Genomic DNA, 136,845 nt, shown 5'->3' with positions numbered 1-136,845 from the left:
TGATGACGAATGTCTATGTGGTTACTTCGTGAAGAGTAACCGACTTCGTTTTCCGCTAGGTGGATTTGCGCTCTTGTTATCGCAAAAATGGTTATTTTCTCAGTACCGCCGGATAGCTCCTGTCGTAGTCCTCGCCACCAGATAGCTTCTAGGACTGCTGCCGATACCGCCATACCCAAGTAACCATCAAGCATTAATTAATGCATGTATTAAATCATAGAACATCATATTAAATGCTAATTGCATTAGATCAATTTTAACGATGTAAAGATGCATTTATTAATCAATTGTCAAGCAACGATACACTAGTTTAGCGTTACGAATGCAGCGATGCATTACTTATATTTCATTTCAACATATCTAAGTAATGAAGCATTATTTCGGTCGTAAAAGGGCCTTTTTCCACTTTAAGTCAACTTTAATGACTGTATTATTTGCAACCATATATAGTTCCATGGTTACTTGGGTATACTCCGCTTCAGTTGTCGAGAAGGCCACTGTCGATTGCCTCCGACAATTTCACGATATCGGTCCGCCTGACTTCATGAACACATATCCCGTGGTGGACCGTCGCGTCTCGATGTCGTTTCCCCAGTCCGCATCACTGAACCCAGTCAAACTTTCGTCTTCTTGTTTCTTGTAAATAATTTTCATCTCCTTCGTTCCTTTCAGGTACCGCAAAATGCGCTTCGCTGATGTCCAGTGCGATTTGCCTGGATCGCTGCTAAACTGGCTGACTGCATTCACGGCAAAACTGATGTCCGCGCGCGTGCAACACACCAGGAACTGGAGACCTCCCACCAGCTCACGGAACGAAACTTTCTTCATCTGCTTTCGTTCATCCTCACTGATAGGACTCATCTGCTTCGTCAGTTTTTGATTGTGGTCCGCCGGGGTCGCAACTGGATCACAGTCCCCCATGCCGAACCGTTCGAGTATCTGCTACACAGTATACTTCTTTCGCGTCACTCGGATGCCAAGGACTTTGTTGGCAAATCCAAGATCCTTCATGACGAACTTCGACGTAAGCTGCATCTTGAGGTGGTTTATCCAACGCTGGTTGTTGAAAAAGATGAGGAGGTCATCGACATACACCGCTACTATCAGGATCTGGCTGTTTTCAATTTTATAGTACATGCACGTGTCGTATTTCGATCGCTTTAGTTCCAATTCGCCATCCAGCTTCTGTTTTCAAATCCTGCTGGATTGTTTCAGTCCGTATAGCGCTTTCTTGAGCTTGCAGACACTCCTCGGACCGTCAGGGTTGACGAATCCTTCTGGCTGCTCCATATAAATTTCCTCCTCTTCCAACTCACCTTGCAGAAACGCTGTTACTGCATCCATCTGGTGAATCTTCAGGTCCAACCTGGCAGCCAACGACATCAAATAGCGGATGGTGGCATACCGGGCCACGGGCGAATAGGTCTCTTCGTAGTCGACACCCTTGACTTGAGAGTAGCCCTTTCGTAGCACTTGCAACGGAGTGCTTTCCTTACAGCGGGCTAATCGGCAAGCTTCCAGGTCTGATTCTTCATCTGCGCTCGGTACTCCTCGACCATTGCGTCCTTCCAACGGTCGCTGTCCTCGCACGAAATCGCTTCCTGGAACGTCTGTGGCTCGACGCTCGCATCACCTGGGGTTGCGCGAAGATGTGGAATTTGGGAACTTTCGTCAGGAAGAATACTGAGTCCCAAATGAAAATCCCGATACTTGCCTGGGGTTACGCGCTCCCTCGCACTGCGCCTTACCAACTGTTGTGTCAGGGTCGATCAACGTCTTGTCGGCGTCTTCTGATTCCTCGGATTCGGTTTCACTGAGCTCGTCATCTTGCGCCTCCAGTTCGTTTTCTTCACCGTCTACGAACTGTTTCTCTGCAACATCCATCTCGTTCTGCACAACCATTTCGAAAGGTGCTTCTTGGGTGGAATCTTCTTCTCTCGGAGTAACTTGACCTTCCTTCAGAAATATCACGTCACGACTCACTGCTACGTCCTGCGTCTTGAAGTTGTACACTCTGTACGCTTTTGAGTTCTCGCTGTAGCCCATGAAGATGCAACGTTCTGATTTCTCATCCCATTTGCGTCTCTTCTCCTTCGGAATGTGCACCATGACTTCGCTTCCAAACACACGTAGGTGCGACAAATCGGGACGCTTTCCCGTAAACTTCTCTTCAGGAGTGACTTGAAGACCTTTTGTCGGTGAACGGTTGACGACGTATGAAGCAGTGGCTACCGCTTCCGCCCAGAATCGTTTTCCAAGCCCAGCATCAAACAGCATACTCTTGGCACGCTCCACCAACGTTTGGTTCATCCGTTCTGCAAGCCCATTCTGCTGTTGTCCGTTCTGATCCGCTTGATTTGCTCTTCCGTTTGGTTCTCGACAAATGACTTGAAATCTTCAAATGTTTCCCAAACGTCCGCCTTCGATTTCAAAAAATATACAAACGCCTTCCTGCTCGCATCATCGATGAATGTCAGAAAGTACCTGCTTCCTCCCAACGATACCGTCTCCATTGGCCCAGAGAGATTGGAGTGGACCAGCTCGCGCACCCGATCAGCACGATCGACCAGCTCCTTCGTGTGGCTAACGACCTTGCACGAGCTCTTGTCGAACGTCACCTGGTATCCACTCTGGCACATCTTGCCCACGGACAGCAGATTGAAGGCCAAATCTGGAATGCACAGCACATTCTTCATGATGATACCACACGACGAACCTCCGATGTCTACTTCCAGATTGATGACGCCCTTCGAGATGACGTCAGCTTTCGCATTATTCGCTACGTTGATACTTGACGACACATTTTCAGCTTCTTCCAATAACTTCCTGTTCTGGCACAGATGCGTCGTTGCACCGGAATCGAAGATCCAGTCGGCATTAACCTCTGACGACTGTATTGCGTTGAACGCCGCGTAGAATGCAGCGTGACCACTTTGGTTCCCTCGGGTTTCCTTCTTCTCACTAAATTTCCTCTGGCACTGCGATGCATAGTGTCCCGACTTCTTGCACCGGAAACACTTCACCGGAGACTTTTGTCCAGATTTCTGCTCCAGTCTCGGATTACTGTAAAACGCACCATCACTTGACTTGCAATTGTTGCCGATCTTCACATCCTGCAAGATTTTCGCCTTGACGATGTCCGCCGTAAGCTGCATTCCCGACGACTCCAATCCCAGGATCATCGGTTCGTACTGCTTCGGCAGGCCTTTCATCAGCAAACTCGCTAACCAGGTGTCGTCCACTTTGAAACCTACCTCCGAAAGCAGGTGACACGTCGTAAACAGTTCGTTCACGTACTCCTGTGTCGTCTGGAAAATGATTTCTTCATCCCGTTCAGCGCCAACCAGTCGGATTCCCGTCAGTCTTCTCAACAGGCCAATCTTCAGTGTCGAGCCGCTATGCTCGTAGAAATCCCGCAAATTGTCCCACGCTTCTTTTGCGGTTTTGGCAGTCCGCACTAGTCCGTAGATCTTGGGATCGACGTTTAGACATATCGTGGCCAAAACTTGCTCGGAAATCTCGTCGCTCACCGCCGGTTCACCATTCTGCCGGTCCTTTACTGTGCACCACGTCCGTTCCTTGATCAGGATCATTTTGGTCGCGAAAGACCATCAGCTGTAATTTTCCGAACCGATTAACACTAGCCGCACCGGCAATGATACAGAGCTGCTCGGCAAACGACCTCCGATGGCGGCTTGATTCCTGGTACCATTTCGAACTTGGTCTTCTTGATCCCCGGAACCATCTCGAGATCCGTTTCCTCCTTCTCCGGCCATTTTCTTTAAACTTTTCTTCGGGTTGAACAAATGTCCACCTCGCCAAACAGAACTGTTTCCTTAGCAACTGCATGGAGCCCATACAATTGGACAAATAAATCATAACACGTCTGTTTGGTTCGATATGTAGAGGCTAACTGATACATTTAATGTCATATATGTTAGTGGCATACTATGATACAAACAATTCGATGGTTACTGCGCCAACAGAAATGCTTCCAGCGGATGAGGGGGGTAATGGAATTGGTTTCATTCACCACCAAAGTAGTAGTGCTGGTATCCATGAGTTCTAGAAATGTGCAAATAGGAGTTCCAGTTGCATGTGACGTAGATGGGGTCGGATGATCGATTTGTTTCACTTTTGGCGAATAAAAAGATGTTATGGAAACTCATATGTGGATATGTACGTTATGTGGAAGATATTGATTTGAAAAATGTATTGGAGGTAACCGCTTTCCCTTCGATGGGACTCGAACCCATGACCCTACAGTACGCTAGACTGGTGCTTTAACCAACTAAGCTACGAAGGACCTCCGTCGGCCTTCGCAACCTAGCGGCTACTGAACGAGCTCGAGATTCCCAAATTGGACGCATAGTCAAATCACTCGCAATCCATTTATCAAGCCAATACTTCCACATGTGTATTGTACACGTCCACATTAGAGGAGCGCGAGTATTTAGAATGTCTGGCGGCTATACACATTCTTCATCAGCAACGGTACTGATCAAGTGAGGTTGTGTAAGCTATTTGCCAGTCGGTCGTCAAGCTCAGACCCGACCGCATTGCGTAGGCAAGAGCACGCAACTCAAGTTCAGTTCAATCAAAGGTAATTGCCTATTTCCGGGGATTAAACCACCCGACTTGGACGTTAATTTACAATGTTATGGAAACTCATATGTGGATATGTACGTTATGTGGAAGATATTGATTTGAAAAATGTATTGGAGGTTCGATTTCCGGTGCCGGTCTAGACAATTCTCGTATTGGAAATTGTCTCGACTTCCCTGGGCATAAAAGTATCATCGTGTTGGCCTCATGATATACGAATGCAAAAATGGTAACTTGGCTTAAGCCCCAAATAACGGAACCCAATATAACGGAACGGCGACGGAAACGGCAAATTTGGCAGAAAATATATGGGCTAACTGTCAAATTTTCCGTTTCCGTCGCCGTTCCGTTGTATTGCGTTTGGGGCTTTAGAAACCTCGCAGTTAATAACTGTGGAAGTGCTTAATGAATACTAATCTGCGAGGCGACTCTGTCCCAGTGTGGGGATGTAATGCCAATCCACTTTTCCGCAAGCGCTAATGGCCACCAGCTTGCCTGCGAGTAATCGCCATTACCGTGCGTGAAAAGCTGGATAGTAGCGTTGTTGTTGTTTGTATACTTCCTTCTGTTCAGAGGTGAGGCCTGGCAGGAGTGTCGAGGGCAGATACCTCTGCGGCACCTCAGAAGTAGGAGACATGAAAGGGTCTGCATCGTAGCTGAGGTAGGAGCGGCATAGGAGCCACCAACCTAGGGTCGCCTCCGGCTTGGTAGACAAGTGGTGCCACCCTGTTGCAGGACGGTGTGAACACCATACTGAATGAGGACTGTCTATGTTGTGAGATGGTGGCATGGGGTACCTCCTGCAGCGTACCTGTAAGATTCTTGCAATCACTCGAGCGGCATAGGCAGGTGAGTGTTGGGGCACATGCGGTGCCAGTGTGTCTTGTGCACATGTGGTGCATGGGGTGTGTTAGGAGAGTTGAGGCGCATACGTGCACTTGGGCACGTCATATGCACAATAGTCATTCCCCGATGTATTGCTTAATTGCGGGCCGGGGGAATGACCGGAGAGGAAGGAGTTGGTTTTAGTGGGTCGGGAGTGGTGATCCCATCCCCACACTACCTGGGTTCGCCTCCCCAGGTGTCTGGTTTGAAAGACCTATGAGTTTCCCCTCATACAATTCACCCCGGGAGGGTGGCCAGCAGGCAAACTGGCCTCCGCTTTTTTCCTCTTCTTTCACCTTCTTCCTCTATTCTTTTTTGTCTTCTTCTTCACACTTTCGACTTCTTCTTTCTCTTCTTCCTGCTTTTGGACTATAGGGACTGCCTCCGGCAGCCGTCCTTGACTTTTAGCTAGGAGGAAGAGCAAGCTCCTTTATCGGATCCCCCTAGCGACGCTGGTGTACAACACCGAACCGACTACTCGCCGTAGTAGGCCCCGACAGATTCCACAGAATTCTGCCCCAGACAGTACGCCCTTTGTACTGCCTGGCTTCGTCCTTCTTGACTATTAACTGCGGGGGCGAGGAACTCTACTGGCTGAGCCCCCACAGTAAGGACGGCGGGTGTTCTTGGAATCTTTTGCTAGACCGCCGGGATGCGAAATTTCCTTTGCGTTTGGCTTCCCATTATGGCAGCAATCCTACACCCTTTTGCACTGCACCTTCACAGCACTTAACGTTCCCGAACCACGGCACTTTCGGGGGAACTCCAAATTTTCAATCGAACAATCGAATTAAAATATTTACAAATCCACAGTGGTGGTGGATGTTGCCATTAAAACAAAAACAAAAGCATAGTGGGTATAGCCAGTTAAAGCGACACACAAACTACCCAAAATACACTCGGCGACAAGACTAAACAAAACGGGTTAATTGTAACTCGCAGGTTACAGGTTGCAGATTTCCATTACGAACGCGGTGAAAAAACCCGGCGAAAATTACTCTTGCGAAAACACTGGGAAAACTTAGTTGAGTGAGCAGAAATGTAGCGATCCGACTGGCTCGAGCGTTGGACTGGGAATGGGATCTATCATTTAATAGCCGCTAAATTGCGAAGGCCAACGGAGGTCCTTCAGCTTAGTTGATTAAAAAGCACCAGTCTTAGGTACTGAAGGTCATGGATTCGAGTCCCATCGAAAGAATACATTTTTAAAATCAAAATCTTCCACATAATGAACATATCGACATCGGAGTTTTAAAGAACATTGTAAATTAATATCGGGTGGCTATAGCCATATTATATTATATTATATTATATTATATTATATTATATTATATTATATTATATTATAATAACCGAAAAATAGGCAATTAACTTTGATTGAATTGATTTTGTTTTTAATCATACGAATAAAACTAAACCACTCATATCAAGAAAAAGTCAAGGGTCCATCGAATTAGGCATAATAACATAAATATATAAATTAATTTTTTCATTCCTTCAGCAAATATGTTCGGTTTAATCTTCGACGGGTTTGCAGAATATTTTCTTATGTGAAATTCACATATTTTTTCTAGGATTGTGTAACGGTATTGGGGGCTCGTTGGCGGTGAAAAGGGTGCTTGTGGAGGAGTCATAACAAGACACACATTGGGACCAACGGTTAAAACTGCTTGTTTCGTAAATATGCACTGCCCCTTTATTTCCTATATAACCTTTCCGACCAGTCAAATAACATCTTTTTTCGACTGAGAATATGTTTTCCAAATTTGGTTGAAATCGGTCAAAGGGTTCAGAAGTTACACTGAGTTGATCTCTCATCCACACCCGTTTTTTTCCAATGACTCTCCCATCCCTTTAATCATATCCTTAGAACAGATACATAATAAGTGTTCCAAATTTGGTGGAAATCGGTCCAGGGGTTCAGAAGTTATGCTGGAACATACATACAAACATTCTAACATTGAGTTTTATATATTGATATGTGATATAGAATGGAAGAAACACGTGCCTAGATGCATTGATACTAATAGATATATTGTACCATTTATATCATTTATAACATCCACACTTTATAAGTATACGCGGGTGGGCGGGTATGATGAATGATACTAAAATATAATCTAGAAATTTCATGGGTTCAATCACTCAATAAAATTTGTTTAAAGCTGGAGATCAATCAGTCCTCTTGTCTTTAATTACACTTTTAATGCTTTTATTATATAATCGATTGTATATATTCAACTGATACATCCAATCTTGTTCTACCTTGAGCGCACACGAGATTTAGGTACAATATTGATTTTTCCAAGATTTTGAGATATGCTTTTCAGACAAGAATATTATTATGAAAATTAGAAAGCGTAAAATGCTGGAATGCCGATGTGTAGTTTATACCATTTTACAAAATAAATAAGTTTTTTGTTTAAAGTTGAGTTAATGATCGTTTCTACATGCATTTTGAGATAATGGGTGAAAAGGCGAAAAACTAGCCTATAATATAGGTATAAAAGGTGTATACAATATGATTAAAACACTCATTCGATTAGCTTCACCATGGAAGTTTCACCATGAAACCATTTATAGATTTTTGATTGTATCTTGTAGACATTCACGTAGGACACTGGTATAAGCATTTTTTTGTGGAAGGAAACTTTGCTACATTGTTGGAATATGTGTATATTTTTTGCCAAAAACGGCGTCCATAAGCTTAAAAATAGTAAAATATCAGATGTATAAAGAGGAATAGTGTTCGTCCAAAGGTTCCGTTAATAGGGAAAAAAGCGGTGTAGATTCTTCTCAAATGATAATACACAGGACTACCTAGCAATGTACGAATATATACTGAAATAAGAATAGCACACACGTTAATTATTCAGCAATCTGTGTGCTAAGAGTTCGACGATTTCTTCGCCGTTATTCCATCGAATGTTCACAGCATAGAATACTCTCCTTATGCGTATTGGTTATGTGGGTATTACACTGAACGTTTATAGTTAAGCCTTATAGATATAAAGTGACTACTTTTCCGCAGGCGAGGCCACATTAGTAGCAGCTCCGGTTGGTCTTTGGCCCGGGAGAGGCCCTGAATTAGTACAGTTGCATATCGCTTCGAAAATTCTTAAAACTAGTCCTCGAGTGCGGGTAACAACTCGATGTTGTTTTAGACCACTTAGAAGTTTATTTCCTGAAAGCAAAAAATAATGTATATTAGTCATTTTTCTATTATTATACTAACTAGTTTTCATATTAATATGAGACAGACAAAATATTGATAAAACATAATATTTATTTTATACAATTCTCTACAACATACATAACATACATAAAATACAATCGATTAACACTTATGACACAGAGGCTAATAGAGATAATAGCACTTGAAAACTTTTTTTTGTAGAGGATGAGGATGTGGAGCGATTGTTTATTTGTGCAGATTACATATTCCGATCTCATGTTTCCGTAGTCATCGCTAGGTCAAAAGTTCGTCTTAAGGGAATACGAAAGCATCTGGATTGAATTCAGCAGCACACTTTGCCGAATAAAATACTTTCTCACACGGATCCTTGTATCCAGCTTCTGAAATATTCACAATTATATTAGTTTTTTTGCTAATTTACACTGAATCATTTTCATTTCATTTTCTAATAATATAATAAGTTCCGATACTCACGTGTATCCTTACAAGCATTCAAAGCTTCCTTGGCGGGAGCTTTAAGTTCTTGTGGTAACATAGCTTCGATTTGTGCAGTTGTCTTGGACAGACTAAGATCCCCCTTTTTCGTAAGCTAGTGAGAATAATAATGAAATAATAATTAAATAGCCCAACATGTGTTCTATATGCTCAATGAAAGTGTAATAATTGCACAATAGGAATACACGACCATCGACTTTGTAAAATAGTACAATAGCAGATAGAAGTTATACAGCCCTGAAGAAAGTGCACATCTTGTGCTCCATAGAATATCCATCGCCTTCAAGGTGTTCCATTGTGCAATTTCTGTATGTGGCGACTAAATCTAATATCTTATGTTCAAATAGTTTACCGTTCCAGCCATTTGAGCAATACACATGGTATAGCATTTCAGTTCTTTATCCGCATCTTCTGAAAAACGTCCGGCCTTTAACTCATCTAGTGCTGCTTCGACGACATTAAACTTCGGTGCACATGCCTTCCTCATCATGTCCAGTGAATTTTTAAGTTGTTTAATCGTCATCTGTTAAAAATAGTATTTTCAATCAAATTTTCGTTAAATTAAATATAATACGGGGATACTCACAGCACTCTCACTTGGATTGAACATTATCAGAGATAGCATCATGACTACTACCGTTACGACATTCATGTCTAGTACTCATGCTGAACTGTTAGAACAGAGATATTCACACCAATTTCTCACATCACCAAATAGTCACTCAATAGGGCGGACTCCTTGAATTTAAGCAAACATAGTGCAGAATCATGCCTAGGAAACTGCGAAATTGGTCATTTCCACCTGTCTAGCTAATGACATGTTCCGAAATCGATGAAATCACACCGCCATGGGGCAATCGATGGCGTACGCTCAACGCAAGCATGAGGCGTCAGTCAACCGATGAGAAAGCGGTGTCATAATTACCGAGATAATTACTGCTTGGAAAGTTCTATGGGGAAGGTCACCGAAGCACATCATTCCAGTTGAGAAATCATTGTTATAGTCTGTCCAGACTATAAGAACAGACAAACATACGTAACACTGATGAGATTTCTAACAACCATCAGCTCAACGATCATTTTAAATTCGACTGCTTACAAGTTTTACAACTAGAGGCGCGCGCATCGCATACCTTTATATTTGACACTAGCAGACCCAACCACATTTCGTTTCGCCTAAAACTGATTTATTCTCTGATTAGTTATGAAAAAACCCAGAAAAAATGCTTACGTAATATGTGTATGATCGCTTAGGTACCACACATGTTTCGGACAGCAGAACAAAGGAAACCGAAGCGACAATCTTTATCTGATAACTAAAATATCTTTTGGTCAGACAGACAGAAATTCATTTTTATGCATATAATAAGAAGATTAGTATACAATATATTGTCTCAAACGACCGATGTTATTTTACAATCATTATTTCAAATACATATGTTGAACATATGGATTTGTAATGGATTTCTTTCCATAACAATGCCTGTAAATAGTACATACCATTTCTAGGTCTCTCTTCCGCCTGGAAATAACAAAAGATATGTTAGAATTTTAGTAAGATTTGGATTGTCAAACACATATCATACCGATTTATCGTTCAGCTTTACCTCGGCACTCTTCTGTGCCTCGCTCAGCACATCGTCCACGAAAATCATCATATCGCTCATCTTGTCCGGGTCCTGTTTGAACTGCGCTAAGCGAGTGTCGAAGTCCTCCTGGAGATCCCGCGACTCCTGGATGTCGAGATTCATTTCCACGCGCATGTTGTTCGATCGAATAATTTTCTGGTGGGTGTGTAATGAGTCTGTAATGAGCGAAAGTCTTATAAAAACTTGATATTTTCAGGGATAAGAACTTTCGTTTATTGGATCAAAATATTCTATGGAATCAAATGATTTCGTGGACAAAGTTTTTATCTCGCTTACTGAAGACACACAAGAGAATCAATAGTCGTAATTTTAAAGCATGTTGCAGAAGTTAATGCAAAAGTTCCCATCCACGTGACCAACTTGTAGTTTATGACTACCTAGCAGCCACAGTAGGTACCGGACACCGGTACAAGGAAGCATCAAATCGATATTTATGATTAAAAAAAACTTTCCTAACGAAAGGGTTTGCTCGGTTTGCTCAATTCGCTATTGATGATGACAAAAAAGAAAAAGCATAGCATATTCCATGGTCCTTGATTTCAATCTAGGATAAAAATCACAAAAGCATGAGGATTACTACCCCTGGCCACGCCCATCTTCACCGTAACTTGGGAGGAGAAGGAAGTGTTGATGTAGCACTTACTTAATGAGAGGCCTCGACTCAACGTCACCCTCATAAGTACCACCCACGGAGTTGGATATTGGGGAGGGTATTCTTTGGGTCAGGATTTGCCTGTAGCTGACAATGTGATCATGGTAGATCTCATGATAAGACAAAAGAGAAAAAAAACATAAACAAGCCAAACAACAATTAATTGCATATTATTCGGCAGCTCGGCCGTGCTTTTTGTTAAATATCTTGACTGTGCATATGCACAGCACATGTTTCGAAATGGGCAAATTGATATGAAATTTGCGAAAAAGAATCCACGTGTCTTGGAGGGACTCGAACCCTCAACCTCCTACTCTCTAGATAGGCGTGATAACTCCTACACAACAAGACCACTTGAAGGTCACGTTTGCGGAGAAGCCATCAGAATCCGAGTACCAACCTCCACCGCGGTTAGCTCTTTTTTGCAAATTGAATATCTTTCGGATGCTTGATTTGTCCAATCTTCACATGTGCTTTACTGTTGTATATCCGCAGTCAAGCGAGTGCACCTTGTTTATTTATTCGTGAGAGCATCACACGCTATGCTAACGGGCTGGGCGGATTTGTATAGAGTGCGGATCGATCACACTCTGCTGTGCCAAAGGCTTGCTTGGATAAAGCATTTGATGATTGTGACTGCTTGCATTTAGTCGAGTTCATTAGCATACCATTGATGTTACACTAGTTTGAAACATATGCAATACCAGTTTGCAACATAGCAGTTTACAAGCGATTTTAGAGCACGGTAAATTTTCAGATCGTCCGCCTAAAGCAGTTATCCGGAGTTCAGGTTATTGCACAGGTCATTAACAAAAATAATAAAGATGAGCGGACCTAGATGACTGCCTTGCGGTACTCCAGGGGGAATGCCATGGCGCCATGTACTTTGACAAAAGCCTTGAGTACGATTTTAACCACCGAATGATCCTATGTAGTCGATCAAGTTTTTCTATCTCTAGTGCATGAGGTACTGTAGCAATGAAAGACGTGTACTCGTTTCAAAGCTTTATTGAAGAATGTCTAAGTTCTTTCGTTTGTCGAAGTTTTATTCACTTGCTAGTTTTATTCATCATAGCTTACTACAACTCGGCCATCCTGACATTTTCGATGTCCTCATCGAAACAATCATGAGTCGGGCAATCATGATCTATCCATTTACGCATATTCTGTGGTAAACAAACCAAATTAAAAGGAACATTTGAAATTTGAAACCCTTCAATATCATTAACGACATATCGATCATTTGGCAATATTTTTAAAATTTTATACGGACCTTTGAATTTACTAGAAAGTTTATGCGAACTGATATTCTTCAACACAACAAAATCTCCCTCTTTATAATTGCTTGTAGCATTTCGTTTTTCATCAAAATTTATTATTAAATTATTTTGTTGAGCTTTTGCTCTCAGTTCAGGCAAATTAGGAGGTTCACTCCCGCGGGATGGTAGTCCCTCGGGTAGTCCGAAGCACCTTCTTTCCCCGCAAAAATATCCACAAGGCCACATGGAGATCACCTAACCAAGAAACGGAAAACCAAATCGACCACGTTCTAATCGACGGTAAATTCTTCTCCGACATCACGAACGTCCGCACTTACCGCAGTGCGAATATTGAATCCGACCACTACCTCGTTGGAGTATGCCTGCGCTCAAAACTCTCGACGGTGTACAACACGCGTCAAAGTCGGACGCCGCGGCCTAATATTGGGCGGCTACAAGACGTTAGACTAGCCCAAGAATAAGCGCAGCAGCTGGAAGTGGCACTCCCAACGGAAAAGCAGCTAGACGCAGCGTCTCTTAAAGATGGCTGGAGAGATATTCGATCCGCCATTGGTAGCACCGCAACCGCTGCACTTGGCACGGTGCCCCCGGATCAGAGAAACGACTGGTATGACGGCGAATGTGAGCAGTTAGTAGAAGAGAAAAATGCAGCATGGGCGAGATTGCTGCAACACCACACGAGGGCGAACGAGGCACGATATAAACAGGCGCGGAACAGACAAAACTCGATTTTCCGGAGGAAAAAGCGTCAGCAGGAAGATCGAGACCGTGAAGAGACGGAGCAACTGTACCGTGCTAATAACACACGAAAGTTCTATGAGAAGTTGAACCGTTCACGTAAGGGCCACGTGCCACAGCCTGATATGTGTAAGTACATAAACGGGAACCTTCATACGAACGAGCGTGAGGTGATCCAAAGGTGGCGGCAGCACTACGAAGAGCACCTGAATGGCGATGTGGCAGACGAAGATGGCGGTATGGTGATGGACCTGGGGGACGCGCGCAGGACATAATTCTACCGGCTCCGGATCTCCAAGAAATCCAGGAGGAGATTGGCCGGCTGAAGAACAACAAAGCCCCTGGGGTTGACCAACTACCAGGAGAGCTATTCAAACACGGTGGTGTGGCACTGGCTAGAGCGCTGCACTGGGTCATTACCAAGATTTGGGAGGAGGAAGTTTTGCCGCAGGAGTGGATGGAAGGTGTCGTGTGTCCCATCTACAAAAAGGGCGATAAGCTGGATTGTAGCAACTACCGCGCAATCACATTGCTGAACACCGACTACAAGGTACTCTTCCAAATTGTATACCGTCGACTAGCACCAATTGCAAGGGAGTTCGTGGGGCAGTACCAGGCGGGTTTTATGGGCGAACGCTCCACCACGGACCAGGTGTTCGCCATTCGCCAAGTACTGCAGAAGTGCCGCGAATACAACGTGCCCACACATCATCTATTCATCGACTTCAAAGCCGCATATGATACAATCGATCGGGACCAGCTATGGCAGCTAATGCACGAAAACGGATTTCCGGATAAACTGACACGGTTGATCAAAGCGACGATGGATCGGGTGATGGGCGTAGTTCGAGTTTCAGGGGCATTCTCGAGTCCCTTCGAAACCCGCAGAGGGTTACGGCAAGGTGATGGTCTTTCGTGTCTGCTATTCAACATCGCTTTGGAAGGGGTAATACGAAGAGCAAGGATTAACACGAGTGGTACAATTTTCAATAAGTCCGTCCAGCTATTTGGCTTCGCCGACGACATAGATATTATGGCACGTAACTTTGAGAAGGTGGAGGAAGCCTACATCAGACTGAAGAGGGAAGCCAAGCGGATCGGACTAGACATCAACACGTCGAAGACGAAGTACATGATAGGAAGAGGTTCAAGAGAAGACAATGTGAGCCACCCACCGCGAGTTGGCATCGGTGATGACGAAATCGAGGTGGTAGAAGAATTTGTGTACTTGGGCTCACTGGTGACTGCCGAAAATGATACCAGCAGAGAAATTCGGAGACGTATAGTGGCTGGAAATCGTACATACTTTGGACTCCGCAAGACGCTCCGATCGAATAGAGTTCGCCGCCGTACCAAACTGACAATCTACAAAACGCTCATTAGACCGGTAGTCCTCTACGGACACGAGACCTGGACGATACTCGTGGAGGACCAACGCGCACTGGGAGTTTTTGAAAGGAAAGTGCTGCGTACCATCTATGGTGGGGTGCAGATGGCGGACGGTACGTGGAGGAGGCGAATGAACCACGAGTTGCATCAGCTGCTGGGAGAACCATCCATCGTTCACACCGCGAAAATCGGACGACTGCGGTGGGCCGGGCACGTAGCCAGAATGTCGGACAATAACCCGGTGAAAATGGTTCTCGACAACGATCCGACGGGTACAAGAAGGCGAGGTGCGCAGCGGGCAAGGTGGATCGATCAGGTGGAAGATGACTTGCGGACCCTCCGTAGACTGCGTGGTTGGCGACGTGTAGCCATGGACCGAGCCGAATGGAGAAGACTCTTATATACCGCACAGGCCACTTCGGCCTTAGTCTGAATAAATGAAATGAGGAGGTTCACTCGATGGTTGTCTATTTCGAACAAATGATTCCAAATTTGAATGTTCGTTGTGTAAACTATTTTGTAATTGACCAAACAATAATACACTAGGATAATTACAAATTGCTTTATTAAATGTATTGTTAAAAATATATTCTATTTTAAATAACAGTTGGTCCCACGCATAATTAGTTTCATTACAAAGCTTTGCTAACATAGGTGTTAATGTTTTATTCATCCTTTCTACTTGTCCATTAGCTTGTGGAGTACGTATTGCTGTTTTAACATGCTCAATGTGATGCGTTTTTAAAAATTCTTCAAACTTCTTTGAAGAGAATCCACTACTACAGTCAGTGACTATTCTCAAAGATTTGCTATAATAATTCATATATTTTTTTTAAAATCTGTATCACTTCATCAGAAATTGTTGTTTTTGTTGCAAATAATTTAGCTTAGCTTAGCTTAGCTTAGACTGACTGTACATATCAATGGTTGCTACTCCGTGATTGATCAGAACTGGTGCAAATTGCACTACGATCCAAGTGAATAGTGGTTGGGATTTACCAACTACTCTCGAAGTGCACGTTTCAGCAGCTCGCAAATGTTGATCAATAACGGCGCCGGCCAAGTCCTTACAGTCAGTTGGGAAAGGGAGGGAATGTAAGTGTGTGGTAATTGTTGCTACTAGAGACCGAGAATACCTCTGCATCTCCACAATTACCACGGGAAGGAAGTAGTGTTAGTTGGGTGGGGTAATCTGTAACATAGATCGGGATTCACCATGGAAAGTGATGTGACCTATGCAACTTCTACACAGCAGTATTAGCATTTCCTTAATTTGTTCAATTGTTCATTCTTCGCGAGAATAAACAATCAATCGCTCAAAGTGAGCGATTGTTCATTTGAATTACGGATTAGGCGCCCGCGTCATCATTTCTTTAACGTAAGAAAAGTAAAAAAAGAAACAGGATTAAAATTGAAAATAATTGATATTAATCGGAAATCTAATGTCATTCAGCAACCCTTATTTTATCTCTATTTGAGGTTAAATAAAAATGTAAATTTACGTTCATTTTACATGTCGTTTATTTTGCATTACTTTCGCGCGCGGGTGTGTGTCGCTTGCCGTGACCAGTATACCGTAATCAGGATCTCACTGGTATTAATCCTGATGTGCCGGTTGGCACTCGTGTTGGGCTTGTGCGCTTTGAGCGGCACACGGTCGCTTCCCAGTCTACATAAAAATCGCACATGGTGCAATACAAGATGTTAAATTGGAGACGATGTACATACATGTTGTGTGGAAAAGTACCTCTATCGCCTGCACTCCATCATCCTACACGACACCATATACGTTCATATGCTGACTGGGTTTGATAGGGCCTGCTTATAGACACATGCAGCTTTTTGTAGAGGTTTAACAGAGCCCACTGTCAAACCCCACCACATCCTAGGCAGGCCCCCTAACTCGCAGTGGCCATGGGGAGGGGTCGTCAAGCCCTTGGACATAGTCCCTGCTGCCCCATGTTGTTTTTGTTGCAAATAATTTAGTAAATTTAGTAAACGCATCAGTAACTATAAGAATATATTTGAATCTACCACTTGACTTTAAAGCAATTGGCCCATAATGATCTAAATGTAAAGTATTGAATGGATTATTTCCTTTGTCAATAATTTTCATAAATCCTTCTTTTTTTTCAATTGGGTTATAATAAATGCATGATAAGCAATTTTTTATATAATTCCTAACATATTTTCTCATACTAGAAAACCAGTATAGTTTTTTAACTTCCGATATTGTTTTATCTATGCCTATATGTCCACAGTTGTCATGACACGATCTTAAAACATTGTTGATCATATTTTTCGGTACAACAAGTAAGTTTTTCTCATTGTCTTTTCTGAATAGAATTCCATCCAATAGGGTAACCGTACGCTTAGTGGAGGTAGCACCAATAGTGGAGGTAGTGGGGTTTTAATGAGATTTATACACGTTACGATGGTTTCAGTTGATGCGTCGTGCTTTAAATATCCTGTTAAATGCAACTTATCTTAAGATTTCGCTTGAAAAACTATTGAAAACAATGATTTTCCTTAACAAAATTGACTCCCTTGCCCCTATATTGGTGCAACTGTGCCAATAGTGGCGAGTCTCATAAGAAACTAATGGATAGCACCATTATGGGAAACAAAATTACTTTTTACCGCCACTAAAGGAATAGTGTACCCATAGTGGTGCAAGCAATATTTGGTAATTGTTGATGTTAAATGACATCTATTTAATTTTTGTTAGCAAATTTATTAGTTTTTCTATTGAATAAGATATTAAAGCTTTAAATTTCCCATAATTATCAATTTTTAAAAAATATTTTCTTTTGTGGATCTACTAATACCTCCACTATTGGTACCGTTACCCTAATATAAATCCTGGAAAAGCAGAATTTTCTAAAATATGTTTTATATTTTTTATTTTTTGATCTTGCTCCTGAGCTATAATAATATTTTGTTGTATATCAAATTCATTAGGCAGTGCTATTGTATCTTCGGATTCATTCTTTAAGTCATTGGTGACAATTTTCTTATTTGTATACAATCTACTGAGAGCATCTACATGCTTCATTTTATCTTCGCTCCTGTATTCCAAATCAAAATTATAATTTTCCAAAAACAATGCCCAACGATTTATTTTAGGATTCATATCTTTCTTTCTTAATGTTTGCACCAATGCGTTGCAGTCAGTGAATATTTTAAATTTTTTACCAGCAAGATAAACATGAAATCTTTTGATTGCATGAACTACAGCTAACGTTTCTAATTCAAAACTATGTAGTTTCGATTCGTTCTCATCCGTTTTTTTTACTGAAAAAACTTATGGGATGAAGTTTATTATCAGGTTGTTTTTGTAGAAGAATCGCACCGAATCCAAAAGAACTGGCATCACAATGCAGTTCAGTATCAGCATTGGGATCGAAAATAGCAAGGATAGGAGCCGAAATTAATTTACGTTGTAGAAGCTTGAATGCATTAATTTGTTCTTCCCCAAAATTGAACACGACATTCTTCTGAAGCAAACTGTATAAAGTTCAAGCAATAACAGCAAAATTTTGAATGAACTTTCTGAAATAACTCATCAAACCAAGAAACCTATGAACGTCTTTGCAATTTGGAGGTAACGGAAAATTTGAAACTGTTTCTATGTGACAACTATTTGGTTTTCGACCTTTGTTATTAACTGTATATCCAAGATAATCTATTTCACTGAACAAAAATTTACATTTGTCTAAATTAACCTCCAATAGATTTTGACTTAATATTTCAAATACTTCCTTCAAAATCTCAAAATGTTCCTCTATTGTTTCTGTAGCTAAAAGTATATCATCTAAATAAACGCATAATTTATCTTCCTTAATAAGCTTATCAAAAATTTTATTTATAAAACGTTGAAATACAGCAGGTGCATTGCATAATCCAAAAGGCACACGAAGATATTCGTATTGACCACTAGGTGTTACAAAAGAAGTGTATTGAGTACTCTCAGGATTTATTTTAATTTGATGGAAACCAGATTTTAAATTAAGAATTGAGAAATAAGATTTATTTTTCAGATTATCAAATAAATCTTCAATAACTGGCAGTGGAAAATTGTCACGCACAGTATCTTTATTTAATTTCCTGTAATCAACACAAAGTCTAAAATCATCATTCTTTACTTTCTTTGATTATGCCTTCATCTAAAAGCTCTTTGATTTTTGCATCAACTTTGCGTTTTTGATCGAAAGACAACGAGGCTTCGAGGTTTGTAATGAAACGGAACCCCTTTTTTCAACTTAATTTCCATTTCATAATCAGTTTTTGCTTTAGTGGGTTTTGAATAATCAAGATACATAGATTTAAAAATTTCAGAAAAAGTTGCCAAATGATTATTTGATATATTACCTATTTTTACATTATCAAGTAAATTAGAATTGACATTGGGACAAGGGGCCCTCCTTAGCCGTGCGGTGCAATGCGCGGCTACAAAGCAAGACCATGCTGAGGGTGGTTGGGTTCGAATCCCGGTCCGGTCTAGGAAATTTTCGGGTTGGGATTTTTTCGACTTTCCTGGGCATAAACCTTTTATCGTGTTAGCCTCATGATATACAAATGCAACATTTATATAACTTGGCTTAGAAACCTCGCGATTGATAATTGTGGAAGGGCTTAATGAACACTAAGCTGCGAGGCGGCTCTGTCCCAGTGTGGGGATGTAATGCCAATAAGAAGAAGATTGAACAAATAAGTATTAAATAAATTTGATTTTGGATCTTCAGATTTCAAATTGTGTGAATCGACCGAAAACATTTTAATATTATTTTGTATTATCGTCCGTATACCAGGTTGCATGATGATCAACGAGGTGTAGTACATGATCAGGAACAACATAAAAATCAATACTGAAAGTGATATTTTTTATCAAAATTTTGTTAGAGAATTAGCATTAGCATTAGCATTGAGCATTTCGCACAAATTCGTAGGCGGTATAAGCCAAGACTATTGTATGAGAGTAGCAACACTTTCATTCTTTACCACAGATATTGATTTGGGACTAAATCGCTATCTCTTAGATGGAAGCAATGCACTCTCCAATAGTCGAGATCTATCCTGGCCACGTCCTTGCGAATGCTGAGGAAAGGGAAGCATGGTTAGTTGGACACCTACTTAAGATAGATGCAGAGAACTCTACGACCTCTCATAGGTGCCACGGGAGGTTTTTGGATTGTTAGTGTTAAAGGTTTAACAGTAGGAATCGTTCTGAGAGAACGTGAAACACAGGAAGAAATTAGATAGAAATGCAAAGTAGGAAAATGACAAACATAGGATTGAACCCACGATCTCCTGCTTATAGGGCAAAAGTGGTAGCCACTAGACCACCGAGCTCGTCTAGATCAAAATTTTGTTAGAGAATAATCCTAAAAGTTTAAGCCGTTTCCCACCGATACCACGAAAGTTTTTTTTGTTCATCAATCCTTTTAATATCTTTTCCATTGATCAAACCGCGGCGTATCAGTGAGACTGGGCTACCTGTGTCAAAAAGAGCCTTCAAATTGGTAATACTATCAATGAATTAAAACTGTACCAAGCCGCATTTTACCTGTCCGTCATTTAGGATTGCACGATGGTCGTCTAAATTGTTTATAGTCCTGTCGGTTCGTAATTGTCTTGATGTTTCAGAATTGTTTCTTGTATTTCCGTATTTCTTCTGGTGGAATTTAGTTCCTCAGGTAACTCCACAATATGCAGCAAAGTGTCCTGGTTGATTGCAGGAAAAAAACAGAGCTTCACCCTTCTGCTAGATGGTGCTGAATCGAAACGTATCATCCGGAACGCTTGAGCCACATCGTTGACAGTAGCAAAATTCTGAATTCTGGCTTGATTCCGCAGTACTTGATCCTCTATTCCTTCCACGAGATATTCGATGAGCTCTTTTTCTGGTAAATTCATTTTCTGCGCTAAAAGTCGTTTTGATTCATAATAATCTTCGAACGATTCTCGTCCAGACCAAGTTCGCTTTGCCAGTTATGTTCTTACCAGATCTCTGCTTTTCCCTTCAACTGCTTGATTAAAACCATCTTCATGATTTGTTCGTCGACATTGAGCGCTTGTTTCGTATTTGATAGAGTTTTCAAAAAATGGTTAACGTCTTCTTGATAATGACCGGTAAACGTTGGCAATATAGAGCAAAGTTCATCTTGACGCACACTGTTATTCGGAAAAGTATTCAATTGTAACGGCTGCCAAGAAGAATTGATTGCATTTCCGGCTTGATTGATATGAGGTCGTTGATTTGATAAAACAGGAGCCTCTGTTGATGGATACATAGATCTACTTGAACCTTCTGAAGTTGGAAAATATGTTACAGTTTGTGGTTCTTTTCTCCTTTCCTGCCTTCCAGTTTGGACGAAATTTTCATCCTCTATAATGGATTCCACATATCTGGATCCTGAAGCATCTTCCAGTTGGACGAGATTTCCATCCCCATCGCTTCGCTGCAATTCTCGCTTAACTTCTCAAAAGGACCTAAGTAAATTTTTTTTCATGAATTAATTTGAATACTGCAATCAATAGCTTTCATGTTGTTCTGTTGATTGCGCTATTCAAAATAATTCATGAAAAAAATGTTACTTAGATCCTTTTAGAAAAGTTAAGCGAGAATTGCAGCGAAGCGAGAATTCTTCAAAAGTTTTTTGACTACGTAGTAGCATTTTGATGGTAATCCCACTTCTGATGTTGTAGCAATGAAAGACGTGTACTCGTTTCAAAGCTTTATTGAAGAATGTCTAAGTTCTGTCGTTTGTCGAAGTCATGGCTTGCTAGTTTTATTCACGGGTACGGAAAAAGTTCTGAATTACATATTCGGAAGCTTATCTCAATTTTTTGAATATTTTCCAAAAATGTATCTATCATACAGTTCGGAACTTTTTCCGTATCATACTTCAATCAGATTTTAATTACATTTTGTCTGGAATTTATTATAAGCATTTTAAAATGATCTTCCTATGCTGTGCTGTAGGATCTGTCAAAGTTAACACCGTCGTGTGTCTTCTTCTTATTTTTACTTGGATTCGTCTATAGCTTACTACAGGTACAAACGCTTTTGAAAATTTGAAATAAATAGCATCGACCTGGGTATGGTTCTCCCATTCGCCTAGTGCTGTATAAGTAAACGCCATTAGGTTAGATGTCGTCTAGAGCTTTTTCATGAAGCCTTGTTGATGTTCGGAAATGATGGACTGTACTGCTAGGTATAACACGCCATGCAGAACACTTTCAAAAACTTCAGCAAAACAGTTCAAGGTGGATATTGACGGTTCTCTACACTTTGTATGTTGCCGATTGTTGACCGCAAATATCTGCATTGCTGAATGTGACCTGAGGAAGTCGGATGGAAAACGACGGGATACTTTCAATGTAGCTTTCATCCAATGGATGAGGATTGTCGTTAAGTACTGAGCGAAAGAAGTTGACAAACAAATTTTCTGTTGCGACAAGTGATCAGGAGAGATTCATTATTCATTCCTCAGTTGTTGACTAGTTTTGAATTTTTGACTATCTAAAGCGAATAAAATATTTAAATATAATTAATATTCGATCACACGCGGTATTGTGTTTTGTAAAACTTATGTGTTAAAACATTGTTTACTGTATACATCGCGAACAGATCACATGAGCGATTCAGGCTTGTCGAAAGGCTTGTAAGATTAATTTTAATTCCATTTCTTCTACGTTCCTGTGCTCAATTCCACAGCAAGCAATTGAAGGCTTCCATGCTAGTTATATTGCTTAAATTTTTGTAAGGTGAGGTGAGATCTCACCCAAAAACATTCTAGATCAGAATGATTATTATCGTACTCATCATATCCGGATTGATAACCTTAAGCCTTCTATGCATGTCTTACTTAATAGTTCGAATATGTTAAGGTAATAATAACTTCTAATCTTTTATCCAAATACACATTTCTAACAAAAGTGTATGAACAGATACATTATTGAACACTTGATAACAAAATACTGAAGACATTTCCAAGTAGAAAATGAAAAACGTATCTGTAGATAAAACATTACATTAATTGAATTGAAATAAAGATGACTTCATATTTAGACTGAGCTCGAAGTTGTTGGAAATGTTACCATTGGATTTATAGTCAATCACTTTCAGGCTTAGGTAATTACAACTTATTATCTATGTATGGTGTTCTAAATTATATGCCTTTTGTGTCTTGCCTTCGTACGTCAGTGAGTTGCATTATCTGGATGCAAATCATTTAATTGTTTTGCTGTATCGTTATCTGCTGAATGTATACATATTCCTTTTCCTTCGCGAACTCAATTCATATATTACGTTTTAAACACATGAAAAACATACTATTTCAGGACAGTAAAAGTCAATATTTTGAAAATATTTTCCCATTTGTTAACCATCGCCCAAATGCTCGTACCAGGGGAGGAAAAATCAATTTCGTTATCTCTGCAATCAATCAGTGTCCAGCTTTTCTCACCTGTTTCCTTTGTGTACAGCGAAGCGTTTCGCGTGAAGCTTTCCGCACGCAACGAGATTCTGTTCTGCTTTCGAAATTCCTCCGTATCCTCCCTTGCTGCACTACTTTATAAATTCGTAGAACGTTTCACTAGGATTCGAAAAAGTGTCCACTAGAAGAATTACCTACTCTACACTAGGAACAATAGAATAGGCGCTTTTCTGGAAACACTTCGTGTATATGGATTGCAACCCCGCGACCTCAGACGCGAGAAAATCTCTGCAAATTATGTATCAGTCGTCTCGACATGCAAAAATCGCACACTGATCTCCGTCCGTGCTGTGGTGTGCTGATGCTATCACGATTGTGAGTTTCGCGTGCCGCAGAGAGGCGACGAGACGACGGAAGTGATTCTCTCGCTTTCAGTACAGCCATGTGTAGTATCACCTATTACAGAGCGACCGCCAAACAAAACCAGCTATACAGGCTGGGATAGAAAAAAAGCCATAAGTAGTCGATTGATATAATATTGCGTAGATTATTTATTTTATTGAGCTGATGAGCCGTCTAAGACAGTTGAAGACATTCCACTATTCTACTAATAATCAGGACATTTAACAAACGTTGTGGCACCCAATTGATACGATTTTGATAGGAAGAGTGGGTACGCCAACTCCCCATTTTTAACATTTCGTGGATGAATAAGGATGCGCTCTTGTCCCCATGTATTGGGTCTGTTAAGTTCGTTACAACAAATTACACACTCGGTTTGTTATAAAACGTGTAATACTATTTCACAGCATGCTTGTACACAACGAATTCAATCTAGGAAACGAGGGCTCAAAAACAGGAGTTAGATGAAGTACAAACGGCAATATAAGCAGGATAAAATTTATTGTCAGATATGACCAGTGCAATACTGCTGCAAACCGCAAGTCGACCACATACGTATATGGGTGCGGTGCCAGATGCCTTACTACAATAGATGGTAGTATCATCATCATCATCATTATTAGATCTTTGAATTGCACCTTCGAGAACTATGTTGTATACCTGTTTAGAGAATATATCACCCTGCTTCAATCCATCTAAGGTCATGAAAGAATTGGATGACTCACGCTCAATTCGGACCACTCAAGCATCGCACGAATCAGCCTAATCAGCTTCATTCGGTTCGTTTGGTTCACTAAATCGTACGCTAGCCTAGCGCTGCCCTGAAGTTCACAAACAGATGATTCTGAGAAGAATCGAATCGATTCATCCGCAAGTGTCATTCCAGAATTAAGCAAGAATGTTTCGCAGAGTAAACATCTAATCCATTGTTGATCGGCCTTTTCGAAAACCGCAATGGTAATCGCCGACAATAGTCTCCGTTAACGGAAGTAAGCTACTAAACAGAATTCGTGTACCTTGTAGGCGAAATTGCGAAGTGTTTATCTCGATAGTTAGCAATACCGAGTATGTGGCCTTTTCTGTAGATTGGGGCATTTCAGGCTAGGTTAAAGGTGGTTAAAGGCTGATTTCCCCCAGAGATCATACTAATAACTTGGTTGAATTTTTCGTTGAGCACACGACCACAAAATCAACGTAGAATTACGTATTAGAGTGCAGCAACTCAGAACAGTCATTATAGGTTTCCTGCCTCACGTGCCAAATGACTAATAGCCGAAATGTAGGCAATTAACAATGTTAAGAAAACTATTTTGAGCTTTTTAGTGGAATGTCTTTACTTGTCATAAGACGAGTTTGTACCATCCCTTTTAGTTCCACCACTTGATTGTACTCGACTCGTCGAGTCAAGTACGAGACACTGAAGACGACCTTACTGTTGAGGTCGAAATACGTATCTGTCAAGGTACAATCAAGTGGTGGAATTAAAAGGGATGGTACAAACTCGTCTTATGACAAGTATGTATGTCAACAGTGCCTGATGAAATTCAATTTTTCAATAGTTTGCACCTTTATTCAATTGTTATTAATTTTGTGCAAAATCTTAAAGAGTTTGTCGATCGATTAATACAAAAATCATCAAAATCGGTTGGAAGATGGCTGAGTTATTAACCCATACTTCCAGACCACTTTTCGTGACGGTCTCAAATTTGATTCTGCAGAATGACCCCTCTATGTTTTCCCGAGGGACGTATTCTACGTCAAAATGTATTGAAGGTAATCACTTCCCCTTCGATGGGACTCAAACCCACGCCCCTCAGTACGCAACCTAGGGGCTACTGAATGTTACTCCCAACTTTTTGCAGTTCGGCAGGGATGCCGTCCTCCTGGCGGCCTTGTACCGCTCATTTGCTCTCGGATAACTTTTCTTACTTCATCTGTGCGTGGGTGGATATTGACGCAATTTACCCAGTTCGGCCGGCACAATGCGCGGCTCCAAAGCAAGATCATCATGTATTTTCATGATAATTGGATGCAAAAATGACAACTTGGCTAAGAAACCTCGAAGTTTGTAACTGTGGAAGTGAACACTATGATGCGAGGTGGCAATGCTCTAGGATGTGGATTGGAAATAACTGGACTTACGAAACTATTTTTTACTTCCGACAAATTTTATAACACTCGAAAAGGGCAACTAACTGAAACATTGACAAATCAGACTGCGTATATTTGTATTGGGCCTTTAAAGGTTTTTAGTAGGATCCTCTTGTTTTAACACGATTATGAATTTAATATTTGCCTATGCCTGCCATTGCATGGATAATGGATATGTATCTTCTGTGGCATGGTAATCACACTATGCCCAGGGAGTCGAGAATGTTTCCCATCGGACACATCTTGGACTGGGCAGGAACGTTACTTCCTCTAAACAGTCGATTACATAAACAACGGAAGAACAATCCAGTTAACATCTTAAAAATGAAAACCATAGTTAAGTGAATTATTCTTTGCTTCACTGGTAACCTTTGTAAAGCGTCAAATAAAAATATGAGGAAATGAATCTATTCTAAGTAGAGTATATGGCTCAAACCTTAGCCTATTATGCTGTGGTTGAGCAAACTTATCGTTTTAAATATTCATATATTGAGGATCTAAACGAAATTATGCCACCAAATGGCTTTCTTACTATTGAGGCATTCCACGGAGGCATGCCAGTCGATCCTGAGCGACCATTTCGAAAATATCTGAAACTTTGCACAGTTTTTCAATTTCATCTAAATCGTCATTTTTCGATATCAAATCTTCATATTGAGTCACGGCTCTTTTCAAAAGGGTGTATGTGAAAATGGTTCAAAAATATTTAAAAAGCTGCACAACAAAAACGGAATGTTCGATTGTTATGATTTTTTCAGCAAAGTTAGACAACTAAATGATAGTTCTTAAGAAAATGCGCAAATTAAAAAAAAAAAAATTTTGCCTTTAAAAATATCATTTTTGTCACAAAAACTCAATTATCTCAAAACCCTATCTTTTTACGAACGTAATTTTTTTAGGGAAAACGGTCCATTATATTAGCTATCTACCATAAAAATTTGGTGATGGTAAACTAATAAACAAAAAAGTTATGACATTTCAAACATTTCACAATTTTCACATCCAGCAAAAAAAAATTTTTTTTCCGTGTAAGTTATTTCGAGAATTGCAGTTTGATGCAGATTTTATTGTTAAGGGCTTTGCGTGATTTAAACAAGTTGTTTTCATGATATTTTGATTTAATTATTCATAGCATCTATAAGAAACTTAGACACGATCCAGTGTTGTGATCAAAAGTATTGATAATGTTATAATTTTCATTGTACGTGACTGGCGAAAAACTCTTTTAATAGTTTTGAAACCTGTTGATAATAAGAAACATATCAGAAATGTTATTTTTAAGACAAAAGCTGCAAAATCAAAGATTTATATACACGTATACGTCTATAGTTTACCTGCAAAAAATATACCTCTTAGAGAATAGACTTTATGATCGGGAGGAAACGGGTATCTTCAACAACATGATAGGTACATACCATGACAATGCTCACGAATAAAAAGCAAAAAAATTACTACCACTAAGGTTGTTAAAGATCTTATGGTAATTTTTTTGTTCAGTCAAGCAAATGACACCAAACTAGTCAGTAAAAACTTAAAAGTGATTTTGTTTATTGGAATATAACGAACAACATGAGTAGCCGCTTTCTCAACTGTTATAGGCCGTTTGATGGAAAAAAGTGTTCAAAAGAGTTACGAAATCTCACCGAAAGCACCATAGATAAACTGAAAGCGACTGGTTATGCTCCAATGTCCACATTGAATACAAATTTACGCATTTGCACGTCCTGTCGTCTAAACGTTGACAAAAGAGCAATCTGTATATCATCGGTTGAGCAGAGCGCAGGAAGTTCGAAAACGACAACAACTGAGGAATTGCCAGATGTACCGACAACAACTGAGGAATTACCAGAAGTATCAAGTGCTGAGAGCCTTGCCACCGTACCATCATAGCGCATGGCCACAAGAGCAAGTTTAGCCAAAGAACGTGAGCATCCAATTAAAACTGCGAAAGAACTTTTTGATTGGGCGAATCGTAGAAAAGAAAAAGATTTTACCAAATTATCATTTTGTTTTATTAGTTTACCATCACCAAATTTTTATGGTAGATAGCTAATATAATGGACCTAAAAAAATTACGTTCGTAAAAAGATAGGGTTTTGAGATACTTGAGTTTTTGTGACAAAAATGATATTTTCTAAAGCAAAAAAAAAATTTTTTTTACGGTTTATATTTTTTTAAGAATCACCATTTAGTTGTCTAACTTTGCTGAAAAAATCATAACAATCGAACATTCCGTTTTTGCTGTGCAGCTCTTTGAATATTGTTGAACCAGCTGTCAATTCCAGTTCGAGACAGCAACACGTACGGACGTGTTTTTTGCTCGCGCATTTTTTCGAAGTGTTTTTTTCTCGTTCTTTCGCTGTTTACGTTTTCGCCTGTCGCGTTGGCGTTATTTTCTCCCGGACCCGTCATGGGAGACTCGGTGGCCGATTCGGTCGCTGGAAAAGTGCCTAAGCGCACTGCTCTTGGAGGCGCGGGTAACCCCTCCAAGCAGCTTTTGCAGAGCAACGTGTTTTCGCCGTTGCCGCTTGATGACGCCGGCAATCCGCCGAAAAAGAGGAAGAAGCAGCAATCGCAGCTGCCGCAGTTGCAACCGGAGCGGAAGGGGAAGTGCCCGCCCGTGTTTGTGAAGGGCGATCCGCCGGATTTACGCCCAAAAATTCGCCAGCTGATCGCTAAGGGGCTGAAATGTACTTTTCGGCTCTGCAGCGAGGGCGTGAAAGTGATGCCGGCCAACAGGGACCATCATCAATCCGTTGTGGAGTTCCTCGAGGTCCACAAGTATGAGTACTGCACTCATGACCACCCCGGCACGAAGCCGCTCAAGGCTTTGCTGCGAGGACTTCACGACATGAAGGAGGAAGAGCTCCAAGCAGAGCTTGAAAGTTGCGGACTGAAGCCAGTAGCCGTCCACAAGATCGCTCGTCACGACAAGGCGAGGAAATATCGCGACCAGCTTTACCTGATCCATCTGGAGCACGGCTCCACTACCTGGAAGGACCTGAAGCTGGATGGCGTTATAAATTACACCGTCGTTGACTGGGAGCGATATCGGCCAGTGCACCGCGATGTCACGCAATGCACCAACTGCTTCAATTTCGGGCACGGCACCAGGAACTGCCGCATGAAGCCGCGCTGCAACAAGTGTGGCGAACCCCATCCGACGGACGAGTGCGACAAAATGGAGGTGGCTGATCCCAAGAGCGCCAACTGTGGCGATAAACATCAGGCCACCACAAAGGGCTGCCCAAAGCGAGCCGAGTTCCTGGAAATCCGGAAGAAGGCTTCCACCAGGACCATTCCGAAGAAGAACCGTGTTCCTGTAATCAACGAGGTGAACTTTCCAGCCATCCCGGCTCCCCGTCGTGTGATTCCAATACTCCCACCGCTACAGCCGCACAAGCGACTGGCAGCGGCAGCTGCATCGGTCCAAGCTCCAGCATCGTCGGCACCATCCACCAGCGAATGGCCCCGCTTCCTCCTCCTGGGTTCCGTCGGCAGTCGGAGAACGAAGCCGTCCCACCGGAAGAATCTGCCCCGCTGTACACTCCGGAGCAACTGATGCCGATCTTCGCGCAGCTCGCCACTCGACTGCGCGGCTGCAAAACCCGATTCGACCAGGTCTTCACACTTGGCATGTTCATCATTGAAAATGGCTGCTAGGGTGGGCCTGGTCAACTGGAACGCTTGCTCGCTAAAGAGCAAATCAATCGAGCTGAAGGATTTCCTTGAGGAGAAGGAAATAGACGTGGCGTTCATCACCGAAACGCACCTAAAACCGGAGGTGAACGTCAACATCCCGGACTTCCGCATCGTGCGACTCGACCGGCCGACCAGGGGAGGAGGTGTGGCCATCGCTCTTCGCTACAACATCAACTGTCGTCTGCTTCCAAGCTTCCAGCTCAGTGTCATCGAGGCCATCGGTGTCGAAATCACCACTTCGGTCGGCACAATCGCGCTCATCGTGGCGTACTGTCCAACGCAGGCCAAAGCCGGCGATGGATCATCGGCTGCCCTTCGGAGGGACATCGTCAAGCTGACGCGGAGGCAAGGCCAGTATATCATTGCCGGCGACTTGAATGCCAAACATCAAGCCTGGGGCAACAGTCGTGGCAATCGAAACGGCACCATCTGGAGCAACGACATGGAGGAAGGCCACTACACGATCCTGAGCCCGGAGTCCCCCACTCGGCTGAGTCGGTCCGGTGCCCACGCAACGCTCGACCTCTACGTAACAAACCTGAGTGACCACGTCTCGCAGCCGGTTGTATACCAGGAGCTCAGTTCGGATCACTATCCGGTGGTGGCGGAACTGGGCTCCTCGGTCAATCGGCACCAGCAGTTACGGCGGAACTACCACCGAGTGAACTGGCAGCGTTTCCAGCAGTGCGTCGATAACACCGTCGACTACGAGGTGCGTCCGGAGACGCCGGAAAGTATCGACCGCCAGCTGTGCGCTATCGAGGAGGCGATCACGGCGGCCCGAGAGCAACACGTACCGACGGCTCGGCAGGTAAGCAACTCCTTAAACATCGATACACTCACCAAAGATTTGATTCGATTGCGGAATGTCACTCGCCGGCAGGTTCAGCGTACTGGACTGCCTGAGCTTAAGACAAGCTGCAATCGAATCACAAAAATTATCAAGGCCAGAATGGTGAACCTCAGAAATAACGACTTCTCGAATAAGATCCGCACTCTCCCAGATTATGCTAAGCCGTTCTGGAAAATGACCAAAATTCTAAAATCCAAGCCTCGGCCCATTCCACCTTTGATCCCACTAGACAATAATGGCTCTAAGGATCGCTTGATAACTCCTGCAGAGAAGGTCGCTGAAATAGGTCGTCACTTCGTCAGCTCACACAATATTGGGCAGAACATCGTCAGTCCACACGAAGCAGCCGTCAATGAGCATGCTAACAACATCCATTTGATTCCCAACGACTTCTCGGAGGAGTTGGAGATCTCAGCTGACGAATTGACGGCCTATATCAAATCGTCGAAGAACATGAAGGCCCCAGACTTCGACAGCATCCTGAATCTCGAGCTCAAACACATGAGTGCTCCGTTCTTTGAGCACCTCTCGCTGATCTTTAATCAGTGTCTCCGGCTCAGCTACTTCCCATCGTCCTGGAAGTCAGCGAAAGTCATCCCCATCCGGAAGCCTGGGAAGGATCCTTCCTCCCACAAAAGTTATCGTCCCATCAGCCTACTCTCAGGGTTATCCAAGCTATTCTAAAAAGCTATTCATCACCGGTTACTTGAGACTGCAGAAAATCTCAACATCTTGCTCCAGGAACAATTTGGTTTCCGACGCGGGGGATCAACCGTTCACCAACTGACCCGCGTTACCAACTTCCTCCGACGGAACAAATTTGTCTCGAAACATCCGCAATGGCCTTACTCGATGTCGAGAAGGCATTTGACAATGTATGGCATGATGGCCTGGTGTACAAACTACAACGCTACAATCTTCCCAGCTACCTGGTGAAAATCATCAACAATTACCTGTCGGCAAGGACATTCCGGGTCTCAATCAGCGGAGCGAGTTCCAATGCGCACAACATCGTCGCAGGCGTCCCTCAGGGCAGTATCCTCGGGCCCCTGCTTTTCAATCTGTTCACCTCCGACATGCCAGAACCTCCAGAAGGCGGCATTCTGTCTCTGTTCGCAGATGACACATCCATCGTCTACAACGGTAGAGTGATCAGAGCGCTAGTGGCAAAACTCCAACGAGGCCTGGATGCCCTGACAGAGTACCTCACCAGCTGGAAGATCTGTATCAACGCGGCGAAGACCCAGGTCATCATTTTCCCCCACTCCAAATCCCCTAAACTTGTGCCGCCTGGGGACTGTAAAATCATCCTCAATGGCACGACTGTGGAATGGGCCAATGAGGCCGGCTACCTTGGCTTGACCCTCGACAGCAAGCTTATTTTCAGGCAACAGGTTGACAAAACGGTGACAAAGTGTAACGTCTTGTTGAAACTACTATACCCTTTGATCAACCGCCGGTCGTCATTGTCCCTGAAAAATAAGCTTGCTGTCTACAAGCAAATCATCCTCCCTGTGATCGAATACGGCATGCCGGTCTGGGAGAGCTGCGCTAAAACCCACCACCTCAAACTTCAACGGGTCCAAAACAAATTCCTGAGAATGATCCTCAACACCCCTCCCAGGACAAGAACATCCGAGGTCCACCGTCTGGCCGGGATAAAAACCTTACATGAACGCTTTGGTGAGTGTAAAGAAAAGTTTAGGGTCCGTTGCTTGCATTCGGATCAGGCTCCAATTAGGGCGCTAGTTTCAATCTAGGATATCAAATTTTTATCATATATATAATAGCCCTGTTTGTCTGTCCGGTGACTAGCCAACCAGACGCATCACGCGGGGAAATTCAGACAAAAAATAAAATATTTGACACTTCAATTCTTTTTCACTATCAGATGGAGAAAACAAAACCAGTGCTAATCTTAGACAACCAGACACAGCATTTGGTGAAAAAAATCACAGACAACAGACGTTGAAAATTTCGATTTTTTTAATGCAGAAAAGAATCTATCACTCTTAAAAATTGAAAAAAAACACTTGCCACGGGCGCTATTGCGTCCACAAATAAACTAGTTGTAAATATTAGTGTACATAGTAGTTAGGTTATCAAATTTTAAAAACACACTAGCGCCTCCTGAAGGCCGTCATGATACATTAGATTTTAAAAATTAAGTAGAAACATAAAAATAATAATAATAATAATAATAATAATAATTAAAATTGGAGTTGGAGGGCCAAGCCGGCCGATCACTGTACATGGTAAAAATAATTGTAGAACAGAAAATGAAACAATAAAGAAGAATTTTACTACTACTATTGTTGAACCATTTTCACATACACCCTTTTGAAAAGTTAGTCGTGACTCAATAAAAATATTTGATATCGAAAAATGACGATTTAGATGAAATTGAAAAACTGTGCAAAGTTTCAACTCAATAGAAAATCATGAATTAAAAATTTTGTTAAATTTTGATGCAGTTGCTTGGAATTGCTCTATTGGTTATTACGCTAAGTAGTCAAAAACAACAATAATTGTTCACAATCTATTATATTATTTAATCCATCAAAAATTTCGCTCGAAATGGACTTTATGTTCAGCCAATTTTCCTAATCTCGGCTCTTGTGTTGGATGCTTTTTCAGCCCATGGAATGTTGGTGCATTATTCACTGTAAATCGTTTGTATAAGCCGTAAGGTATGCAATTTTAATGTGCTGCTTCAAGTAAAAATCATCAGCCGTATTATGGCAACGAATGTTCTAATGTTGTTCAAAAAATTTTTGGTTAATTGTGTCACTATACTAATGAAAATAATGAATTTCATATGAATGCTAAAACAGTGTGATTGTTATCTGTTCATCTAATGTGCACTACTTTATTGGGCAAATGAAAAATCTCTTGCACTACCTGCCTATTTAAGTGGTTGCTAACAAACCGAGTCTAAGCTACTTTTCACGCAGGTTTATTGCGTTTATCAGTTGAAGAAGTGCATGAATCTTGCGTAATATAAATAAAGTCGGCTTGATACACTTTTTCAAAGAAGCATTTATAAATAACTCTCTACAAAACGATGTATTATTGGTGAATTATTGATTAATTTGCGTGATGGGCCATGGGCCAACGTTGCATCCAGGCCTAGCATTACCTCCCGTTACCCTATCCATATAAAAATCAAACGCGCTACTTTTAATCTGCAAACAACACTTCGGAAAAATGCTAATAACTGCTAATAATATATTATCAGCATAACATTGGATAATAAATTTTGCATGAGCTGTGTGGGTCTCACTGAACATGAGTTACTCAAAATTGACACTAATCTACAACTGAATATTGTCGGCTTTGCACCAACTTAGAATTCGTAGGTCGGGACTTCCGAACCGAACTTTCTTTCGAAGTTTTATCTGTCAAACTAATTGATGCGTTGTATAGCGCATCTTTAGGCGAATTCAGCGCACTACTTCCGAAGTTGGAAAAATTGCCTGTATCTGGAGAAAAATCCAAGTTCGGTATAAAAAGCGCTCTAACTTTATTCCGGATAGACAATATACCTAGATTGATTTGTTTGGAGCATACCGTATCATTACTCGCCAATCCACATGCTCTTCTCGTTATCTTGTGCTTGTTTAATTTAGCTCAAAGACTCTCTGCCAGCTATAATTTGCTATCTCTCGATATATGGGAGCGTGCGGTTGATTGATTTGTCTGTACTACTAAGCAATGACTAGCGAGTGCGAGATTACGCTCAGACAAGTGGTGTAAGCAATCCAAACGATTCATTATGATTATAGGAGCTACTGCATATATGTACAGATATAGCTAATTAAGCATAATCTATGCAAGCAACATAGAGTATTGCATCGTAATGCATAACTAATGCTGAACTTGTATTATAACTACTGGTGCGTTCCTTAAAATCAATTATTTATATTTCATATTTCTTGATTGCCAAAATTTTGATAAAGTTTTTTTTTATATCTTGTACAATCGCAATAAAATTAATTTTAAACATATTTTAACTTTTGAATAACGCAACGACATATCTAGGTTATCTTTAATCCATTTAAAAAAAATGCTATATTCTCCTTAAAGTGCCTGAATTTATAATATTATTTTGGATTTATGGTTCCAGCCTCGGTAATTCTCCCGAAGCTTGTGAAATGTACTCCTATGTGGATTCGTCAAACAAAATGTTTTATTCAAAAGTGTTCACATTTGTTTTGGTTGCGCAGTATGCCATAGCGCACAATGCACATTAGCAAAAACGTGCACCTGGGTAAGAGAGAAGTATCACATCATCAGGTTTGTGTCCATGAGTTGAAAATAAGCTCTACTGACTGGAGAAGATAAGAGAGATCGAATATTTTCTCTGTTACAGCTGGGGGCCTTCCGTAGCTCAACTATTAAGTAGGCCATAATAAGGGTGGTTGATTTTATGAACAGAAGAGTATTTAACCACAAAACAGATAGGCATAGCATAGCATAGCATAGCATAGTTACGGTGTACTTCGTAGATTGGACACTAGTGATACTCATGTTTTTCTTTTGAAATCCTTATTCAGATTGCTATCAGAAATCAAGGTGGGTGTTGTCCTTGATTTCAATCTAGGATAAAAATCACAAAAGCATGAGGATTACTACTCCTGGCCACGCCCATCTTCACCGTAACTTGGGAGGGGAAGGAAGTGTTGGTGTAGTACTTACTTAACGAGAGGCCCCCGACTCAGCGACACCCTCATAAGTACCACGGAGTAGGATATTGGGGAAGGTATTCGTTGGGTCAGGATTTGCCTGAAGCTGACAATATGACCGTTGTAGATCTTACACCGTAACACACCACGCAAAGGTGTCTACCCAGCGTTACGGGGGTTTAACCACAAAACAGATAGGCATATAGGCATAGTACAAACAGCACGTTTCAAAGTGGACCCTTTGTGTATCAACAATCGATAAACGGCGATCCAAGGCGAAAGAAAGAGACATCCAAGCATGCACTGCTGCTCTGTCTTATTCTCGTTGTTCAGTAAAGCTTGACTTTCACCGCTAGGTTCGCTAGCGGTTCAAAATCATGGAAGGACCACATTTCACGGCAAAGATGCCTATATGTTAGGGGCCTTGCACAAATTACGTAACGCTAAAGGGGGAGGGAAGGAGTCAAGCCGAGCGTTACGATCCATACAAAAAAATAAACCTTCCATACAAAAAGTGTTACGAGGGGGAGTTTGGGAGTCCAAAATCACCAGATTTAGCGTTACGTAGTTTTAGAAAGAACCCTTATGTGATTCAACGCAAGCCGTAGCTTTTCACATGCCTTTTTTATGGTAGGGTAGGACGGGGCAAGATGGGCGCTTTGAGGATGATGCTTAATGCCTTCTCAGCAAGCATGCTTTTCTATATTATTTACAATACTACAGTTCTTTTTGTTGCATTTTATCTATAACATCTAGACTAGAACGCGAATTGCTAAACGAACGATAATACCGATAAATGTGCGTAGTTTGACTGGTGCAAATATACTACGGGCTGAACTGAAATGTATTAGAGCACCAATAATAACAAAAAATAAAAAGTTTTCATATGCATTGGTTATATTGAAACAGTGAAACTGTTTTCGGGATAAGTTATTATTGTTTAATGATTTTATGAAATTCATATTGAATAATGGAAATCAGTTTGAAATTTTGGTAAATTTGATAATGTACGTTACTAAACAGATTCAGCGCATAGTTAATCATAATTGTAGGTTGTGTAATTGTGTTGTGTATTTGGTGTATCGTTTGATTGTTTCATAATCATCTTGCCCCATTTGAGATAAATTATTGAAACCTACACACCAAGTTTTTTTTACTGTATACGGTAAAAATTTTACTGACTTTCAAACAGCTGAACACTCAGTAATCAGTTCAGTAAAAGTTTGGTTTACTGAGCGATCAGCAAATTTGGCAAGAAATACTCAGCTGTCAAAAATTACTGACTACTTCCAATCAATACCGTAAATCGTACCGTAAAATTTACAAATCATCGTCAGTTGTCATTTATTACAAACTTTTCAGTAGATTTTACTGAGAAATTCGGGAAATGAATAGAAAATTTGTTAATAAATAAAATAAAGCACAACATATTTTCAATGAATTTTTATTATTTTTATTCGATACGTTAAGTTGGCTTCAATAATGTCAAGCCCGTTTTTAAATTTACTGCAAATTTATATGGAAAAAGAAACATAATTATGTAGAGTACGCATAAACTTTCCGCCTGTCGTGGTCAGTGTTCCTGCACCCACCAAGGCAAGGAGGAGAAGAACAAAAAAACTGCTTGTCTCAAGGGCAGGTAGTGAGCACTTATTCCTTCATCGATCACGGGGAATACGTCCAGCACATCCTCCATAACTTTGAAACTTTGTTTACACTGTCCACTAGCGAAAAAATCTCACTTTTTCTCCAGGATCGTGAATTCGCTTCGACTTCTGCGCGCGTTTGATAGAGAATAGCTGACATTTGACAGATGTGTTATTACTGACTTGTTCAGTAAAGTTCATTAGTTTTTACCAATTTTTTCAGCATTCTTTCAAATATTTACTGAACGTTAACAATTTTTTTTACTGAAAAGTTGGGGTGCAATGACAGACCTTGATTTCCTGAGTTTTTCGGTAAAAAAATACAATTGTTCAGCATAATTCTCATTTGAATTGCTGATACCTTGTAGTTCTGTGACATACATTTGTAAATTGTACTAATTTTACTGATCATTCAGCGAAAATTTCATTTTACGGATCAAAAATGTAAAAAAAAATTACCGAACATTCAAACTAAAATTTGGTGTGATAATTTAGGCAAGGCCAACAAATTTACCGTAGATATTTTAAAAATTGGCCCAAACATATTCTTTGAAGACATCATATGTGTACTTGGTCACTATTTTAAAAAATGTTTATGCTTTCAAAAACATTATTTTTTAATACTGATTTCTTATATTTGTTGAGAAAAAGAGAGCTGCAGCTGCTGGCAGAGTTATCAGTCAGTAACCTGCCGTGGAGTGAGAAGGAACTCTAGTATTGTTATTCTTTGTGAGGGGGTTTCCCTTGCTTCGGCCAACAACTAGTCGATAAATTAATCATTGAAAGTGGTACTTACTTGATACTTGATGGGCTACAGCTCTTCGATGAACCTACGCCGAATGGAGTATCCTTCTCCACTGGACTCGATCCTGGGCCAAGCGCTTCCAGTCGCCCAGAACATAGAGCGCCCTCAGGTCCTCTTCAAATGCAAAAAGCCATCGTGTAGGCAGCCTTCCACGAAGCCTGCGGCCTCTTCCGGGTTCTCTGCTAAATATTATCTTCGCTTGACGTTCTTCCTGCATACGAACAACGTGTCCAGCCCACCGTAGTCTGCCGTGTTGTATAAGCTTAACAATATCCGGCCCTTTATACACTTGGTACAACTCGTGATTCATGCGACGCCGCCAGATACCGTTCTCATGTTTACCGCCGAGTTTTGTCCGCAGGACATTACGTTCAAAAACTCCGAAAGCTCTCCGATCAGTCTCCTTTAACGTCCATATTTCATGGCCGTATAAAGACACCGGAATAATTAGAGTAGTATAAGGCGCGAATTTTGTCTTCGTTTGCAGACTACGGGAGTTAAGCTGGTTACGAAGTCCGTAATAAGCCCTATTTGCAGCTGCAATACGCCTTTTCACCTCGCGGGTAACATCATTATCGCACGTCACTAAAGTTCCAAGATACACAAATTCTTCTAACACTTCAAATTTTTCACCATCCAGCGCTGGATTGCGCACCATTTCGCTACCACCACCACTAATGAACCCACGTTGATTGCCAGCGACCATTTACTTCGTTTTGCTGGTATTGATCGTGAGTCCAATCCTCGCTGTCTCCCTCTTGAAAGGCGCAAAAGCCTCTTCCACGGCACAACAATCAATTCCGATAATATCGATATTGTCCGCAAACCCCAGGAGCATATGCGATATTGTGATTATGGTACCGCTTCTTTGCACACCAGCTCTCCTAATCGCTCCCTCGAGCGCCTTATTGAACATCAGATTCGAGAGTGCATCACCCTGCTTAAATCCATCTAAGGTAACAAATGACGTCGATATTTCATCCGCAACCCTTACACTTGATTTCGATCCGTCCAACGTTATACGAATCAGCCGTATCAGTTTCGTCGGAAAACCATGTTCAAGCATATTTTGCCATAATTAATTCCGTTTCACTGAATCGTACGCCGCCTTGAAATCAATGAAACTTTTGATATCGACGGAGCGGTAACACAAGTTTTAGTTTTGTTGACGACTTAGAATATTAATTTTATTGATGCTTACGGGTGATACACGTTAAATGGTCTTGTAAAAACATGAAACGCGATTCTTGGTGGAACTTTTGAAATCTATGCGAGAGGTATCACAAGTTTTGCATTTTAGTATAAACTCGAAGTATCACTACCGATGCTTATGAGAATCTGTAGATGAAAACGACAATTTTTTTAAATTTACCTTTTTGCTGGATAGTAATGGAAAGTTATGAAATTCATATCTGTGATGGTAATCAGATCGTTTTTGTTTATTTGCAAATCTGATTAAATTGTTACTATATCAACTTCAATTAATTACAGGGCTGGTAGTGGTCAATGCCGCTCAAAATAGTGACTTTAGTGACCAATACTGGCGAAAAAAGGGACCAAATAGTGACTTTCATCTGCAGAAAAAGTGACCAAATAGTGACTTTGAATTTCGTTTGCAGTGACAAAAATTGACTTTTATGAAGTTTATGTGAAGGCCGATACTAATAATTTTCAATTAAGACTCCCTCTACTATCTTTTGGCCGAAAATATCAATTTTTAGGCGCAATAAATTCCGCAAAAATAATAAATTGCCAAAACATTATTCAAGAAAATTATGTGCTTATTTAGTGGAATGTCTTCACTTGTAATGGATTATTTTATTCCATTACTTTGCATTCTTTACAAGTATACGTATTTCGACCTTAACAGTAATGACGGTAATGACGTTTCTTGTCTCTCAAGTCGAGTCAAGTATGAGACACTTATCAATGTTTACAAAGTGATGGAATTAAATGGAATAGTTCGTCTTATGACAAATTAAATCTGATGAGTTTGTTTTATTCTTTTTTTTATATTTATTCTTTTTTATATTTATTTTTGTATTTTCAAATTTTTCCATCCCGTCATAAAAAACATCTTCTTATGTTTCAAAATATATAAAAATATATGTTTTTGTGAGTAAAACATATATGTTTTAAATTAGGTCAAGCCATCGCTCACAAATGATTTCCCCGACACAACAGGGAATGCATCTAAAATTGTGTAGGATTAAGATGAAAATATCAGATTTTTTTTAAAAAGATGAATCTGAATACTCAACAGTTCAATTGAGAAGGTGTAGAGTTTATGAGTTTTTAAAAGAGGTTTTAAAATAAGCAGGGTATGCTATTAGCGTTGTGAATATATTTAGAATCTTAATTCCCTGTGTCAAGCCTGCTTGGATCACTGTGACACAAAACCCCTCAAATCAATCGTTATTAAGAATCTGATAAGCACACCAAGATTCAGAGTGGATTTGAAGTTGCTAAGAAGTTGCAAACAGCTTTTGGGTCAAAAAATACTAAGTGGTCTTCTTCTTTCTTCTTCTTCTCTTCTCATTGGCATTACATCCCCACACTGGGACAGAGCCGCCTCGCAGCTTAGTGTTCATTAAGCACTTCCACAGTTGTTAACTGCAAGGTTTCTAAGTCAGGTTACCATTTTTGCATTCGTATATCATGAGGCTAACACGATGACACATTTATGCCCGGGGAAGTCGAGAAAATTTCCAATCCGAAAATTGTCTAGACCGGCACGGGAATCGAACCCAGCCACCCTCTTGCTTTGTAGCCGCGCGTCTTACCTCACGACTAAGTGGTCATTTTTTCTAAATCCGTCATTTCATGTCCGTTATGAATAAAGCAGCTTCCGACGGATAAAGTTACAAATTTTCCAACATTTTTTTTTAGATTCCGCAACGGTGTTCTTGGTGAAACCGAGTCGATAGTTTCAAAATAGTTGAAAATAGACTTTTTAGTGACTGACCCGAAAAAAGTGACCAAGTCACTAAAAAGTGACTCGCTACCAGGCCTGTAATTATCGTAAAGATAAATCGTCTAGCTCGAACCTTTGTAGGGGTATGTGGCGGGACCATCATCATCATCATCAACCTTTTTTTTCCTTTATAAACAGATGATGTGTCTGCAAGTTGTTCTTCCGGAATTTATCAAGGATTTGTCTCAGGTTACCTGCTTGGTATTCGCCGACGAAAGACTCTTCAAGCGGTCTCAATCTGTTGAACAGAGTATGGGACATTTTGTACGCCGAATTAAGGAGCGTTATTCCTCGGTAATTGGCGCACTCCAGTCTGTGACCTTTCTTAAAGAGAGGGCAAAGGAGGCCGTCCAACCATCTGGCAGGCAATTCCTCTTCTTCCCATATTTTCGACATAATATGGTGCAGAACTTCACTGCCATGTTTGAGAAGTTCAGCCGGGAGCTGGTCCTTCCCCACAGCTTTATTGTTTTCAGCTCTTTAACAGCTTTTTCAACCCCATCTAGTGTACGCAACTCCACAGCTTGTTCATCGTTGCTAATATTTATTCTGTTCATCGAAGCACCGCCACTTTCACTATTCAACAAAGTTTCGAAGTGTTGCTTCGGTTTTATCTGTCATCAAATTCCCTTGTTGGTCGTTCCACATGACGGGAGATGGCACTGTTTTTCTCCGCACGCCATTGACAAACTCATAAAACCTCCGCATATCATTCTGCTCCATTTTTTCAAAAACCAATTTAGGGGAACAGACGGCTTTGGCAGGTTTTGTTCATTGGCAGGGGGGTTTTTGTCGACCGAATTTATGAAATTTGGCCACAATATTCTTTGATATGCAAAGAATGTTTGGGCCAAATTTGAGCATAATCGGTCATAAAAAACCCCCCTGCCAATAATAGAACAAAACCTGCCAAAGCCGTCATTACCCCTAGTTAAAAATGGTTAACATTTCTTGGTTGGACTTTTGTTACGATCGCACGATGATGGTAAAAATCGATTATACTGACGGTAGAACAATTTCTTAAACTAGTATAAGAACTTCGAAGTAACATAATCAATCTTTGAAATCCATTTCCAAAACTTATATTACCTTTATTCGAATTCCTAACAAGTACGTTAACAAATGCCTAACGGTTAATAACTAACTTCACTGAAGCTGTACTCTTATTCTGCAACTGTTTCCTTATTTGTCGGTTTCGGCGAACACAATTTTATATACATCGGAATAATGGTCAACGAAATGCACTTCCAGTCCATCGGTAATGAAACTGGGTAGGTCAGTGTAGTCTTTCTTGTTCTCTTCGGGTAGGATGATACAATTCACACCACTCCGTTTGGCAGCGATAGTCTTCTCTTTGATACCACCGACTGGTAATACCTTACCCATGAGAGACACTTCACCGGTCATTGCTACGTTCTGCCTAATGGGCATATCCTTAGCAAGTGACAATAGCGCTGTGACTATCGTAACTCCCGCACTTGGTCCATCTTTGGGTGTTGCTCCTTCCGGAACGTGCAAGTGAATATGACTAGACTCTAGAAAGTCGTTACTCTGATCATGCTGTTTGATAAAGTTTCGCGCCACGGTTAGCGCTATCCGAGCTGATTCCTTCATTACATCGCCTAAATGTCCGGTCAACTCAAGTGAACCATCTCCGATCTTGTCTTTTGCTGCAATCAGTTTTCGCTTGGCGGTTTCGATGTACAATGCCGAGCCGCCCATGGCGGTCCAGGCCAGCCCCATGACCACACCCGGTGGTGTCGATTCGTACATTCTATCGTGGGTGAATATTGGCTTTCCTAACAGTTCGTTGAGATTATCTCCAGTTACTTCAGCAGATTCTACTTCTTTGCGAACAATTTTGAAAGTTACTTTACGCACAACCTTCTCAATTTGCTTCTGTAAGTTGCGCACCCCGGACTCCCGACAATAGGATCGAATGAGTACGTTTAGCGCTTCGTCAGTAATGTTGATGTGCTTATCTTCGAGACCACAATTCGTTTTTGCTTGTGGGATAAGGTATTGCTTAGCAATAGCTAGCTTCTCCTCAGCTACGTAACCTGTAAAAGATATAAAAAATGTTAGTTGAATTATACAGCTTTGAAACAACATAATAATTATTCCCCATTCTGAACTTCTGAACATTTTGGAAATATGATTGCGGATCGTATTTATCAAATTCACAAAAGCATGTTTTTGTGAGCATGGAACATAAACCATTTTCCGGCAGGATTCGATTCCCGAAAAAGCTTCACATTTTTTTTTCAAGAAAAATGTTTAGATTTCAAAATCCGTGTACAAAAAAGAGTCACAATAAGTGAAGAAATGTATTATGTAAGTATTATGAAAAAACAAAAACCATTCGATTTTGGCAACATAAACGTACTGTACGTGTTATCAAGATCGAATGGGGTCTATATCGTGCTTGTCATACTAGGGTCATACGTGGTTTGTTTTACGTTATTTCTGAATACTGGATGTATTAATACATTTAGTTGACCCTGTAGTCGGTCACTAGTCGTATTCGACCAATCGATCCAACTCGCTTATCTGTTACTCGTTTCTCGAGTCGTTCGCAAGCAAACGCGTTGACGGCAATGAAGCCCCAGAATACCGTGGTAGTCTATTTCAATTTCAATGTGCTTTCTGTGCGACCTGGTCCAGGTAAAGTGCATAAGTTTCTCGAGAATGACCTGAAATTAAACTTGTCGGATGTGAAATTAAACATATTCAGTTTCATAACATTCGAGGCAACATTTGAAAATATGTTTTCTGTTAATATGAAAGTAAGAGGATGTTTTGCCTCCATTTGAGAAAGTGCTTGTATTAATAGCTCTACTCAAATAGACTCAATTTGAAGCATCATTTCTGGTGTGGCTATAATAAATTACTATGTCTGGAACTCGCTTTATACATATGCACAACATGTTTAGATCGAAAAATGTGTTGAAGGATAACCATTTCTGTTTCGGTAGGGTTTGATCCCACGACAGACAGGTGCTTTCCCTATGGCGACACATTGGTGACGCTTAACTGACTTATCATGCTTGTTATGGGTTGCTACGGCAAAACTCATCAATTTGCCCTGATGAGATCAGCTCAAAGTTACAATTGGTCTCGTACTTGGTAATTTTAATTCACAATAACTTTTATGTTTGACAGTTCTACTTTAATTTGAATATTAATAATCGTGCATGTAATCTGCATCACCATCAAAACAATGACTTGCAATGCCTATCGCTTATCACGGTCTTTCTGACAGTTTTCCTTATTTCGTTCATTCTCCTCACACATATTCCTACTTGGCCTTCTAAGCTTTGGGGGGGCGCCCCGATGAACGCACTCGTCACAACATCCTCCCCCTCAAGCCGTACGAACACTGGATCGACGGCACCGCATCCACTACTCCGCATCACGATGACCGCTAACCTCCGCTTCATTACTATCGGTATTCTCTCCTGTTTGTTCGTCGACGTCTAGTACTGCTAGCTTGCAAACTGCTCTCCTCTTCAACGTCCCGGTGGACATCTCCACATCCGCCTGACGTACAACTCCGTCTTTCCCAGGATAGGTGCGGCTCACGCGACCGCGTAACCACGAATTGCGCACCTCATCGTCGGCTATCAAGACTAAAGCGCCTTCCTTGATTGGTGCGACATTGTCGAACCACTTCGACCGCCGAGATATTATCGGCAAGTATTCGACGATCCAACGATGCCAAAAAGAATCCAGCTTGTTTTGGATCAACTCCCAACTGCTCTTCAACGCTGCCCTGTCATCTACCGGTGCCTTAACCTGTTGATGCACTCCGCTAGAGCTGAGCATTAGAAAGTGATTCGGGGTTAACGAATGCTGCTCCTCACTCTCTAACGGCAAAAACGGCCTCGAGTTCACCATATGCTCCGCTTCGGCTAACCATGTCATGAACGACTCGTCGTCCATTTTCCTCGACATCGGTAATGTTCCGAGGGCGGTCTTTACGGAGCGTACCATCCGCTCCCAACATCCGCCCATATGCGGGGCTAACGGTGGATTGAACCGCCACTTAGTGTTCGCGTCCGTAAAGGTACTACTTCGCTAGGTACTAGGTTTCGCTACGGTTCGTATCAGCGTCTTCAACCTCGGGATGTAAAACCTCTGCCTTATTTCGTTCACAACCGTCTCGTTGTTGGCGTGACGAAACGTTCGATGGTAGAACTCTAGCAGAAGATCGGTCACCGGATGTCCTCGAGGTAGAATAACCGGAAACTTAGCATCATATTCCAGACAATCCGCAGCTCCAATACGACCATCCACACGCATCAACTCATGCTCATCCATGACGGGCGGAAGATTAACTAGTGGACTACTCCGACACAACGGTTGTTGATCTTCCGGATCGCGTTCCATGTTCCGCTTCAACGTAGCCACCTCGTCCGAATAACAGTCTGACTGCGCAAGTCGCCACAGATACTCTTCCGCACTCCGCAGGTTTTCACGGCTAATTGTTCCAGAATCGTCGAACGTTGACCTTCCGATTCGTTGCGAAAGTTTCTCGCTGAACCGGAACATGTGGGCCACGCTCCGAAGTAGTCGCTCGTATTTTGAGAATCTCGACAGGTCGATCATCGGCACAGACAGCAAGTGACTGCACACGTACGCAGGTCTCAGCTCTTCCGCTTCGTCCGCTTTCTTGGGTTTGTGCTTCGGCCAATCGTTTTCAGCTTCATAAAGGAAGGCAGGTCCACACATCCATCGGCTCTCAGGATTGCAATTCGGACCCTTCCCCCACTTCGTAGCTTCATCTGCAACATTGTTCTTCGTCCCAAGCCAACTCCATTCTTCAACTTTGGACAGGTTCAATACTTCGTTGACTCTGAACGCTACAGTTCTATTCGTGGAATCGAAACTATCTGAAGCGGAGTTACCTTTGTTTTGGAAGCAACCAAGGCACATCGTATCTGCCCTCCATATTTGACGCGAAAGTATGCCGTGGCGGAATAGGCTTGTGCACTTCCATCCACGAATATGTGAAGCTCTAGGTCATCATAACAGGCCGGATCATATCCAGGAAAGTAGCTTCGAGGGATTCGAACGGAATTCAGCTCCTTCAAAACTTGCAACCACGACTTCCAACGTTTAAATAGTTCGCTGGGTATCTGTAGATCCCAATCCACTTTCACCTTCCACACGTCTTGCAGTAATATTTTTCCTTGGATAATTAGGGAACCGACCAACCCCAACGGATCGTAGATCTTCATGATGAAGCTCAGTATCTTCCTCTTTGTCGGCGCAACGTTGGCTTCCACGAGTGTTCCAAGATCTCGTAGGTTTGTCGTGAAACAGAACAGGTCCTCCCTCGGTATCCAAGATATCCCGAGGACACATTCGAAACCGCTCAGGCTGTTCATCGAAAGGTCCTTAACCGCAGCTGGACTCACTTCACCGATCGTGTCCAAAACCGAGGATCGGTTCGACACCCAGTTGCGTATCCGAAAGCCCGTTCTTTGATGTACCTTCGCCACTTCCAACGCCAATTCAACAGCCTCGTCTTCCGTGTCGACGCTGTTGAGGTAGTCGTCAACATAGTGTTTATTCTTGACGGCCGCTGCTGCTCTGGGATATTCTCGTTCATTCTCCGTGGCATTTAGGTTCTTCACGTACTGTGATTGCGCTGGAGAACACGTTGCCCCGAAGATAGCGACATCAGACGCCATCGTCACCATGGATTCGCTTGGGGAATTGCGGTAGACGAACAGCAGAGCGCTACGATCCTCTTTTCTGATCCCGATTTGAAGAAACATCTCTTGTATATCGCCGGAAAATGCCACTTCTCGCTCACGAAATTTGAAGGTTACCGACAGCTGCGGAGTTAATAGGTCCGGTTCTTTGAGGAGCGTCGTATTCAACGACACGCCACTCACTTTTGCTGCCAAGGATGTTAACGATCATTCAGTAATTTGCATTCGATCATTTAGTAGTTTGTCAATAACACATTCCAGAAGCTGATTTTCAAATTATGTTGTATGGTGGACTTCTAGTGCGAAGGTTTTTCTACAACTCTGCCTAATGGTTCGTTGTTTGAATTCCACTAGTAACGGAGTTATAGCTATAGCTTCAGTAACTTAGACTAAATGATAACAAAATTCCAATCATTTAGTTTAAGTTACTGCAACTAGCGCTCTAACTCCGTTATTAGTTGAACTCTAATGACGAACCATTAGGCAAAGTTGTAGAAAAACCTTCGCACTAGAAGTCCACCATACAACATATTTTGAAATTCAGCTTCTGGAATGTGTTATTGACAAACTACTAAATGATTGAACGCAAATTACTGAATGATCATTAACATCCTTGTTTGCTGCTGCATCCCAAATGACTCGTACCTTTCCTGGTTTATTTGGGTTCAAGACAACGCCCAGTGGTAGATACCAAGTGCGCCGCGGGTCGAACTTTGCCATCTCTTCCTTCGTTACTACGTGGATGTAGCCTTTGGACTCGTAGTTTCCCACCTGCTGATGAACGCTGTTGCAAAGTTGCGGATCCTTTTCCAAACGTCTTTCGAGGCACTTCAATCGTCGCTCAGCCATTGGTCTGCTGTCTGGGAATTCGAAGGAATCTTCTTTCCAAAGCAGCCCGGTTTCATATTTCCCATCTGCCGCCCGGATTGTTTTCTCCTCGAGGATTCGGCGAGCTCGTTGATCTTCATCCCCTTCCAGGTTTGGAGCAAAAGAAACTCCGAGGCTCTCCACGGAGAAAAACTCACGTACGTAATCATGGAGATCTTGATCCAGCGAATCTGTGCATATATACATCTGCAAGTGCTGGAACGAATGTTCTCCCCCTCGTACCTCACCACAAACGACCCATCCAATGCGAGTCTTTGCGGCGACTGGTACGCTCTCGTTACCTTCTCGAAGCTTCGTTGTGGTCAGCAGGTGCGAATTACTCAGTCCTCTCAGCAATCCAGGAACGGCTCCTTGGAAACTCTTGACCGGTAAGTTTCGCAAGTGTTTAAACTCCTTTGCTAGCTGCTCGAAGTCCAGCGATTGTTCAGGCAGTCCTAGATTCTCGACAGTGTATACCTCGGAGAGATGTAAGCGGTTTTCGCATCCGGGTTCCGAGATACTCAACGACTCCAGCTGCTTCGTCGCTATTCGTTTATTTATTCCACTCGTCCAATGGATGCACAAGGAATGCGCGCTTCCGCTCACTCCTAGCTCGTTTGCAAGCGTTTGCTCCACGAGAGTTGCAGATGATCCATCATCCAGAAAAGCGAAGGTATTCACTGAACCATTCTTCCCGTATAGAGTCACAGGCAGAATTTTAATCAGTGTCGACGAAACGGGTTGACGATGTATGGTGACCGTTGTATCGGAAGAATTCACCGACTGTTTCTTGGCAGGCTCAGAGTGAAGTAGACGATGGTGACGTTTCTCGCAGCTGTTGATTCCACAAACCTCGCCCTCGCATGGCCAGCGATTGTGAGAAATCAGACATCGGCGGCAAAGTTTATTGTCCTTGACAAAGTTCCATCGACCATCCACGGAAAGCTTCTTGAACGTTGGACAGGTCGCAGCCGTGTGGTCGTGACCGTTGCACATGGGACAGAACTTATTTGCTTCACCTCCCTTGCCTCTAGTGTTCTTGCTCGGCTCTCGGCGATCACTAGTGGCCGCATTGTTAGATTGCTCCTACTCCTTACGCTCGTACGTAGCGTGCGCGTTCACAAACGCTTTATCCTTCGACTTCACTTTCTCGCCCTTCGTTGGCTTCGCACCAATGCAGAAGTTTGTAACGCCACTAGTAGCCGCGGTGACCTTCCCATATAGCCGCTGAAGGCGTTCAAATCAACCACCGCTAGTGTCTTGGTGCAGCGCCCAGTTGAATTTGATGTTCGCCGGCAGCTTGTCGACGAGCTCTTGGAGAAGGATAGGGTTCGAAAGGTGGTTCTCCATTCTCACCGCTTTCAGGTGACCGCACAGGTTTTGTACGGCCAAACCAAACTGGATCAGCGTCTCCAGCCTTTCTGCCTTGGGAGCGGCCATACCACGAACTTTGGCCACTAGATTGTGGACGATGTGCTCCGGTCTTCCGTACAACGTCTGAAGGGTGGACAAAATCTGCGGAACGGTTGAAGGATGCAAGAGAAAACTGCTGACTGCTTCCTTAGCGGCTTCTTTCAGGGATCGTTGTAAACGCAGCAAGTTTCCTGAAGAAGTGTAGCCACACGCCTTGGTGGAATGATTGTAGCTACTGATGAAAAGCGGCCACTCGACGGGGTCGCCGCTGAATACAGGAAGCTCTCTCGAGATGACTTGCCTTGCTGCCAGTTGCTGCGGTGTAGGACCCAGTAGCACCGGTTGTTGATAGACGGACTCAAAGCCTCTCAGGCCGGAGAAAGGTTCGGTGCGAACTGTTGCTGTCTTAACAAATTTACTACAGAAGGCCCCAGCTTTGGAGTTACAGATTGCGCTTGGGGTGACCATAATCTGCTATTCTGGATAATCGGTCTATTTGGATCTACATTGTTCCCCCCATCTACATGTATGTCACTTACCGGAGCCGTGAGCGGGTCTATACTCACGGGCAAACCATGTTGGCAGGGTGCTATCAGAGATTCTTCGACTTGTTCCGCTGCCGGTAGTTGCACGCTCTGTAGACGCAGTAACTCCAGTTGCTCAACCAGCTGTTCCCTCGCCAAGAACTTTTGTTTCTCATCATCTCGTCTCGATTGTTTCAGAGCATACTGTTGTTCGTAAAGCTTGAGTCGGTTGACTAGGTCCTCTTCGCGTTTCCTCCGTACGTCGTTCTCTTTCTGATGCTGCCTCTCGACGTCTTGCTGCCGTTGCAGAATAGCTTCGATGTCTTGCAACCGTTGTCTATCCTGTCCTCGCTGATCCTCGGCACGCTTCAGAAGCAGAACGAGCTCCCGTTCACGTTGCTCTCGGCGCTGCAGCTCACTCGTCTGTTGGTGCCATACAGCGTACGGTAGAGGATTTCCCATCAGCCTAGGAGAGATCTTCGGAATCGTGCCTGATTTCGTAGGGTTTGAAACCGGGGCAACATCAGACTTCGGTAAGAAGATGAATGAACGGTTGGATGTTCACCATAGGTAGAAGAGGGTCATTCGACTGTCGGTCTGCATTTCGTTGCGGCAGATCTGGTAGTTGATTTACATCTTCCACTCCTGGGCTATCTCCGACGGAAATGCTGTCGGTAGTGCGGGGTATCGATTCTGTGACTCCAGCTGCAGCTCACTGGAAAACAACCTCAGTGACGTCACTAATTTCTAGGTGAGTTGATGTCCCAGCTGGTACTGCGAGTTGACTTGATGAGGCTTCGTGGATGTCCAGACGATTAAATCCACAGGATATCTGCTGGTTCTTGAACCAGGCTTCAACTTTCTCTCGACTGCCCGCTTGACTTGGAATGCTTTGGCCGCTCCGCATACTTGCCGCATCTTCGTCCTGCTGACGAAGCAGCTCATGCTTTCAGGCTAAGTATTCCTTATCCCTTTCCAGCTTTTCGGTCATAGCTTTCTCGACCAGCAACCTTTCTTCCTCCAACCGCTGAAGATCTCTGGCGATTTGGGCTCTTCGCAAACTTGAAACGCTGGATCCTCCGGTCCTGGAGCCGGCGGGGGCGGGGAACCTTCGACAGACATTTCGCACAGATGTAGTCCTTGGAACGCGCTGTAGCTTTATCCGTTTTCGCGCACGAGAAATTGTACCAGTGCTTGCAATCTCCGCACTTTACCATATACAACTCGGCGTTGTTGGGCCGCGTACATTTCGCGCAATCGTGATCATCACCGTGCTCGATATCAATAACCGACGGTTCGAACTCACCGCTTGACTCCGTGTCGTTTAATTGCTCCTTGCTGCATGCTGGCACCGGCGCGGTGAACAATTCTTTGAGATTGTTATGGGTTGCTACGGGTGGGGTTACTTTTCGGAGGTCTTTTCAGCAAAACTCATCAATTTGCCCTGATGAGATCAGCTCAAAGTTACAATTGGTCTCGTACTTGGTAATTTTAATTCACAATAACTTTTATGTTTGACAGTTCTACTTTAATTTAGGTATTAATAATCGTGCATGTAATCTGCATCACCATCAAAACAATGACTTGCAATGCCTATCGCTTATCACGGTCTTTCTGACATTTTTCCTTATCTCGTTCATTCTCCTCACACATATTCCTACTTGGCTTTCTAAGCTTTCGGGGGGCGCCCCGATGAACGCACTCGTCACAACAATGCTAGCTCTATGAAGGCTTACGTTGTGAACTAAGTTATAAATAATGATGCACCCGGAATACAGCACACTTTTTTGGATATCACGATAAGTGAAAGTCACACGATTTTATCATCCAAACATGCCATAACTCGGGTCTTGATTCTCGTGTGTGAGGTTGTGCCAACTGGTCGTTAGATCCCAACCCAACCACATAGGCAAAGAGAGATCGCCACTTGAGTTCAGTTTATTCAAAATTAATTGCCTATATTCTGGGTACTGAGCCACCCAGAGAGTGGTTATTAATTACTATGATTTTTTGAATACTTTATTAAAGTGATTTTTCTACAACCAACATTTATTAAGTACTATGTCTGAAACTACTTGGTTGGCATTTGTACAAAACAATACATGAATAAGAGTTAGTTTTAAAAATAGATTGCGAGAGTTCAGCTATGTGCCTGGTGCTGGAACTTTAGTTTCATCAGTATCCACTGGGAAGGGAAAGCCTATTGGTTTCGAACCGCACCGAAGTAAGTAGGGTTACCCTCCAATACATTTTTCGAACTAAATCTGTCACGTGTTGTGCTATGCATAGGTAGAAGACAATGCTAATGTGTCGAGCAATAAAGATAAGAGGGGGAGGGACAAATTTAGCATTTCAGCTCCGTAATGTATATGGCGAATGAGCCTTTCAAATAAAGAATTATTTAAAAAAAGCTGACCCTCTATTCTGCAATATATGGGACACCACGACCTTTTCGGTCGATTTTTGATGCAGGGCGTTTTAGTAAAGGTTCCGGAAAAAAGAGATCTAATAGGGTAATTCGCCAAATGTTGAACGGCTAATTTTGTCGCCTATTGTTGAACTCCCATATGAAATGCACGTGCGTTCAACAATAGGCGAAGAAATTAGCCGTTCAACATTTGGCGAATTACCCTAGTACGACTTTTGCCGTCAAAAATTGCATCTCGTGTTTTTGTCTCAATCGATTCTTATTTAAGGTCAACTTTCCCTAAAAAACAAAAAATATGGGTCCTTTGGGAAAGTTGACCTTAAATAAAAAATGGTGGGAAAGGTCGTTTAGCGGGGCATCAAATTTAGGGGGTTTGGTGTCAGGCCCTGCAAGCCAGCCAAAAAAAAAACTCACGCAACGAACAATCAACAAGAGAGTACGGACCGGAACCATCGGCAAAGACCACTGCGACGAAAAGGGACTAGCGATTGGAAACTCGGTTCGTGGAACTGCAAATCTCTCAACTTCATCGGGAGCACACGCATACTCGCCGATGTGCTCAAGGACCGTGGATTCGGCATCGTAGCGCTGCAGGAGGTTTGTTGGAAGGAATCAATGGTGCGAACGTTTAGAGGTAATCATACCATCTACCAGAGCTGCGGCAACATAGTGATGGGCGATATGCAAAGTCGCGTGATCGGATGGTGGCCGATCAACGAGAGAATGTGCAGGTTGAGGATCAAAGGCCGGTTCTTCAACTTCAGCATAATCAACGTCCATAGCCTACACTCCGGAAGCACTGATGATGATGAGGATGCAAGGATGCAGTTGCTCAAGCCACGACGTCAAAATCATCATAGGAGATTTGAGCGCTCAGGTTGGCCCAGAGGAGGAGTTTAGACTGACTATTGGGAAGTTCAGCGCTCACCGGCTGACGAACGAAAACGGCCTACGACTAATTGATTTCGCCGCCTCCAAGAATGTGCCCATCCGCAGCACCTACTTCTAAAACAGGCCCCCGTATCGGTACACCTGGAGATCACCAATACAGACAAAATCATAAATCGACCACGTTCTGATCGATGGACGGCACTTCTCCGACATTATCGACGTCAGGACATATCGTGGCGCTAACATCGACTCTGACCACTATCTGATGATGGTTAAACTGCGCCCAAAACTATCGGTCTTCAACAATGTTCGGTACCGACGACCGCCGCGGTACAACCTAGAGCGACTGAAGCAACCTGATGTCGCCACTTGCATCTCGAGGCAGCGTTGCCGGAAGAGGGTGAGCTCGATGGGGCTCCTCTTGAGGACTGCTGGAATACAGTCAAAGCACCCATTAACGGCACAGCGGAGAACAACGTCGGGTATATGGGACGTAGTCGACGGAACGATTGGTTCGTCGAAGAATGCAGACAGATTCTGGAGGAGAAGGACGCAGCGCGGGTGGTCTGCAGCAAGGTACCGGCAGAACGTGGAACGTTATAGACTGAAGCGGAGACAACAGACCCGCCTTTTTCAGGAGAAGAAACGCCGCCTGGAAGAAGGGATAAGGATCGGAGCATCTTGACGGACGAACGTGTGGTGATCGAAAAGTGGAAGCAGCACTACGAGGAACATTTGAATGGCGCTAAGAGTACAGGCAGTGAAAGTCAAGGCAGCGGAGGAGATAACTACGTCAGTTCAGCTGACGATGGAAGCCAACCAGCCCCCACCTGAGGGAAGCTAAAGACCAATAAAGCAGCTGGTAAGGATGGTATCGGAACTGAGCTCATCAAGCTAGCCACTTGTCTGCACAAACTGATAGTCAGAATCTGGGAAACTGTACATCTACCGGGGGAGTGGAAGGAAGGGGTTATATGCGCCATCTACAAGAAAGGCGACAAGCTGGAGTGTGATATCCCATCCCTACAAAGTGATATCCCAGATCATCTTTCGACGTATTTCATCATTAGTGAATGAGTTCGTGGGAAGTTATCAAGCCGGCTTCGTTGACGGCCGCTTTACAACGTACCAGATCTTTACTGTACGGCAAATCCTTCAAAAAATGCCGTGAATACCAGGTCCCAACGCACCATCTGTTCGTTAATTTTGTTGGTATATCAGGTAGTGTGCGACGCTTCGCTGTAGATCGTAGATGGTTAGGAAGCAGGCGCCAGTTGGTTGTAGTTGCTCTTGGGTAGATTAAGAAATATTGTTATGAATGTATTGTATATACCTATTGTTGAAATAAAGAGAACTGCAGCTGCTGGCAGAGTTATCAGTCAGTAACCTGCCGACGTGTAGTGAGTAGTAGAGTTCCCTACTATTTGTTGTTCTTCGTGAGGGAGGTTCCCTTGTTCTCCGGTCAACAGGTTATGGGCCCAGGAACGATTCCCGTTCTCCATCTTAGTGAGATGTTATCGCAGTGGGATCATGGATCGGCCGCATAAGTCGCGGGGCGCAATGGGATCATGGATCAGCCACGTAAGTCTTGGGTAGCGCCGGACGGAATTCATCAGGAGGTTGGTACGTTCGGTAGGATGCTGACTGGTCAGCAGGAGTCCAGGAGGAGCTTTGGTTTGGAACATCCAAGAGCTGGTTGGGAGAGCATCGATAGGCGCTGTGCAAGCTTTGGAGTCGGTCCACTTGTGCAGGCGCATGTGCTGGAGAGGTTGTCGTACAAACATCGGAGAGAAGGCTATTTGTACGGGCAACGGATTTGGACCAAAGAAATAAAGAGAACTGCAGCTGCTGGCAGAGTTATCAGTCAGTAGCCTGCCGTCGTGTAATGAGAGGGAACACTAGTATTTGTGTTCCCTTGGGGGGGGTTCCCTTGTTCTCCGGTCAACAGATTTCATGGCGGCATACGACTGTATAGACCGCGTAGAGCTATGGAAACTTATGTATGGACGAGCACAGCTTCCCTGGGAAGCTTACCAGACTGATCAATGCAACGGTGGATGGTGAGCAAAACTGATTTCGGGCGAACACTCCAGTTCGTTCGAATCGGACCGGGGACTAAGACAAGGTGATGGACTTTCGTGCCTGTTGTTCAACATTGCGCTAGAAAGTGTCATACGGAGAGCCGGGGTACGATTTTCAACAGATTGAGTCAAATTATTTGTTTTGCGGATGACGGACATGAAATATGGACAATGTTCGAAGAGGACTTGCAAGCACTCGGAGTATTCGAGAGACGGGTGCTTAGGACCATCTTTTGCGGTGTTCAAGAAAACGGTGTGTGGCGCCGAAGGAAAAACCACGAGCTCGCCCAGCTCTACGGCGAACCCAGTATCCAGAAGGTAGCTAAAGCCGGAAGGGTACGATGGACAGGGAATGTTGCAAGCATGCCGGACAGCAACCCTGCAAAGATGGTGTTCGCTTCCGATCAGGCAGGTACGAGACGGCGTAGAGCGCAGCGAGCGAGGTGGACAGACCAGGTGCAAAACGACTTGGCGAGCGTGGGGCGCATTCGAGGATGGAGAAATGCGGCCTCGAATCGTGTACCTATTGTAGCGTCAAATTGTTGATTCAGTGTTATCTGTTTAGATGTAAACTAAATAAATGAAAATGAATGACTACGAGAAATTTTTCGATCGTATGAATCACAAGAATCCGTAAGGTGCCCTTACTTGCAATGAAGTTCCGGACAAAATTGTCGGCCTCATCGAAGCGTAAATACGAAGCTTTTACATCCAGAGCCTTACTTAGTGGAGCTTTGTCCAACCCCATCCAGATAGTCGCTGGATTGAGTGAGATAAGGAAGTATTCTATCTTCGCCACTGTTCCTCATCGTAACTGACGAAAACATGGTGGGTGCGATTGACCGTGTACCAAACCGTGGGTGCAAGAAAACTAAATGTATAAGAGATCTTTTTAAAGTTTTTTATTACCCGACTTCTATACTGACGGCGGTAGCAGTAGAAATCACGCAAAAGCTTCAAGTATTCATCAACCGATGTCTAAGTTTTGTAATTCAGGACTGTGGCTTTCAAAAGTGTAGTTAGAGGTGGGCTGGCCACATATTGCGGAAAAGCAAAAACGAAATCCGGCAGGACATCACAGCAGAGGCAACAAGCGTCAACAAAAAAATAAATAATGTTGAAAAAAATCTGACCTGAGCCCAAGTCAAGGCTAAAACCCTCCAGGATGGAGATCTTCTACGTAAGCCCTATGTACCTTTATAAGGGTGCGAAGGACACATGAGTGCCCGAGTGAATATTTCTTAAGGTCTGTATTGTTTATCACGCTAACAAGTACCTTACGAGAAAACATTATACATACCTGACATATCAATCATTTCCATGCGATCTCGCAGAGGTTCCGGAATGGTTTCTATAATGTTGGCAGTGCAAATGAATAATACTTTCGACAAATCAACTGGAACGTCGAGGTAATGATCGAGGAAGTTGACGTTTTGCTCCGGATCAAGAAGTTCCAATAGGGCAGAGCTAGGATCACCTTGGTAACCTCTACAATGGAGAACGATAAGTTTTTTTTAGCTAAATATTAGGATTATCGTAAAACTTGCTTTCCAATCTTGTCGACTTCGTCGATCAACACCAAAGGGTTCTCCGTTTTGGTCTTCTTCAGACATTGAATCAGCTTTCCCGGCATGGCTCCCACATATGTTCTTCGGTGTCCCTTGATTTCAGCAACATCGGTCATTCCACCGACGCTGAATCGGAAATACTCTCTATTCAAAGCCCGAGCAATTGAACGGGCAATGCTCGTTTTACCTACTCCCGGAGGCCCGTAGAAGCAAAGGATTTTTCCCTGCGTTGTTCCCTTGAGTTGACTGACGGCAATGAACTCTAGAATGCGTTTTTTGATGTCCTCCATTCCGTAGTGATCAGCGTCGAGAATTTCCGTAGCCCGATCGATGTCTAGGTTTTCCTCGCTCATCACACCCCACGGCAAAGTCGTTAACCAGTCCAGATAATTTCGGGTCACGCTGGAATGAAAGCAGGATTAAGCTTTTCCGGAGAAACTTTGAACATTGTCATTTACTTGAACTCTGAGCTGTGACTCTCCAGGAAGTTGAGCTTATTCAGCTCTTCGTCGATAACGTCGGCCACGGCTTTCGGGACAACTTTGTCCTTGATGCGTTCCCGATATTTTTCTCCAATGGCATCTTTATCCTCCTTCTCGATTCCTAGTTCCTTTTTGATCACCTTGAGTTGCTCTTGGAGGATATATTTCCGATGTTGCTGTTTCACTTTTTCTTCCACTTCGCGTCCAATCTTAGCCTGGAGTTTTGAGAGTTCTAGTTCCTTTTTCAGCAGAGATAGTGCCAGCATCAGCCGTTTCGGTATCTATTGAAACAGAAAAGATAATATATTGTTTCTATCCCAACGGTTGATTAAAAATCATTAATCGGTAATATTTTTCAAATGATTGGAAAGTACTTATTATTGAATGTATTTAAGTTCAACAACTGAGATACGTTTTTTTTACAAAAGCTTCCATCGATTACATAAAGTATTTTGTGAATACTTACATCCATTTCTTCCAGAATCTCTTGTAACTCTGAAGGATCCGCTGCAGATAGAGATGCCCCTAAGTCACACAAATAAACTGGATTGTCAACGACTCGCTGATTCTGATTTAACATTTGCTGCAAGCTCTCGCTAAAAGATATAATCTTAATTACAAACTTGCATTCAATTCCAAAATAATCCTCAAACCCTACCGATAGAGTGGATTCATCGTTATAATATCCCGAATGGTTTTGATGACTTCCTGCGTCAGAGCTTTGACTTCTTCGGTATGTTTGAACGATTCGTGCTTGACGTTTTCAACTTCCACCATCAGCAGAGGTTGCTGTTCGCCATCTTTCAGCAATCTTCTCTTGGGTGGCTCCTCAACCGGCTCCCCATCCACGGTGCTGTCGTTGTTGGAATTCCGTATGATCTTCTTGTTGCGGTTCTTGTGCTTCCGCCGTCGCTTCTCGGCATCGCTCTCGTCCACTGAGACATTGATTTGCGTTTTAAAGAACGGATATTTTATTGTCATTTCTGGGAGATTTTTCGATTAGAATGCTCGCATAATTATAATGAATTGTTCGTGGCAAGGGTACTTACGCTTTCCATCTAGAGTGGAATCCAAGTCCTCGTGAAGCTGACCAACAATTTTGATACGCCGATGTGCCGTCACCACGAGCCGTAGCTTATCTCCAAGATCTTGCATTTCTTGGATTTGAGCGAACGTTCCGATGTTATAGACTTCCGACAAGTTGTCCACCACCTCGTTAGGATTTTCGTCGTCCTTCTTTAGGAAAATACCGGCATAGGGCTGGTTCAGTTTTACTTTTCGCCTGATCAGATCAATCAACATAGGGTTCGTAACCTACAAAAATGTTTAAGAAATTTTAGGTGAATTAGAAAATTGAAATGAATTTCCAATATTCTTATTATTCTTGAAATTCTCAATATAAAACCAGTTCTTCAAACAGCGTTGCGAGCCACTGATTGAAAGATAATCATCAACACATCTGTGAACTCGTTCTGATTATGTACAAACCTCAAGGATCTTCATGAACCTCGGAAACACGGGATTCCGTTTTGTGGCGATCACTGGTAAATGGGGCCATACTTCCGGGATGGCGACGGTGGCTGGTAGCTGACTGGAAAATGAGACAGGTTCTGGGTCAACCACCGGTTCTTCGTCATCGGGATCTCGTTTACTGCAAAACGTACGAGCACAAAAAACCTGAACAGCGCCCGGTGCCATTCGAGTTGATACATTGCTCCAATAATCCCGCACCAGCATTCCCTTGGCATCGGCCACCAATCCTCGTCCAGTTCGGCTTAGAATGCCGGTTCTGACATTCGAACCAAATAGTCGGACTTTCAAACCAGGACTCTCCTTCGCATGACGAACCAGAAAGTTCGCAGTTGGTCGACTTATTCTACACACTAGTTGGTTCATTTTGTGCACCGCTTTCCAACAAATTGTTCAATATGTTATTTCAAGAATAATTTACTGTTGCAAACTCGTATTTCTGATGGACTTATCAACTATAAATGTTACATCAGCTAACTGGCATGTTTTGCGATACGAACGAAATCACTGGAAAAAAGTGACAACTGAAGCATGTTGTTGAGAAAATGTAGACTAACATTTGGAAGCAAACAAACTTGGGAAGTCATTATTTTTTTATTATCTATATTACAAAATCCATCTATCTCATTGTATTGCAAGATCAGATTTTAGCTGGCAAAAAAATTATAAAAGAAAGGAAAGAAACTTATACTCAACAGCAAAAAAAAATCTGAAAAAAGTAACGAATTCAAATTAATTAAAATAGCTTTAACATTGAATATATATGATTTATATAGCCTATAGGCTTTCTCAAATGTTGGTCGTGATATACTTCAAAACAAAGGGTCCAGTGGAAAAAAGTTGTGTGCCTGATTTACCTGGGCATTTTTATTCATTTTATTTATAGACCAGTGCATGATGACGTAGGTTGACAGTTCACAGAGCTTTTTCTCCGGGACTTAGCCTCCGGCGCAGCTTCCGATAAAATTGTTTCGTCATTTTATTCGCATGTAGATGTCCATTGCGATTGATATCATGCTGAATGCAAAGAATAACACTAAAATATTCGGATCACAGCAATTTTAAACTAAAAATATGAATTTTAATTTTCCCTTCGTCGATTTTTCATCTAACACCTTGTAAACAAGCTCTGTGAACTGTCAAAATAAGTGAGGTTAAGTTAGAGTTTGCATTGGTCTATTCCGATGAAAGCAAAGACTTTTGGAAATAGACATGGGCGTTTCTAAAAAAATATCGATATTGCGCATAAATCCCAAAATTTTATTCCCACCTTTGGGTTTCCGCGCCGAGCACTCAGCGCCTGACTCGGCGACAAGGGGAAAGTTATAAAGTTGGTAACCCTGATTTTTGACAATTAATGTCGATTGTTTGTGTGAGTGCACCGATGTCAAAAAATAGAGCTTTTGGCTGAATTTTTTATTGTCAAATGCAAGTTTTGACAGTATTATTTATGTGTGAGTGAAAAACATGTACAAAAGGTCCATCGGAGAAGCAGTCGCTGAAGACAAATGTCATTGTTTTCAACAACGAAACGAAAAGTTTCAATGCAAAAGCAATACTGATTTTGTTTTCACTCGCCGGTATTCTGCACTGAAAACCAAAACTACCCAAAAGTGGGTTGTTTGCACTCAAAACCGTGGTTTGGGCCAATAACCCAAATTTGAGTAAAATGACTTTTCTGGCACTAGCTAGTTTGCCTTTAATCCCATGTAAACAATTTACCCAAAGCTGAGTTTAATTTATCCAAAGCGGACCTTAATCAACCCAAAATAGAGAATATTGGATTTACTTAAATTTGGGTTATTGGGCTGAGCAACCTCGGTGAGGTGTTTGCATCTTGCTCTAGTTTTGATAGCAATCATGGGAAAGAAAGGGAAAACTACCCAAATTTGGGTAAATTTTTTCTGCGATATTCTCATCAGTGCGTAAATTGAACTCAAAGTTTGGGTTGATTTATCTGTCCGTGTGGATTTAGTCGAAGGATGGATTCCAACGAATTTTTGCCTTGGGTTGTTTCTAATCACCGTTCAAATCTAGGGAGAATGCCCATACATTCGACTGATGCAGATGCTATTACAAACACACCACCACCGTCCCACCAGTAACCTGCAGGTTAAAAAATTATCCATATCGATTGTATTAGGGTAGCACTATTGCAAAAAAAAAATAATAGCGGCACATATATTATAGGGTAAAGTGCCCAATAGTGGACCCCCAACCAATAGTGGACCCTCCAGATATTTTTGCATTATTACAGCACAATGTAAATATTTTGCTATGAAATTCCATCGGGAGAACCTACTTTACAGTCCTATGATTTGATTACATGCATTGGAAATGCTATGGAAAGCAAAATTGGATGGATTTTTACAATTCTTTTGAAAATAAACACTAAAGTGTCCATTATAGGAATATTTTGGGGGTCCATAATAGGGAAGAAGAACGTCCTGAAACGAAACATGAAAATCAAATGAAGTGTCGACTATAGGGAAGCAATAATACTATAGGGCGAATTCAGTCAGACTTTAAAATGTTAATTTCAACGAATAACGTCGTGTATTTGCGAGTGTATTTGCGAGTGTATTTGCGAGTGTATTTGCGAGTGTATTTGAGTGTTTTATGTACGTATCGTGAAGAGGAGATGCAGAACTTGGTATTAGATATCAAGCAGAATTGATATGTTGAAATTTTCTACTCCGTATGACAGGAAGAGCTAAATTCCGCTACTAGGGGGTCCACTATTGGGCATTTTACCCTATATCAGAGGCGGCTCGTCCATATGTTCTACCTGTTCATGGAACAGGTAATCATTTTAAGTTCAGAAGTAGGAAACTTAATGTCCTTACAATTAATTTCTTTGCAATGATTTATTAGGGCAAATAATTACTCAGTGAAATTTTCAAACAAAGTTTCACGTAATATTTCAAATGATGGTTTAATATCTACACGAAACAAAATATTGCGTAGACAGATCAACTCAGACAAGATCAGCTAAATATGTGTTTCTCCGACGAATAACAGCACACCACATCACATAGAAAGCTTTTGCCAGTCGTACGATTCATAAAGAACCAATAGCAGCGCTGTCAGAAGTAAAATTTAAAGCCTGCGCCATGACGAAAGTTTTGAAATAATTTCCTCCTTGGTATGCTCGAGCTGATCACTCGTTCTCCGCGCGCGTAGAACCAGCGTGAGCGTTGCCAGCTTTCTTCGTTTCCTCATCCTCTTTCGCATGCGAAGCAGGCACGTTTAGATGAATGTTGTGCGTGCTATGTGCGCAGGAGTCCAACCCGTTCGACGCGCTGCGAGAACAATCAACGACGCGACGTATCTTCGGTTAGACTCGGTCGGAGTGTCGGGCTGTGCTTTGCCGAAAGGCGCACCGCGACCGCAAACGCTTTCGTTCATACTTCGATGATTAAGAACGGTTTGTTTTTTTTTGTCATTCAGCATCAAGAACAATATTAAATTAATGTTTGAGTTTTTAAAATGGACATCAAAATTTGATTATTATAAAATATTATAAAATTATTTAATGTTATTTTTTCCCAAATAATCAAAATCAATCAACATAGAAAAAAGGCATAGTCCTGGGCATAGTTTTCACTAAACTCAATCTGAGGTCGCATCAAATTATGATATGGTTAATGGTTAATTACATTTCATTCATAACAACAAAATATGTGAGAGTTTTTAAATGCTAGGGGCGATGGGTCCTGCGCACCCGAATGGTGGAAAGATCCGATTTGAAAGATCTCTATTCTGAGCAATATCCAGTTATCGTCAACTGTTACCAAATTAGATTTCAGACGACTTGGGAGAGTTTTATATTTTGAGTGCATATTAATTTAAAACATTTTTTAGAACAAAAGAGATTAATTTAGTACGGAGTTTAAGAAGCTGTTTATTGTTTTATAAATCCTTTCTGTTTAAATTGATTTTCTTCTAATGTATGGTTACGTTGTACAAGAAAAGGTTGTAATATTAGATCAAATCAAGCATAATTTTTCATAACGACGTATGTAACAATTATGAGGATTCGAGAAATCCTTTGCAGAAAGTTGGCAAAACTTTTTCTAAAAACTGTTTTAAAACTAAATCTTTTTTCAATACTTTTTTCCGCTGGCATGCATCATTACATGACACGTAATAAGCGTGCTTCACAGCAAAGCTCAGTTCATTCAAATTCACTGTGAAAAACGATAAAATTATACATACACCGGTATGCTACACGTACGTCGGTGTACATTGGTCGGTTTTCCATAGTTGCACGATTGACGCAACTGCAGTTTTGTTTTGTTTTGCTTTTTTGTTACATAGGTCGCTCTCAGTTCCCATATGTTAAAGCGACGTATGTAACAGTGAGACTTCAAAAATAGAAATTTTTACATACGTCGATTCGCAAAAAGATCGAATTAAAGAATTTTAAGATCTGAAATCAGTAAAATCGATGCGTATTATATAAAGCCGCGTGTGATTGTCACGTTGTATTAAAAACCCCGTTTTGTTTACTTTTGTTACATACGTCGTTATGAAAAATTTTGCTTGAAATACACAACTTTCATTCGAAACCTCAGCTTGATGTATATTTTTTTAGCAGGCCGGTAGAACAGGTGTACCAAAAGTTTACGAGACGCCCCTGTTATATATACACTACTAAAAATCCACACATATTTATTGGCAAAAATCCATAGATTTAACTTATGATGTATATCAGCGCACACATAACCATTCTACAAGCGAACTATCAATAAAATATATCTCGCTTAACTTTTCAAAAGGTCCTAAGTAATGTTACTTCATGAATTAATTTGAATAGCGCAATCAACAGAACAACATGAAAGTTTTTGATTGCAGTACTCAAATTAATTCATGAAAAAAATGTTACTTAGGTCCTTTTGAAAAGTTAACCGAGATATATCCAAATAAACTTTATGTGGTGGTCTCGAATCAGCAATTATTTAATTTATGTGTGGTTCTATATCGATTATATCGCCACTAGAGATGGGCGTTCAGATCCGGAACCGTTAAAATGATCCGGATCTCTAAAGTGAGTGAATGATTCGTGGATCATTTTTCAAAAGATCCGGTTCACCAGATCAGCAAATTGTTTGACCAATTGTAAGGAAATAATAAAATTAAAAATTCATTGTTTGTAATCCATATGCTTGTAAACAAGAAAGGGTGAAGTTGTTGTCAGTACGGTTCAAAAGTGTGAGCCTGAATGACGAACGTTTCACTATTTTGCATTCTTCTTGCGTTTTGTTCCGATCCGCATGAAAGATCCGGATCATTGTAATGAATGACCCAGATCTGACCCGTTCATCAAAGTGATCCGTTTTGCCCATCTCTAATCGGCACCAACATTTCAAAAGGGCGTAACTGCTTTTGTAAATAAAAGCTTCTCACGTCGCTGGTGGGTTAATTTGAGCCCACCCACGCAATCCAACACCACTGATGGAAGCATCGAATCCTCTTCTTTCATTTAATGGTGCTGGATTGCGTGGGTGAGCACAAATAAGCTCACCAGAGACGTGAGAAGCCTTTATTTACAAAAGCAGTTTTGCCCTTTTGAAATGTTGATGCCGATATTAGGGTGAAGAAGCTATTGCAAAAATTTATAACGGCGACACATATATCTTATATAGATGTTTTTGGCAGTGTAGCTATTTTTAGCAGTGTATCGCGTATCCACAGCAAACTCAATTTGTTTACATTTGTCAGTTTCGTTTATGAAACGTTGATGCCGATTTGTGCAGGAGGGTGAAAGTGAAATGCTTGTCATCCGCGGTACAATGGCACTCTACCCAACATTGTTTTTGGTACCCAGTTTCTGGGCAGTATACCCGAATTCAGCTGCTCATTTTGGCTGTTTGGTTCGTATGCAGTTGGTGCTATGTAATTATCGGCAATGAACTTTTCCTGGCGAAAACTTGCAATTAGTTGAGGTTTATCGAGCCTTTTGTGTTTGTATGGCTTTATTCTGTCGAAAAACAGCCCGTCGATACTTCGAAAGCTTTGTTATCATGAATTAAACGAGATTAAAACAAAAACATTGTGCGTCATATTGAATGAATGGTGGGTACACTAGGGTGGTTCAAAAAATCGATTTTGCTCCACAGTGCTCATCTGATTCTTTACCATGTTCTGAGTGTCTTCTGAAAATTTGAGCTCAATTGGATTAAAACTGATTTAGCACAAGCCGTTTCAAGTTTGCATGCAAATTAGTATGGGGAAATTTATTTTTTCATTATACTGTTAATGACGCTTCCCCATTATGCGCAGGTTAAAAGAAAACCTACACAGCTAAAAGCAATACTCAACAGCTTTCACCCAACGAAAACCGCATGTTGATTACTCGCCCCAATAATTAGTAATCGATTTTAAGACAGATTGCGAATCTTTAGTCATGATCGTTAAACTTCTTTGAGGGCATCACTGAAATGTGCAGTGGAACATAGTAGCCTGAATTTGTGTGTGCTATCTTTCGCGCCACGAGCAGCAATGTTGCCTGTTGAGGAGTTATACAATTAGCTCCAGAAAACTACGGTATAGGTTAAATTCGATTACTAATTATTGGGGCGATTAATCAACATGCGATTTTCGTTGGGTGAAAGCTGTTGAGTATTCCTTTTAGCTATGTAGGTTTTTTTAACCTGCGCTTAATGGGGGAGCGTCATTAACAGTATAATGAAAAAATAAATTTCCCCATACTAATTTGCATGCAAACTTGAAACGGCTTGTGCTAAATCAGTTTTAATCCAAATGAGCTCAAATTTTCAGAGGACACTCAGAACATGGTAAAGAACCAGAAGAGCACTGTGGAGCAAAATCGATTGTTTGAACCACCCTACTGCCGTCGGACGCATAAATGTCACATGTTACAAACGAGAAAATGAGAAAAACGCAATTTGAAGTTTCAAAATGCATTCATCCTATTATCGCAAAATTGCGCTTTTTTATTAACTTTAACGCAATAAACTATAAAAGAATATTCATATTCGTTGGGCTGGACTGAAACATTGCCAAAAACAACTATTTTTCCACGTTTTTTCTATCAAACCCCGAATGTGACACTTATGCCGCGAAATTCACTGGTCAGGCGAAAAATGTACGCATATTTGTCACACCGTGAACTGAGAGATAGTTGTTGTTAATTTGTTTCTACATTTCGCGAGCGACGATTGAATTTCTTTGGTGTGATTTTTTGCTGTCGGTAGAAGTGGAACCGGGAATGGAATATCCAGTACAGACAATCCAGTGGCGCGGAATCGGAAGAGGACTTCCTCGGGTTCAATTTAAATAAAGAAACAGGTGATCGTTTTCTGTTTGCGGAGCCGGCAAACTTTCAATTACCGGTCCAAGAGGTTGAACACCCGGTTTTTAGCAGCAGTGGCGTAGTTTCCTTGCCAGGGACAAGGACATGCACTACATCTTCAACGTTCAAAGGAATCACGATTGTCTTATCGAGATGATTTTGACAAAGTGCTACCAGGTGAAGCAGTTTTTTTTCTGTGGATTTGTGGATTTGAAAAAGTTCTCAATTATTTGTAAGTTATGAACTTATTTTCTAGGTCATACGGCTTCCACGGCTGGATTGCTTCAAGAGCATTATTTTCTCAAAAAGGCTGCTGGTCTTTAATGAAAGCTTTGAGCCTGTTTGTCCCTACATACGAGCATTCCCATTGTCTGCGTGCATTTGGTCCGAGTAAGTCGCACAGCCAACGAAATCCTTAGCTGTTTCTTCAAAGTTAATATGAAGTATGCTGTCCTGAAGACAATTATCTTTGGGTCGGATAATTGTTGTTCGCAAAATAAGAACTGGAATTTATTCCAGCACATTACCCTACTCATAAACAGTAATGAAATTCAGGTCGAGCGCATATTGTTGGAGAACATTGAATCGAGACATACGTTAAAGGCCGCTGACTTTTTCCATGCGGCGTTTGATTCCAAAATGCGCCATGAACGTGTCGTCAGTTATGAAATTTTAAGTCTGTGGTTGGCAATGCAAAGAACAATGTTGACGTACTTGATATGCAAGCAACTGACTTCTTCAATGCTCACCGTTTTGGAGTATGCGATAAACCACTGCAAGCCACGCCTGTACGTGGATTCCATGCGAAAAGTGGTGTTTGGAAAAAAGTCGTTATGAACTTGGAGACGCAAACAATATCAACAGTAAAGACCTTAAATACTGCTAGTTGTTTTCCAAGAAGGAATTAATGTTGGTTGTAAAGGATTCATCCTCTTTTGATTTGATACAAATATACGTTGGCAAAATGCTCCTCAAGGAATTGAAGAAGAAAAGAAAACTTCTTTAATGAAAGTGGTTCAACCTGTTGTTACCGAAGAGGAAAAATCGTTTTTCATTGATCGTCCTTTTTATCACATTTTTATGGTCCTTGAATATTTTAATTATGTCACAGTTTCATTCTTTTCTTCACGTTATATTTGGAGAAGTTCTGGACAATGTAATACTTCTCCTTTTCTTTCATGAACAAACGTCCATATAAATTCTGAAAGTAGGGAAAGACCTTGCATACTTACCAGCCACCCTTCTTAACTATTTACGTGGATTGTAGATGACCCTAAAAGCATGGTATATTTTATGGACGGACCTCAGGACACATCACGCAGTGCTATGTGTCTTTTTATGTGATTATTATATCTCTTTTTTTTGTGTTACAAATATGCGTCCATTTATCCCGGTGTGACAAGTATGCGTCCATTTGTTCGAATGTGACAAATTGACGTCAGATTTTTTTCGAGTTTTCTAGAATAAAACCTATGTTTTGACAAAATATTTCAAAAATACGTATCAGATTTTAACGTTAGACATCAAAACCTCAAAAATGTTAAAATGTAACATGTGACATTTATGCGTCCAACGGCAGCCTAGTACACATACTAAAAATCCACACATATTTATTGGCAAAAATCCATAGATTTAACTTATGATGTATATCAGCGCACACATAACCATCACGCGAACTACTAATAAAATATATATTATGCATCTCGAGAAAATATAGAATACTGCGGCGTCCTGCTGGCTGCTTCTCAGGTAATCGCAACAGTCACTAAACACGACAGAGTCAATAAAAATCTTACCCAACGTATGCACTTGTCATGATAAACACTCTCCATGTACTCAGTGACTCCGGTTGCCTCTCACTAATACAATCGAGTACTGCTGTCATTTGGCGAAAAGCACGTGGTTTTGTTTTGAGAGGGAAAATTTTCCTATCTTTTAACCCGGCGGCTATCTTGACGTCTACCTTCGCAGTCGAGCCTGCGAGAGTAAGACCGCCGCGAAAGTCTAGAAAAAGATAAGCGCGACAATATATATTCAAATAAACTTTATGTGTGGTCTCGAATTAGCAATTATTTAATTTATGTGTGGTTCTATATCGATTATATTAGGGTGGATCTATTGCAAAATTTTATAACGGCGACACATATATCTTATATAGATATTTTTGGCAGTGTATTCTTAGGCTGTGAACCATTCAACCGATTCGTTTAACTTTTAGTTAAAATTTGACAGTTCGATGGTTATTTCGCCGTGGTTAAAAATAACCCTGCTCCGGAGCATGGTTAGATTTGACAGTTCAATAGTTAAACTTTGTTCGCGAGAAAATTGGCGCCAAATCCATTTCGTTCCGAATAATTATCAATCTGTCAAAACTCAAATGGGTCGGCTTCGGAGTAAAATTTTAACCACGATGGGAAAATAACCATCGAAATGTCAAATTTTAACTAAAAGTTAAACGAATCGGTGGAATGGTTCACAGCCTTAAAATAGTAATGTGAAAAATCATTTCGCGGTTATGATTACTTCACCAAGGATTTGTGAAAACGATGGTATACATTTTTAACCGGGAAGTCTTTGAACCCATATTTTTTTCACTGGGGATATTTTCTGAAAAAAGCCCCAACAATGTTTCGACGCCTCTACGCAACACACGCACACACTTGAAACTTGAATCCAAACGAGGCTGCCAGCCAGCAGTCAGCGCAAGTTTTTATCAATCCAATCGTGAGTTCGGCAAGTGATGGTTTGCATCATTTCGTGGAGCGATTTTTCCGACGAGTTTTTTGCGTAATTTCGCGTGTGTTCCCTCCGGATCGGTGGTATTGCGCTTGATTGGTTGCCGAAGATTATCGTGCAGGTGAAAAAATATTCCCATGGTCGCATCTGTGGGGTGAAAATTGAAAGTCTAGAAGTGGCGTGAAGCGAAAAAAATGAAATAACCTCACTTTTCTTCCTCTTTGTGTCGCATTTTTCTCGCGCGGGATTCGAGTTGCTTTTCCGCAGCGCAGCAGGCGTGAGGGATTTTGGTGGGTGTGCAAGTGTTTGTGTGAAAATTTGCCAGCGATTGGTAGTAGTTGTAGGTGTTGGTGCATAAGTTTGTGTTGGTGTAGCATTCCGAAGGACAAAATGCAGTGCTGCCAAAAATACATAATAAACAACAGTCCAATTCCCGTGGAAAACTACTCAAAATTTGAGTAATTTTCCTCTTTTATAAAATGTGAGTAATTTTTTGTGGGAAAAATAGAGACGGCAAAACAATTTATTTGACTTATTACTGAGTAAAATCAAAATGAAGAGCCACGCACTATAGAAGAAACTGGGGTAATATGCACCCTCAGGGCAAGACGACCTTCTGGGATATTTGCGGCAGTTTTTCCAGAGTTTTTACTATACAGCGCACGTAGTTCGGATCTCGAAACTATCAGAATCCAGAAGCAAACATATACTTGAAAATTAGTTAGAAACACCGCTGGAAATGCCAAAAGGTCGTTTGGCCCCGATAATGATTATCTCGCGTAACATATCATTACGGCTTATAAACCAAAACCACTATTTTTGATTTTCTAGCATAAACGATTGCTTTGTAAATGATTCTTTAATGCTAGGTAAAACTCTGTTCTAGATATCTCTTAGAAACACATTTATTGCTATTTTGAGTAAACGTCTCAGTCATAAACCATTTGCATCTATATATAGTGGTTTTTAAGCCCTTTGTTTGGCGCACCTTAATGCGACATTTTATCTACGGATCAATCCACTTTGCAATTACGGTGCATTTCTTCGCATCAACATGTCCACGCAAACCATTACCACAGACATGTAGGGGAAGCCTTCGGCTACTTGTTGGTGGTGTTGGTTTGCGGGGGAGTGTTATCAGATTGGGCAAATCGACGTTTGAAACTTTGTTTATACGTCCTTGTAACAAATTTATTTTATACAAACATATAGGTACGCAAGCAACATGAAACAAATAACAAATTAAAATAATGCACGTTCTCTCCTGGTGCCCTAAGAGAGACGGCTAGGTGGTGCCCACTACGGGAAATGACGAGGTTTCATATGAGATTTTGGTCCATCAGCCAAATCCCGCAAATATATTTTTAATGCGTATTGCGCATTTTGTGTTTTGTTAGTTTGCTGTATTCATAGCTGAGCCTTTGTATAGGATTCTTATCCTATTTGGGCGCCCCGAATCAATTAATGTAATTTGGCATCAACGATTTGATGTCTGTGTCTGGAACAAACTTGGGACAAATCACAACTAAACATTTTTTTTTGCCTACTTTCAGGTTTTTTTCTTTTGAGTCCAGACACAAATTCAACAGATAAAACATACACAATATAGCACAAACGATACAGACTCGATCGAATATTTACAACTATTCGAACAAAATAAAACCAAACGTAACATCCTTTTGAATAAGTACCCGAGATATGTCATAATCTCAATACCCCTAAAAATCCAATTGTTCAGGATTTCCACGGAAAGTCCTTCGGCATTTGTAATAAGTATCCTTCGAAATTTTCAACGAATTTGGTTGGTAATTGGTGCTTAATTAAAAACGATAGCCTGCTAGTACAAGACTTTTGATCAGGTGTTCGGAATTTGTTCTAAATATTCTTTGGAATATCCATGGGTAACTCACTGGAATTTTCCCAAGGAATTCTCCGAAATTTTCACGAGAAATTCTTCGGAGTTCCAACAGATTTTTTTCGGAGTTACCGCAAATCCAACAAGAAATTCTTTGGATTTCAATAGGGAATTGTTCATAAGTTCCAAAGAAAATTCTTCGGAAGCTTGACATGAAATTCTTTGGAATTTTTGCGTTTCTTTTTATTTCACAGAATACCATTTGGCCAAATAACATTTTTTAAATTTTTATTCATGGGTCCTGTACACCCTAGTGGTGCAAAGGACCAACTTGAAATTATGTCCAGCTATCTTGTTGCCAGGTTAGATTTCGATCGACTGGGGGTCTGCCTCTGCTGCGATGTCTCGCTTGGTTCCAGTCTAACGCTTGTCTACAGATTTCGCCCCCCCTACGTAAGGTGTGGCCAACCCAGCCCTACTTCCGAACCTGAATTTCAGGTGCTATCGGCCTCTGGTGACAACGACGATGGAGTTGTAAGGCACGAATTGTGTATTTACCGCAGGTATCTCGTGCGAGGCCGAGTGTCCGAACCGGTGTAGATACTGTCTGAAGCAACCATGGCCTGTAAGGAGCGGCAACTGGTTGCGGTCCTGTCTCGAGCTTGTGACGCGACCATGCCGAGGAAGGTGCGACCACGGAACTGCAGGCCACAGGTATACTGGTGGAGCGATGAAATTGCAGCCCTTCGAGCAGCCTGTCTCCGGGCTAGAAGAAAAACGCAAAGGACACGCTTGGCGGAAGTGAGGGAGGAACGCATCGAGCAATTCAAAGCAGCGAGACTGGCTCTAAACAAGGCCACCAAAGAAAGCAAGAAAGCCTGCTTCGACAGACTGTGCCAGAGCGCCAACTCGAACCCATGGGGAGACGCCTATCGGGTGGTGATGGCCAAAACAAGAGGAGCACTGGCTCCTCCCGAGCGATGTCCAACGAGGCTGAAGACTATAATCGAGGCACTATTCCCGCACCACGGCCCAACCCACTGGCCGCCAGCAGCGAGGGTAGCAAATGATGAAGCGGTGGAGAGGGTGACGGTAGAAGAGATATTGACGGTGGCAAAGTCCCTCGACCCGAGTAAAGCACCTGGTCCGGACGGGATCCCGAATATGGCATTGAAGGCAGCCATAACGACTAACCCGAACATGTTTAGGCTGGCCATGCAGAAGTGTCTGGACGAGAGGACATTCCCGGATATATGGAAGAGACAGCGTTTGGTCCTGTTACCGAAACCTGGCAAGCCACCAGGAGACCCCTCAGCGTACAGACCAATCTGTCTTATAGACACGGTAGGGAAGCTACTGGAGAAGTTGATCCTGAACAGACTGTCGCCGTACGTCGAGGAGGTAGGAGGATTATCGAGCGAGCAATTAGGGTCTCGCCGACATTTCTCACCAACACGAACGCAGGTTCGTGGTTGCAAACAATCCCATTTGATTTTGCCGTGACAACTGCTCTTGGTTGCAAACAAACCGAGTAAAAGTGTGAGTAAAACGTGCGTGTACGTACACGATCGCTGAAAGCCTAATTCGGCTTTCGGAGAGGAAGGTCTACTCTGGGTGCCATTAAATCGGTGGTTGACACTGCAAAGGTCGCCATCGAATGCAAGCGGCGTGGTATACGTTACTGCGCAGTAATAACACTCGACGTGCGGTATGCATTCAACAGTGCGTGCTGGATGGAGATCGCGAACTCGTTGCTTCGGCTGGGAGTACCGGTAGGGCTGTATAAGATTCTGGGAAGCTACTTTCAGAATCGATTATTGATCTACGAGACAGACGAAGGCTTGGCTACCGCCCCCATCACGGCAGGTGTCCCACAGGGATCAATTTTGGGTCCATTGCTGTGGAACGTGATGTACGATGGCGTGCTGCGGTTGAAGCTCCCGCCAGGAGTCAAGTTAGTGGGATTCGCCGATGACGTAACCATGACCGTGTACGGAGAATCCGTCGAAGAGGTCGAATTGACTGCAGCCTATTCGATCAGCCTAGTGGAGGAATGGTTGCGCAGCAAGAAGCTACAGTTGGCGCATCATAAAACGGAGATGATAGTCGTTAACAATCGGAAATCGGTTCAGGAGGCGACAATTAGAGTCGGCGGCTGCGACATCACCTCCAAGAGATCTCTGAAACAATTGGGGTGATGCTCGACGATAAGTTGAGCTTTAAAGTCATGTCGACTACGCCTGCCAGCGCGCGTCGACGGCGATAGCGGCACTATCGAGGATGATGGCGAACAACTCTAGGGTGTGCTCCAGCAAGCGCAAGCTGCTGGCAAGCGTGGCGGTTTCAATACTACGATACGGAGGACCAGCTTGGGTGTCAGCGTTGAGCGTAAACTGCAACGTGCGAAAGCTGGAGAGTACTCATAGGCTAATGTGCCTGATCGTTATCAGCGCATACCGCCCCGTATCTCGCGAAGCGTCATGTGTACTCGCTGGCATAATGCCCATCAAACTGGTGGTAGAGGACGACGAGGAGTGCTACGCCCTCAGGGGCACCGATAACGCTCGAAGGAATATAAAGGCAGCAACGGTAGCCAAATGGCAGAGAGAGTGGGACAACTCGCCTAAGGGAAGGTGGACCCATCGCTTAGTCCCAAGTGTGTCGGCATGGATTAGTAGACCTCATGGGGAGCTAAACTTTGGCTTGACCCAGTTCTTAACAGGCCATGGATGCTTCAAGTGGTACCTACACAGGTTTGGTCACGCGGCTTCTCCCACCTGTCCGCAATGCCCAGACGTGACAGAAACGGCTGAACACATCCTGTTCACATGTCCTCGGTTCGAAACGGAGAGGAGTGCGATGTTGGGGGCATGCGGAACGGACACCAACGCCGATAACATCGTCATAAAAATGTGCCAGAACCCAGAACAGTGGAGAGCGGTTGCAAGAGCGACGTCCAGGATAGCCGACATCCTGCAACGAAGTTGGCGCATAGAGCAGCAGCAGGCAGCCGTTACGGATAGCGGACCATGAGTCGTGGAAGTCGTGAATATATATGTCGATAATGGATGGGAACGACAGCGTCGCAACTGTATTCAGCTTGCGGCGAGCGCGTAGCCGCAGAACGTGGCGAAACGGCCGGGTTCGGAGGAGCTCCCGCTTTCGGGGAACTTCTCGTCGGAGTAGGTTAGATCCGCCGTCGGGGACTATCCGAGTCGTTCGCGATCGCGACCGAGGCGGGAGCTAAATGGCTCAATGAATAAGGTGAGAGCTGAATGGCTCAAGGCAAATGAAACTCGGTTATCGGAGTAGGCTAGGTCCACCGCCGGGGATCAGCTGAGTAGACCGTGGCGTGCGAATGTACCGGCTTCGGGTCGTCGGGGCACCATTGAACTGGAAGTTATCTCCACCCGGAATCTTTGGATTGACCTCGGCACTCGCCCGGTCACCCGTTGAGACGGGTCGTAGGTGACGGGGGAGCGACCGGCGACGGGGACCCGGTTGTCGGAGTAGGATTGATCCACCGCCGGGGACTATCCGAGTAGTCCGCGACCAAGGTGAGAGCTGAATGGCTCATCGGTTAAGCAAGAAGCTGAAAGGCGCAGTTCATGGGAAATCGGTTAATCGGAGTAGGCTAGGTCCACCGCCGGGGACCAGTTGAGTAGATCGTGCCGCGTGAATGCACCTGCTTCGGGTCGTCGGGGCACCACTGAACCGGAAGCTATCTCCACCCGGAATCTTTGGCCTGACCTCGGCACTCGTCCGGTCACCCGTTGAAGTGAGAATGTGCGTAGGACTTGAGCGGATCTATGAACATGCATACCAGGTGAATGTGTAGTGTTGGTAATGTAACAGCCATCACGAATGCGGGTCGTCGGTATCGGGGGAGCTTCCGCCGCCGGGGGACTCCCCGTCGGAGTAGGGTAGATCCGCCGCCGGGGGACTATCTGAGTAGCTTGCGAGCACGTTGAGAGCTAAATGGCTCTAAAAATAAAAAGGAAAGTAGATGCGTTGCTGAATGGCACAAGGAAAAAAAGTAAAGGGCTTAAGGGCCCACGCTTTTGTGTGCTTGCTGGCACCAATAAGGGAGCCAAAGGGCTCAGACGTATGACAAAACATCGAAGAGAGGCACTGTGAAAGGTGTTGTTTTGGGAGGAGTACTTTTAGTACTGCTTTCCCCACAGAAGTAATACTGAAAGGTAGTCCTGGGGAATTGTGCATTAGAAGAGAGGGTAACTCAAGTAACCTTCTGTTGCTTGGGTGGGTTTAGTGGGTCCGGCGGTCTGGCCTTCTGCCAACCGCGCCAACCCCACTCCCTGAGTGATAATTTCAGGTGTCTGTATGCAGATTTGCCTTCATCCTCTATAAAAAAAAAAAAAAAAAAAAAAAAATGGCCTGTAAGGACCTGGGTCAGGTGGAAAGTGAATTCCCCATGGCGCCTCTTGACCCACGTACCTATCTCCGGTATCAACCTATGTGTTCATCTACCCTTAGTGGAACTGTCCCACTCACGCTGCCATTTGACCATTGAGGCCAACCTAACAGTCCTGCGGATGCCTCTCGTGCCGCGCATTTCGAAGCACTCTATGTCTTCACCGATAACGATGTCAATAGGCATCATACCGGTGATGACGCAAAGTGCATCGTGCGACACGGTACGGTACGCGCTCGCAACTCTTAGGCACATGAGCCTATACGTATTTTCTAACTTCGTTCTGTAGCAGTTAGCTGCCCCCCCATACCTTAGTATGGACAGAGCGACACTAGCCAGAAACTTGCGCTTGCTGACATAAACCGCAGAGCTATTGGACATCATCCGGGACAATGCCACTATAGCTGTGGAGGCACGCTTGCAGGCGTAATTGACGTGGCTACCAAAGGTGAGCTTATCGTCGATCATTACCCCCAAGAGTTTGATGGAGCGTTCAGAGGTGACCGCGCAGTTGCTTGCCCTTATCACCGCTTGTTCCTCCGACTTTCGGTTGTTAACCACAACCACCTCAGTCTTGTGGTGAGCCAGTTCTAACTTCCTGGAACTCATCCACTCCTCCACAATTGCGATCGAGTGGGCTGCAGTCAACTCCACCTCTTCGATCGATTCGCCGTAGACCTCCAGCGTGATATCGTCAGCGAAGCCGACGATTACCACGCCCACCGAGAACTTCAACCTCAAGACACCGTCGTACATGACGTTCCATAACACCGGAACCAGTATGAAACCTTGCGGAAACCCTGAGGTTATGTCAATGCACTTCCGCCCCGCCTCCGTGTCGTATATCAGTACTCGATTCTGGAAGTAGCTTTCGAGAATCTTGTACTCGGGGTTTCCAAGACGCAGGAGCGCATCTGTAATAGCTGCCCAACTGGCACTATTGAATTCATTCCTCACGTCGTGAGTCACTACTGCACAATAGCGAACTCCCCTCCTCTTACGCTGGATTTATATACGCTTACGCTCTCCGCGGATTTGGTAACCGACAAGATAGCGTCTTCGGTCGACTTACCCTTTCGGAAGCCAAACTGGTTACTCGATAGACCATCCGCACGCCGCACCCTCCGTGCGTATCAACAACCTGTTGAGGATAATCTTCTCGAGCACCTTCCCCGCCGTATCAAGCAGGCATATTGGTCTATATGTCGACGGATCCCCCGGTGGTTTTTCCGCCTTTGGCAATAGGACCAAGCTCTGCCTTTTCCATGCTTCAGGGAAAACTCCCTCGTCCAGGCATCTCTGCATGACAGATCTGAACATCTCGGGAGCCTCAGCAATGGCCGCTTTGATGGCCACTGGCCAGGTTCGGAATACCATCCGGTCCTGGCGCCTCACCTACACTAAGGGACAGTGCAATCCCCGCAAGTTCCACCACGGTTACTCTTCCCTCGTCGGCCACCCTGGCAGCTCTGCTAAGTAAGGCCATGGACTTGGGTCATGACGTGGGAAGAGCTCCGCAATAATCCTCTTTAGCATCTCTGGAGACCGCTCTGTGGGGGTCATCGCCCCACGTGTCTTGGCCATTACGACCCTATAGGCGTCACCCCATGGATTCGCGTTGGCGTTTTGACACAGGCCCTCGAAGCAGGCTTTTTTTGCTTGATCTAATCTCAGTCTTCAGAGCGGCTCTAGCAGTCACGAACGCCACCCGTCGTTCAACACGCTCCTCTTCTGTGCGTGCTCGCTGCATCCGCCTCCGTGTCCGTAGGCAGGCGCGGCGCAGGTTCGCAATTGCTAGAGTCCACCAGTAAGCCGGTGGCCTCCCATTCCTAGGGTGGACTTTCCTAGGCATGGTGGCATCGCATGCATTACCAGCTGCTCGCGGCGGAGCGCTTCCATAAACACCTCGTCGTCGAAGTACGATGTCTTCCACATACGAGGGCTAGGCCTCGCCTCTTCTTCCATCCGCTAAAGTTTCAAAAATGCTAAATTCGCTTGAATTTTAATCGATATACGATTTCCTAAATTTGTGAGTGTACAAATAACATTGGTGCTGTCCAATAAGCAGATTGAAGTAGTTCGAAGTTATTCCCATCCCGTTGCCCATTAAGGTATTTTATGAGATGTTTAACGATTGCCGGATTATTTACTTTTACTTCGATAATTAAACTGGAATTAAACTTAAAAGTGACATTTCAATAATTCTCGGGTACTTATTCAAAAGGACGTATGTGATTTTGTAAACAAAGATTCAAACGTCGATTTGTCCAATCTGATGGCACTACCGCGCAAACCAACACCACCAACAGGTAGCCGAAGGCTTCCCCTACCTGTCTGTAGTGATGGTTTGCGTGGGAGGGCCATCAGATTGAACAAATCGACGTTTGAATCTTTGTTTACAAAATCACATACGTCCTTTTGAATAAGTACCCGAGAATTATCGAATAACCCTGCTCGCAGAGCAAGATTACTTTTGACAGATATCGAATCATTTTCCATCGATGTCCTATTGGAATTGCTGGGTAGCACCAGCCATTCTTATAACGGGGTGATTTTTTAATTTTCGAACTGTCACTTTTAAGTTTAATTCTCCAAATGAGACAGATTTGTTTTGATATGTTTCTGCGGGTGCCCACTTTCGGCTTTGGCCCGATTCGTGAATCAAAATCGAATTAAACTTAAAAGTGACAGTTCAAAAATTTCCAAATAACCCTGCTCGCAGAGCAAGATTACTTTGGACAGATATTGCATCATTTTTGATGTTGATGTTTTGCTGGTCTTGCTGGGTACCACCAGCCATTCTTATGAGCGGGGGATTTCATAATTTCCGAACTGTCACTTTTAAGTTTAATTCGATTTTAATTCACGAATCAGACCAAAGCCTTAAGAGCTAAGCAGAATGGATACGTTTGCGTGCGTTTTGACAGTTTTGCTATGGGAAAACTGTCAAAACGCACGCAAACGTATCCATTCTGCTCCGCTCTTTATAGGCCAAACACAATGGATACGAGTGGGTACGTTTTGACAGTTTTCCCATGGAGAAACTGTCAAAACGCACGCAAACGTATCAATTGTGTTTGGCCCATTAGGGTCTGTCTCATTTGGAGAATTAAACTTAAAAGTGACAGTTCGAAAATTAGCATATAACCCGGTTATAAGAATGGCTGGTGCTACCCAGCAATTCCAATAAGACATCGATGCAAAATGATTCTATATCTGTCAAAAGTAATCTTGCTCTGCCAGCAGGGTTATTCGATAATTATTGAAATGTCACTTTTAAGTTTAATTTCAGTTTAATTCTCCAAATGAGACAGACCCATCCATTTAATGTGTGCGTGCCTTTCGTGTTTGGCGAAAAAACTTTCACTACTGCATTCGAGCTCCCATAAGAAGCCGTGCAAATATGTACGTCACCATTTGCTGTTTACATTTTCTATCTTCCACTAATACAGTTACATTTGGTCTTCTTCCTCACCTTCTATCTATTCTCATTGAGACAGACCCTAATAATGCTAATAATAAAGTAGATAAACACGAGAAAAACAGCTGTTCCGATCTGTCTCATAAAATGCCTTTTTGTTGATAAAAAAGAACAAGCGGGTCGGGAGAAACTTCGAGCTACTTCAAGCTGCTTATTGGACAGCATTATTAAATTTTATCGTTTGCAAATTAGGGGCCGTACACATATTACGTAAGCACTTATGGGGGGAGGGGGGGGGTCGGTCAATATCTTACGCTCCATATAAATAAAAATTCATTTGTATGAAAAAAATCTTACATGGGGGGAGGGGGGTTCGAAAAACCCAGAAAAATTGCTTACGTAATAAGTGTACGACCCCTTAGGTTATTTTGAGCTGGTAGGCAAAATATGTTCTAAGGCTGTGAACCATTCCACCGATTCGTTTAACTTTTAGTTAAAATTTGACACTTTGATGGTTATTTCCCCATCGTGGTTAAAAGTTTACTCGGAAGCCGACCCATTTGAGTTTTGACAGATTGATAGTTATTCGGAACGAAATGGATTTGGCGCCAATTTTCTCGCGAACAAAGTTTAACTATCAAACTGTCAAATCTAACCATGCTCCGGAGCAGGGTTATTTTTAACCACGACGAAATAACCATCGAACTGTCAAATTCTAACTAAAAGTTAAACGAATCGGTGGAATGGTTCACAGCCTAAATATAATCGAGATTTTGATCCTCATGCATAACTATTTTGTATGAAAATCAGCGCTGGCGTTATAAGTTATTGTTTCTGAGGGTGTATAGTCGACCGGATTTCAAATATGTAGATGAATTAAGGCAATCTGTACCATTTGTACGCATTCTGGTTACACTGCATCTGTTTCACTTTTTATGCTATCCTATAATACACACACCTACAACCTATCGTCTTGGGCATGTTTGAATCGAATTCATGCTAGAATTTGGGTAGAAGCATTCAAAGCAGAGGAGTGAAGAATAATAAAAAGTGGAGCGTGGAACCAAAATAACAATCCAAAACTAGTGATAGCTTAAGTATTATTAGCGGTTGTTAGTATTTTCATGGTGTGATCAATTTAGAAGAATAATATCGAATATAGTGCAGGAATCCGGATCAGTTCCACGATTAAAAAAAATAGTGCAGTTTTGCAAGTACTCACTTGCGTTTGTAGTGCATTTGTGTTGGTCCCGTGTGGCCGGATTGAGGTATCACCCTACGGCGGACAAACAGAATCGTTGAACCGTTCGGAGCGTGTATTGGTGCGGCAATGGCACAGCAACATAAGCTGCACTTTCGGGACCAGTACCAGCCGAAATCGCTCGGGGTGTCCGGAGGAACAACTGGAACTAGCAGCAGTAGCGCAGGAGGAATTGGTCACGGAGGCGGTAGTGAAAAGCGCAAACATCGTCTGTTAGAGTGTGATAGTGATGAAGACGATTTCGCTGGATTCGACGAGGACGCCACCCGTAGTGAGAACGGTAATCGATTTCATTTTATTCCTATCCACGACATTCCCTTTTTTTTGCTTTCGGTTCATGGTAGCAAGACAGTGCTGATTGCTTGCTCTCGTGGTGCTTCCATTTTCATTTAGCTCCCACTGTCAAAGATTGCAATGTGCTAATCTCGGAGTTTTGTGTTCCGAACGAAAAAATGTCATTCAGTTGACACGAGAGTGAAGATTTGCACCTAATTATGTAATTTTTGTTTTCGTTTTCTGTATGCTTCCGATATCGTCCGGCAATCGCCACACCGACTTGACTGTCACTGAAAATTGTGGGCTCTGAATCACAGGAGGTTTAGGCTCGCCCAGTTTATCGCATTCGATTACCGCCTTTGTGATCCGGAAGAAAAATCGAGAAGTTGAAGCCGTTACCCTCCCGAAGCCATTGCCACCAATCGGATCACCAGTCCCGCCGGTGGAGGGCGATTCGGCTGTTGCGCCAGGAGTAGGGACTCTTGGAGGTGCGGCAACAGTAACACCAAAAGCAGAAAAACAGGTATCCATTTTATTTCTATTCGTTACGGCTTTGTTGGCAGTTTTCTGCGATGCGTTCTACCGAGGAGAATGAAGTTGACTCCGTTAAAGGCATTCCGCGCTTATCTGTAGCGGATGGTCCGTAATGAGAGCTGGGTGCACTTTGTGAGGATAAATTGTGTTTTGATTTATCATTTTTTTAATCAATTCGATGCATTTTTATTCGTTCTTTGAACAGATAATGGGAATGATTAATTCGTATGCATAATTTGCTTGTTACACCACAGGTAGGTAATTTGCCTTACTTGTGCATTTGTTCAAACTTGAGAATAAATTAGGAAAAACTTTATTTTTTGTCTGTTTAATACAAAAGATAAGTGCGAGACAATTTTTTTGTTTAATACTGAAATGAAATATTTTTAGATTCATGTGATGAAATTGTAACAAACATTAAAAAAATCACAGAAAAGAAGTTAAAAGAAAAAGAAATATTTATTAAAACTTTTTAATAAAAAATATGGTTGATCGTTGTGATTTTTAGAAAGATTTTGCAAAAGAATTTAAGTAAAAAACTGTTATTTTAACAATTCCACGCAAAAAAACATTTTACTTTTCGTGTAAACAATTCTTAAGTTATTCGCTTGTTGATTATATTAGAATGCTCAGACGCTTTGATTTGTAATTATAAAAATAAAAGTAAATAATTTTTGTTTATGAATCAATCAAAAATTAAAATAATAGCCTCAACTAGAAGTTCATAAATCATTTTAATTTTGGTAAGCAGCAAACTAAGTATGACAAATCAATCAGGTTCAGGAAATCCCCGACTGCGTGCATCTAATATCACTTATTTCTGCAACGCCAAATTATGGTTAGGCTCTATAATACGATAAAAGTCTACCATAAAACATATTTCAACCATAAATTTTCATACCGTTCTATGTAACAAAGTTAAACAGAACGAGGTTTTGATTACAATGTGACAATCACAAGCGACTCTATAAAACGCATTGCTTTTACTGGTTTTTAGATCTTAAAATGCTTTTACGAATCGACGTATCTCAAAAATGTCTCTTTTTGAGGTCTGATTGTTACATACGTCGCATGTGAGAACTCATATGGGAACTAAAAGTGACCTATGTAATAAAAAAGCAATATAAAACAAAGCTGCAGTTTTGTCAAACACGCACTGTGAAAAACCAATCAATCTGCAGTGATTTATCTGTAGCATGTAGCATCATTTTTTACGAGAAATTTGAATGAATTGAGCTATGATGTGAAGCACGCTTATTATGTACGTGGCATAATGCAATGCCTGTGGAAAAACTATTTGAAAATGGTTTAGTTTTAAAACCGTTTTAACCAACTTCAAAGGATTTCTTGAATTAATTGATACATAAGTCGTTTAAAAAATCATGCTTTATTTTTAATCTTCTGCTGAATTGCATAAATCAAAATACCAGACGTTTCCTCTGTATGTACCCCGACAGAAACGTCGCGGTGGTGACTATTGTGGGATACGACGAGGTTTCGTTTTATATTTTGGTCCATCGGTCAAATTCCGTAAACGTATTTTTTGGTACATTACATTTAGTCTAGGGCAGCGGTTTTTAACCTGGGGTACATGTACTTTTCGACTTCTGAATCCTGCTTATGACACCCAGCTATATGAAGGGTTGTGGGACAAAAGATCAAAAGGACAAAACGTCGGATAAACGAATTTCAAAAATCTTCAATGCAATGTACCTAATTGAGACAAAATGTAGAATAATATGTTAAGAATATATTTCTGAACTGAAATTAAGAATCTTAAGGCGAAAGCCTCCATTCGGGATACATTAATGCCTTTTTCTGGAAAACTCAGTAGCTACGTAGCAAGAGACTTGGAAGGATCCTTTCATGAGAGTTGGAAGCCTCTTTTCATGAGACTCGAAAGTCTCCTTTCATGAGGCTTGGAAGCCTTCTTTCAGGAAACTCGGAAGACTCTCTTCAAGAGGTTAAGAGGCTTGAGGGCCTCCCTTCATGAGACTTGGAAGCCTCCTTTAAGGAGGTTTGGAAGTCTCCTTTCAAGAGGCTCGGAAGCCTCCTTTGATGCTCGAAGAGGGCTAGAAAACCTTCTTTCAAGAAACACGAGTGCTAAGAGGCGATCAGGCCTTCATAATACTTGGAAGCCTCCTTGAAAGATGCTCGAAAGCCTCCTTTCAGGATGCTTGGAGAGGTCCTTTCAAAAGGCTCGGAAGCTTTCTTTTCAAGGTTTCGGTATTATTCTTTCAAGAGGCTTGAAAGCATCCTTTCTAGGGACTGAGAAGCGTCCTTTCAACATTAGAAGGAGCTCCATAATCGTCGGTCTTGGGCGATGTTCCTCCAGTTTCCCCGAACGTTCAGGATCCCCAGGTCCGATTCCACCGCGTGCAGCCAGCGTGTTCGTGGCCTTCCACGAAGTCGCCGGCCCCTATCTGGTTCCCTGTTGAATATTGCAGGGCTGGTAGCAAGTCACTTTTTAGTGACTTGGTCACTATTTTGAGCCTAGTCACTAAAAAGTCACTATTTGCATCCAAAAGTCACTAAAGTCACTATTTTTCAGAAAATGGTCACTAAAGTCACTATTTTCGCACCACCGTTTGTTAAAAAAAAAATAAAAATCATTTGTATCTACCATTATCATCAACCTTTGATTTGGTTGTAAATCTGTTAGCAAAATATATAAAATTTGAAAAATTGCTCCAAGGCCGTCTTATGAAAGGCAGAATGGGTTCGAACCATGGACTTCGGGTTCGAGAGACACAGAGAGACCACACAGCGAAGTTTGGGCATACGTTTAGGGAACGCCGTATATAAAGCGCAGGATTGTTACGACTACGGGATTTCGCGGTTTTTGCTATTCTCGCGGATTTGATGCGGATTTACATAACGGTTGAGACTTCGCGCGGATTTAGTTTTGGGTAGAAATTTAATAAATAGGGAGCGTAGAATTTTGTTTTCGATAGCAAAATGTTGTTGTACACATTTGAAGTCTATGCTTACTCATTTTTTTTGGATATTTCCAAGCCATTATTGAATGCATTATACTCTTGAGCACTCGTTTAACAAGCATTATAAGGGTAAGAACTTCACTTGTTGTCATTTTTCATCGTTTCTGAATATTCATTTTTGCCTTTCTCGTACAACAAAGTTGTACCGAAAGGCTATCATTTCACTCCAAGAACGAACTTTTCATAGAAGGCCCGGAGACCCATAGTGTCATATACCAATCGACTCAGCTCAACGAACTGAGCACATGTCTGTCTGTCCGTGTGTATGTGTGTGTGTATGTGTGTGCGTATGTGTGTGCACAAAAGCTAAGAAAAACATTAGACAACTTTTCATATAGTAATACTTAACCGATTTTCTCTCAACAAGTTTTATTAGACAGAGGGCAAAACCTAGTTGATCACTATTGAATTTGATAAAGATCGACGGTTGCGTTTGAAAGTTATAAAGAAAATGGTACATCGATTCGAGCCATACAAGCGTCATATAAGGTTGGTGTCTTGACTAAATACGAGAAAGGCAGTATCATTACTCGGTGAATTAAGTTGGTTTTTTTGTCACGTCAATTTTGACATAGGGGGAAAGACGGCTTTGGCAGGTTTTGTTCTATTATTGGCAGGGGGGTTTTTGTCGGCCAAATTTTATGAAATTTGGCCACAATGTTCTTTGATATGCAAAGAATGTTTAGGCAAAATTTGAGCAAAGTCAGACATAACAACCCCCCTGCCAATAATAGAACAAAACCTGCCAAAGCCGTCTTTCCCCCTAATTCCGAGATATTTCTTGGTTTCTGATTGATTAACCCCTCTACGACGAACCACACAGCATGGTATTGTCGGCGTAGCACCACATTAGAATTCGGACATCGGGACTTCCGAACCGAACTTTCTTCCGAAGTTTTATCTGCGCTTCTTAGGCGAATCCAGCGCACTACTTCCTAAGTTGGGTAAGTTGCCTGTATCTAGAGAAAAATCTACCTTCGTTATAAAAAGCTTCCTAACTTTGTTTCTCTTAGAGGAACTTTCACTGTAGTTTCTGTAGCGATGACCGCATAAATCTTTATGTAAAATTCCGTAAAAATTCCGCCTTAAATTTGGGAAATAATTTTCGGAAGGTTTTTCTTAGGAATTCACCAAACAATATCTACAGGAATTCTCAAAAAGATTTCTACCGGAGTTCATTAAAAAATCAGCTTGTATTTGAAGGAGATTTTTTTTTCAAGTATTCGCAGAGAAGTTTTTATAGTAATTGACATGCAGTTTCAGCGGAAATTTCAGAAAGAGACAGCAGGAATGTCTACAAAATATTCTGCCTTGAATTTATGGTATGAAAGAATTTCCGGAAGTTTTTGTGCTGACATTCGCCATCGGATTTCTGTTGGAATTTCCATTTGAACTCCTGGAGAAAGATTTCACAAGGATTTAAGCATTTTCTGCACAATTTCTGAAAAAAAATCCTAGAAATTTTCACTATGTTTTCCACAGAAAATCAACTTCCGTTGAAATTTCTTTAAAAAAAATTCAGATTTTTCCAAAGCAATTTCTGCATCAAATTCAAGATTTTGGATCACATTTTACGAAACTTGAAACTTAGGAAACTTAGGTTCGGTAAAATTCTTGTTATATATGAGTTAATGTTTTTAATGAAACCGAGATCAGGGTCTCGAAAAAACAAATGGCAAATGGACTCTATATGTATTTAAATTTGTTTCAATTAAAAATGTTATTTCGTATCGTATTTTAAAAACGTCATCATAATTTTGGATACTTTAAGTTTTTTTTAAACATTTTTTTCTTATAAAGATTCATAAGCTTTGTGATTCCAAATAATTGTCTGTCTTGTAATTTATTAGAACATTTTATTTTTTTTGCCGAAAAACCGTGTTAATTTTTCAACGTGCCAAAACCAATATTCACACGTCTAACTACATAAAAATTAGCGAAAGCCCAATCCAAAACATCGTTCTGGCACTTTTTCATACTGTCTTACAGCTGAATCATCTATATATGGTGAATCTTCTGGGAATATATTTTGACGAGAAAATATTTTTTGATCGATAGTAAAAGGAGCGCAAACTTTGTTATACTTCATTCTGCCTTTTTCATACACAAACTGCAGTTTCACGAAAAACTTCGAACTCATGTTAAACTTTATTACCACAATGCTGTAGAACTTGCTTCAAAATCGTTGTTCAAATTATAAGCATGGTTTAGTGTAACAACTTGTAACTCGTTACCTGCTCCCGTGTGTTACGGAATAAGGTTTACCATGGTCATATTGCTAGCCTCTGGATGTCCCAACGTATACCTTCCTCAATATCCAACTCTGTGGTATTTATGATGGTATCGCCAAGTCGGTTGTCCCCTGCTAAGATCCATCCTCTCCCTAGTTACGATGAAGATGCACACGGCTAGCAGTAGTAATCCTCATGATTTTGTAATTTTTGTCTTCTCTTGATTTCTGATAGCATTCTAATGAAGATTTGAAAAAAACATGATATCCCTAGTTTTCGATCTACTACGAGTTACTCAGTAACAATACGAATGCTCACTACCTGGTTAGTACTTCATATAAAAGTCACTATTTGGTCACTTTTTCTGTTTCTGAAAGTCACTATTTGGTCACTTTTTTCGTCATCGTTGGTCACTAAGTCACTATTTTGAACGGCATTTATCGCTACCAGCCCTGATATTGCTTTCGTTATTCTTTCTTCCGACATTCGCACTAAGTGACCCACTGAAGTCTGCCGTATTTTATACGATTCGCAATATTTTCTTCTTTGTATACACCCAGGTTTTTTTTACGCGGTTGGAATTCATTAATTTCTCGGTTAACCTGAACTTTTACAGCTTTGTGAATTTTTTGTGTACCTGGGTGTACTTGATACAGCTCATGACTCATGCGTCTGCGCCACACACCATTTTCTAGTTTCCCTCCGAGTATTGTACGCAGCACTTTTCGCTCGAAAACCCCGAAAGCTCTCCTGTCCGCCTCTTTTAATGTCCATGCTTCATGTCTCTAAAGGGCCACTGGTAGAATCAGAGTTTTGCATAGAGCAAATTTCGTTTCCGTCTGCATGTTACCTAAGCTGGTAACGTATCCGTAAAAGGCCCTATTCGCAGCAGCAATACGTCTTATCACTTCACGGGAAACGTCATTGTCACATGTCATAGGCGTTCCAAGGTAAACAAATTCTACAACAACTTTAAACACATCCCCATCAAGCACCTCTCTTCCCCTATCTCTACCTGCAACCATGTACTTTGTCTTGGTAGAGTTAATGGTTAAACCTAACCTATCCTGTGATGATAGTGCCGTTCCTCTGCACGCCAGATATCCTAATAGCGCCTTCGAGTGCATTATTGAACAATAAACACAATAACACGCAAAACAAGATTTAGTCTTTTCAGGTGGCGCCTACGTTGATTGTTTTTGTCTTGTCGAAGATTTTCTTGTTGCATGACGACAGTATACATTAAATTTATGTGTAGTATCGAGAGCTCTCTCTCAGTTAGCCATATTTTTATCATTTTATAACGGAATGATTTGTTCGATATATAATTAAACTGTGATGCAAAATCAATTTCTGTATCCGGTATCTGTCCCCCGGGTCCGGACAGTGAGATTTTTCATGTGATCCAATAGCCATTCTTTACACCTGTTTTGTTAAACTTACTTCAATTTAATTGCTAAGGTATCAGAAAGCCATAAAAATAAGCAGAAACAAAAATTAAAGATATCATTGAAAAAGATGGGAATTTGGAGTAGGATGTTAGAAATTTAGCTGGAGAGTCAAATAAGCTCTACTAACACATTTTAATTTCTACACTTTAAAGCAAATATGTAAAAAATATTACTATTCTAAATGATGTCTTTACTAATGTAACACATACTTATACACTTTTCTACACCGTGCAAATTTTCACCAAAACATCAAAATACATCGTCGATAAACGTGTTTAAATCATCAAATCTCGATAACTTTTTCAAATCGGCGTATGTAACATTTTGATCAAGCTGAGAAAATGAGCTTGAAAGTTTTCAGATTTCATTTTTATTCCTATTTAGAAACTAATCATTTTTATTGCAATTGAATACACCTCAACGATACATTATGAAAAGGTTCATCGTCACTGACCCTGAAATCTGCACTGCGTGTGAACATTTCAGTTATTTTGATAAAAATATATGTTACAACGTTTTGCAACAGATAAATCACATACGTCGTTTTGATACGTCAGCATGACCGAGGTCATGCTACTTTCGTCGAAATGTTACGCTGCTCCGTACGCTGCATTGTTGATACGTCGAAATGTTGCGTCAAGTTGAAACGTTTCACGCACATGCGACAAAAAATTGCAACACTTACAACACGACGTAACAACATTTGCTGCAGAAAAACAACGTAAAATGTTTTTCTTAACGAAAATAAGAATATTTAAGCAACATGCTTAATTTTGAAATCAGTGATGAAAAAGTACAAGCAGACGCACGTTTCAAACTAATTAGTTGTTCGAAAAAACTTTTTAAAGTACATTTTCTGCTAAGCGGTGTATGTGCAATATTTTCAACAATGATGTTACACCGTTTTGCAAAAAATTGATTTACATTTTTAAAAACACATTTTCATGTAGCTTTGAAGATATACACATTTTTAGATGAATTTGATGCCATATGCTGTTGAAAACGGGTATGTTTACAATTTGTGACATACGCCGTTTTGAAAAAGTAGCCGAGAAATATAGTTAGTGTGAATCTTAATAATGATCATATTTTGTGTATATGGTATTATACAAGTTAACATAATCCGAATTATAAGAGAGTTTTTTGTTAAATGGCTTATGCAGGGTGGCCACTGAAACGGGTTTGGTAGTCATATGGCTACTGCTTCTGCCTCATAAGCAGGAGGTCATGGATTCAATCCCAGGTCCGTTCCATTCTCCTACTTTGGATCTTTCTCTATATTTCTCATGTTCTAGCAATCGCTAAACTGGAAATGGACTTCCATACCATACTTTCAACTTAACTATTCTAGTAGTAACTGCTAGAATTGGAATTGAACAAAAAAAGCTCATTTTCCTATATCCAATAAGAAATTCTATTAGTTGCTTTCTCCTATCTGTCACATTAGCACCTCGTTAACCAAGACGAACCTCTGCCCCTCGAACCTAACCCAAAAATTCCAACAAATTCCGCATGAACTCGTGGAAAGTGCAGAGGTATATTCGGCTTGCAAGTGGGCGAGTGATTACGTCACCATTTCCTCCCTCTTCTCTACATTGAGACAAATGAGATCTCCCGTACTTGTACATTGAAGATGAGTGCTAGTCCCAAGCAAACATCTGTTGGTTGGTTCTCTATGCAAGGATTCTCTGTGTACTGGCAGACAATCAAGCTCAAGGTCAAATGGCCTATGCAGGGTCCGGGGAAAACCGGAAGAACCGGGAAATAACCGGGAATTCGATGGACACTGATTTTTTTTTAGTTTTGTTTCGACAGACTAAATAAAAGCTATAAATACTTGTCATAAGACGAGTTAGTACAATCCCATTGAATTCCACCACTTTAAGTGGTGGAATTCAATGGGATTGTACTAACTCGTCTTATGACAAGTGAAGACATTCCACTAAAAAGCTCAAAATAATTTTCTTATCAGCTATAAATAACTAATTAACTTGGGGGCAGCAGGGACTATGTCCAAGGGCCTGACGATCCCTCCCCAGGCCATCTGCGAGTTGTGGCGCCTGCCTAGGATGTGGTGGGGTTTGACAGTGGGCCCTGTTAAACCTCTATAAAATGCTGCATGAATCCGCAAGTAGGCTCCGCCAAAGCGACCGTGTGCCGCTCAAAGCGCACAAGCCCAAGTCCTGGTGTTAGGTGGGACGCTAAACAGCCCTGACACGACGGCCCTCCGACGAGACAGGAGGTTTGCGCAGGCCCAATAAGCCGCCTTTAAAAACAACTATTACGAACGACATAGAAGATAATACGACTCGGCAACGACCTAGGCGACGAATAAAGGATCACGATTGGAAGCTTGGAACATGGAACTGCAAGTCGCTAGGCTTCGCAGGTTGCGACAGGATAATCTACGATGAATTACATCCCCGCAACTTCGATGTCGTAGCGCTGCAGGAAATCTGCTGGACAGGACAGAAAGTGTGGAAAAGCGGGCATCGAGCGGCTACCTTCTACCAAAGCTGTGGCACCACCAACGAGCTGGGAACCGGCTTCATAGTGCTGGGAAAGATGCGCCAACGCGTGATTAGGTGGCAGCCAATCAACGCAAGGATGTCCAAGCTGAGGATAAAAGGCCGTTTCTTCAACTATAGCATCATCAACGTGCACTGCCCACACGAAGGGAGATCCGACGACGAGAAAGAAGCGTTCTATGCGCAGCTGGAGCAGACATACGATGGATGCCCACTGCGGGACGTCAAAATCGTCATCGGTGACATGAACGCTCAGGTAGGAAGGGAGGAAATGTATAGACCGGTCATCGGACCGGATACTCTGCATACCGTATCGAACGACAACGGCCAACGATGCATAAACTTTGCAGCCTCCCGCGGAATGGTAGTCCGAAGCACTTTCTTCCCCCGCAAGAATATCCACAAGGCCACATGGAAATCACCTAATCAAGTAACGGAAAACCAAATTGACCACGTTCTAATCGACGATAAATTCTTCTCCGACATCACGAACGTACGCACTTACCGCAGTGTGAATATTGAATCCGACCACTACATCGTCGCAGTATGTCTGCGCTCAAAACTCTCGACGGTGATCAACACGCGTCGGAGTCGTCCGTCGCGGCTAAACATTGGGCGGCTACAAGACGGTAGACTAGCCCAAGACTACGCGCAGCAGCTGGAAGTGGCACTCCCAACGGAAGAGCAGCTAGGCGCAGCATCTCTTGAAGATGGCTGGAGAGATATTCGATCCGCCGTTGGAAGCACCGCAACCGCTGCACTAGGCACGGTGGCTCCGGATCAGAGAAACGACTGGTATGACGGCGAATGTGAGCAGTTAGTTGAGGAGAAGAATGCAGCATGGGCGAGATTGCTGCAACACCGCACGAGGGCGAACGAGGCACGATACAAACGGGCGCGGAACAGACAAAACTCGATTTTCCGGAGGAAAAAGTGCCAGCAGGAAGATCGAGACCGTGAAGAGACGGAGGAACTGTACCGCGCTAATAACGCACGAAAGTTCTATGAGAAGTTGAACCGTTCACGTAAGGGCCACGTGCCACAGCCCGATATGTGTAAGGACATAAACGGGAACCTTCTTACGAACGAGCGTGAGGTGATCCAAAGGTGGCGGCAGCACTACGAAGGTGATGGTATTTCGTGTCTGCTATTCAACATCGCTTTGGAGGGAGTAATACGAAGGGCAGGGATTGACACGAGTGGTACGATTTTCACGAAGTCCGTCCAGTTATTTGGTTTCGCCGACGACATTGATATCATGGCACGTAACTTTGAGAGGATGGAGGAAGCCTACATCAGACTGAAAAGCGAAGCTAAACGGATTGGACTAGTCATCAACACGTCGAAGACGAAGTACATGATAGGAAGAGGCTCAAGAGAGGTCAATGTGAGCCACCCACCACTAGTTTCTATCGGTGGTGACGAAATCGAGGTGGTTGAAGAATTCGTGTACTTGGGCTCACTGGTGACCGCCGATAACGATACCAGCAGAGAAATTCGGAGACGCATAGTTGCTGGAAATCGTACTTACTTTGGACTCCGCAAGACTTCTTCTTCTTCTTCTTCTTATTGGCATTACATCCCCACACTGGGACAGAGCCGCCTCGCAGCTTAGTGTTCATCAAGCACTTCCACAGTTATTAACTGCTAGGTTTCTAAGCCAAGTTACCATTTTTGCATTCGTATATCATGAGGCTAACACGATGATACTTTTATGCCCAGGGAAGTCGAGACAATTTCCAATCCGAAAATTGTCTAGACCGGCACCGGGAATCGAACCCAGCCACCCTCAGCATGGTCTTGCTTTGTAGCCGTGCGTCTTACCGCACGGCTAAGGAGGGCCCCGCAAGGACTCCGCAAGACGCTCCGATCGAATAGAGTTTGCTGCCGTACCATACTGACTATCTACAAAACGCTTATAAGACCGGTAGCTCTCTACGGACACGAGACCTGGACGATGCTCGTGGAGGAACAACGCGCACTGGGAGTTTTCGAAAGGAAAGTGTTGCGTACCATCTATGGTGGGGTGCAGATTGTTCACACCGCGAAAATCGGAAGACTGCGGTGGGCCGGGCACGTAGCCAGAATGTCGGACAGTAATCCGGTGAAAATGGTTCTCGACAACGATCCGACGGGAACAAGAAGGCGAGGTGCACAGCGGGCAAGGTGGATCGATCAGGTGGAGGACGACTTGCGGACCCTCCGCAGACTGCGTGGTTGGCGAAGTGCAGCCATGAACCGAGCTGAATGGAGAAGTCTTTTATGTGCAGCACAGGCCACTCCGGCCTTAGTCTGATGATAAATAATAAACTAATTAACTTGTCTGGTTTTTGCCTTTTTCGTGTACTAAGTATACGTAAAGGCTATATGATCGCTCCAAAAACAAGCTTTTTATAGAAGGCCCGGATACCCATAGTGTTATATATCGATCGACTCAGTTCGACAAAGTTTGTCGATTCTTATTTTTATTTTCTTATGTTCATGATATGTAGTGAATGTAAGAGATTTATGCCGATTTTGCATCGTCTAATTATTATCTAAGACGATCCCCACCGATGCGTATCCAAATGAGTGTCTAGTATAGGAACGAAATGCGTTCATATTTTATTTATGCACTTGTTCTCGCACCGGTTGTTTCTATCAAGATTGTTGAAGTGCAATCATGCTTTGCACCGGTGTTGAATATCCGGTTGCTAATGAGGCAAACACGGAAATAAATAAAATCAGGAAACAAATATTATTTATTTTCAAATCTTTCAGAACGCGCTCCAACTTTTGTAATATAAATATGTGCGTAATGCATTTTGTGATTATCAGATTAGCTAGACACACATCTGCTAGGTGGCGCTAGCTTATATGCAATAACTAGTCGACCCGGCAGACGTTGTCCTGCATAGTAGGCGAATATTCCCATACCAAATTTCCATACGAATCTTCATTTCAGTTTTTCACGATTTACTGAACTTTACTCGTAATTTTCGCATGAGGAAATATCATATAAACCCGTCGGAAACTATAACGAACATATCTGCTGAAGGAATGAAGAAAATCCATCCAGCCGTTTTCGAGTTATTCGGATACGAACACAGACCATTTCATTTTTATATATATAGATTTAGTGAGGTGGATATCTCGAGATCTATAAGACTTAGAAAGATTTTGTCTTCTACAAAGTTGTTCGGGTAGCCATAACATTTATGATGGAGACTAGTTTAGTTTGGAATTCATACGCATAGCGGCGCTAGTGTATGAGAAATAACCTGTTAGGTTAAATATTTCTAAATCCGTAGTGGCCATCTTCTACAAAGTTATCCGAATTATCTGTTAGGTTGGTTATTATTTTTATTTTATTTATTTTATTTATTAACAATTACCATATAGCAACATAAATAATCACATATTGATTTTCAATGCTTATGCTACTATGCAACATCTAATACCAATAACTACATACTGAATAAGATATTTAGATTCCGCTTAAATAAAGAAAAACTTCTTTCGCACCTATGATTCCTAGGTAAATCGTTCCAAATTCTTATAGCTCGTAGGCGGAAGGAGTCTCTTAAACTGTTTGTGAAACATCTAGGAACGATAAGTAACGAACCTCGCGAAGAACGAGTATATCTAAAAAATCTCGAAGATATATTGAGAGTTGTTAATAATTTTGAATGTTTGGATACAGGTTCTAAACTTTAAATGATTTGTAAAATCAGTTCCAAGAATAGCCTTTCTATAATTGGATAAATGATCAAACTTTTTCAGATTAAAAGCATATCGTGTAGCAGCGTTGAATACTTGGTTTAGTTTTTTCGTGTTTTTTTTTAGTTACAAGGCCAAACAAAATATCACCATAATCAAACAGTGGAACTAAAAGAAACCTGACCAGTTGAATCCGGATATGTTGGGGAGTATACCGTCTCAATAATACAATAATACAAGTAAGATTTAACAGGGTAATCAAAACCAGAAGTTTAGTTTGAAACCGCAATACTAATTGGCGCTCGAGTTGAGTCGAATCGAGTCAAATACGAGACACTGAAGATGGTCTTACTGTAGTATCTGTCAAAGGTACAACCAAGTGGTGGAATTAAATGGAATTGTACGAACTCGTCTTATGGCAAGTTACTTTGTAGAATACGGCAATATTCTGAAAATTCCAGATTTTGATATATTTAACCTATCAGTTTATTTCTTATACACTAGCGCCGCTAAGCGATTGTGTTTAAAACTAAACTTGCTTGCATCATGACGGTTTTCACCACCCGAACAACTTTGTGGAATACGGCAATATTCTAAAAATTTCTGTTTTCGAAATACCTAACCTAGCAAGTTATTTCTTATACACTAGCGCCACCAAGCGGTTATATCTTAATTTAAACCTGCGTTGATCATAATGGTTTTGACCACCCGAACAACTTTGTAGAAGGCGGCAATATTCTAAAAATTACATATTTTGAGATACCTGACATTTCAGGTTATTTCCAATACACTAGCGCCGCCAAGCGATTGTATTATTAACTAAACTTGCTTTCGTCATGATGATTTTAATCATCCGAACAATTTTGTAGAAGACGACAATATTCTTAAGATCTCAACTATCGAAATATCTAACCTTTTAGGTTATTTTCAATTCACTAGCGCCGCCAAGCGGTTGTATTTCAAATTAAACTTGTTTTCGTCATGATGGTTTTAACCACCCGAACAACTTTGTAGAAGACGCCAATATTCTAAAAATTCCAGATTTCGAGATATCTAACCTATCAGATTATTTCATATGCACTAGCGCCGCCAACCAGTTGAAATCCAAACTAAACTGACCTCCATCACAATGGTTTTGATGATGAGTACCCGAACAGTTTTTCAGCAGACGGCAGATTTTTTATTTATGGGTTACTTTATATTTCCGTGTGATGGTTTGGCAACGGTTGGAGCGGGTCGCCAAATTTGCCAACTCGCTATTCACCGAAGGTTGCGTTTACATTTCCCAAACCCGTTTACCAACTACCAGTGCGAGTTCGCGTCATGATAGAGGTTGCTATTTTGGCTTTATTTACGCACTGGTGGGGATCGTCTAATAAGTTAGAATTTTGCAAATCCTGAATGGTATTACAGTCGCCTCTCCACATCTCGATATTGAATGGACTATCGCAATAGGGAGAGATCGAGGAACGGGAGGAACATTGAAATGGGTTCTTAGATCCAAAAAAGCTTGTTGCTTTGATGTGTTGTTATTGTCCAAAGATGGTATAGTAACCCAAAAAATTGAATATATCGACATAAGGAAAGTCAGAGAAAGATAGAGAGATATCGAGATACGGAGGTTATCGAGATGTAGAAAGCCAAAATGTATGCAGATTGAAGGAACCGAGGAAACCATCGACATAGAGAGAGATATCAAGATGTAGAGAGTGGATTGTAATTGTTTAATTTATTGTTCAGGTTGTTCAGAAGGTACACTGTTACTCAACACAACAGTAGATAGCTACTGAGATCTAATGTCGTAATTATTAATCCATCAACTTGTCTGAAAAGGGTTTTATTCTTTGAAAGCATGCATCGTAATTGATTTTCTATCTACTTGTGAAAAATTTGCAAAAATAAACTCACAAATAATATAGCCTTGAAGTGCATCCAGAGATCGTTACAATTTAATTCTCAATTAGACAGTCCAGTGACTGAAATGTATTGTTTTTAGGACGAAATGGAATCCGGTTTGATGGGCTTCGGGGCCATACCGGCGGCTGGAGGTGGCGCTGGTATTTTTGAACCAAGCGGAAAGGCAGCGATGCTGATGGCTGCTGCCAATCAGGCCAAACGGAAAGTAGTTGCTCCAGGCAATGCACAAGATGAAGCGTTCAAGCTGCCATTCAAATTTGGGTGGAAACGGGAACTGGTGAGTTCAACGTGGAATAGAAATGTTTTTTTTTGCAAAATATGTTAGAATACATTTCGGAAAACTTATACTTCTAGAATTGTAATTCAAGAGCGCTATCTTGTGACTGAGTAAAATTGTATTGTCATCTTTTTTTTCCAAGGAAATTTTACTCAATTTTCATCAAAAGCAGGACTATGGAGTACTCAAAACTAAATCTATGCTTTTGACGGAAATTGAGTAATTTTCTTGAGATAAAAGGAATCGGTCATACAATGTTACTCAGTCATTGAGTAGACTATAGTAAGAGTGAGGGTATATTACGGCTTGAACATGGTTTGTTTTTTATGTATCGTCCATAACATTATTTGCTATGCGAAGAATTATCTGCCCAAATTTAAACGCAATAGGTCTTTATGATCTCCCAGGAAGTAGCAAAGCCGTTATTACCCTTTTATGAAACATTTTGGGTAATTTCTCAATATTTTTGGCATTCTTAACAGATCTTCTGTTCTAGCTTTCTTGATTGAATTCTTCTTATAATGTAGTTAGAACACTTTTCGATCAGATACTTATTCGTATTTGACGCGGTTCTTCCGGTACAATCTCATCCATTCTAGGTTTACCGAGCAAACCTCGATGGCAACAGCAAAGATAAGGGTGAAGTGTATTATATTACCCCATCCGGGAAGAAACTGCGCACTCGAAATGATATTGTAATGGCCCTGCACGAAGGTCTGACGATGGATAATTTCACCTTTATAAAAGATCCTGTCGGTGGCTCACCCGATGAGGAAATCATTAGGTTGGTTTAACTATCAGATCACTTTGCGACTGTAACTTATGTAGCATATTTCCTATTTCAACAGGAGTGCCAAATCGTACGGAAGCACAACCAGACGATCGATCAATTCGGCCCCTGTGCCGGTGGTGGAACCGCCTTCGGAAAATAGCCTAGGTAAACGCATTCCAAAACCGAAAATGCCCAAGGGAGCTAGTCCACCTCCAACCCCTTCTTCGGCTCGTTCATCACTTGGCCAATCCCGCACACCACCTTCTTCGCGTTCTAATTCTCAAACTTCGCCCAAATCGGGTGCTCTCGTTAGTGGTCATCGGGGCAACGTTGGTAGTACCGTCACCCACAAACCGAACGAGAATGCCTTCGGAGCAGCTAAGGCTGGAAAGCTTAAAAATAAGTAAGTAGCGTTTTTCTTTACTTTTTCTTACAAACCCCAACCGACATCCTTCACAATGCCTTCCTCGATGCATTCCTTTTATCATTCATGTACGCTAAAATCCATCACTTTCAATCCCTCTCTGCGTCGTTATGAACAATGCTTTTTTGGGATCTGCTGAATGATGCTGTAATCATCCTCCCTGTCCAGAGTGGAAACGTGCACCATCCAGTGTCTCCCGGCGATGGGAATGATCCCTCAGCTGCAGTGCATCTCTTGTCTATGCATGTATCATCCGGAGTGCGTTGAGGCAACTACAGCCGAAATTCTAGCGCGTCGATTCACTTGTAAGGTGAGATATCCTTTGCGATCCATTTGATTGCAAGACATTTTGTGGTAAACCATATTGCAGCTTATAGTACGTAGTAAATTTTAATCGGGTTTTACACTTATTTTCACTATCCTATGAATTATAACTTTGTTTTTAATTCTTCTCTTTAACTGCTTACTTGTACTGTAGTATATGCTCCTCTGTAAAAATCTTTATTTTGCATAAAACAAAACATCTTTGGAAAGGTAAAAGAAACATCAAATGATGAAAAACTACCTAATTTTTTCCCTCATTGTGTAAAAAATGGTTACCCGCGTAAAGTACAATTTGATGCGAAATGGTTTACCGTAGCACATTGCACAATCATCCAGTGAATGATGGTGACCATCTTTCTTTGTTTCCCAATTTTCAAGATTTGCATGGATGAACAATCGACCGTTCCGGATCCCGAAAGCATGGTACCGTTCGATAAATCTCTATCAAACTCTGCCGCACCACTCCACCCGACTCAGTCTTTAAACAATGGAAATGCTGCTCCTGTAGTTGACAAACAGAAGAAACCCACTCCACCGCAGCAACCACCCAAAACGGGACCTGGAACACCAAAAAGTGGTGGGAAAGAACCTCCTCCCCAGGATGTGATAGTGGTTGGAAACCATCAATTCATTGTCGTTCCGAAAGGTAAACCAGCTGCTTCGAAGGCCAAAAAACAGGTCAAACAGCAGGCGCAACAACCACCTGCACAGCTGCAGCCACCGCCACAACAACAATCTTCATCTCAACAACCTGCGTTGCTTCTACCACCACCTGCTGTGTAAGTATATTTAGGATTTGATTGATACATTCACCCATATTATAGTTTCCACCCGATCTCATCGCTGCGCCGTTGGAACACAACAAACACAACATAGTGTGACACCCAGCGAGTATTGCGATTCTTTTTTCTTTTGCTTTCAGGGTTCAGTCCCGTCACCAGATCCCAAAATGAGTTGTTCTGTATCATTATTTCCTATTCCTCATGTCTCATCCTCTCATCCATCTCCTCTTGGATAAGTGAACAAAAAAAGCTATCTCAGAGATAGCTAACAGTGCTTTGTTTTCTACAATTTGCAGGTCAGACGACAGTCGGAAGTCTGTTGGCACCACCGGTACTAATCAGACCAACAACCGAAGTTTCATTGCGGCAGATTTGGCGGCCATTACTCAGAACAACAACAGCAGTAGCAGTGCACGAACGTCGTCGCTCGCAGCTGGTATCGAACAAAATAGGTTGTTCGCTTCGAACTTCTTCTCCAATGTATCCGTTGGGTATGACGTACTTCAACAAACGTTCCAGTACCTTAAAGTGCAGGTGAGTTGATGTAGACGATTGTATGTTATTCCGCAGAAATCTATTGTCCAGAGCCCGGTTAGAAGTAAAAAGCAAAAGAATAACAAGTTTTACTAATATTTAAATAACTGAATAGCAAAATCTGATAGTAATTTGTTTTATCTTCTTCTTCTTATTGGCATTACACACACTGGGACAGAGCCGCCTCGCAGCTTAGTATTCATTAAGCACTTCCACAGTTATTAACTTCTGAGGCAAGTTACCATTTCTGCATTCGTATATCATGAGGCTAACACGATGATACTTGTATGCCCAGGGAAGTCGAGACAATTTCCAATCCGAAAATTACCTAGACCGGCACCGGGAATCGAACTCAGCCACCCTCAGCATGGTCTTGCTTTGTAGCCGCGCGTCTTACCGCACGGCTAAGGAGGGCCCACGAATTTGTTTTATATAGTTGCTAAAATACCAAAAAATAATAACAGACATTGTTCGAGCTTATACAAATAGCTTATAAATAACTCTCTTTGCCATTATAATAACAAACCAATAGTTGAATATTTTTGAAAAACAAGATATCAAAATCAGTTATTACGCATATGCTGATGTTTCAAATGGTAAATGAATACCACATTTTGTTATGATTGCATTGCATTTTGTTATTATTTGCAAAAATAATAACATACATTGTTCGAGTAAATTGAGAAAATAGCCCATAAATAACTCATTTCGCCATTATAACAACTAATCAATAGCAAAATATTTGTAAAAATATCAAAATTAGCTACGATGAAGTTCCACATGATAAATGAATAGTAAAATTTGTTATGATTACAAAATTCGTTCTTCATTTGATGTTCTGCTCTTCTTACATGGTGTGCCGTTTTTAAGCATAGACCTGTGCGCCGATCTACTTTAAAGCAGCGCAGCGGCGCCGTGAACGCAATTTTGCTATCCGGCGCTACGAGTTGGTTGCTCTCGGCGACGGCGGCTCGGTTCGGCGCAATTCAAAACTATCATTTGATTACCAATACCTTTTTTGAATATTTTTGCATGTCTCGTGCATTAATGGTAATGAATAAACATATTCTATATACCACCGTGCAATCATTATACAATGAGAAAATTTACCTAAGATTCCTTTACAAAATATCTTCAGAATTTTCTTTACTATCTCATCCAGTGATTTATCCAGGAATTCTTTTTGAAATTTCTTCATGAATGTCTTTAACAGTTCGTCCGGGAGTGAAAATACTGCCAAAAATCCTGAATTATGCCTTGCGGCCACAAAGCAAGGCCATGCATAAGGTGACTGGGTCCATTTCATGGTTCGGTGTAAGTTTTTTTTATACTTCCCTAGGTTTGTAAGAATGTCATGCAAGAATTTCCTAGAGTACTAGACAAATTGTGCATAATTCAAGTAAAATAACAGTTAGCAGGGGGCGAAGTTTCTTGAAAACTTTTGAGGAAGAATTCCCATACTTTCTGAAAGGATAAAGGGTCAAAACTGCTGGGTAGGAATTCTCAAGAATTCCTAGAGAAGGTATAATCCTGTTATCTTGAAAAAATGAGTTCGAAGAAGCAATTTCGCAGAATTTCTGGGAGGGGATATTCTAAGAATTAAACAATCCAAAATTCTCAACGATGAAATTCCTCAAAATTCTTAGTGTGGAAATTCTCCCGAATTCCTGGAGTAGTCTTGAATCCCTAGAATTTCTGCAGAAAGAATTGCTGGTGGCAAAATCCCATAAATGACTTTTCCATTATTTCGGAAGAAGAGATTTCCCAAGAAGGGTTAGCTATATTTGTACCAGGATTCCCTGGTTTGATACCAGTTATGTAAAAAGGTGTTCAATAATATTTCTAGCTCTACTATGTAAATGGCTCAATGGTGGTTTTGTCATTGCAAAGTCAGATTTCTTTTAAAACGATAGCATATTATGACGAGGCGAAAAAAAAAATCGAGTGATTTCTGTATTGAGTTCAATTAAGCAACTAAGAATAATGTTTCTGCCTGACTTTGTGTTTCACGATGTTATACTTTTCATTCTTTTATCTTTTCATTCTCTAAGCTTCTCTCAATCAAGTAAACTATTTAGCGCAACGGATCGTTTTTCAATTTTTAGGATAATCAGAAAAGTAAAAATACACGCATCCCAGTTCATACAAGAATTGCCTGGAGTAAAGGCCTTGAGCTCCATGAGGTCGGCTTGCTTTCTTTTATTCGTTTATGCTGGTTGTGGTCCATAGAATTGAAATGGATGAGCGTTCAACAATTTTTCCATTAAAGTTCATCCAATAATTTCCTGGAGTTTAGGCCAAACAGCTGTTATCCCTTTTTCAAAATGGATAATAGAACCATACATAAAACCAAATTGAATATGCCCTCAACATTATTTTATTCCAGGTCTTCCCAGAATTTTCTTGAGTATTAATATTGAGCTGTTAGAAATTTTCAAAAATTGTTCATTCACTATGTGATTCATATAATTAAATTGGATAAGTCTTGCGCAAGAAGTCACATGCTATTCAATCCAAATGATCAATAAAAGCATGTTCATTTCTATTCATTTCATTTATTTAGTCTACGGGCCCTCCTTAGCCGTGCGGTAAGATGCGCGGCTACAAAGCAAGACCATGCTGAGGGTGGCTGGGTTTGATTCCCGGTCCGGTCTAGGAAATTTTCGGGTTGGGCATAAAAGTATCATCGTGTTAGCCTCATGATATACGAATGCAGAAATGGTAACTTGGCTTAGAAACCTTGCAGTTAATAACTGTGGAAGTGCTTAATGAAGCTGCGAAGCGGCAATGTCTCAGTGGGGGATGTAATGCCAATGAAGAAGAAGAAGAAGTCTACAACTAAACAGATAACATTGAATCAGCAATTTGACGCCACAATACACGGTTCGAGGCCGCATATTTGCATCCTCGAATACGCCCCAAGTTCGCCAAGTCATTTTGCACCTGGTCTGCCCATCTCGCTCGCTGCGCTCCACGCCGTCTCGTACCTGCCGGATCGGATACGAACACCATGTTTGCAGGGTTGCTGTTCGGCATTCTTGCAACATGTCCTGCCCATCGTACCCTTCCGGCTTTAGCTACCTTCTGGATACTGGGTTCGCCGTAGAGTTGGGCGAGCTCATGGTTCATTCTTCGCCGGCACACACCGTCTTCTTGCACACCGCCAAAGATGGTCCCTAGCACCTGTCTCTTGAATACTCCGAGTGCTTGCAAGTCCTCCTCTAGCATTGTCCATGTTTCATGTCCGTAGAGGACAACCGGTCTTATTAGCGTCTTGTACATGACACATTTGGTGCGGTGGCGAATCTTTTTTGACCGCAGTTTCTCCTGGAGTCCGTAGTAGGCCCGACTTCCACAGATGATGCGCCTTCATATTTCACGACTAACATTGTTATCAGCCGTTAGCAAGGATCCGAGGTAGACGAATTCCTCGACCACCTCGGACGTATCCCCGTCTATCGTAACACTGCTTCCCAGGCGGGCCCTGTCGCGCTCGGTTCCGCCCACAAGCATGTACTTTGTCTTTGACGCATGCACCACCAGTCCAACTTTTGTTGCTTCACGTTTCAGGCGGGTGTACAGTTCTGCCACCTTTGCAAATGTTCGGCCGACAATGTCCATGTCACCCGCAAAACAAATAAATTGACTGGATCTGTTGAAAATCGCACCCCGGCTGTTACACCCGGCTCTCCGCATGACACCTTCTAGCGCAATGTTGAACAACAGGCACGAAAGTCCATCACCATGTCTTAGTCCTCGGCGCGATTCGAACGAACTGGATTGTTCGCCCGAAATCTTCACACAGTTTTGCACACCATCCACCGTTGCTTCGATCAGTCTGGTAAGCTCCCCAGAGAAGCTGTTCTCGTCCATAATTTTCCATAGCTCTACGCGGTCTATACTGTCGTCTGCCGCCTTGAAATCAACGAACAGATGTTGCGTTGGGATCTGGTATTCACGGCATTTTTGAAGGATTTGCCGTACAGTAAAGATCTGGTCCGTTGTCGAGCGGCCGTCAATAAAGCCGGCTTTATAACTTCTCACGAACTCATTCACTAATGGTGACAGTCGACGGAAGATGATTTGGGATATCACTTTGTAGGCGACATTGAGGATGGTGATCGCTTGAAAGTTCTCACACTCCAGCTTGTCGCCTTTCTTGTAGATGGGGCATATAACCCCTTCCTTCCACTCCTCCGGTAGCTGTTCAGTTTCCCAGATTCTGACTATCAGTTTGTGCAGGCAAGTGGCCCATCTTGATGAGCTCAGCTCAGATACCATCCTTACCAGCTGCTTTATCGGTCTTTAGCTGTTGGATGGCATCCGCTGAACTGACGTAGTCATCTCCTCCGCTGCCTGTACACTCAGCGCCATTCAAATGTTCCTCGTAGTGCTACTTCCACCTTTCGATCGCCACATGTTTGTCCGTCAAGATGCTCCCATCCTTATCCCGGCACATTTCGGCAAGCGGCACGAAGCCTTTGCGGGAAGCGTTGAACTTGCGTGTTTCTTGAGAATGGCACAACTGTTCCATCTCCTCGCACTCCGCTTCTTCCAGGCGGCTTTCTTCTCCTGAAAAAGGCGGGTCTGCTGTCTCCGCTTCCGTCTATAACGTTCCACGTTCTGCCGGGTACCTTGCTGCAGCGCGACCGCCCGCGCTGCGTCCTTCTCCTCCTGAATCTTTCTGCACTCTTCGTCGAACCAATCGTTCCGTCGACTTCGTCCCATATACACGACGTTATTCTCCGCTGCGTCGTTAATGGCTGCTTTGACTGTATTCCAGCAGTCCTCAAGAGGTGCCCCATCGAGCTCACTCTCTTCCGGCAACGCTGCCTCGAGGTACTGCGCGTATGCAGTGGCGACATCAGGTTGCTTCAGTCGCTCTAGTTCGTACCGCGGCGGTCGTCGGTACCGAACATTGTTGATGACGCTCAGGGGAGAGGGGGATTGCCCGAAGTGTGACAATCCTTACAAAAATTTTAAAGGCTTCATACAAAAAGTGTGACATGGGGGAGGGGGGATTGAAAATGGCAAATTTTTACGTTACGTAATTAATGGATCTTCCCTAACATATAAATAACAGATTTTGCTATCATAAAACAATTTGTTCTTGCGATGCTATTTTATGTTATTTCTATTTGTCAATAATATAAAAATAACAAAACCTCATATATCTCGACTTGTTATGTATGATCATATATGAGCTATTATAGTAAGATAGTATCTTCTCAATCACACTACAGCTTTGTTTTCTTTCCCGTATTAGGAACTGCTTCGAGCCAGCTGCGTATGTCGAATGTGGAATCAAGTTGCGAATCACCCTCGGTTGTGGAAAACTGTCCGGATGAAAAATTCGCTTGTCAACGATTGGAGCGGGTTGGCAAACACTCTTCGCCGGAACGGCACCAAACATCTGGATCTGCGAAAGATGTTAATCTCGGGCAACAGTGATGAAATGTGGCTCCGGTTTGCTGAAAGTATCGCGCACGTCGAAAATCTGGAACGGATCGATCTATGTAGATGCTCATCCACGGTTGTTGGTAATCTGTTGATGTCGAATCCAAACATCAAGATCATCAACGCCCTAGCAATCAAGAATGACCCTCTGGATTTTTCCAACTTCGAATACGGACAGTACCTGCAAGAACTCAGACTGAAATCATCAGCAGCCGTATCTGTAGAAAATGATCTCTCACAGCTGGGCTTCCTCACAAGTCTTCGGCATCTCTCGTTGACATCAATCCAGAAGCTAGGTTCCACATCGATCCAATCTTTGGAGAATTTAGTAAATCTAGAATCGCTCGAATTAGGGGAATGTACTGAAATCGGTCAGAATCTGGCCGAAATCCTTCCGAGCTTGACAAAATTGCAACGGTTACGACTGGAAAAGGGTCAGGAAAATTTCAACATGTTTGCCGTGCTGGAAGGCATAGCGTCACTCCCAGACCTGAACCAGCTAGAACTGATCAATTGCGACGTAAAGGTCGGATTTGACAAACACATAAACAAATGCAATAATATTAAAAAGCTGCTTCTGATCCCGACGTATGTATCGCAATCAGCGGCTACGAATCATATGGTGCTTAGTGGTGTAGCGAAACTGAAAGAGTCGCTGGAAGTTTTCATTTGGACCGTCACGGTGGAACTGTTGCGCGTCACGGAGCTGTATATCGATCAGTGTGACACGAAAAACCGAGACGATAAGAACAGTCCTGGTGAGAGCATACCGATTCTGAAGCCGGTGCCAGGAGTAGACGAAGTACCGGTGGCGAACAGCTCTAACCCGTCCGATACTCCAGCGCAGGTCGAGATCGTCCCTCTCACTACCGTCAACAGCATTCTCGACCGGTCACTTCCCAAGACCAAGCTGAAAATATTGAAGATTCCGTTTGCTAGCACCTGGAAACAAGGTATGATTGACCTACCTTAGATTCGTTGAGTTATGTTACAGAACCTGAGAGATCAGGAAGCCCGCTATTTTAAATGTAAAACACTTAGAGGTAATTTATTCGTAGTAGTTCTGTGTGCGTATCAAATAGTTTCCCTTAGGTATGTAAGAGAAATCACTGACATGGGAGGAAGAGTTTATTTCTAAGCTTTCTCATACTGTACATAATTTACACTATCTTTAACTGTCCCATTGTTCATCGGAGGAAACCTTCAATTGTCCGCTGTTCTACTATGCGGCTTTTCTTTTGATTTGTACAACGAGAGTTACATTTTGAAAATGGATAATTGTCAGATCAGATCGACGAAATTTGATTAGTTGTTAATTGGATGGAGATTTTATCAAACATGTTGGAACACAAAAATATCGCTTTTATAAAACATTCTGCACTTATCTCTTTTTTTATTTTTTGGTTTGGTTCGATAAACGAACTACTGGACATTTTTATTGTTCATTTTCTAACTTTATGATGTATAAAATTATACTTAGGTTTACTGCGTTTGTTTTCTAATCGCATATGCCTATCATAGTTAAGTTCGTAGGAAAAGAGAATAAACATAAATTTATGTTTAGCCAGATAAATGTTAAAATTAATTTTTTATCCGAAATTCCTTGAACCTTTTATTTTTAAGTTTATGTTGTGTAATCTGTATTGTGACTCGAAGTGGATATCACAACAAACAAATAGCGAATTGACAACGGAAAAAGGGTATTTAAGTTGCATAAAATACATTGGATTAGCTTTTTATTACGGTTTTTTTTATACAAAAATTTTTAAATCGCGGATTCCCTCCGAATATAAGGCAAAACCACGAAAACCGATATCCGTTGAGATAGTAATTTGAGATTGATTCACGCGGTTTGCGTAAAAGACCATTTTAGTGTAGAGGTGATCTGGGCAATGTGGGCCACTTAAGGAAAACCTCAGAAAAACATCACTCAAATGTACCTCATACTAGGGAGTGTTACCATTAATCAGAGGTGCGGCTACGTTCCGAGACGTGGGTAGGACAAAAACTGGATTATCAAATCTATAGAATACTTTTATGGAATTTCAGCGACTTTCCGGATATCCTCTCGGATTTCAAGAGATTTTTTCGGACCTCCTCAGATACGTTATAAAACTCCCTATGACTATATTAGGATAATCATTACATTTCCAGTGTCTATAGAACATTTCTTAGAAGTATGTCTTCACGAATTTCCAGAAGTGATTATGGGTTCCTGGAAATTTTATAAAATATTAGATGATTTCAAGCAAGATCAGTATCAGTATCTTTATTGTTCTTTATTGTTTGATTCATCAACAGACAACTTAGGTCCTAATGATGCTTATCCTAATTAATACTAATAAAAGTAATTATAATAAAATCATCGTTAATTATGAAACATGGCAGAATAAGCCCTTGTAAAATTACGACGAATCGTCTGTCTGGATAGATTAAAATCAAAACATGTGGCAACCTCGTTGAATGCCCGCTGTAGACCCACCATCGCTCCACGTTGTCCGTAATTCGTTCTTCGAAAAGGTATCCTCAGCATTCCGTTATTTCGCAGTGCCCTAGGTCGAACGTTCAAGTTTACTGATTCCAGAATTTCAGGGCAGTCGATTCTGCCTTGGAGCGTATCAGCAACGACCATGGCCCGTGCAATGTGCCTCCGCAATTGTAGGCTTTCAAGATTAATCAATTGACAACGGCTGCTATAACTTGGTAACCGGAATGGGTTTCGCCATGGAAGCAACCGAAGAGCAAAACGAATGAAGCGGCGTTGAACAGATTCAATTCTTACTGATCCGTTCTGGTAATTAGGATGCCATACAGCGGAACAATATTCCAGCGTAGATCGAACCAGCGAACAGTACAGTGATTTCAAGCAATAAACATCGGTGAAACCCTTGGCGACGCGAAAGATGAATCCTAATGTTCTAGAAGCCTTCTCGATCACGTAAGAGACATGATGCTTGAATGTTAGCTGCGTATCTAGAATAACACCAAGATCCTTTATACAGTTCACACGTTGCATCACGATTCCATTGAGCTCATAGTTGTAAATTATTGGCTGATGTACACGAGTGAAAGAGATCACGGAACATTTGCTAGGATTGACAACCATCCGGTTCAATGTGCACCAAGCCGCAAATGAATTAATATCTTGTTGTAGGTCCATTGCGTCAGGGATAGACCGAATTAGTGCATAGAGCTTCATATCATCCGCATACGACAGTCGCGGTCCTCGAAGCACATTGTTTACATCGTTGAAATACAAGAGAAATATCAAAGGGCCAAGATGGCTTCCCTGAGGAATGCCTGAGGCTGCCAAAATTCAGTGGACTGAGAATTGCCTACCGTAACAGACAGTCTCCGTCCGGTGAGATATGAATGGAACCAGCGCAAAAGATAACCAGCAATGCCAAATCTTTCCAATTTTGCAACCGTGATAGCGTGGTTAATTTTATCGAAAGCTGCAGATAGGTCCGTATATACAACGTCCGTTTGTGCTTTCTGCACAAAGCTGTCGGTAATGCTCGAAGTTAGGCACAAAAGGTTAGTGGTCGTAGATCTGCCTGAGATGAACCCATGTTGATCGGCACTCAGATGTTGCTTACAGTGAGATATGAGTGGTTCTGTTATAACTAGCTCGAATAATTTGGATGCAGCGCACAAGGATGAGATGCCGCGATAATTGTTGACATCTTTTCGATCACCCTTCTTGTACACGGGAAACATTGTAGCGGTTTTCCACACGGACGGAAAAAGTCCACTGGATAGCGATTTGTTGAAAATCAATTGAAAGGGAGCGAGCAGAAGTTCGATGTGCCTTTTCAAGAACGCAGACGGAATGCCATCCGGACCTGGACTCATGGATGATTTTAACTGCGAGTTAGCTCTACGGATCATTTCTACATCTACGAAAAACGTGGCCCAAGTGATCCTGACTGCAGGAACGTTGTTAGCAGCCTCAGCGATTGTGACATCAGAGATGACTTCGTTACAATAGGTGCTCACAAACTTGTCGGCAAATAGCTGACAGATGGATTGGGGTGTAGAGGCCACTTCCTCGTCCAGAGTCATTGTTGTAGGGAGCCCAGCTTGTTTCCTTTGTTCATTTATGTACTTCCAGAACGTTTTAGGCCTGGTCCTCAAGTTTTGCTGTATATTTTGCTGATATTGAGAAAAACAGAGTCGGCTAACAATCTTGTACGCAGAGTTTAATTTTTGTAGTGCTCACGCAACGATAAGGAACCGTGTTTGGAATAGCGCTTGAGAGCAGCTCTTTTAGCAGTTTTCATTCTACGAAGCTGACGGGTCTGCCAAGGACAACTATAAGGAGCGACGATTTTCTTAGGAACATGTCTTTCAATCACGTGTCCAATAATATGCGATAAAGTCAATGCCGCATTCTCTGCATCACAACCGCCAAGAATGTCAACCCAGTCCAATGTAGCAAAGAACTCAGCAATGCTATGATGATCGGCGTTATGGAAATTGTAGATTATGGGCTCGATCGATGCAACAACATTGGCTCGCGTGTTGTTCAGCTTGAGTATCAACGAAGGATGATGGTTAACTACTTTAACTAACGGTGATGGAGCATGCAAAATTAGCGGAGCAGCGTCCTGAGCGCTAACAAAACACAGATCCAAGCTGCGATTATTTTCGTTGGTAACGTGATTGATTTGACGTAACGTGGCTGTGCTGTAGTAATCGAGGAGTTTGGAGGCGTGACTGTGTAATGAAGATCGTTCCATATCTATGTGAAGGAACCCGTTGCAGGAGGGACTCCACGAAATTCCTGGCAGATTGAAATCACCGATAATGATGATTTCGTCCGAAGCATTAGTCATTTCTATCACTGACAAGACTGATTGTGTGTGAGCTTCGATCAGTGTATCATCGCGAACACGATCAGGAGGTATGTATAGTGCACACAGGAACACCGAACGATGGGAAAGCTGGAGGCGCACCCATACTTGCTCGACACATCCCCATAAGTCGTTGTAAATAACTCTTGCTTTCCGTTTTTTATTCACTGCGATTAGGACGCCTCCTCCAGTTGATTTGCGACTGTTCATGGGGCCACGGTCACAGCGAAAAACTTCGTATTCAGGCCCAAAGACCTGACTAGATAGGGTACGGGAGTCGAGCCAGGTTTCAGCCAACACAATCACATCGTAGCAATCATCGGACGTGGCAAGAAGATATTGTTCGACATCACAGTTCATCCCACCGGCGTTCTGATAATATATCAGCACTTCGTCAACGCAAACGAGGTTGGAATCCACAAACGGGGCTCTAGAAGTTTGAACGGCATCAGGCGGTGAAGGTTCAGGGATGTAAGAGTACTTGCCTGCAATAGCAGGTTGGGAGCTCCCCGATGCACATCTAAGTTCAGGGCCAGGACGACTTCGAAGAACGTTGGCTGCAACAGGCGCGACTGAACTAGAGCAACCGGGAAATTCTCCCAAAATGCTTTTCATGGGGCGTCCTGGAGATCCAATGGAAGCTTGTTGACTTGCGTTGTGGACCAGCAGAGAGAAATGCGAATCTCGATGGAAATCACCACCGGGTGAGGTGCTGGAGTTTTGAGCAGCATGAGGCAACGAAGGTGGAGGTCCTAGGTCCTGGGTGGAGGAAAAATCGTCACGCAGAGTATCACAAAAGACTTAATCGAAAAAGGCCGAATCACAAAAATCCGAAAATGTTCTAGCATACCACAAAAGGCCGAAAATTCAGAAGGCCGAATGTTACAAAAGGACGAATTTCAAAAGGCCGAATCATTAAAAAAGTTTCAATCCTCCAATCAAGAGCACCTGGAATACTAAAAAATTAACGTTTACTTCTATTATGCTGCCCATAGAGAAAAACTTGTCCACGTGTTTTGCAACTGCTAGCAGCGATGTAATCAGTCTTATTCAGTTGAGGTATTTAACGTCAGTTCAACGTCGAAGTTCAATCTTTCAATTGAAAGAAGTTGTATGACGGCCAGGGTTTGAATCCAAAGGAGAATGAGAAAATCTCTCACTTATCATGTCTGTATACACTCTCGATAGGTAGCATGAGAGACGTTTTTCGGTAGCTGTTACGATAATGAACTGATTCGAGGGGCTACAACCCATGATAAATTTCTTTTAATAGGCCCCAATTTGTTTTCACGGCTTGTTATGATTGGAAGTGGTTTTTGCCTTTTTTGTCGTTTTCGTTATCTATTTCAGGCCTGGTAGCGGGTCACTTTTTTCGGGCAAGTCACTAAAAGTCTTTTTTTTCGACCTAAAGTCACTAAAGCCACTTTTTCTCACAAAAAGTCACTATTTTCAACTATTTTGAAACTACTAAGAGTTTTTTTAAATAAAACTTTATGTATGGGTCGGAAGATGCTTTGTTCATGGCGGAAATGAAATTACGGATCTTGAAAAAGTGATCGCTCTGAAACTTCGCCAGCCATTCAACTCGCTGCTCTTATTGGCATTTTACATGTAGCTTATTGAAGGTGTTTACGTCACAATTTATAAATTGGTATACAGACATGCAAGCAGAAGAACTGCCGATTTCGATTTTTTTAAAACTTTATTCAGTAGGGGAAGGTGGGGAGTCTTGATTCCTTGGGAGACTAGCGCATTTTTATAATAGATCCTCTAGACAAATGATTTTTTATTGAAAACCTTATTTACTCCATTATTTACTGTGTTTTGTTCCTCCTAAAAATGTATTTAGTGGCCACGCAAAATTTGAGCAACTTCTCTCAATAATGACCAAATGCTATCATTTCTTCACAACCCAAAGCCATAAATATGCTAAATGATCTTCACTGATAAAAATGCCAACATTCCACCACAATTTCAGGATATTTGGATTTTGATTTGTTGCCTCAATATGAGGAGACTTGATCCCTAGTTAGTCATCCATACAAAAATTTGGCGAAAAAAATCAAGAAAATAAAAATTGTTCTCAAACAGCTCTTAAAAAAATTGTTATTGAGTAGATATCATAGAAAGGAGATAAAGTCTCCCCAATTTTGAAGATTGCATGTGCTGTCGAATTCCATAGCAAAAATCGTTCACGAAGCAAATCGGAAAATATGCGTATTTTGGAAGAAAAATATTGAAAAGTTCAGAGGGCATTGTCCTGCATTATAAGCAGGAGGTCGAGCGTTCAATCCCAGGCTCGTTGGACCTGAATCTTCATAATTTTTTGTTTCGTTTTCTACCAAAACGATCCGTCCTGTTGTTCCTTTCGCACTAACAATTCCAAAAACTTCCGTGGCACCTACGACAATTATTCGCTCACTTCCAGTGCTTGAGCTTGAGCTTGATTTATTGCCCGTAGTTGCTATTCTATTATGACCAGAACAGCTGTTCTTGCACAGAGACTCATTTGTTAAGGTCACGCTGGCGCCTTCCACGTCAGAACGCAAGTCAATGTAGGGTCAGCACTTCCAGTGGCGTAAAAACATGATTTGCTCGCAACACTACTCATAGATTTCAGTAGTCCTGCTTTTGACTGATATTGAGTAAAATTTCCGTGAGATTAAAAGAGAGGGCAATACAATTTTACTTAGTCTTTTGAGTTCGTTCTAAGAGGAAATATTGGTGAGTGAAAAATGTTTTCCACCACAAATTACTAAAAAAAAGGTTTTTCCTTCGACCCAAAAACGCTTGATTTCGTCTTATCGAACTTGCAACTGAAACAGGAAGTCACTATTTGGTCACTTTTTCTGCAACTGAAAGTCACTATTTGGTCCCTTTTTTCGTCAGCTTTGGTCACTAAAGTCACTATTTTGAGCGGCATCCCTCGCTACCAGCCCTGCTATTTAGAGCGATTTCCGCAAACCCTGATGACGGCGTTTACAGAATCAATTTGAATCCTTATATATTGCATAATAAATAAATCTTCATTGAAGTAATGAAAGGATGAACATAACTGAACACTGTATACATGTAAACAAATGGTTGTGCCAATAATGCGCACTACTCACAATTGCGACATCAGAAGCTAAACAAAATCAACTTTTCCAATCATTACGTTTTCAACTAAAAGCTGTATAACTTACGGTAACGCGGTGTTCTCAATCAATTGAAATCACGATGACACGACGGTTTTTGCCCATTGTATGTGCACAAGCTAAGAAATTCGTTTATTGGGTAGGAGGACAATGCTTCGACTCTCCTTCCTAGTTATTTTCATGCGTAGGACATGTCTTACTTGTCCATGATTGTAAGGACATGTCTTACTTGTGATGACATGTCATAAATGATGACAAATGCGTTTGGAAATTGATGGAATGCACTTTTAAAAATGTATTCATTTTAATGTGTGTTCCCGACTATACGGGGCAATATAGGCCACCATTTGGGGCAGTATTGGCCAGCCACCCATCCAAAACGGTTTTTTTTTTGGGAGAGAAAAGTGTCGTAATATGGATGAATATGATATTCCTACAACAGTTTAGAGTATTCCATAAAAATTGAGATAAATAAACCGCACAACAGGGGATCGAACCGATTTGCCACTCTTCGTCGTTTGAACAGATACAGTTCAATTGATCAATGGTCATTTTTTCTGTTTACCCGTACCTAATGAATCTAATTAGCCCTCCGAATCAGTTCTTTTTTAGCATGGGGTAGCCCCCCGAGTCAGTGCTACATATCGTGTAGTGAGATTTTTTCTTATTCTCTTTTGGATTCTATCCCTGGCCATAATCGTACATCGATCATGAAACTATCAATATGAAGTAGGGGCATATGAACATACGGGTCCTCAAGAGACCAGTCTGTAGATTTCCAGGCTCTCAGCCATATCAAGTTTCCACGGTGAAGAGACGTTTTTTGAAATTCTAATATTTGATATCATAATTGGGTGATTTTCCTTATATACATGTTCTGCTACCTTAGATATAAGTTCGTAATGCAATCCCTTATCTTTTTCCCTTTTCGCCTTGCTTACTTCCGCCATATGCTTGATTGAGACGCTGAGAGTTATTAAATGGGCGCCAACTCTCAAAGGTTTGAGAGTGAAAAGTCTCTGTGGACGGCGTTGCACATTGAACTGCTGTCGACCTGCAAGTTATTTATTGATTCAGATTTTTGATGTAAACTACGTCTAAGGGAAAGACATCATGTAAGATTTGTAACATTAATAGGTCCTTTATCTTTCAATGGATTTTAAAGATTTATATATCAATCGATTCGCAAATTCTCCACCAATTTGTCAGTAGTATTAAAACTTTTGAGTATCAACGCTAAACTATTGAAAATTTTAGTTCTTTCATGCATCATGCATCCCCTATAATCGGATACACAATCACAACCAAGGACGGAAATCTTCGTTTTACTATCAGTTGCATCGATGCTCAGTAGGCAGCTTCGTCATTGATTCGTGTTTGTTTTGATCAGACGCTCGGCAATGCAGGCACGAACATCTCGCAGCATGCTGTCATACTTCCATACCAAATTTACCGCCCGATCCTCAATAGCCGATTGATAATCGAGCGTAAAAAATGAATATCTACCGGGGCTGTAATGAATATTTTGAATTGCCCTTGATTTGCACCGATAAATGATGATTATTTTACTTTATATACTAAACAGATGCATATATTTCAGGAATCTGACTTCAAAATGTTCAATCCATGCACGGCAGTATGAAATGATATTCATATTTTGAGATTTCAAATTGAATATCAATCTGCCAAGCTGAAGATTCATTTGACACCGCACAATACAACGCTGACACCGAGAGTCGTCGCTTGCTGCTGTTCGTGCACATGTCGTCCTATTCATTCGCACATTCAAATTCGGGAAGGAGTTGCAACTTGATTGTGTGTTGGATGTCAGCTATTTGAGTGTAGTTGAAATGACTTTTTCTGTCCTTGATCACAACTATCACAAACAGGTGATTCAACGCGTTGAATATTTGCCATGTGATAGTTCAGTTGGCAGTGACCTGACAGATTAGCTTAATACCTTGCTACTACCGGAGATGGCTCCCGGATGTACAATTTTGTTTTATGACATGAATCCAGACTACTCCAATGCCATTTGTGCTGAGTGACAGCCCAAGAGTTGATCAAAAGCTTTACCCAACACTTGGATATTTGAATGGCTAGCTCCGGACCAATAAAATCATGTGATGCTCCATTACGAGCTAATTCATCAGCCAATTCGTTTCCAGCTATGGAAGAATGGAAAAAAATATTAACTGAATTCAGTTCCTCAATTCGAGTTCGACATGCGATAACTAACTTCGACCTTGAGTTGGTCGAGGCGAGAGCTTTAATAGCTGCTTAGTAGTATACAGGAACAGAAGTATATTACTTTGCTCATAATGCGTTGCTGCACTGCAGATTGCACTCCACACATGATGGCAAATATTTCCGCTTGAAAGACAGTGCAGTGTTTACACAGTGTAGTGAGTGTGACTGTTCCAATCTCAGCTCACGCGAATAGACGCCTACACCTGCTCTACCTTCGATGAGGAAGCCGTCAGTGTAACAAACAATGTTGTCCGACATATTTGTCTCCAAATAGCCAGATGGCCACTCATCCCGCGAGGGGAATTGTGTTGAAAATGTCCTATAAGGAAAACTACTAACGTGTGTGAGATCACTTGGAGCAAGGAAAATTTTGTCCCAATTAACCATAAGCGGTAACAACGAAGTATGTGTAGAACTGCGGTTTACAGGATTCTCTTCCATAAAACCGAGTACCTGTAACCGGTATTTCAAGAAAATGCTTCTTGTTTGAGATGTATGTGTAGTGGGGCCACGTCGAACATAACTTTGAGAGCAGCCGTGGGAGTCGAAGAGAACGCACCAGTCATTGCCATTAGGCACATCCTTTGAAGATGCCCAAATAAAGACCGAATTTTCCTCATTTCTCCCATTTGCCACCACACAAAACATCCACAAGCCAAAATTGGTCGTACAACTGTTATGTAAATCCATTTGATATATTTGGGTTTAAGACCCCAAGTTTTACCAAAGGTTCGTCGGCATTGGCCGAAAGCCATACACGCCTTTTTGATTCTGAACTCAATGTTAGGAGTCCAGGAAAGCTTTGAAGCCAAAATTAGACCCACATACTTTACTTGATCAGTTACATTGATTTCAGAACCAAAAAGATGTAATGGACGAATACTATTACGGTTACGTTTTTCCGTGAAAAGAACAATAGATGTTTTATTCGGATTTACCGAAAAACCATTTTGGCGACATCAACTTTCAACTACCTGAAGAGCGTTTTGCATCAGGTCGAATAAGGTAGTAATGCACAAACCCACTATCAATGTTAGATAGTCGTCGGCAAATTCATAGGTAGGAAAACCGCCATTATTGAGTAACCTCAATAGCGTATCTACAACGAGATTCCACAAAAGTGGAGATAATACTCCCCTTTGGGGGCATTCGCAGACACTTAATTCCCTAATCGCTGCTTGACGTAATATCGAATAGAGATGTCGGTTTTTAAGCATCTGGTGAAACCATTTGGTAATTTTATTAGGTAGCCTAGACAGCGTGCGGCTTCCAATATTGCATCGAAAGACACGTTGTCGAAAGCACCTACAACATCTACGAAAGCACCCAAGCACGATTGCTTTTGAGCGAATGCTTTCTCGATATCGTAGACAACCTTGTGTAGAAGAGTCACGGTGGACTTTCCAGATTGGTAAGCATGTTGATTAACATGAAGAGGCAGGTTTGCCAAACAGTCATCTTCTTCTTATTGGCATTACATCCCCACACTGGGACAGAGCCGCCTCGCAGCTTGTGTTCATTAAGCACTTCCACAGTTATTAACTGCGAGGTTTCTAAGCCAGTTTACCATTTTTACCTTCGTATATCATGGGGCTAACACGATGATACTTTTATGCCCAGGGAAGTCGAGAGAATTTCCAATCCGAAAATTGCCTAGACCGGCACCGGGAATCGAACCCAGCCACCCTCAGCATGGTCTTGCTTTGTAGCCGCGCGTCTTACCGCACGGCTAAGGAGATCCCCAAGCCCAAGACATAGCTACATGAAAAGACATCAGGATCATCCGAAGATGTTATATCGACACATCCAGGGAAGTGCGTATCAAATAAGTGCTCTAACGATTCTTCATCCGAAGAAGTGTAGGCGTCATTTGGTCTGCGAATTTCGCCAACTTGGAAATCTTTGGATCTCGCAAGAATTTTATTCAATCGACTGGCTTCACTCAAATTGGAAACATTTGCACAAAGGTTTTTCCAGCCGGATCGTTCAGCAGATCGTAGAGCCTTCTTGTAAGCTTTGCGAGCCAACTTGAAAGAATCCGTCCCTGCTGTATGGCGTCTGTTCCAACTCCTTCTACACTGCTTCCTTAGCTTAGCCAAATCGGAGTTTCACCAAGGGGTTCCTCTTGAGGTTTTAACAGAATGCAAAGGGCAAGCTTCTTCGAAAGCTTCCACGATGTGCAACGTTGTAGTATCAACTGCATCATCATCCAAGTCGGTAGGAGTTTCTATAGAAGGTAGATATCCATGAAATTTGGTAGAGAGCAACTATGTGTACAGATCCCAGTTTGTTGAACGAGCTTTTCTAAAACGCAAGGTCTGCGAAGTAACATTCAAATGATCAAAGTAGATGTAGCGATGGTCAGATATCGATTCCTCATCTGACACATGCCAATTCGTCAACTCGTCACTGATTCTATTGGAGCAAAGGGTTATGTCTAATACTCTGCTCTATTAGATACTATAAAGGTTGGGCGATTGCCTATGTTGAGTAAACTAAGTTCGGTACTACATAACGACATGTATTCCATCAAGCTGGAGCCTCTCAGATTGATATCCGAGCTACCCCAGATGATGTGATCAGCATTAGCATCACTGCCGACAATTAGCGGAAGGCCTTTTGTAGTGCAATATGGTTCATCATGTGGTAAAAAAAAACGAACAATATACGTATTTCCTGACGGGACGTGGGTTCCGCCAGTTGCATTAATTGTGACAGCACATACATCTCTAGTTGTTAGTTCAGAGATAAGTGTAGCAACAATAGCGTTGTTAACAAGCTCACATGCCCGCGGCATTGATCCAGAATTTGCCACTCCTTTACTGAAAGCAGCAAAAACCGGGTTCACTAGGTTACCTAGGTAGTAGCTACCTTTGCTAAAATAGGGTTCCTGCACCAAAGCAACTTGGGATTTGCCATTTTGCCTAAGTTTACAAAGATTAATCGTTGCTGGTCTTTTATGCTGAAGATTGATTTGAGCTATCTTAACTGAAGCCATTGCGAATTAAGATTATGCACTCCACAACTTCAGCATTAATATGAAGAGCAACGATGAAACCAAATTGGTATCATATCAAGAAAGTCAAAGACGAACCACAGAGTACAATGTGTAAAATGTGACATTGACTTTACGTCAACTCTCAATGTGGCCGAAACAGGCCCTCACAGAGTGGGAGATGCTGCTAAAGCTGAGTAGTAGTGTCGGTGGGATAGTTTACATCGAGCGGTCGTGTCTTGTATACAACCCCAACATTTTTTTGTTCTTGCTGGATGAATTAACATGATGCTAAAACTTGAGGATAGAATAAACTATGGTAGTTTAGATACTTAGCTCAGCTTATTGGGGTCGTCCAATAATGATGTCACAGGTTTTAGGGGGGAGGGGGTCTAAGATTTTGTGACAGTACATAGTACATAGTACAGTATACAAAAAAGCGTGACAGAGGGCGGAGAGGGGGTCTAGAAATCTCAAAAAGTAGTGGACGTCATATTTGAATCACCCCATTTCAAGCAACTATGTTATAATTTTCAGAAACCTTGAATAAACGCTACTGGTGAAGAATTGCATTATTTATATTTTAATGTACTAGCGATAAGCATATTAAATTTCGCTATTTGGTTAGACAAAACATCTCCTTAGAAATTTTATAGATAGAAAGACTTTTTTTCTAGTAGGATATTGGCCCGTATAAATAAAAAGTAGTAAAATCTACAATATGTAGTTACAACTTTGTAGTAAGGTCCACATGTTGTAAACTTGTTTTGGTATGAATAATGAACTTTTCGAACATAGTAGTAAATACTGTTTTCGAAAATAAAATAGTAGGGGAAGTGTACCGGTTTTGGCCACCTTAGTGCCTAATTTGGCCAACCCTGAAAAATACATATTTTCCAAAAACTATCGATTATTTTCCACAGCGAAGATGCGTAAGGGATGTATCTCCCGTTACAGCTAATAAAACTCTCGAAAATCGCTTTATTTTAGGAGTTATGCGAGGAACTGGCCAAATTAGGAACATGACCAAAACTGGTACAGTTACCCTAGTGTTTGCTACAAATTATATCTGTCAAAATTTGATTTGTTTATGTTTTGTTGTTCACGTTACAGTTGTATATTTTTTTAAAGTTTAAATTCAAATTGAGTAAAGAAAGACTAGCATTAGGGAAATTATGATTCTGGGATCAATAATTCTTATATTTTTCATCACATTCCTTGAGTTCAGGAATTGAATGATGCTGACGCTTGCTGTTGATGTTGGTATATGTTGAAGTAATTTGGACCGTATTTTTTAAGCTGCTGTTTTGTTATGCGGATGTATGGATTTACAGCGGAGGGATGTTAACATTTGCACAGCTTAATTTTTGATCATTAGACTAAGGCCGGAGTGGCCTGTGCTGCACATAAAAGACTTCTCCATTCAGCTCGGCTGCTCCTCGTAATTCGGTTCAGTTGAGAAATGCTTCAGCAAACATTTTTTTCACTTCCAAAAACCGATATACTGACGTCGGTTTTTAGGTTTAAATTTCGAAAATAATTCGTCGCGTGGAAACGACCGTCGTTAAAAAACGAATAAAAACCTACCCCAGTGTATAAACTTTGATATATATCACTAATCGTATCGCATAATATTATTTCCGGTAGTCATTTCGATTCAAACAACTTTTACCATTTAGGCAAATTTGAATTCAGACTATGAAATAACTTTGTAGCAAGCTCCTGAGCAGACTAAGAATAGGGAAAGTGGGGTAAGATGGCCATATTGGGCAAGACAGCCAACGTTAATTATGCCTTAAGTGAGCATTATATTCACATTATTATTACAAGGGATGGTTTACAATAATGTAAAAGGGCTATACAACTGAAAAATGCACTTTGATAACCTCACTTGTTCTTGTAATATTGATTTGAAGATGGTTTAGTTGAAATCCGAATTTTCTTATAATTTTCTGGTTACATAATTTAACAATTGAAGCCTAAATTACACATTTTTCAGGACAAATTGATATTTACCGAAGCTTCTATATAACTATAGCCTATATACAATACTAATTTGAGAAGATTCAAAATAATTGTTCGATAGGGGTGCGAATTCTCAGTCTCAGTGACTGAAATTTGTAGGTTATTGATACCATTGCCTCTTCACACTCACTTCCTATAGAAGTGAAAACTGAAAATGTTTAGCAGCAACAATCAAAGATAAAGTAAACAAAAGACCTCTTTTGTCATTGCAGTGACATTCCATTCAGTTCACTCGCTGCTGCGTGAATGTGACGGCCCTATATAAATGCATGGGTGAATACTATCACTTGAAAGACAAAGACAGGAAATTTGTGCCGAATGATCATCAGCTTCAGCCCGCTGTTGGAAAACCGAGTAGGCTAAGCTATTCCTGCTTTGTCTTATTGACTGAAAGGCACCGTCATAGGCAAAGAGGAGCAGAGAAAGATACAAAAGAATCACACTCAGTAGGCATTGTTGATAAATTGCACCACTGATAGGAACAAGGTCATCTCCAGGATAAAGAGTCGCCTAACCCTTAAATGCATTCAAAAAATGATCAAAATAGTTTCTGCGTGAATCAGAGATGATTTAAAACAAAGGATATGGTTTTAACAGTAAACATTAGTTTTAGGCAAATTCAAATCAACATGAAATACGACATTTTTAAACGAAGCACCATTTGAACATAATCCATAGAAGTGCAAGAAATGTGTCCGCTATTCTAAATAAATTTAGCACACTTTTGATATAGTTTTTGGTCCATGCTCGTCTTGCCCCGAGGGGGTGGTCATATTGCCCCATATGGTAAATATAGGCATCATAAAAACACCTTTTTTAAAACCAGTTTATAAGATACTGAAACGTTATTAATCAGTGTTTATTGATACTTACGTCAAAGACGGGTCATCATAAAGGAGTTTCATGGACAAATCAGCAGAATTTGAAGGAGTGTAACTATTTTACAAGGGTTACCGCTTAGGATGGTCATCTTGCCCCACTTTCCCCTAATTTGTAGCATTTACTGTTTTTATTCATACCAACTGCCAAACAAGTTCCACAACAGTAGTATGTTCGAAAATTGTAGTAAAGTAAACATGTTTTTATTCTTACCATTTTGCTACAAAAGTAGTAAATACTACATAATTTGTAGTAAAGTGTGGATTACTGCATTTTATTCATACGGGCCATTGTGTTTAGATTATTAGCAAATACTACATGGAAGCGTGAATGAAGTTAGATTTAATAGGCCCGTCATTATATAAAGAGCTTGATGAGAGTTCGAAAACTTCTTGAACATAAAACACCTTATATTGGTGCACAGGTGACCATTTTTATCACGCGACGCCTCAGCTTAAATCTTCTTTAGAGCTTCAAAGAACTCATTTAAAGTGCATGCTCAAATTCCATTGTTATTTGGCTCAATTCCAATTCGTTTTGCATATAAGACTACCAAAACGCTACGCTAGCGAAACATGGTGTGTATCAGTGGAGAACACTCAACGGCTGCAGGTGTTCATTAACAGATGCCTGCGGTATATAATTCGGGCCTGGTGGCCTCACAACTGGATCTCAAACAACGAGCTCCATCGTCGTTGTCACCAGAGGCCGATATCAACAGAAATTCGGGATCGGAAGTGGGGCTGGGTCGGCCACACTCTACGTAGGGGCGGAAACGAAATCTGTAAGCAAGCATTAGACTGGAACCCAGCAGGACATCGCAGCAGAGGCAGACCCAGAGGCTCATGGCGGAGAAGCCTCAATAAAAAAAAAAGAAGTCGACCGAAATCTAACCTGGCAACAGGTTAAAGCGATAGCCGGGCATCGCTCAGGATGGAGATCTTTCAAGTCGGCCCTTTGCACCACCGGAGGTGTACAGGATCCGTAAGTAAGTAAGTAAGTACTACCAACAATTTAAAAAAAATAGCCCCGTAGACAACGAGCTAGTTACGCCATTAGTAGTGGTAGTGAAGTGAGGCTAGATTGTGAAATTTAATAAACAGAATCGACGTCCCCGACCAGAGGTTGCAGAGACTGAATTCAATAGGCCGGAACAAATATCAATTCTTTTTTTTTGTCTTGTTAGTCTTTCGATAACTGAGGGGGTGGGAAATAAAAAATAACTGAATAAAGTGATAAAATCGCAAAACTTTTCAGTTTTCTTAAAGAATTTTCTAGAAAAGCTCAATATTTTTTAAATTTTTCCAATACAATTCTGATTTCCCCCTTCAAATAATAAAATAAAATTACAAAAATTTAGGGGGGGTGGACACAAAAGAAGAAAATAGTGTATGTAGAATAAGCACCTAGCATTAGGCAACGGACGTCCACACAGGATCTAGGGAAAAAAATTTGGTCTACCTTAGAACTTCAGTTACGTGCGATAATAATATTAGGTACCCACGAGGTAAAAAAGTAAGAGGTTGAGCGAAGAGCCTAAACGGTATTTTAACGTAATAGGGTAACGGCTGTATTTTGGACCGGGCTCATATTTTGGACCACCCAGCTGAATTTTGTATTTATATCACACAAAACTAAACAAAACATGCAACATTTAAATTTTATTGCAAAAAGAAACTATCCATAAGGTATATCCTACACTTGTTTCGTATAAAATATTGCAATTATTAAGAATATTTTCACGCATTTACCCATTCCGACTAGATTAGACCAAAACTAAGACGACATTGTAAAATTGAAGTCAACTTTCAAAAGCTATAAGTTTATTTTTACATAGATTTAATACACGTGAATGATGTTGTTGACTTATTACAACCTAATTGAAGCAGTTTCATATCTCAAGCAATACCCTGTAAGTTTAAAATCAATATTCTGAGGCATGTCCAAAATAGGTTCATTTTTCATAGAACCGAACATATTTTCGACATATCTTCTCTCGAAGCTTTAGATCTCTTAAACTTTTGTTTTTAACAATCATTTGTTTCTCTAGTATCAAACCATTCATAAATTACTGTTCATACCACATTTATAAATTACCGTTCATTGATGTAAGCCCTAGAAAAATGTCTATTAACCCAACATGTAACTGTTTTTATTATATTCATACGAAAATACTGCCTATGGTCGCATATCAGTCCCACCTTTGCTGGAATTCCTATCCATATGGGACAAATATGCGATTGTGGGCAGAATATTTAAGAAAGCTCCATGACAAGAACCAATCTTTGCTAGAGCTCTCCGTCCGTGCTGCTTGCCAATGCAACAGAGTGCCGCGTTCTACGATTATGTTTCGTTTTGAAAAAGAATATGCAAGGAGCAAGGAAGAACCGGGCAACCCACTACTATCAATGGCGCAAATGGAACAGATCTGACAAACTACATAAAAATATGGCAGGGTAGGAGTGACCAGGTGCCTACATCACGGCCATGGGCCGCACGTTTATTTTGCTTTTATGATGCTGTACCGAGTGGTAATGAAATTGATATTAGTTTTAATACAATTAGCTGGTAGATATTGTTCAAAACTTTTGAGTGCTTATAAAAATGTATTGCTTGACAAGGTCTTTCAGGATGAAACGCCGAAAATGCTGAAGATTACTAATTTAATCTAATAGTAACATAACTTTGCAAGCAATACAAAATTATCCGAGTGGTCCAAAATATGTTCAATAGGTGGTCCAAAATAAAAACAGGTGGACCAAAATTAAATCTTACATATATTCAGAATTTATGATAGTTTGGTTCTTTCGGTGGGATTTACAACATTTTTACCTACAAATCCTGCCTAGCATTCATCACTTTGTAGTTTCATAGGGAATTGATCAAGCATGATTACAAAATCTAACTTTATTCGAAAAATTATTCGGCCATCTCCTAAAGCGGTCATAAATACCTCCCTTACCCTAATCGGCGGAGATTGTCATCTGGCGGTAACGATGAAACTCGTGCTGTACCAATTGTTGTGCGTAATATTTAGTACAGTAGACGATATAAGCTTTGTGGTATGCCAGAACTGGCGACTGCAAGTGATTGGCCCAAGATCGAATCCAGTGGAGAAGTATAATATTCCATTCATCGTAAGCCCAGCAAGAAGCAACATGTAGCTCATCATGTATAAAATAAGTATCACAGGACAATCTGAAAAGCGTTTGATTCAGTTTGGTAGAACTCCGACCAGTAGTTTTAATCTTATATATAAAAATGAAATGGTCTGTGTTCGTATCCGCATAACTCGAAAAGGGCTGGATGGATTTTTTTCATTTCTTCAGCAGAAACATTCGCTATAGTTTCCGACGGGTTTATATGATATTTCCTTATGCGAAAATTACGAGTAAAGTTGAGCAAACCATGAATAAATAAAATTGTGATTCCTATGCGAACTTTGCATGGGCAGTTCGGAACGCACATTCTCGCCTACTGTGCAGGACAACGTCTGCCGGGTCAACTAGTACATAATATATCTGAGAAATGATATTTCGGGAAAAATGACTTACACCCGCACAGGAGAGGGAGAAAGAAATTACAAACTTTATGAATGAGATTTATTTATGAATCTATCGCCGCTATGCGTAGTTAATTGATTTTAAATCAATTGCCGTAGGTACTCCTTACAAAACTTAATTTCGATTATCACATCTAGGGTAATTTATCCTGTACAGCCAGGTCTATTTCAAAGTGTGGGTCGCCAGAGTTTCCGTTGTGCTTGATAGATTCCAACATTTCGACATAATCCGCCGGTAATTCGGATTCTTTAGCTCCTCGTATGATGATATTCATGTATGTTTTCGACGGCTGTCGCTCGAATGGTCGATCATCTTCCGTACCTTCATGTTTCACGGGGTTGTTTACTAGCTGATATATGCGACAGTCAAGCACATCTCCCGATGGGGTGCAAATAGGCAACACAAGTGGCTTATAAACCTGATTATGTACCCCTTCCTGTCTGTCCAGATCGGGAAGATTTTCCACATTGATTTCCCAAATTGCTCCCCATACTCGGTGACCTTTGTCCTCCACAATTGTCGCTGGTGCACCTCGCCATCGTGCAGCGTAGTGAAAAAAGTCTAATCGGTAATCCTGTGAGAGCAAAAATTTGCAATAAAATCAATCATGCATAAGGTATTGATTAGCATTACCTCGAGATAGCCTATTCCTTTCCTAACGGCACTGGGACTTTCCATGCGAATACGCTTCGAGAAAAGATTGCTTCCGAAAGCAAAATAATTGAATGTGCCAGAAGTTGCTTCGGTAAGCACCATTTTCGCAGCAGCTATGCCTATGCGTACTGAAATGAGAACGATGACGGTGTTTTAATCGTATCAGGGCAATCCCTATCGCTACAGTCAACGAACGCGCGACATCTGAGCATTTTGCAAACACTAATACTAACTTACCCATTTCAGCAACCGCAAACAATCACCACCAATTTGTAGCAGAAAACATTCACCGCGGAGGTCTTATCACAGCCAATTTAAACCAGGTCCTACTAGTTATCTGCAGAACATAGGGGGAGTGATTCAGCTCTCACTTGTAGGTCAATTTCTGATTATCGTTGAATAAGCCTACGGTAACAAAAATTCCGGAGTTTATATTTTTGATGTCCTCGTATGTACGCAAATGATATGATTTTTGAAACAAACATCGGTCATTGCTCGTTTGTTATCAATAAAACAAATCCCGATTAATCCACATAGCAAAGTTGGTGTCTTCCTCGTTCTCTAGAAAATACAAGAAGCATATAATAAAAGTAAAAATGTCACTTTTAGCGAGATAGGTCTCATAATTTACATTCATTTAGAAAACAGAACACGCATCCAATTACTCTTTAGAAATAGAAATACAAAATTATTCACGTAAATGAGAAGTATAAATAATAAATGGCGTAATCTCAAAGCTTATTCGCTGTGACAAAGCCGCGCTGCTGTCATCTGGCGGGATGGACGTGTGCGTGGAACAACTGTACTTCAACATTAGGCTTTCAGCGATCGTGTACGTACACGCACGTTTCACTCACACTCTTACTCGGTTTGTTTGCAACCACGAGCAGCTGTCACGGCAAAATCAAATGGGATTGTTTGCAACCACGAACCTGCGTTCGTGTTGATGAGAAATGTCGGCGAGACCCTAATGGTGAAGATAGGAAGTATATTTTAAAATGCTTTTAAAACGTACACGGAAGAAAAAAAGTACCCAAAATTGAGTACTTTTAAACTTACTTTTGAGTTATTTTTTCTCTTCGCTTTCATCCACTCTTTCTTTTGTTGTCAAAAACAAAAGAGCCAAACAATCCAACGACGCCAGTTTAATACGGGAAGCCAATGTTGAGTTTTATTACCTGAGGTTCGAAATTGAGTGAATTAAACTTAAATTTGGGTCAATAAATTTTCCGTTGGGTACTTTTTTAACATGGGAGTAAAGGCAAACTACTTCGACCCTACTTACTCAATTTTGGCTTCCCGTACGGATGTTCGAGGTTGGGTGAATTAAACTCACTATTGGGTAGTTTATTTCTTCCGTGTATAATACCTCAGAAAAAAATATTTTAAGCTCTTTTTAGTGGAATGTATTCAACCGTCTAAGACGAGTTTAGTACACAGGATTTTGTTTTTACACGATTTTTTTTCGCTCGTATTTTTTATCGTGTAACTTCAATTTACCACCAAAATCCTCGCAACATGTTTCAAAAAATCCAAGATAAATCAAAGAAAAATCACATGATAATTAATATGCGTTAAACATTTAGGACGAGCGGAAAATTGAGAAAATGTAAATCACGTAAAAACAGAATCCAGTGTACTCTCCATTTAATTCCCCTAATTATTTTGTTATCTTTGCAGATACGTATTTCGACCACAACTGTGTGGTCGTCTTCAGTGTCTCGTACTTGACTCGTCGAGTCAAGTACGAGACACTGAAGACGACCACACAGTTGCGGTAGAAATACGTAGGGTAGGACGGGGCAAGATGAGCACCCTAAGAATGATACTTAATACCTTCTCAGCAAGCATACTTTTCTATATTACAATACAACAGTTCTTTTTTGTTGCATCTCATCTAACATCTAGACTAGAACGCGAATTTCGAAAAGAACGGTAAATGTGACTTAACTAAGACTCTGTTTTTTTTCTGGTTCAAATATACTAAGGGGCAAGACGAGCATACCTACGGGGCAAGAAGGACAGACTTCTAAAAATCATTTTTTCTGACTGAAAAGTATTAGAGCACCACTATTCACAAAAAGTAATAGCTTTTAATGTGCACTGCCGGTACTTTCATATCAGTCCCATATTGTTTTTTCGCATACTGAGATAATAGCCGATGAAGTTTCAAAACGCATTTTCCATGTAAAACTTTTAAAAAATCTGCGATTTGTTTCAAATTTTGCAGAGTCATTCCTCATTCAATGAGTTAATGTAAAACGATTCAGATCAATGGAAAAATAATTGAATTTTGAGCAATCAGCTTATGTAAATTTTTAATGGGACTGGTATGCGGGTACATTCAATATGGGACAAGGTTGGTTTGGTATTTTTTCACATTTCTCCCGAACAAAGTCTCATTTTTTATCATGTTATGAGGAAGTATGATAAAGTTGAATACTATTCACGGAGTTAACTCGAAAGTGAAGAAAACCGAAATGGGACTGATATGCGAGTAGCGGCAGTGCATTGGTCATATTAGAAGAATAAAACAGTTTTTGGGATCGATGTGTTGTTATTTTTCATTGACATCATCAAAATCACATTGAATATCAAAAATCAGTTTAAAATGTCAGTAAATTTCATAATGTACGTTACTCAACAGATTCAGAGCATAGTAAATCATAATTGTAAGTTGTTCAAACGATGTTTATTATTTTGTGTATATATTGCTTTAAAAAGGGGTGCTCATCTTGCCCCATATAAGATAAATTATTCAAATCTTTCTGAGCATGGTCAGACATTTTACTGTGAATATTTTAAAAGGTCTCTAAAATAATCTTTGAAGACATATAATATGTGTAATTGGTCAAGATTTTCATTAAAAAATGTTCATGTTTTTAAAAACCTTATTTTCTAATGCTGATTTCTTATAAAAAAATTCAAGTTTTCACCAACTTTTGCTAATTCATCTGTTTTTCAGAATCTTTTTATTTTTATAATGTTTTTTTCAATGTCAACTCTTTTGTTGGACTATAGCCCTCTCCATCCCCATCAGTGTTGGTGCCGTGTTTACAAAATTTTCCTTTGTTTGCTGTTAGAACTGTCATATTTTTCTTGTTTGCTGTTAGAAAACAACAAACAATCCGTTGATACACTAAGAAAAATATCGCAAATTTTAACTAGACATCAGGTGAAAATGAAAATTTTCATATTGATTCAGTGCGCAGCGAAAAAAATCACTCTGTGGTAGTGTTGGTAAAATCTGCTTGGAGACCTCAATACTTTAACAGTGTTCGGGGCTATTTAGAGAGAAAATAGCATAATAGCGGTAAAATTATGGGGTGCTCTTCTTGCCCCGAGTGGCGATCTTGCCCCGTCCTCCCCTATCTGCAAAGATAACAAAATAATTAGTGGAATTAAATGGAGAGTACTAAACTCGTCTTAGACGGTTGTATAATACCTACTAAAAACTTTTAAATACGTAGGGTTAGGATTTTGGAACACTACATGTTAGGCTACTTAAGTACTTATCAATACTGCCTGTAATATGAATAGGAAACCCAGCAAAGATAAGACATTTATGCGATTACAGGCAGAATACATGTTTTTTAAATCAAAATAAATCAACTTTAGTGTTGCTTATCTAAAAGCGAATGAAATTTATAACTCGAAAAATCAAACTGTTTTCGGCTAAAATGTGTTTTAACAAGTTAATAAGCATTTTGAAATTGACGACCTATGTCTTGCTGGATGAAATAAAAAAGCATCACCCAGCCCACATTTTGTTTTCGCGCTGCCGTCAGGGCCGATAGGGTAAAAGTTCGATTTCGGACCCCAGAGAAACTGCATACCAATATCTGCTTACATGACACTTTTGATAGGCGAAAATCACGTCATTTTATAGGTAGATCGAAGTCTTATTTACGCAATACAAATTTGGAATGGGCATCATTTGCTGATAGTTCTCTAAGAATTGCATCTTTCTGAAACGGAAATAGGGTAAAATTCCCAATAGTGGACCCCCTAGTAGCGAAATTTTGCTCTTTTAGTCATAAGGAGTAGAAAATTTCAACATAATAATTCTGCATGACATCTAATACCAAGTTCTGTATCTCCTCTTCACGATACATACATAAAACACTCAAATACAGGACGTTATTCGTTGAAATTAACATTTTAAAGTCTGACTGAATTCGCCCTATAGTAGACCCCCTGGGGGTCCATAATAGGAATTTGCTTCCCTATAGTCGACACTTCATTTGATTTTTATGTTCCATTTCGGGACGTTCTTCTTCCCTATTATGGACCTCACAAAATATTCCTTTAATGGACACTCTCGTGTTTATTTTTTATAGAATTGTTAAAAATCATTTAATATTAATTTCCATAGTATTTCCAATGCATGTAATCAAATCATAGGACTGTAAGGTAGGTTCTCCCGATGGAAGTTCATAGCAAAATGTTTACATTGTGCCATAATAATACAAACATGGGGGGAAATGCTTATCTAATCTTCCGGTCAATGTCATCATATAGTGCATATACTCCTGTATATATACGATTATGATGCATCACCAGTGCTACGATGTGCACGTATTACCTGGCAATCTAACTGCATTGATTGTCTGCCTTTTCAGAATTCCCAATAATATTCCGTTTAAATATCACAAATGATGGTTAATTGTTTGTGCCAAGGGAAAGAAAAGTGCAGTGGGTATCGGCCAAGTTCCCCCTGGCGGTGCTAAAATGATAAGCGGGAACAATACCTAATTCCATTTAAATCTTTTAGTATCATTACCCAACTAACATTTTTGGTGCTAAAAGCTTCAACTTCTAGCCTTTGGCTGTATAATATTTGAATAAAAGCAGCCAATGCTGAATAAAAGAAAAGCCTCCACAAATAATCCCTTAAACTTCAACTCGACTATTACCCAAATACCTATCAGCTAGTCAGTGTGCCGAATATATTCAATCTTTTATCGTTTATGCAGCTTTCATATAGTCATAAAACAGCTCTGTCTGAATTAGCAACAAAGCTTATCGGTTAAGAGCTCATGTATGTAACTGAGTTGCTTGTTAGCAACTTCCCATATTACGGTGAGTAGCATTCACAATGAAAACGTTTTTGCTGTTGTTATAGCACTAACAATATAGCGTAATGGCGCTATAAATGAACTAACGAAGCTTTTAGGCAACTTCTGTACCTTTGAAAATTACACAACGTTTAAGTAAACCTATTACTGCTTCTTTTAATAGCATATCAGTATGGAACGTCAAAACCGCTATGTTTACATTTGATTTTTGTTGCCGGAGCTGTGTATGAGCTATTGATTTCTGTAATGCAGCTACAAAGATATTCACCTGCTCTTATAGCAACTGACAAAGCGCTGTCATTAATGCTAGCAGATAGCGTAAGAAAACAAGCCATTTAGAAGCGATATTTCTGTTGACGGCTACTGTTAAACGATTAGCAGCAAAGTAGCATCTATACAGGTCGAGAAAATGTTGCCTAAAACAATTTCAGGGATTGATGATGGATAAAAGTTAGCCAACAGAACATGCTGATAGATGTTTGAATAATGGTTGAAATAATGCTGAAAGCATAATTTTTAAGCTTATGTGCTAAAAGCAGCATGTAGGCCTCTTTCTAACGTTTATACAGCATGAATCTGAAAATAGCGTTAGTAAAACAACCTATAGGGTATGCGAAGAAGCACATCCATAATTTTCTTTGGTATTTACATATGTCAAAGTGACAGTGATGACAGAGCAGCGGCCATTGAATTAGGAGATCAGGAGTTCGAATCTAGGTAGCAACAAAATTGATATTTGAGTTTTCACAAAAAAAAAAACATTGAATAAACTCCCGAAATGTACTCTCCTCTCAAATAATATTTAATCAAATTGAATTCAGTGGCTGTATAAAACTTATTTTACAGATTCAAAAAATCTGAATAAGCGCCATTGAAGCGAATTATATGACTAAATGGTTTAGTAAAGATTGAGAAAAAACTGTGTAACATGCTGTAAAGTAGTTGTGCAGACACGTCAAAAACAGCTGAATAGATTCGCCAGATTTGCTGGTAAAAGCATTGAATAGAAGTTCTTGATCATATGTATAGCACACATATTCAGCTTGAAGCCGTATAGACGAGTTGAAATAACATTTACATTGACTTTAAATGTTAGTTGGGTAGTGATTAGCACGCGTTATTATTTTATGTGGGGGCACGCATGGAACATATTTTTCAACGCGGGTGTCAGGCGGCTGACCCATACTCGACCAAAATAGTGAAATTTAGCTAGAATATTTTAATTTTGTTTGATTTTTTATTTTTTTTTTATTTTTTTTATTTTTGCCATCAAATGATTAGGAGCTTATTTTCAACATCACATAACGCAAGAGAGGGTAAAACTCTGCGTTGCATAGAAAAGTTAGGAGGTCCCCGATTCGGTGCAATGTTGCACTGTCGTGTGGGGCATGGTTGTCCCGTGTCGTTTATGGCGATGTCGTTCCCGCATCTATGACGCCTTTGCTTGAACAAATCATTTTATGTAATGGCGGGACATGTTAATAATTCATTCTAATTCTCAAATATTTTGGTAGATACTTCTGGAGGCTGTCAAGGCGGTGGGAGGGACATTGCCTATGAGTGGCAGAGGCGGCTGTGCTCTGGGCGGCAGCATGGTGAAAGCAGTTTCGGGATAGTTAGGATTCAGTTTTCATACTTAAGAGAATATCTAGAATAATAATATATTTTGATGAGCCAACCTCCATTTTTTAATCACGAGCTTTATTTAGTAGCATAGGTTATAAGTACTCGTAATATACTTAATTCGGTGGGCACGCTTGGAACACATTTTTTACTCAAGCTCGACCAAAATTGTAAAATTTAATTGATTTATTTTAATTCAGTTTATTTATTTTAATCTTTCTGCGTCAAATGGTTAGGTATTTGTTCCCCCACCCCTTCTGCTCCCTCCTTTTCTATTTTATGTATCCAAACTTAAACCAACGTGATCACACTAATCCCAAACTGCACGTACCTCTATCATATCAATCTACATACGAATCTACATACAAGAAGCGACAATCACCAGAAAACGGATTTCAATCATTTCCCTTTCACCATAAGTATAAATCATCTAAGCTATAATAAACTCCATCGTAGCGATCCCGAACTGTCTAAACATCTAAACACTGTCTATTATGAACATAAACACAACCGTTTCTATTTCTACAAACATTTCTCTAATAAAAAGGTTCCATAGCAGTCGCTAGAGCCGGAAGCGGTCAACAAGCCGCTCCATACTCTCCTTCTCTATCTTCTATTATATTACAATTTTACTACCCTGAAACTGAACTGTTTCGGACCCCTTATGGGTCTGAAGCAGAGGACGGGACACTCGAGCCTACCAGTCAGTGGATGGAAAGGTCCGTTGTGATAAAGGGTCTATCACAAGCCTCGGATAACCTGGAATAAGTTTTCCACGAGTCGAGTTCACATTGATTTCATGAGTTCTATAAATTAATCGTCACGTTGAAAATTTAAGCCAGCAGTGTAAACGTATTGCCTAATGTCATACAACGTAGATTGGCCACGGCCCGGGGATACGTTGAGTATAACAAGAATAACAAGAATAACAAGAATTGTGCCATAATAATACAAACATGGCTGGAAAGTCCACTATTGGTTGGGGGTCCACTATCCAGCTTTCCACGCTAGCCATAATGGCGGCTGCTATAAATGAATGTGACAGTAACTGCTTCCGACGCTAAACTGTAATCGACGCTGATTGTATCTTAGCGACCATTTTCATATTGTTTATTTATTATTTTCAGCAAATGCAAGCTTCGAAGAAGATTTTCAAAACTACCATTCGATTAGTATTATATTATTAATACCCATTTTCGTTTTAGGTTGAAGTAATTATCCGATACACTAACAAGCCAAATAAATCGCCTTTTGTGACCCTGTTGCTGTATAATTTAGTTATGTGAAGAACAAACTCAGATAATGATAAATGCATCGCAGGACTGGTTCAAATAATAATTTCCCACACTTAGCTTCTGGTTCTCAGTTGTTTCTATTAAAACTAGAAGAGAATCATCGTTTGAAATCATGTTTCCGAGTTCATACAAACGCTCCAGTATATGAATCAAAGGTGATCCTCATCGATTCCCTATCAACACACTCGGCCTGTTTGATTATTTTTCCTAGCTTTGCACAGCCAAGCGCACAGTTCTTTAACTTCTACATGTAAACGATTAATTTATATATTACGGCACTCAAAGGACCCGTCCAGTGGACGATATCGGTCATGAACCTCCGTTTGGCAGAAGCTTCAAAAAGTAAACGGGCTTTTGGAAACAAATTAATCCAAGAATATATAATTTTAGGCAGAAGGTTATGCTTCGTATTGCATTATCAAATTTTGGGTCTTCCATACGAATCTTCCATTTTATATGCATATTTCTTAGAAGAATCTTAGCATCTTCATATTAGGCACATGTAACTCCGAAATCATCGTACGATTTTTTTCATCCCATTAGCGTTTCGGATTTGAATAAATGTTATATAGGCAAACGATCATTAAATCAGGATTTTTTCATATTTTTTGTTCGTGTTTACAATTTACTGTCTGTAAATACAGATCTTGGAAAAAGGTTTATGCTATTTCATTTAGTTCTATCAATTAATTAAATTGTCTAGAATAGTAGAGCGTTATCTGTACAATGGTTGATTTTGCGCTCATTGACCATTACCAGTGGCGTAGCCAGAAAATTGGTCTGGGGGGGGGTTTTCCGAACAATTTTTTTTCGAAAAAAAATTTCTTCTAAAAATTTGGTCTCTGGGGGGGGGTTTTATGCCCAAAACCACCCCCGTGGCTACGCCACTGACCATTACTATTACTTTCACTTTATTGTCACATCGTATCACGCTAAGAAAAAGGTTTTCACCGCTCCCACTATGCGCCATGACATCTATTGCAAATAACTTTTTCGTACACGGTTATCAATCAAGGAACTAGAACCGTCCAATACTTGGTATGTTTGATCAAAACATAGAATTGTGCAGTATGGGGAATAGTCATGAAGCTGGAATCTACATGTAGGAACTCCATACCATAGGTCGAGCCATAGGTATACGCATCGCAATTAATGAACAACGCCGAGTTTTATCACTCGGATAATAGGGGGAAAGACGGCTTTGGCAGGTTTTGTTCTATTATTGGCAGGGGGTTTTTGTTGACCAAATTTTATGAAATTTGGCCACAATATTCTTTGATATGCAAAGAATGTTTAGGCCAAATTTGAGCCTAGTCAGTCATAAAAAAACCCCTGCCAATAATAGAACAAAACCTGCCAAAGCCGTCATTCCCCCTAATATTATTGATTTTATTTGCATTCAAATCTGCATTCAGCTGTACATCGGTGTTCATTTAGATTGTTTTTTAGAGAAACAAGCTAGCATTCGATATCCAGAACACACAGCATGGTGCACCTTCTCATCTAATTCCAATCTGAACATATCCAAACTACTCGCCTTGAATCTTACGGCATGCCGGAATTGATTTGGACTTAGCTGAGTTAGCTCTTCTCATACATAAATTGTACATCAACAGGGTAACAAAAGGAAAAATTGTTAGCTTGTTAGTGTATGGGAGAAGTACTTCAACCTGAAACGATAATGGGTATTAAATGTAATAATCAAAACTAGTTACGAAAATATTATCCATTTTCTTCGAATCTTGCCTTTGCTGAAAATAATAAATAAACAATGTGAAAATGGTTGCTAAGATACAATTAGCGTCGATTACAGTTTAGCGTCGGAAGCAGTTACTGTCACATTTATTTATAGCAGACGCCATTATGGCCAGCGTGGAAAGCTGGATTGGGCACTTTATCCTATTTTATCGTGGACAGTGCTAAACATTTTTGACACTCAAATGTAGGGTAATCATCAAATAAGGACAAATAACCGGCAGTATCTTCTTCTTTTTGGCATACATCCCCACACTGGGACAGAGCCGCCTCGCAGCTTAGGGTCTGTCTCATTTGGAGAATTAAACTGAAATTAAACTTAATATAATGTCTCGGAGACCCATGATGTTATATACCAATCGACTCAGCTCGTCGTACTGAACAAAATATGTCTGGCAGTCCGTGTGTGTGTGCGTACGTGTGTGTGCACACGAAAACCGAGAAACAGCCACATTTTTTCATATAGTAATTCTTAATCGATTTTCTCGCAACAAGTTGCATTCGATTGGGGACAAACCCTAGTTGATCACTACTAAATATAATCACGATCGGTCATTGCGTTCAAAAGTTATAAAGAAAATGATGTGTTGAACCATATAAGCTTGGTTGGTTGATTCGCTATACAGCGTTTGAAAGAGCCGTATAATGCAGGCAATTATTTATGATGTGTCAAACGGAATCAAACGATTGAATCGAGAAAGGTACCTCTAGGTGGTTTAATCTAATGCAACAAGTTGCATTCGAATGGGGAAACCCTAGTTGATCACTACTAAATATAATCACGATCGGTCATTGCGTTCAAAAGTTATGAAGAAAATGATGTGTTGAACCATATAAGCTTGGTTGGTTGATTCGCTATACAGCGTTTGAAAGAGCCGTATAATGCAGGCAATTATTTATGATGTGTCAAACGGAATCAAACGATTGAATCGAGAAAGGTACCTCTAGGTGGATTAATCTGGGTTTTTCTTATTAAATTTAACGGACGAGCGTCTTTTTTCACGATTCTTCTTCTTTTCGATCGGAAAAAATGACATCCGATGCGATGAATACTTTTAGTGAACACGATAGATTACCGTTAAACAATTTAGTTTATTCGAAACATTGTTTAGTTTTTGGAATCGTGAATTCTTAATGGGGCGGCCATATGCGGGTACTTTCAATAGCTTTCAATACGGGCCGCACGCATGACTTGGCATTTCTCCCTCATGGACATACGCAATCGCAGCAGATAAAGCGACCGCATTTGCGTGTTGGGAATGAAGGGGAATAAAATGTAATATTGCTAAATTACGATTGGAAATTCCGTCATAAGGTTAATAACGGAAAGAAAAGAGATAGGTGCGGTCCACACTGACAGTTCCATAAACGAAAAGCCGAGCGAAAAGCAGATGAAAAGAGACTATCTATACTACGGTAACACAACCAAAACATCAGACCACCGAATGCCACAGGCTCTAAATTTGATCTAATGATCTTAAGCGAGCTTGTAAACCTTGTTGTAAACACTTCGTCTAGAGGGGTACAAAATTCGACATTTACCCTACACTCTTGCATGCAATGCAAACCATGTGCACAAACCTTGAGATTGAGTAAATTATATTCACGATAGCATGTATTCAAATGATCGTGTAGTAAATAAAATCGATTCAAACGTCAAAACAACTGTTCGTTCGGTTCGTTCATGGAAGTGGGACGGTGCGGTTGGTGTTTCGTGATTGCATAAACTTACTAGTCGTGATCCTGATGGCTTCTCTGGCGAGACTATTCCAAAACCTGGTTATCAAATCCGCGACCAGTGATGTGCGCGTAATAAAAACATCAAACATTTCCACGGAAAGTTTGGCTCGGGTGATGAACAAACCTAAACCGGGCACAGGGAAGGCTTATCGTAGAATTGTACATTACCCGGACCAATATACGGTAGAGCCGCTGAAGGTAACCAATTTGGCTGGTCGAGATCCGGAGACGGGACGGCTCATAGCGAAAGGTATCGGCGGTGGAATCAAACATAAGTACCACTGGATAAAGTGGGTCCGCGATGGCCCCCTGGAAGGCCCGCCGCAAATCGAGAAAGTTATCGATGTGATCCATGATGGTTGTCGGACGGCGAAGGTAGCACTGGTGGCTTTTGGAGATGAGCTAAAATACATCATTGCGACAGAAAATATGAAGGCCGGGGATTTGATAAAAACATCCAGATTTATTCCTAGAATTCCAGGTCAGTAAATTTCTCAAATTTCTATAAAACCGTTGATATAAAATAAAATATTTCAAATCATTACAGTGCGAGCTAATGAGGGCGATGCGTATCCACTGGGAGCGCTACAGGTTGGAACGCAAGTTCATTGTTTGGAGAAGTATCCCGGACAGGCGTGTCATCTGATCCATTCTGCCGGAACATATGGAACTATACTGCGCAAATTTGGTGACCTGGTAGTAGTTCAACTACCTTCGAAGCAAGAATTCGCCTTTCATCAAACCTGTATGGCCACCGTTGGTCGGGTTTCGAACATCTACCACAATAAAACTCCGATTGGTTCGGCTCAGAAAAATCGTGAACTGGGAAATCGTCCACGATCGGGATTGTGGCAAAGGAAAGACGGTCGTCATGGACGTAAGATTCGCAAGTTGCCTCCTATGCGTGTGATTGCACCTCCTTCAGAACCGGCTGCACAGCCTATCGTCTTCACGTTGAAAGTGTAAAACGAAGTTACGAATAAACTTTGTTAGTGTCTACATCTGCTTAGTTTGTTTATTTCGTTTACAAGCTGTTTTGTTTCTTGTAATAGCCTTTTCAGATTACGCCATTTATTATAGAATAAAGTAACTTGATGCCAATTCCAATCCTCATACAATTCAATTTTCTTTTTCCACTCTATTAAGCTCGTAATCCGAATAGACTATTATAAGGCTGTTGGTATCTAACAAAAGATATGTCAAACCAAAGGGGGAGATCCCCAAGGGTCGGACACAAGCCATTTTTTTTAATTTTATTTTTTTTATTTCCACATTCATTTAACAATCTCTGTTTAATTTAAATTTAATTGATTTGCATATGTTTTCATCTTTAGATCCCTTACATTTTTGAAATTTAGTTTTTCATTTTGTCATTAATTCAATTTACATTTTCAATGTTTTAACATTGTTCGTTTGGAGGGACATAAGCCATTAACCGAAGAACTCTATCTAGGATACACAAAATATAAAATACTTGATATCAAGATTTTCCCGATTATTTTTACGGTTACTCAATATGTATGTATGTTCGCTAACTACTTCTGAAGCACTTGACCGATTTCACGATCAAACCAAACGCAAATATATTTTTTTTAGCAACGTTTGGTTTTCGCCCGCTATGGGAACGTACGTGGCAAGTGAGGAGAACTTCAAGAATTAATTACTCATACAGTAATATCCCGATTTTATCACCCCCCTGGTGAATTTTGGGGTGA

The 136,845-nt window shown here is 41.3% G+C and overlaps 8 protein-coding genes across 24 annotated transcripts; 2 read left to right on the top strand and 6 right to left on the bottom strand.

Annotated features, from left to right (window-relative positions):
- Positions 1-519: 519 nt before the first annotated feature.
- Positions 520-921, bottom strand: LOC134222292 (uncharacterized). Its single transcript, XM_062701434.1, has one exon. It carries the CDS (start codon positions 919-921, stop codon positions 520-522), a length of 402 nt encoding a protein of 133 aa, XP_062557418.1.
- A 6,582-nt stretch (positions 922-7,503) lies between these two features.
- Positions 7,504-23,737, bottom strand: LOC134219706 (uncharacterized). Of its 2 annotated transcripts, none has more exons than XM_062698544.1 (4): positions 23,361-23,737; positions 10,768-10,965; positions 10,682-10,703; positions 7,504-8,674 (listed from the first exon to the last, which is right to left on the bottom strand). In XM_062698544.1, the coding sequence occupies exons 2-4, from the start codon at positions 10,942-10,944 to the stop codon at positions 8,508-8,510; spliced, it is 366 nt and encodes a 121-aa protein (XP_062554528.1). In that variant the 5' UTR covers positions 10,945-10,965; positions 23,361-23,737; the 3' UTR covers positions 7,504-8,507. The 2 variants fall into 2 exon arrangements, with proteins under 2 accessions (XP_062554528.1, XP_062554527.1); XM_062698543.1 differs by having other exon boundaries at positions 10,768-10,985; positions 23,361-23,730.
- Positions 8,681-10,666, bottom strand: LOC134219705 (general odorant-binding protein lush). Its single transcript, XM_062698542.1, has 4 exons — positions 9,768-10,666; positions 9,534-9,704; positions 9,161-9,275; positions 8,681-9,066 (listed from the first exon to the last, which is right to left on the bottom strand). The coding sequence occupies exons 1-4, from the start codon at positions 9,831-9,833 to the stop codon at positions 8,978-8,980; spliced, it is 441 nt and encodes a 146-aa protein (XP_062554526.1). The 5' UTR covers positions 9,834-10,666; the 3' UTR covers positions 8,681-8,977.
- Positions 23,738-41,618: 17,881 nt separating the features above from the next.
- Positions 41,619-58,600, bottom strand: LOC134219699 (lon protease homolog, mitochondrial). Of its 2 annotated transcripts, none has more exons than XM_062698530.1 (8): positions 58,011-58,600; positions 57,572-57,836; positions 57,181-57,505; positions 56,989-57,118; positions 56,499-56,803; positions 56,020-56,442; positions 55,773-55,960; positions 41,619-42,608 (listed from the first exon to the last, which is right to left on the bottom strand). In XM_062698530.1, the coding sequence occupies exons 1-8, from the start codon at positions 58,416-58,418 to the stop codon at positions 41,731-41,733; spliced, it is 2,922 nt and encodes a 973-aa protein (XP_062554514.1). In that variant the 5' UTR covers positions 58,419-58,600; the 3' UTR covers positions 41,619-41,730. The 2 variants fall into 2 exon arrangements, with proteins under 2 accessions (XP_062554514.1, XP_062554515.1); XM_062698531.1 differs by having other exon boundaries at positions 57,181-57,457; positions 58,011-58,598.
- A 9,464-nt stretch (positions 58,601-68,064) lies between these two features.
- On the top strand, positions 68,065-104,853 carry LOC134219695 (uncharacterized). 12 transcript variants are annotated; one of them, XM_062698525.1, is made up of 10 exons: positions 68,065-68,227; positions 78,977-79,355; positions 79,669-79,874; positions 94,790-94,987; positions 95,587-95,771; positions 95,836-96,162; positions 96,352-96,493; positions 96,886-97,286; positions 97,586-97,823; positions 103,090-104,853. In XM_062698525.1, the coding sequence occupies exons 2-10, from the start codon at positions 79,145-79,147 to the stop codon at positions 104,251-104,253; spliced, it is 3,072 nt and encodes a 1,023-aa protein (XP_062554509.1). In that variant the 5' UTR covers positions 68,065-68,227; positions 78,977-79,144; the 3' UTR covers positions 104,254-104,853. The 12 variants fall into 12 exon arrangements, with proteins under 12 accessions (XP_062554509.1, XP_062554508.1, XP_062554505.1 ...); XM_062698524.1 differs by having other exon boundaries at positions 78,957-79,355; XM_062698521.1 differs by having other exon boundaries at positions 78,932-79,355.
- A 1,805-nt stretch (positions 104,854-106,658) lies between these two features.
- LOC134225392 (uncharacterized) lies at positions 106,659-111,349 on the bottom strand. The gene is made up of 2 exons (XM_062705429.1): positions 111,322-111,349; positions 106,659-108,895 (listed from the first exon to the last, which is right to left on the bottom strand). The coding sequence occupies exon 2, from the start codon at positions 108,749-108,751 to the stop codon at positions 107,483-107,485; it is 1,269 nt and encodes a 422-aa protein (XP_062561413.1). The 5' UTR covers positions 108,752-108,895; positions 111,322-111,349; the 3' UTR covers positions 106,659-107,482.
- An 11,653-nt stretch (positions 111,350-123,002) lies between these two features.
- On the bottom strand, positions 123,003-124,343 carry LOC134225391 (gamma-glutamylcyclotransferase-like). Of its 4 annotated transcripts, none has more exons than XM_062705428.1 (5): positions 124,271-124,343; positions 124,049-124,200; positions 123,877-123,976; positions 123,619-123,767; positions 123,003-123,559 (listed from the first exon to the last, which is right to left on the bottom strand). In XM_062705428.1, the coding sequence occupies exons 3-5, from the start codon at positions 123,878-123,880 to the stop codon at positions 123,119-123,121; spliced, it is 594 nt and encodes a 197-aa protein (XP_062561412.1). In that variant the 5' UTR covers positions 123,881-123,976; positions 124,049-124,200; positions 124,271-124,343; the 3' UTR covers positions 123,003-123,118. The 4 variants fall into 4 exon arrangements, with proteins under 4 accessions (XP_062561412.1, XP_062561410.1, XP_062561409.1 ...); XM_062705426.1 differs by having other exon boundaries at positions 123,877-124,044; positions 124,123-124,200; positions 124,271-124,316; XM_062705425.1 differs by having other exon boundaries at positions 123,877-124,200.
- A 10,704-nt stretch (positions 124,344-135,047) lies between these two features.
- LOC134225389 (large ribosomal subunit protein uL2m) lies at positions 135,048-136,129 on the top strand. The gene is made up of 2 exons (XM_062705422.1): positions 135,048-135,611; positions 135,678-136,129. Exons 1-2 carry the CDS (start codon positions 135,137-135,139, stop codon positions 136,094-136,096), a joined length of 894 nt encoding a protein of 297 aa, XP_062561406.1. The 5' UTR covers positions 135,048-135,136; the 3' UTR covers positions 136,097-136,129.
- Positions 136,130-136,845: the final 716 nt, after the last annotated feature.

The sequence above is a fragment of the Armigeres subalbatus genome, chromosome 3 (genome assembly GCF_024139115.2).
Source record: "Armigeres subalbatus isolate Guangzhou_Male chromosome 3, GZ_Asu_2, whole genome shotgun sequence".
Lineage (NCBI taxonomy): Eukaryota > Metazoa > Arthropoda > Insecta > Diptera > Culicidae > Armigeres > Armigeres subalbatus.
The sequence above is the reverse complement of the archived record's forward strand: the minus strand, read 5'-3'. Positions and strand labels throughout refer to the sequence as shown.

Excerpts from the sequence above, each read along its gene's own strand:
- LOC134219699 (XM_062698530.1), bottom strand. The coding sequence starts at position 58,418 with ATGAACCAACTAGTGTGTAGAATAAGTCGACCAACTGCGAACTTTCTG. Across the intron at positions 57,119-57,180 it reads ACGATGAATCCACTCTATCG|CGAGAGCTTGCAGCAAATGT; the intron begins GTAGGGTTTGAG and ends TATATCTTTTAG. Across the intron at positions 56,804-56,988 it reads AGATTCTGGAAGAAATGGAT|ATACCGAAACGGCTGATGCT; the intron begins GTAAGTATTCAC and ends CTGTTTCAATAG.
- LOC134219706 (XM_062698544.1), bottom strand. The coding sequence starts at position 10,944 with ATGCGCGTGGAAATGAATCTCGACATCCAGGAGTCGCGGGATCTCCAG. Across the intron at positions 10,704-10,767 it reads TAAAGCTGAACGATAAATCG|GCGGAAGAGAGACCTAGAAA; the intron begins GTATGATATGTG and ends TGTTATTTCCAG. Across the intron at positions 8,675-10,681 it reads GGAAGAGAGACCTAGAAATG|GAAATAAACTTCTAAGTGGT; the intron begins GTATGTACTATT and ends TTTTGCTTTCAG.
- LOC134225391 (XM_062705425.1), bottom strand. Across the intron at positions 123,560-123,618 it reads AAGGAATAGGCTATCTCGAG|GATTACCGATTAGACTTTTT; the intron begins GTAATGCTAATC and ends TTGCTCTCACAG.
- LOC134225389 (XM_062705422.1), top strand. The coding sequence starts at position 135,137 with ATGGCTTCTCTGGCGAGACTATTCCAAAACCTGGTTATCAAATCCGCG. Across the intron at positions 135,612-135,677 it reads ATTTATTCCTAGAATTCCAG|TGCGAGCTAATGAGGGCGAT; the intron begins GTCAGTAAATTT and ends AAATCATTACAG.
- LOC134219705 (XM_062698542.1), bottom strand. The coding sequence starts at position 9,833 with ATGAATGTCGTAACGGTAGTAGTCATGATGCTATCTCTGATAATGTTC. Across the intron at positions 9,705-9,767 it reads TCAATCCAAGTGAGAGTGCT|ATGACGATTAAACAACTTAA; the intron begins GTGAGTATCCCC and ends TATTTTTAACAG. Across the intron at positions 9,067-9,160 it reads GAATGCTTGTAAGGATACAC|AAGCTGGATACAAGGATCCG; the intron begins GTGAGTATCGGA and ends TGAATATTTCAG.
- LOC134222292 (XM_062701434.1), bottom strand. The coding sequence starts at position 921 with ATGGGGGACTGTGATCCAGTTGCGACCCCGGCGGACCACAATCAAAAA.
- LOC134219695 (XM_062698525.1), top strand. The coding sequence starts at position 79,145 with ATGGCACAGCAACATAAGCTGCACTTTCGGGACCAGTACCAGCCGAAA. Across the intron at positions 79,875-94,789 it reads CACCAAAAGCAGAAAAACAG|GACGAAATGGAATCCGGTTT; the intron begins GTATCCATTTTA and ends TATTGTTTTTAG. Across the intron at positions 97,287-97,585 it reads CTTCTACCACCACCTGCTGT|GTCAGACGACAGTCGGAAGT; the intron begins GTAAGTATATTT and ends TACAATTTGCAG.
- LOC134225392 (XM_062705429.1), bottom strand. The coding sequence starts at position 108,751 with ATGAAAAGCATTTTGGGAGAATTTCCCGGTTGCTCTAGTTCAGTCGCG.